A 120,324-nucleotide genomic window follows, 5' to 3' on the forward strand; every position below is an offset into this window, starting at 1 on the left:
CCCCCCATGTGCCGGCTACATCCATTCATTTCTATGCGAGCGTGCTGTTCGGATCGGCTGATCCGAACAGTACTCGCTCATCTCTAGTCAAGACCCCTGTGACGGATGAGAGCAAATGACATTAAAGCGTTTTTGCCATTAAGAGCACTTATCTCCTATCCACAGGACAGGGGATAAGTGTCTGATCACTGGGGGCCTAACTACCCGATCCCCCCAGCCATTCAGAGAACAGAGGATCTAAAATCCCCCTAAAGCCTCTTTGTGAAGCACCAATGTACTTGCATGACCAGCACTCCATTCTCTGCTGTGGGCACTACTGGTGATTACTGTCCCGGCAGCCCCATAGCAGTGAATTGAAATCCACTGGAGAGGGGCTGGAAGGGTCGTGAACTGGCTTAGGTATAGAGAGCAGATGGGCTCAGGCTGGCTGTATGGTAACTCTTTATTACAGCGGGTGCGCCTACAAAAAGGCTCTTTATGGGAGGACATGCTGTAGGGGGCACAAGGTAAATAGGGGTAACGCAAGAGGGTTAACCAACCAGACAATCAGATGAACGTCCGATCGCCAACTGCTGCAAAGAAGCTGCACAGAGAAGTTTGCCCAGCAGCTGTATCCCTCAAGAATTCTGAATATCCCCGAGGAACTTGCAGGAGCTGCTGGTGAAACAGGAAAAAAGGAATTTTCTGAGAAGAACTTGGGGTCCACCCCAGGGTTTCCCACATGCACAGGATAGAGAGACCCCTGACCAATAGGATAGTGCTTGCCCCCTGACCAATAGAAAGGCCTAGGATGGGTCTGGAGGTCTGTGAAGCCCAGGGAGGGTGGGCCTAGTCTCTGGTTAAAGTCTTAAAAAAAAAAAATATTATATATATATATATATATATATATATATATATATATATGTATGTATGTGCTGGGGGCCTGGAACAGGGGTTCCCATTAAAAAGCGGATGCCCCCTCCCCCACCGAGGGCCACTTGGAGGCACGGTAAAGATGGGCCAGAAGCACCCATGGTAAGTAGAGGTTATCCTCTAAAATTGTGATTTTCCCCACCTTGCCCAAAGGAACAGAGAGGAGAAGCTGTAGGTCTATGTGTCCTGGAGTGACCAGATGACACCATCATTATGGAGACTGAATCCCCGTGGCACAAGACTCATGCTTGATTTAATATAGTGGCCAGGACTAGGTTTAAATTTTTCGACATGCTAAACATATGGGTGTGGATTCTAAGATAAAGGGGGCATTGCGGAAATGGGCCAAAAAAGAATTTAAAAATTGTGTCTGGCACAAACAGACTAGACCATGTACACATACGGCAGATCTCTCATCCAGCATCAGCCTCCATGATACATCTATTCTACAGTAAAGTGTTCACATTGGACAAGCTGAGGCCGGCCCTCCTTCACATCCGACCAGCAGAAGTGATTTATTTTTATTTTTGCCATTCTCTTGCTTTAGGCATCCCAGTTGCTTATGAGACGAGTATAGGATTTCACATATTCCCCTTACATGTCGTATTCGCTTTGTCATTCTATAGTCTATTCCTACCTAGGTAAGATGAGATCTGTACAACACAAGTAATATTATATTCTTACCATACAGCATTTCAGTAACTATAGAAGTACAATCATATGAAACCTGTGACAACGGCGACATAACGGCCATGGACTGCGAATGGGGTTTTTTATTTTCTCACTTCGTTCCCACATGCGGTTAAGAAACAGAGTGAGAAGTTTTTGACCCTCTCGAGCTAAACTATATCATGATCTTCTTGTCCATGTGTTAGAGCATCCGTCATGGCATTTGGTGCTCTTTTTTGGCATCAAAACAATGAAAACCATGACACAAAACTCCCTTCCCAGTCTCCAAAGCTTCTCTTGAGCTGCACCAGTGCTCTGGAATGCTTTACCCTGGGCAATCAGATTAATCCCCAACTACAATAGCTTTAAATCAGATCTATTTCAGCAGCTTATCACATGACCAGATCCCATTGTTCTACACACTAGACTAACATTTCTTATCTTAAGCTATCCTTCCTAGTCTATTCCTCAGAATCTGACCCTTTCATCTAGAAGTTACCCTGCACTTGGTATCTTTATGGTCACAGATAGCGACTAGGGTCGGCTCATACTGCTTCAGTTCTATGACCTTGTTTATTAAAAGATGTCTGGACCATTGTGCCAAACAAGCCCTCCGACCTCTTGTCTCCTGATTTAATCAGAATGTGAGCGCTCACGAGCAGGGCCTTTGCTCCTATTGCTTGATATGTTAAATTTTCATCACATTGTAATAGCAAATATTATCAGTTCACGTACCCTCTGATTTCTTAAGTGCTGCAGAATATGTTGACACAATATAAATAAAGTTATTACTGAGAATGGCCAAGATCTATTAAGTTATTTTGTAAAGCATACCTAAACTTTCAAACAACTTTGTTGAATAGGAACAGAGCTGCAGTTCCCAGCACCACCACTGTATTGTATGGACAGGAACTCCGTACACTGTATGAGCTCCATACAAAAGATCCTGTGAATAGGATAACGGTATCCAACTTAAGTCCTGGAAGACCCCTTTAAAATGTGGATTTCTCTGGCATGTCACCTGAATGATGATCATCTCTGGAACGTTTGCAATGCTGTCTCCATCGTCTATATAATGCAGTCAGCAGTTCTGAAGGGGGCAAAGCTGCGGAGCGATTATTTACAGAGGACCTTTCAAGTCCTCGGGCACATGTGGTTTTATATACTGCTAGAAAGCAGACAGTGCGCTGAATTCAGTGCACTTTCGGCTTTCCCTGCTGTGTGCCCTGGGGCTGGAGAGATCGTTGCCGTTATAACAGCACTGATCTCTGCCCACTGTCAGAAGGGCATTCCTGACAGTCTAGCTGGGCTGTGACAGTACTCATCCATGAACTAGTACTGGGGGCGTTCTTCACAACTTAGAGTCATCGCTGGGAGGTAAGGAGCGCCCCCTCTGACAGTACATGACTATGGATGAATACTGTTAGGGGGGGGGGACGTTCCTCACAGCCCAGCTAGACTGTCAGGAACACCCTTCTGACAGTGGACAGAAATCGGTGCTGTTATAACGGCAGCGATATCTCCAGCCCTGGGACACAACAGGAAAGCTGACAATGAGCCAAATTCAGAGCACTGTTGGCTTTCTAGCGGTATATAAAACCGCATGTGCCTGAGGACATGAAAGGTCTTCTTTTATAGACAACTCAGAAGAGTAATTTAGCCATCAATGGTGTTCTAGGATCTATTCGTATGACTTATTTCCTCCTTCCCCTACAGTTAGTTCTAGAGGGGAAACTGTAAAGGATGAAAAGTACATTAAACTATTAGTTGAATATTAAGATTCTACGGGCCTAGGAGGAGGAGGAATTTAAGATAAGACTTCCGCTTCCACTCATTCAGCCTCATATAAATACATGGGCAAATTTAGGACAAAATTTACTGCCAAATTTGAACTTACCCCAAGTATAAGGCAAATAAAAGACACACACAGACAACTCGAAAATAGCTTTCTGTATTGCATCTCAAGAACCTTACAAATATCATAAAAACATTCCAAAGGGGGGGGGGGGAAATAAAATAAAGTGTCGTTTATCATTTCCTGGCAAGAAGGCACTAGAAGTCTTTAAGAAAAGCATTTGTAAAAGAACTGGAGATGCTTTGGCTATGTGGAGGCGGAGCGGCGTGCCGCGGCGTAGGCACAAACAACGTCCACATTGTTCGTTTCCAGTATAGGCCCCAAAGTATCTGCAAGTTGATGCTCAACAATATAAAGCATATACAGACTATATGATGTAGTCATACATAAGGCAACATCGGATCGTTTATGGTCACTGCCCGAATAATAGAATCCTAAAATCTTTGTAGTGTTTAAAATGAAAGCTGAATAAAAACCGTCCGAGAACTTTGGTCCTTTAGTCCCCACAGAACAGATAAGTCTACTCTTTGTTCATTATTTGTAAGACATCATCCAAGATCGAAGGTCCCAAGTCCACATGAAGGGAAAGAAGAGACCCAGCGTGCGCAAGGAACCTTTCTTCCTGTACCTCAGCTGATACGCTATTATCTTTCGCTTGCAAAGATTTGGCCATTTCGTTCACAGGGCTTTTATTCTTGTCATCCAGGTGAAGCCGAGGCGGTTTCGGAGGAGGGGACTGAAGGAGCGAGAGAGCTTGTGGCTCCCCTATTGTAGGAAGCGAGATGGCATTCTTTAAGACAGGCGACGGCAGCTCTGAATGCGACAGAGGCGGGGTAGCATCTGGTGATGAAGACGTAGAAGAGCTGCAGTTTAGTCGAGGAAGGAGGTGGAATTTGCCCTGCAGAAAAGAAATGTCTCCAAAAACATCTCCTTCTCCGCTGCCGATATGTATGGTGTGTCTAAAGTCTCCGAGGGGAGGGCTGATCATGTCAGGAGACAGGACATCTCTCAGCTTTCCTTTACGGGTTCCTCTCTTCAGGTAGATGGGAGCTTTGGTTGACATGTTTGTGGTCTCTCAGCCTTGGTAGTTGGGAACTGAATAGTGAGGGATCCTCTTCATATGAAACATCTAGTCTCTGATCCAAGAAGAAGAAACAATACTGTTAATCTTATCAGGCTAGGGGTTAATACTACACACGTATATTATATAGGGCAATGAACACAACCTACTTTAGGCAAACGTTTGTTCCGACATCAGCTGGAGATGTTTGTTCTGGTTCGTAGCCTTCACCAGAAGACCGCACCTGAAATATATGGTAAAAAGTTATAGGATAGGGAGAAGGAATTCATTTTACCAAGTCACTGAACATAACAGACAATATATTCCATACTGGGGGAATAGTCATACACAAGAGGGTTCCATCATAGACTGGGGAGATGCTATGCACAATGGATTTCCATATACTGTAGATACCCATCAGCTAGGTATGAGCTTTCCATACACACGGGTTTGGCTGGGAGTTCAGGAGGCCCCCATACGTCTTAGGGCTAGTTCACACGAGGGCAAGGAGGCAGATTTTGACAGCGGATTTCGCCTCAAAATCCGCCTCCATACAATGGTGGTCAATGGAGACCACTAGCGTTCTTTTCTCCGCTGGCAGCATGTTTCCGCTAGCGGAAAAAAGAAGCGAGCTGCCCTTTCTTCAGGCGGATTCCACGGCTCGGCTTCCGCCTGGCGTCAGCAACCTCCGAAGTCAGCCCATTCATTTCAGCCGACTCCGGAGGGGGAAGCCGAGACCGCGACGCTCGTGGCAGGCAGGTTTTGACCCGAGAGTGACGAGGCTCCCCGCGTCACTCTCTGTGCCAAAAACCGCCCCACGTGTGAACGAGCCCTTTATAGTCAGTCATTTTTGTTCTAGTGATGTCTGGGGTGAGCCACTACTGACACAGTGACATATGACTTGTAGGAGTCTGCCGAAACCCACACTGATGGCTAAAACAAAGGTTCAGAGCTGATCGGCTGGGTGCTGTGCCATTTTCTCAGATAGCCTTTTTTTCATGCCTCTTCTAAAGAAAGCAAGGTTAAAGGGGTTATCGGGGGTAATAACAAGTAATAGTACACCAGTTAAGCTTTATCACTAATATACTCCACAGTCTGCCAGAGCTCCAAGGTTACCCTTGCAATTTGGGATGCCCAGGAACTCCGACTCCTCGGCCTCCCCTTGCTGATGCCTCAGTCAAGTGACCCAACTCCAGTCTACTCTATATAGTCTGAGTAGAAGAGGGGTCTGTGACGGACACAGCTGCTGGGCAAGAATACAAGAGCTATGGCCTCCATGGTGATTTCATGGGGCATGCAAACACTCACTAAAGCAGGTAACAGGAGAGGCGACAGGTCCTCATTACCTGTGTATGACCCATAGACTGGATATTATATCTTCAATCGTGCATTACACATGCAAGTCAAGGGACAGGAGTGATGTAGAGGCCTGACTATAAGGGTAAGTTCACACATAGTTTTTGGTCAGGGTTTTGAGGCCGTATCCACCTCAAAACCCTGACCAAAAAGATTGCTCCCATTGAAATCAATGGGAGCCACTCCGGAGCTTATTCCGGGAGCCGTTTCTTCCGGCTACCAGAAAAAAGAAGTGAGATGTTCATTCTTCAGGCAGAGTTGCCTCACAATTTGGCCTGAAGAAACTCCCTCCACTGGACTAGGCCCATTTATTCGGCCTAATCCGGAGCGGAGTGCGCAGCTGGATGTTGGTGCAGTGCACCGGCTTTCAGTCGCGGCTACCCAGTTTTTTGGATGGGAACCTGAGGCAGCCTCCGCCTCATGTTCCGATCCAAAAAACCCTGTGTGAACTTAACCCTAAGGGTTACAGAAACCGAGGAGGCCCAAAGGTCACACAATCCGCTAGGGCTGGATAAAGTACTTTGATGGCTGGCAGTCTGTCCATCGTAAATTTATGACCCCAGCCCCAGGAGAGTTGGAGGGAGAAGATTTATGATAAACTGCCTTCCACTTTGAGAGAAAAGAAAAAAAAAAAAATCTCATTGCAAAAAAAACCCCCCAACTTTTAACTGTATATAGTCAAGGAAGGATTCTGTGGCACAAAAGGGACATGATGTGAGGGGCACTGACGGGACGGCAATGATGGGACGCCTGTGTGCACAGACATGTACTGCACAATACTTCACGGCAGTCTGTGGCCAGTTACTAAAATGAACAGATGGGAAACGGTGGATTGTTGCGCAGAGATTTTGTAGCAGGCCCCATGAGCTTTCAGTTACACCCCTCTGTAGGAGACCATGTGGACTTTTAAGATATTATCTGCAATTATTCGGTCATTTGAATTCACAATAAAATGTCCACGTCCATCCATTAACCCTTTGTCAGCCTAGCTGTATTGCATAATACCCTTTGGCTCTCCGTCACCTCGTACTATGCGATTCCCCAGAATCCTCACAATGAGCGCATACAGCATTGCAACACAGCCCTGTTTTTCTGTTTTAAAGGCGTTCTGCTGATTCAGGGAGAGAGTCGGTGGGGGCCACTGACAGGCAGCCAAATATATGGGATTCTGGGATCAGCTCCTTCTAGAGCCGCTGCCCGAGCACGTATTATTCCAATGAGCTGGATAGTCATCTTGGCAACGGATTGTGCAAGAATATTTTACCATGAAGAACTGCACTTCTATTAGTAACCACCAAGCCCACAACTAGAGCGACTTCCCATGAACACGTACGTTCCATCAAGCAGAATGATAACTGCCGGATACTTGTAGGACAGCTGGTCTTCAGGAAAAAACTAATCTGGTTTCGTTCCTCCCAACAGCCATCACCCACCCAGTAAAGGTTAGCAGACCCCGCCACAATTGGATAAGTTTTCACATCTCCGTTGGAGACTGACGCAGAAACCACCAGAAATTGGCGGCGTGAAAAATCCTGCACAGAGGGCAGACACTCGGCAGCACCCATTATGGTTACTGGGGTCCGCAGGTAACCGCTGTTTTAGCAGTCCAGCTCCTCCAGTGAACCAGAATGACTGGTACAGAGGTGAACCTAGCTTTGTGTATGGGGCTTTAAAGCAGAGTCCCCAGGATGTGTAAAAGCTGCGTTTTTTTGAGCCAAAGCCGGGAGTGGACTGAGCAAAAGAGAGAAGTAGCCTAAAGGGGTTCTCTGGCCCTAATGCCTATCTTAAGGAAAGGTCATCAGTATGTGATCCGTGGTGGTCCAATATCCAGACCAGCAGTTCCAGCAGCCTCTGGACGCCTGAAGCCAAAGCAATGGACGAGGAAACAGAAGCTGCTTGACTGCTATTGAAGTAATGAGAGAAGAGCTGCAGTTCCCCAGGGCCACCACAGGACAGGGCTGCAGAATTGCTCCTATCACTTGAAAGGGAGCAGACGCCACACTCTCCTTGTCCATTACATTAGCTTGCACTGTTGCAACAGCTGATCTGTGTGGGGTCTGGGTGTCAGACCCGCAAAGACCTTTCCAAGGGGTGAGGGAAAAAAAAACAAAAAAAACAAAGTCCCTTCTTGTTATATGAACATGTTCAGTGAATGCGCTGGCAAAGCTGCCATAGGTGAATGGCAGACAAAACGGACAGGCACATCATTAGGCCCAGGCATGCCACGTGTGGGTAGGGATATAAGTCGCACCAAATAGATCATCTTTTTGTTATAGATGTAATGTGAAGGACCTGTGGGGTGGCAGGGGCCTTTTCAAGCTCAACTAAGGACATGTGTAGACTATTAAGTGTACAAGTAAACATGGTGGGTGGAGAAGACTTCAGGCTATGGCCCTCAGCACAAAGCACTGGTTTACTTTAGCCGCTCTTCCAATCCCTGGTAACCTTACTATGAATGCGGCATTTAGACGGCTTTGCGTGTCCTGCTTGAGAATTGAATGGGCGATCTTGTAGCTATTCATTGTTGACACGAGGCCTGGTATGATAAGAATGATAGAACAAGGATTATCCTGCTAAGTAGCATTTCATAGCCTCACACCCACCTACTAGAAACGGCCTCAGTAACCTCTGAACTAAAGGACATTCCAAGGAAGAAGTGGAACTATACCAGGCTATCTTCACGTGTTCTCAAGAATGTCATGCAGTAGGTTGGTCCAAGACTCGGTATACAGTATCCATATGTGGCCACATATCAGTGCTTGCTCACCCCACTTTTTAATGGCTGTGGGTGAAGCTGATTGGGCTGGACAATCCACAGACTATGGCAGCGGCTTTCTCCCCTCCCTCTTTATAACACGTGCATGCTCAGCCGAGCCAAGCATGCGTGTGCATGGGGGGCTCAGAAGAGATAGCATGCAGGTATTCTATGCCTGACCATCTTGTAATGGAGATCTCTGTTGTACAGTCATGTCCTATGTATCACAGCTATTTCCCCCATGACCAAACACATTCCGGCTATTAAAAATGTAGGAGGTTCAAAGAATCTGGAGGTAATTTCGGAAATTACAAGATCAAGAATACCAATAGTGAATGCGCCCTAACTACAGCTCTATCCCAGGGTGGATGACAATTCTCAATGACTGACCTGTACATGACCATGGGCTATAGTAAACCTAACAATCACTTTGGCAGCAGGACTAGAAACACTACAATCCGGCCGCATCGCTCAAAGCCAGGCAACAGCTCTAATGTACTAAGGCAAACATTTCACAACTGGGGCAGGCAGGAAATGATTCATGATGGAGGATTGATCATAATGGTCATCTCCCGTGTGTACCGGGGCTACCCCAAAGACAACCGCAAAGTGTGCTCTGCCTATGGTCTAGGGGATGACTGTGAGGGGTCTGACTATACAGATCACAACGACAGGGAAACCCGAGTCCCTGGGTGTGCATTTGTGACCGAGGTTCCATTCCCTTCTATGGGGCTGATCGCAAGTTGACCCCCAGCAATCTGATATTGATGACCTATGCAAAGGATATATATAGTATAATATAGAATATAGTGCAGTATAACAGGCCATGTAAACCAAAGGCCCCAACACGATAGGATCAGAGATATACACTACCATATATCACAACTGCCTGATGTCAGAGAGTGTAAGGGGATGTTCACACTGACTTTTACCAAGCTGAAAAACCAAAATCTGCCCCCACAATCAGCAAGTTTTTACATTTGAGACTGTTTTGGGGCGTTGGTCACTCATTTCAAAGCAGATCGCCTTGAAGGAGTTATCAGTCTTCTAGATCTCCGGGGGTCCTGGATGTGAGACCCTCAGCAGCGGCTCCTGGGAATGTTTACATGCCGACTGCCGATCACTTGCCGTACATGCGTGTTTACGTGCAGCAGCTTGTGTCCCATAGACTACAATGTAAACATTCCTGGGATCCATGCTGTCCTGCAACAGCTGATCTGCGGGGTCCTAGGTGTCACAGATCTAATATTAGAAAGCAGTGTGAACATACCCTTAACACAGGTCTAGATGTTCACATGTTCTTTTATTTAAAGCTTTTTCTATCTTGAAATCTCCCAAATTCTGTCTCCCATCTAGATCGTTGCCGCTTTTTTCACCTTGATAGTGTGACTATACCCTTAGGCCTTTGGACATCAGGTCCTCCTGCACGTTCCTGGTGAATACTTTATACAGATACCCAACAATGGCACCCAGGAAAAAAAAAAAACCATCACATTTTTCACACTGCGCCCCTAGAAGCGCCCAGTCTGTTGATCTATTCCACACACTTGGTGAATACCACTGTACAGGGGGGCAAAAGAACATTTTGGGATGCTGGGGGGAATCGATGGTATGTAACCCAGCAGCAACTCTAAATTATGACCCCCAACATTGCTTTTTGGTGGGTTCTACCATAGTGGGGCCAGTGCTGTACAATACACAGGTACAAAGCGCAGGGATGGTGCCCCAAGTGCCATAAGACCTATGAGCCCCCCCCCCCACCTAACCTTTGCCCTGGGTGCAGACCACAGATGCCCTCACCCCCTGGCACAAACCTCTCCAGACCCCCGTGTGCCCAAACCAGAGCCCCCAGCAGTGCCACACCTCTCCTCACATGTGGCCGCCTACACCATAGCAGGGTGTGAGCTCGCCTGTAATAACACTGTGATACATACACTGCCTGAGGGCGCTCACAGGTAGGTAAACACCGCAAGGAGAGAACGGTACAGCCATGAGGAACTACAACACTCAGCACGCCCTGACAGGACACACGCACATACATGGCCGCACACTGACCTGTGCTGGACGCACGCAGGACTCCGCAGGCTTCAGGTTGGGTCCCAGGCAGATGCGGACGTGGTTGGGAGTGGCCAGTGCTTCCGGTTCTCGGTCGCCAAGTAACCCGCATCAGAGGAGTCGCAGCAGGAGACGCGCGGCCCCTTCTATCTGCTGCTCCAGCTCCGGAGACACTGAGGTGGGGAGTGAGGAGAGCAGAGCAAGGATACGCCCTGCAGAAGAGCCAGCCAATCACCGCCAAGGGGGCGTTGCAGGAAGAGACGGCGGGTAATCAGACAGCCAATCAGATTGCTTTCTTATGTAATAAACTTTATTTGTACAACACATAATCATCACAACTTTCTCTGGCTCTAATTAGGGCAGCAAATGAGGTCACTGCCTGTGTCACAGAGGTGTGATGGCTGGTCACGTGACTGAGCAGGGGGCGGGGCCAAACACTAATTTTTAAAAAAATTTTAAGTCATGAATGACTCCCAGCTTAGTAAGAGCGGCAACTGGAACAGCAGCCATTAAACTTCCACCTCCATCATGGTGGTGGATCCAAGATGATCATGAGAAGAGTAAGATGGCAACATGTACAGCACCACAAATATTTCAATGTCTCTCTATGGTGTCACATTGCCGTGTCATGTGACTATGACAGTCGCCGAAAATTCAAACTTGTTGGATTTTGGTTGGAGGTCGCATGCGACACTTTTTTTTCTCTCTTACCAACATGTCTGTGTGTTAAAAGTCAAATCACAGATCTAAAAAAAACAACAAGTCACTATGTAAGCCCTAGTCTTAAAGGGATAGTACCGAAGAAGAACAAGTGTCACCTGGTTTTGGAGACTTTGTTTCACTTGTGAGTCTTTAATGTCAAAACCCCTTCATCCTCTATACACAGGATGGGGAAGGGGGTCAAGTCACTGAGGGTCAAGTCACTGAGGGTCTGACCGCTGAGACCACTAGCCTAAAGATTTGTAGACCTTTAAGCTCCATAGAAGTGAATGGAGCACCGATCACATATAGAAGATGTGGGGTAGATTTTTCAGGCGCCAGTTCTTTTTGATCGTTGGGGGATAACCACTTAGTGCCCCCTACTGATCAGAAGAATGGGGGTCTGCAAGTACTTCCATTTATATATCATGATGATGATGATGAATAGGAACAGAGCTCTCCCCAAACTAAAGAAGCACAAGTGCATGTAAAGACCCCCTGGAGGTCCCAATGTTTGGACCCCTAATAACCTAGCAGTTATACATTATACAGTGCATAGGAGATCTCTTAAAGGGGGATTCCTGAGAAACAAATAGATGCCATCACTGTGTATTCCTGATAAACACCTGGTTTATGGGGACGAATGGGCTTTATTTTTTTGTAAATGGCAAACATCAAATAACTCTGGTGGCGAGGTAAACTGAAGCAGCATTCACATGAGCGTTTCGGGCTCCTATGCATTGTATGAGGCTGTAACACTGTGCCCAGAAACTGTATTATCAGTATGGCTCACATTTCAGATGGCGGCATATACATAACGTACATTTTTCGGTGGAGTGTACCACCATACTATAGAGCACTGCCAGGGGCATATAGACATAGGATCTATGGGGCTGGAGAGAAATACTGACCTAATGCCATTTAGGAAAGAAAAGATTTTTTTTCTTCCTGGTCACTGTGGGGAGAACATACAAAAGCAATTTCTAGGGACAGGGCAATTAAAAAAAAAATTCCCCCAAAACGAACCAAACCTCACCAATGCAGGAAACTGCTCCTTTTTCCCCTCCCCCACCGAACTACTTTTGATAAATCTCCTCCATTATATGTGTCTCCTGCTGGTACCGTGTGGTATTCTAACTATAACACTTGTCTATCATGTAACACAGGCACATGGCATGGCCGTCTCATTTCTAGCAAGGACCCATAGGTTTCCCTGTTATGATCCTGTGGTCACCAGGTCTGATGTGGTCAGGGGCAGGCTGCGAGCCTCCCACACCCCTCTGCTTCACTTTTGGCTGCGCACTCTTTTTTTCCTGGTTTAATTCGTCCAGTTCCCTCCACTTTAAACAATGTAAAGTCTTTATTTTCTGAAACATGTAGATTAAGTTAAATTTTAACAACTTGGGCAGATAAGCAAGGAGATTTCCTTTCCCCGGAGCCAGTGTTCTCCTTCTTGACCAAAAAGCGGGAATATGTTCCTCCTACTTTTCCTTTTGTTAGTCGGCCTGGATTAATACAGATGCATCCAGAGATATCCTAAGGTAGATGGAGACCAATATTAGGTGAAAGTTTACCATAAAATATGACAAATATCTCTGTACCATGGTGTGTGTTTTTTTTTTAAAGAGGTTTTCCTCCTTAAGCTCCTAAATAAAGCTTCAAAATACAAAGAAAAAAAAACAAAAAAAAAAAACAAACATCTTTTCGAGCCATACAAGGTAATGATAAACTGCTGGGATATACCAGAAAGACACTATGTGGTTGATGGAGATCCCATGAGGAAGACTCTAAGGGTAAGTTCACACTGAGTTTTTGGGTCAGGATTTTGAGGCTGTATCCGCCTCAAAATCCTGACCAAAAAGATGGCTCCCATTGATTTCAATGGGAGCCGCTCAGGTCTTTTTTTTCCAGGAGCCGTTTCTTCCAGCTCCCAGAAAAAAGTAGTGAGATGCCCATTCTACAGGCAGTTTCACCTCGCGATTCGGCCTGAGGACACTCCCTCCTCCAGACTAGACCCATTCATTGGGCCTAGTCCGGAGCGGAGTGCGCAGCTGGATGTCGATGCAGTGCACCGGCTTTCAGTCACGACTATCCGGCTTTTGGTCCGGAATCTGAGAAGGCCTCCGCCTCAGGTTCCGGACCAAAACACTCCGTGTGAACTTAGCCTAACAAAGGCCTTCAAACGCAGGTAAGCTGGCCAAACATGTCAATTTCAGTGGCAGTGGTCATCTACCTTGTGCGTATGCGCTCACCTACCTCTGGTAGTCCCTCAGAAGCGAATAGAGGCACCACATAGATGTGACCAGCCACTGTACTCATTTAGGGAATTTAGGGAACCCCGTTCATGTGGGGGCTTCAGTTGCTTATCAGTTTACTTGAAAAATCACCAGAATAGCCCTTTAAAGGGGCTCTATCAGCAAAATCATGCTGATAGAGCCCCACATATGCGTGCATAGCCTTTAAAAAGACTATTCAGGCACTGTAAAAGTTAAATTAAACTACCCCCCGTTTTAAAATAACTTAAAAAAGAATGTTCTCTACTTACGGAACGTGCACCCTGGGCGGGCATCTGGGTGTGTCTTCATCTTCTCCCCCGCCTCTTCTTCCTCTGACGTCCTCCGGTCCCGTCCTTCTCCGGCGCTTGCTCGCGGACACTGATAAAAAAAAAATAGCCCGGGCGCATGCGCAGTAGCACGCGGCTTCTACTACGACTACTGCGCATGCGCCCGGGCTTTTTTTTTTTATCAGTGTCCGCGAGCAAGCGCCGGAGGAGGACGGGACCCGAAGACGTCAGAGGAAGAAGAGGCGGGGAAGAAGATGAAGACACACCCAGATGCCCGCCCAGGGTGCACGTTCCGTAAGTAGAGAACATTCTTTTTTAAGTTATTATTTTAAAACGGGGGGGTAGTTTAATATAACATTACCGATGCCTGAATAGTCTTTTTAAAGAGGACCTTTCACCACTTTTGGGCACATGCAGTGTTATATACTGCCAGAAAGTCGACAGTGCGCTGAGTTCAGCACACTGTCGGCTTTCCCGATCCGTGCCCGGTGTAAAGAGCTTACGGTGCCGGTACCGTAGTGCTCTATGGTCAGAAGGGCGTTTCTGACCATTAGCCAGAGACGTCCTTCTGCCTCGTGGCGCCAATCGCGCTGTGCTGTGGAGCGGGGAGGAACGTCCCCCTCCCTCTGCTCACACAGCTCGTCCATAGACGAGTATTATCAGGAGAGGGAGGGGGCGTTCCTCCCCGCTCCACAGCACAGCGCGATTGGCGCCACGAGGCAGAAGGACGTCTCTGGCTAATGGTCAGAAACGCCCTTCTGACCATAGAGCACTACGGTACCGGCACCGTAAGCTCTTTACACCGGGCATGGATCGGGAAAGCCGACAGTGTGCTGAACTCAGCGCACTGTCGGCTTTCTGGCAGTATATAACACTGCATGTGCCCAGATATGGTGAAAGGTCCTCTTTAAAGGCTATGCACGCATATGTGGGGCTCTAGCAACATGATTTTGCTGATAGAGCCCCTTTAAAGGAAATAATCACTGGAACTAACCTTGATGAAAAACCGAAGATCTGATGGTATAATAAAGACATCTGGAGTGACGGGCATGACTGCATAGTTATATTGTGCTTCATAGTCAATGTTAATCTCCTCGTGCGGTGGATACAAAGGATAATAGCTGAAAAACAAAAAATAGCAGTAAGGACGACTTTGATCCAGATTCTACATAATGAGGATCAATAACGTTATAGTGGCAGGTTGGAAATTTAAAAAAGGAGGCCAGAAAGTAGTGGGGTTGAGAATCCCCACCCTCACATTGCGTAGATTCAGGAAGACTGGCATATTGTACGTTGGTGACGATCCCTGTACTGCCAGAAGATTAGCCTTATTTATGTTGTGGCACAGGCCTGGTAATAACTCGGGCACATTATCTGTTGTGCTGTGCGTGTGACTCAAATTTACATTAGGTCCGGTTCACATCTGCACATGGGTTTCCGTTCAGAGAGTCCACTTGGGGACTACCCAAACGGAAAGCTAATCCGCATAAAAAAGTGGTTATCTTAGGAAACCCAAGGGCCCCATAGATTATAATGGGGTCCGTGTAGTTTCTGCTCAAAAATGCGAGAGGGGAAAGGAATGGCCCGAATGCAGATGTGAACCAGGACTTAGATCCAAACTGTCATAGATTTTAGGCATCCTTTGGCATAATTGATGATAGATCTGGCATGACTGATGGCTCTGCCCACATCACGCCCCGTTTGGAAAGTGGTGACGGCAGCGTAAAAACTGCACTTTTGTCAATTTTTGCCATAAAAAAAAAAAAAAAAAAATCACAAACCCAAGCCTTGTGACTTTAGTTGCTCCAAAAATAGTGTAAAACTCTAAGATTTTTTGTACAATAGTCGAATCAGTTATCCAACTACCCACAAGAATTGGAATTCACTCACCTCCGCTGAGTCAGGATATGTCTGAGGATGCGGCTAAATCGGTCTGGAGCACCGGCTGTACCGCTGTAAGTATCAAAAAGTGAGAAAAACATACATTTAAAAATTTCTCCTCATGTGGTGAATTCACAATCTATGTGTACACGGCTTTACAAGTCAATTTTCTTACCTGCTATAGGTGTCTTTCACCATTTTCACCTTGCCTTGTAATGGATACCATTCATTGTATGGAAATATCAGCATTAGAGATGAGCGAACACTGTTCGGAACAGCCGTTCCGAACAGCACGCTCCCATAGAAATGAATGGAAGTGGCCGGCACGCGGGGGGTTAAGCGACCGGCCACCGGCAAAGCATATGTGCCAGGTGCTTCCATTCATTTCTATGGGAGCGTGCTGTTCAGATCGGCTGATCCGAACAGTGTTCGCTCATCTCTAATCAGCATATATAATGTTGGGAATGATCATTGATTTACAGAATCAAGTGACTATGGCTTAAAGGGGTTTTCCAACACTAAGACAGTGACAACCTAACCATAGGATCGGTCCATAATACCAGATCAGTAAGGGTGCAACGCCTGGCACCCCCCACCAATCTGCTGCTTTAGAGACTGCAACATTCAGACAAGTGCTGCAGCCTCTTCACTGCAAAACAAGCTCAATCACGTTCTTTGTATAACCTTTGTGCTCGTTTTATAGCTCATCCCCATTCATGTGAATAGGACTGAGCTGAAACAAGTCATGTGACTCAAACATGACATCACAAGTCTGTAAAACGCAAGTGGTGCTCACCTATATGTCATGGCCGCTTCAAACAGCTGACCAGCAAAGAAAATATAGCAAGATAATGTGTTGAATACCTGCTGATCTCCTCTGCACCCATGTGAAAGAGCAAGTCTGTAGATGTAAATCCCACTGCTATACCGTTGATAGATAAGGTGGAAGGATCTGCTACAAAGTGCACTCTCTGAATGAGAAAAAATAAAGAAATCAAATAAGTGATTAAAAAAAAATATTTTTTTTTAGTCTTTGTTTAAAGTAACAACTAAAGCAGAGCACAACAAACCACAGCCAGAGGAAGCCCGGCCATTTCCCCCCTCACCATCTGAGGTTAGTATGTAGTATATGACACAGATACAACATCCTTTTCAGTCTACTTTATTGTACACATCTTTGTGGTTTCTCTGTTCATCCAAAAATCACGCATTTCCGTATGATTAAGCTCATTTGCAGAAAGTACTGTCGTGATCTAACACCAAGATGCAGCTAATTCTAATGTGTGTCTATAGGGTGATAGGATGCATCTCATTGGTTATATAGCACAAAAAAAAAGTTCATGGTTGTGAATCCTATTGTCTATTGGTAATCTATTGGACATACATAGAAATTCCTCTTGACTCCGTATACACGTGCACACTCTGCTTGGTCAAGTGCATACATGTTCTCAAAGGGCTGAGATAAGAACAGGGTGTTTCTGTCAAACACCTCTGGTAGGGTCTGAGCATGTTAAAATCCAAAAGGTTTGATCCTTCTGTATCTCCAGATACTGCTGACAATCCCATATGTGTATGGGCACTGTAAATTGGGAGATACTAGATAGATAGATAGATAGATAGATAGATAGATAGATAGATAGATAGATAGATAGATAGATAGATATCTTATAATAGGAAAGAAATTACCTGCTTGTCTTCCTTGGCAGTCTCATAGCAGCTGAAAGGAGGCTGGGGATAGACAGGATCATGGTGCACATCTCTGATGGAGGGCACAAACACCAAATGGGAACCAGACCTTTAACAGAAGAATATTAGAATGTGATAAAGATAACCACAGAGGAGTGGATTGGTGAATAATCGATGTTACTCATCATCTCTAGATGTAAAAGAGACTGATGACAACCAATATAAATCCATTTTTCTCACTTATTTTAGAGGGGGACACCTCACCATGGAAAGTCCTAAAGCAGATTACACGGCCATGCGGATAACCTAGCGAACATCAGGTTGCTATACATTGCGACCCAAGCTGGCATTGGCAGAGGCCACAGAATGGATCTGGTAGAACTTGGTGAAAATGTGGACAGAGGCCCAGGTGGCAGTCTTGGTGTCAGTTCACATGGTGGAAAATGAAGAGGAAATCCCTCTTCATTTTCCGCCGCCAGCTTATCCGCGACAGGATACCATACAATATATCAGCATTACGTCGTGGCATCCCACTCCTGATTAGGCCTAAATGAATGGGCCTAAACAGGAGGGAGTGTCAAGCCGTGGACAGAATCCGTGGCAATTGTGTGTTTGCTGATGAGACAGCCCTTTAAATGACACCTTTATATAGGCACGATCCAGTATGACTTACGGCCGTGTGCCTTCTATGATCATTTTCAGGCAGGACTTGAACACCTCCTCACAATTCACTGTCAGCTGAAGATTCTGAAAATGGGAAAAACAAGGGACTTGGTTCAGAGGATACAGACTACACTGATATTTGTAAGGTTACGACAAGTCATCTGTTGTAGATATTCGTATTCTTCACAGCATTATTATAGGTTCTTTGAGGTGACGCCGTACTCCTGAGAAGGGTTTGTCAGTGGACATGGGGGGCCGTGACTCAGAGATATAGGTCTTCCAATCCTTTAGATGTATACCTCAGATACCGGCGGCGTGTGAGTGCACCCTAATACTCATAACACTAATAGTACTGACAATGAAATGCAATATTATAGATTTTACCTCAACCTGCTCATGTTTCGAATCCAAAAATGGTCCGAGCTGAAAAGACATGGAGAAGGCACATACATAAGATGTCACATACATAGTAGTGTATATTTAATGTAATTGCCGGCTAAGTGGCCAGTCCTTTCATCTCACCAGAATGCAGACATCTGGACAGTCTCTATTAATAACCTCCACCAGATCCTTTAGGGCATCATAAGTGATGGTGTCCGATGTGGTGAAAGGGCCGCAGGCTGCAATTATCATCTGCTGAGGGCAGTCTGCAGGGAATAAATATGGAAGATTATATAGAAGATTATTGGGGAGGGGGAGCAGAATACCTGGCACATTTCTAGTGTCACCAATGACTTTGTGACAATAGTCATAAAAACGTTTGCAGGCGTATAAGTTAGGGTAGTGACAAAGTAATAAGATTGCCACTATCCATTACGTGTAGTGTAAGTGATAAGTGATTACGTTCAGGTATACAAGAGACAGAGCCTTCTGATTTGACACAAACGCCCCCCTGCACTCCGGGTGTGGCCTCCACCTCCATAGCCCTACAACTATGGGAACATATGGCTGAGCAGCTTGAAGGGCTTTCACTTCCCACTGGGCTCATACTTAGAAATCCCCTGAGGATTGCCCCTCCATCTTGTTGGGACATGAAACGCATTGGGGGGGGGGGTAGAAGGAAATAAGGGAAATAGATCTAAGTTATAGGGAGATACAGGGAGAGCTCTGGGGACAGGAGACATTGCAGGACATAGGTGAGGGATAGGGTATCATTTCATCAGCGCTTCATCTGCAAGTCCATTGAAGCCCCCAAAGTGTCTCAGTAGGTCCGGGTAAGACCGCTCCATTTTGTTTTGTGCATTTAAAGAGAACCTTTCATGATTTGAGGCACAGGCGGTTTTATATACCGCTGGAAAGCCAACAGTGCGCTGAATTCAGCTTTCCCGATCTGTGCCCCATGTGAAGAGCTATCGGTACAGTAGCACTTCACAGTCAGAAGGGTGTTCCCGACAGTCAGTCAGGAACGTCCTTCTTCACAGCAGCACCTATAGCGCTGTACTCTGAGAGTGGGGAGGAACACCCCCTCCCCTCCTGATAGTGGAGTCTATAGACTAGTACTGGGGGGGTGCGTTCCTTGCCGATCTCAGCGTACAGCGCTGTGAAGAAGGACATTCCTGACTGACTGTCGGGAACACCCTTCTGACTGTGAAGAGCTACGGTACCGGTACTGATCATGAAAGCCGACAGTGTGCTGAATTCAGCGCACTGTCGGCTTTCCAGCAGTATATAGAACTGCCTGTGCCCCAATCATGAAAGGTCCTCTTTAAGTTAGTGATATTCTGACAGTCTTAAATATTAGAATTTATATTAAACGTTAGGTTTCATAGTTCTTTGCGTCCTCTGCTTGTGACACTGGATTGTTGGATCGTGAGGTTAGTTTGATAACGTTGTAATTGCCTGCGTTGGAGAAACCTATGGGTAGACGGCACCCGACAGGAGACACTAAAACGAATTATCAGCTTTGGGACACAATCTTTTACTATCACAGGAAGAGGTGGAGCAGTGGAAGAGTCTCCTGCCGTCCACTAGTCTGGAGGCAACGCAGAGCAGCCCAGGATAAGGTGTAAAGCCGATGTGTCATCTCAATGGACAGGATATGCATTACTCAAATGTCACAGCATTAGCACGGCACTGAATGGTGAGGACAGACATACTGTCTCGCTCATAGGGTCAGACACTGAATGCATTAAGATTTCAGGAAAACCGATCTATAGATTGCAATAATCCAGTCCTACCCCAGGCACAGACTACAGATTAGAAATACTAGTCTTAAAAATGTAAAGTGGAGTTAAATAATAATTTTAAAAAAATAAAATTTGAATTTATTTTTTAAAGGGATTCTACCACTAAAACACATTTTTTTCTAGGTAACACGTCGGAATAGCCTTTAGAAAGGCTATTCGTCTCCTACCTTTGGATGGGCTCTCCGCCGCGCCGTTCGTTCAAAATACCGGTTTGTACCGGTATGCTAATGAGTTCTCTCGCAGCGATGGAGGCGTCCCCATTGCAGCTCGAAAACCGACCGCAGCGCCGCCTCTATGGTCTTCTGTATCCTCCCCTTGCGTCTTCAACGTCCTGTCGGAGGCCTGCGCAGTACGCGCTGTTCGGCGAAGATTGCCGAACGTACTGTGCATGCGCGAAATTGCAGTGCCCGCACTATGGCTGGGACCGCAATTTCGCGCAATGCGCAGTACGTTCGGCAATTTTCGCCGAACAGAGCGTACTGCGCAGGAGACGAATAGCCTTTCTAAAGGCTATTCCGACGTGTTAACTAGAAAAAAATGTGTTTTAGTGGTAGAATCCCTTTAAACACTTTGGGACAGATTTACAAATCTCATCTAATCTCTAGGCTAGACAGTCTAAACATGAGCCAGGTTTATCACAGTGGCACAGGTTTATTGCAGTGCCCGCACTATGGCTGGGACCGCAATTTCGCGCATGCGCAGTACATTCAGCAATTTTCGCCGAACAGAGCGTACTGCGCAGGCCTCCGACAGGACGCTGAAGAAGCAAGGGGAGGATACAGAAGACCATAGAGGCGGCGCTGCGGTCGGTTTTCGAGCTGCAATGGGGACGTCCCCATCGCTGCGAGAGAACTCATTAGCATACCGGTACAAACCGGTATTTTGAATGAACGGCGCGGCGGAGAGCCCATCCAAAGGTAGGAGACGAATAGCCTTTCTAAAGGCTATTCCGACATGTTAACTAGAAAAAAAATGTGTTTTAGTGGTAGAATCCCTTTAAACACTTTGGGACAGATTTACAAATCTCATCTAATCTCTAGGCTAGACAGTCTAAACATGAGCCAGGTTTATCACAGTGGCTGATGCCGGATGATAAGCCTGGTGCATCTTTACGCTGTTTAGTCTAAGTTTATACATAGCACATAGATGCATCTTAAAAGGTATTGTCCCATTACAGGCACCTTTTCCCTATCCACAAAATAAGGAGCAATGTCAGGTCACCAGCAATTTGGAGAACGAGGGCCTGAAAGCCCCCCTGTATGAATGAAATGGCAGTGATCTCCATTCATAGAAGTATCGGACACACAAGCTGGAGCTTCATTCACAAGGATCATACTTAGGCCTGTTTCCGTGATCCCACTGGTCAGACCACCCACCAGGGATGTGACACTTGTCACCTATGTTATGGATGGGGGATAAAAGTCTGTAACGTGACGATCCCTTTAAGCGACACCTCCTTGTATGCCATCTTTTTGCCCCACCTGGCACATTATGATCAGTAAACTTGCGCCCTGAATGTATTCTCCCATCTTTTGCCAGTATATAAACAATGGGACAGAATTATTATACCTTATACACCAGTTTTCTGGTAGACAAAGCATAAAAAGTCACAATTGTTTTGCAGAAATCAGAGTTTTGTGTAAAAAATTGCAACGTTTTAATTTCTGTACCGCTTTTACAAAAAAAAAAAATCTGTGTTTCGTTGTGTTTGTGCAGGAGGTGAGGCCACCAGATTTATTACCATTTATGCCAGAAATTATGTGGGAAATGTATGAGCTGGCAGAAATTTTCCTCCGGGCTCTTAGTGCACATTTAGGAGGACTTTCAGGGCCCAGTTCTTGTGATCCCCTAGTCATCGGACATCATGGAATAGAGGATAAATTTTGTTTAAGTCCCTTTAAATAACACCCCCTAATGATACCCCTACCAATCATGGTGTCTGTACCCTTACATACGTGTGTGACGTATCTCCTGCGTTTCCCTTCTTGAGGTCTGTACCGAATCTCTGCAGTCTATTCTGATACTTGGCTAGTCTGATACTTGGTCAGTACGTTTATGCTTCATTTATTTTATTTTTTTCCCTCTTTTGGAAATAAAAAAAAAAAAGTGATGTACTATGGCTGAAGGAAATACAGACAAGGGGATTTTTTATCACTTAAAGCAAAGCTTTAATGTGGCTTCTCCTTTCCATTACTGTCATGTTGATTTATATCTGACAATTCAGTCCCAGCTGCCACCGTCCCCCCGACCCCCACTCCCCCCTTCCTCGCAGCCAGTTTTCGGATACTTGGTCTATAGACCAGTGGCTTAAAAAGCAGAATGCTAAAAATTTACAGTCACGTCTTCCATTAAACTTAGATGAATTTTAACCGGTTACCATAAGTGCGCTTACAAACAGCCGCAAGGTGGTCTTGGAAGGGATCCCCAGTGAAACTCTACCACGCCAGGTGTTTGACTCGGAGGCACAAGCAGCGACCGGCGGGTCAGACCGTCACAGTCCTCAGGAAACTGGTTGTTGCCTGGAGCTCAGGGTTTCTGCAGCTGCCTCCATGACCCTTACTACATTTATCTGTGTCTCAGCCTATAAATGGGATATACACCCTGGGGTACGTCATCATTCACACAGCACAGGAAGACTGCTGCAGTCATACACTACTTGGTTTACTTGCAGGTATATGAGTCCCTTCCCAGAATAAAAATCTGAGATGACATCTAGGTGCAGAGTTAGGCCAACCAGTGTTCTTCCTCCCTGGGCCCCATCTTCTGCACCACACTCAGGGGCCCAATAACTAATCTAGCTGCCGCCTGAGGCCTGGTCTGTGGACATATCCCTGGTTCACAGAGTTAGCAGAGCCCTAGATGAAGGTAAGGTTCAGAAATGATCACAGGCAAGGACTAGGCAGCAAGATACTACTGAAAAATAGATTAACATTGGCAACATTTTAGAAATTTGGGAAGGAGCGTTCGATAATATTGTAGGTCGCTGTATGGTGGATCCAAAGAATTAATTTTACTGGTGGGCCCTAGGCACGACACTGGGCACATGATGTGACGCTGTCATTGAAAGTACACAATATAGGGTCATGTGGTTATGCCGCAACTCACACATTTCCATAACAATCCAAACCGGATGTGCCACGGCAGCGTGAGATTTGTAACGTGACCACATTCACTTTCATTAGGTGCCAGGTAGGCAGCGCTACACTATGAGCTATGGCCACGGTTGCCATATAGCCCTAACCTAAATGTTCCTCTATATACAGGGATATAACTAACCCCATGTAGTTAAGTCTTTTGCCAACCAGGATAGGGCGGGTTCACACTTGCACCTGGTCTCCGCTTTGTGGGTTTCCGTCTTCTGCCGACAGGAGATGGAAACCCGGCAGTCAGTGTCCGCCCATGAGCGTCTTCTGGTCTCTGCGGCAAAATAGTTTGGGGTTTTTTTTTTTAACCTGCATGTCCGACTTTGTGTCCGGTTATAAAAAATAAAATAAAAAAATATGGGTTTGCCGCAGAGAGGCAGAAGACGCTCACGGGCGGACACTTTGCAAACCCATTCAAGCGAATGGATTTGAAAACTGACTGACTGTTTCCGTCTCCTGTCCAGTTTCTCGGGCAGAAGACGGAAACCTAAAAGCGGAGACCGGGAACCCGCCCATAGGCCCAGTTTCCTCCGGTGACCCTATCCATACGTTATATGTTCAGCCCCATCTCTGCCTGTGCTCAATCCCGCAAAACAAAGCAAAGCATAAAAAAAATACAAAGGCCTTATCTTTGTCTCCTCCAACGTCTAGACAGTTCCTCAGTCGTAAAACCAGCTGGATCTGCCATGACGTCTATGTTCTATGGCCACTGACTATACAGAATACAGTGGTGAATGTCACCTCTCTGTCCCCATCTTGATCACTAGAACAGATTTACATAATGAGATTCTTTTCACATCTAATTCCCCTGCTTTCATTCCCCTTCCAGTCTTAATCCTATTACATGTCTGGGGCTTCTAGAAACACAAAAGTGTGACCTATGCAAATGTCTGTGTGCCGAGGACCGGCCTGGTATCTGACAATTCACTATAAGTGACACACAAACCAACACAAAGTCCTAATACACACTGGCACAATGCTGCTCCTTATTATTTAGGCTAGGTGCAGATGACATGCCTTCTATGGATGGTATACATTAGGAGGACCCCGACATATACGATGTATCCTGCCTGCAAACAATGATCTTTAGATCCACAAAAGAATCTGCGACAATAGACTAACATGGGGCAGTAAAACCCCACACATGGATAGATCAGCCCCAGTCTGTGTGTAAATTGTTTCCTTCCCCAGCTGGGAGATCCTTATAGTAGAACCTCCTACAAGTTTCAGTTGTCAGTCGTCCTCAATAGACGTGGATGTCAGCCGTCGCTTCCTCTCCATTTCTCCTTTCGCTTTGTTCTCGCACATCACAAGCGTCTCACCTGCAGGGCTTTGATCTGGTTTGGCACTTATTGTTAGCTCTTCTTACTCACGTTCTGTCATTTCTTTGGTGGTTTCGCCTAAGGAAGTCTCACCTGACTTGATCTTAACGGAGTCTTCTATAAATTCTCACACCCCCGTAATAGAGACGTATGGAGTAATCCTTTAACTCCTTATCATGCTTAAGGGGGTTTTCCAGGCTTTATAAATTAATGGTGTAACCTTAGGATAGGTCATCAAATGAAGGTCAGCAAAGGGTCAGACAGCCCGGACCCCATGGATCAGCCTCCTGAGCTCCATTTCTGTTTCGCAGGCCTTGTGGTCATGTTCTTTGGTCACACAGCACACTTGTAGCTTAGTCCCGTTCCCAAGTGAATAGGACAGAACCGTAATACCAAGTATAGCCACTATACAATGTGTTTGTCCACAGCTCTGACTCGTATGCTGCAGTCTCTTCAAACAGCTGATCTGCGAGGGTCCCAGGTGTAGGACCCCAGCCAATGACCTAAACGCAAGGTTATGGCACTGATTGATGAGCCTGAAAAACCCTTTAATACAGATCAGGGGAACGAAAACTAATACAGTGGCAGAGATTTACTGATCAAACACACCAGAATACTGGTGCAAATTGCACATCATGCACATTGAACGGCATTTACTATTCATCCATCTAATGGACAACAATTTTGCTGACTTTCATCGGGAGAAGAAGGATTGGGCAGGTTGAATTTTAACAAGCCCAATCCTTTGTTTTCAAAGAAGATAACCCACCGCCAGAGTGTGCACGAGTATGAGGGATTTATTACAAATGGCGGTCACTCAGCCAACAGCAATGGCTGTGACTCATCACAGTTACATCACATTGGTCAGCCAGTCAAGGCTCAGCGCGGTTATAATACAGCGATGCAATGGCGGTGGTACAGAAGCTATACCTCCGCCACTGCTGCCAGGGGTTGGCTATAATAGGATACATTCACCTCTGCATTTGCTCCGTGATCAGCACCAGATGAAGGACACAGAATCTGCTTCAAAATCATTATGAAGTTCCTCCATGTGAACATACCCTTATACAGCCGCAACCTGGCTCGCACTGCTGGACTTGGCACTATCCTAGATTCTGGCACATTAACTCCTTAGATGCCGTGATCAATAGGAATCAACTAAAATGTAGATATTTTTAAGCATGAAGATGGGGAAAAAAAACAAGGAAAAAAAGTACTGCATGCTTAAGGGGTTAAATTACATTACCAGTGGCCGAGAGGTGACTGCACACACACAAATAAGGACAAACATTATATTTAATATTCTACCACAGATAAAGCTACACAACAGCACAACACTATAGTATCCCATCTCTGATCATAAATGGCTGATACCAGGGAGCACTAGACTGTCCTCTCTTGCATTGGAAGTGGAGGATACGTCACATACAGGGAGTGTATATGAGCTGTGCAGCAGACTCTGTACATAGGACGGTAATATTCCTATTCTTGTCATGTTATACACAGTGGGGGCATTTATCATTGGCGCAATTCTTTTGTCACGCACTTTTTTTTGTTGCCTTGGTATTCCACGCTCTGAGGTCATCAAAAGGGGCACAAACAAATGATAAATCTTATGTACACAGCAGAATACAAAGAAAATAGGTGCAAGAGGTTTGATAAATGCCCCTCAATGAATATGGCTATCGGTGAGTGTCAGCAATGTAAAGGGTCTGCTAGGAGACCCCCAGTGTGGATATGAAGTCATGAAATCATATTGCGGGCCCCAAAATGGGTGAGGTGGCAAGGAATCACAGTGTGACTATAGTCCTGGAGAAGAGAGCAATCCAATAGGATATAAAAATAAAGCCTAGAAAAGTAATGCCATAATTCACAACATAAAAGGCAGAGGTCATAATAAACACAATTATACTTTTTAATAACACCATAGTAGTATTAAAGGTATCCTATCATTAAAATTGAATTTTTTCTGCCTAACACGTAGGGATAGCCTTAAGAAAGGCTATTCTTCTCCTACCTTTAGAAGTCTTCTCTGCGCCGCCGTTTGGTAGAAATCCCGGTTTTCGGCGGTATGCAAAAGAGTTCTGTCACAGCACTGGGGGCATCCCCAATGCTGCAAGAGAATTCTTCAGTGCCGCCTCCATCTTTGTCTGGAACGGCCTCTCTTCATGTCTTCTTCCAGCACTGGGTTCCAACTGCGCATGCCTGCCGGCCACAAGAAAATGGCCGCTTACACTTACTGTGTAAGCGGCCATTTTCTTGTGGGCGGTGGGCATGCGCAGTCGGCTTTGCCCAAAGCCTAGAAGTTTGATCCCAGCTCCAGAAGAAGACGCTGTTTCTGAAGAAGATGGAGGCGGTGCTGTAGATTTCTCTCGCAGCATTGGGGACGCCCCCAGTGCTGCGAGAGAACTAATTTGCATACCGACGAAAACCAAGATTTCTACCGAATGGCGGCGCAGAGAAGACATCTAAAGATAGGAGAATAGTCTTTCTTAAAGGCTATTCTGAAGTGGTAGGCAGAAAAAAAATACAATTTTAATGACAGAATCCATTTAAAGTGAAATTCCTAAATTAATCTGCGTTTGGTAGTGGCTGAACCTTCATCTACAATACCATGGCTCTACTAGCATCTCCAGCACTCCGCTGAGGTGGGTCTTATAAACACCTGGCCATCCATACTATGGCAGCATTTTGATGATGTGATTTTCCCAGTTTCCAAACTCTCTGGTAGTAAAGGTCGGCCTGTTAGAGCAACACCCTCCGCTATATTCCCAGCACTTTCTGCAAAGCTCCTGCATGTATGACTGCTCAATAGACCCCAATAATACAAAACCGCAAACTACAGCCTACTCTACTGTAGTTGTGGTCTTGGCCAGACTTTACACAAAGTACTGTTGCCCATCCAAAAAAATAAAAAAAAAGTGTGTAATTGAGCTGAATCCGTGGCCTCAGCGATCGCTGGAGGGGGAATGGTGATGTTACTCATATAAGTCATGAGCGCAGGACGTGCAAACTAACAGACTGTGGCGGTGGACAATGGAGTGCCAGCAATATTTGTATTTTGTTTTTTAAACCATTAAAACCTCTTTTTTTGTGGATAAGACGTCGGAATAGCCTTTAGAAAGGCTATTCGTCTCTTACCTTTAGATGTGATCTCCACCGCACCGTTCCTTAGAAATACCGTTTTTTACCAGTATGTAAATTAGTTCTCTGGCAGCGATGGGGGCGGGCCCACTGCTGCTCGAGAACACAATCCTGCGACGCCTCTATCATTGACTGGATCCTCCTCTTCTCTGTCGTCTTCCTCCTGCGTCACCTCCGACGCCTGCGCAGTTGGCTCTGCCAGTGAGACACTAGTAGAGCCGAGTGCGCATGCTGGCCTGCGGCCATTTTTGGGAGGCCGCTTTTGCTCTCCAATGCAGGAGCGGCCTTCCAAAAATGGCCGCCGGCCGGCATTCGCACTCGGCTTTGTCGCAGGATCGTGTTCTCAAGCTGCAATGGGGACGCCCCTATCGCATTTTCAGCGGTGGGGTCCGCCCCCATTGCTGTGAGAGAACTAATTTGAACACCGGTAAAAAACGGTATTTCTAAAGAACGGAGAGGCGGAGATCACATCTAAAGGTAAGAGACGAATAGCCTTTCTAAAGGCTATTCCGACGTCTTATCCACAAAAAAAAGAGGTTTTAATGGTAGAATCCGTTTAATGTTACACCTACCCTGAGCCTCTTCATGGTCTGTTCACTTCCTCTACACCCCAATAAATGAACTAAGCTAAAATTTTCAGTTAACTCCTTCATTTTATTTTTCTCTGGTCGAGAGATTCACAATTTCAAAGAGCAAATGTGCATCATATTGCGACCCATCCATTTAAGTGTACACCGTACTCTACAGGGCTGGGCACAAGGAAACTTTAGGCTATAGTCCCTCCACACAAGTGCTGCTCCCCACTACACCACGGCCAGGGAGTAAGATGAAATCTAGAGATCTTTAAGTCTTAAATAAACCTACCGTCTCCCATTAGGAAACCAACGCGGTCCACTTTAAGAGAGCAGTCAGCCATTTTCCTTTGTATAAGTTTTACAATGTAAGCAACTTAATCGCAAACCAAAAAGGGAATGTAGAAATAAAACTTTTTACACTTTTATACTGATACTTGCAAATAGAAAAGGATAAAAATTGCCTCAATATCCTAAAACCTCACCCATGATAATATCACAACATCATAAAACCACAAGAAGCGCGCACGGCCTTCCGCTGAGGTTTTATGATATTGTGATATTATCCTGGGTGAGGTTTTAGGATATTGAAGCCCTTCTTATGCTTTTATACATATTTCAGCGTATATATGGCATGAAGAATTTTATTTTTGCAGGTCTTCGCTATAGGATCGATGCATCATGCCTTCTGTGCACGAAATACCGGTCCTAATAGATCAGCCCTCGGTCTTCTGCATAAATTGTGAGACATATATAAAGGTAAAGGACATATTGGAATAGAACTGGCATTGTGTTCATAATGGGAGATGGAAAGTGAATTGGAGACCTACTGCCATCTCTACATTGCATGTTATTCCCTGGCCAAGATGGCGTGCTGAGCCAACACTTGTCTGCAGTGACTACAATGTATCTTAATATTTCCTGATATACAGCCCTGTAGAGTATTGTGGACCTGCTGAGGACCTTGGGACTTGTCATTGGTCATTTTGTCTCAAGGGTGTCTCCATTGAAGTACAGATCGTCACTTGCGACATACGTTCACCATATAATTATTGCGTGCTCTCGCTTGGTTAGGGTCACCATTATCAATCTGATAGTACTGTACATGGTTCAGTCTTTTCACTTACCTTCATGATCTGTGCTTGGTTGGTAGAAAGGTAGCGGAACTCCCTAAGAAGACAATAAGATAAAAGATCAGGTATCACAATAAAAGATAGATGAGCCATCAAAAGGGGCAGAAACTAGTGATAAATCTTATGTATGTATGATAAATATTATGTATATGTAATACATCCTAAGGTAACTGCTTTTTTAAGCGAACTAAGTTTCCAATGGGGGGGGGGGTTCCCCTACTGAACGGAAACCCGAATGCAGAGCGAACCTAGCCTCAGTCGCTATGGCAGGTAGATTCCGGACAGAATTTGGAGCTAATGTTTAGCTGCAATTCACCTCAAAATTAGCTCAAAATTTCTCCTTGTGAGTGCCCCAATACAGGGCCATGTACCTCTATAGCAATTGGCTGAAGCCGGCTGTATCAACCGCTAATCCTTGTGACTTCTGTGTAATACAGCTAAATGATATAAAAGGAAACCATTTGTATTCGTTGTATATACATACCTCATAGAGTTTAGAAGCTACAAATTTCCTTCCTGTGCTGTTGGTCCCTTCCATTACTACTACCTGAAATAGAAAAAAACAGACTTAAGAAACAAGGGTTTTTAGGCTTACCTGCTCGAAAATTTTGCAGCATTTTGCATTTTACGCTGCTTGGTCCACTTTTGAAAAGTGGGTGGAATATTGGGCATGGTTCGCTGGTTGAACAGATGTAGACAAGATCAAACCTAGTAGGGGTGTGGTGTAAGGACACCCCTTTAGGGCTAGTTCTGACGGGGCAAGAGGGGGCAGATTTGGGCGTGGAATCCAACTCAAAATCCGCCCCCTAACAATAGAGGTCTATGTAGAAAAAAAAAAAAAAAAAAAAGCGAGTTGCCATGGCACATCCGCGTCAAGACAATCCCTCCAGACTAGGCCCATTCATTTGGGCCTACTGCTGAGCGGGAATTCGCGACTGTCAGAAGCCGCGACAGTCGCTTCCCACGTCAAAATCAGGACCAAAATACGCAGTCACTAGCCCCGTGTGAACTGGCCCTTAAAGCTTATCATTGGCTGGACAGTTATGTTCTGTTCATACATAGCATTAGGGCTCAGTCACTGATTGGCTGATGCATTCTTTTGCGGACGGACAGGTGAATATATAGCATTTGTTATTTAAATGCTGCCAATTCTAGTTCTTAGCATCTGTTAATAGTCACCGCTCCACTGATTTCAGTGCTGTTGGAATTTTCTCTCTAGCCCCCACCACTCCTGAGCAGTCAGTGCAGGTAGTTTTGATGCCTGATGTGCTATTTAAGCTCTGTAATGTCAGAAGGGTGGAGTCAGGCAGGGGGCGTGATTCAGAGAGCTCCAATCAGAGGCAGCCAGTGTCAGAGCTCAGAATCACACCTGTCTGACCCCGCCCTCCTGACAGCATAGAGACTAAATAGCATAGCAGGCACCAAAACTAACAGCAGTGCTTGCTCGGTAATGGTGGGGGCTAGAGAGAAAATTCTAATTGTGCCAGAATCAGTGGAGCAGCAGCTATTAAGAAGTTGAGTTGGTTGTGGTGGTGAAAGGCCGTCTTTAAACCTCCCTACGGGGATAAAAATTAAATATATGCCAAATTTTTGATAAATTTGAATCAGATTATGGAAATCCAGACTTAAATGTGACTTTAAAAATTCCCTCTTATGATACATCTTCCCATCTTAGAATTTTTGGATTGGTTAGAAATATTTTTGTTTTTTACAAACACTGTTTGGATAGCATTTTTTCACGTATAAGCTAAAATTGCCAACGATCCGAAAGAATGCCACAAAAGTGGGGAAAATTTATCAAAATTGTTTGTAGCTTTTTATTGCCCGTATAGTTACAGCCAACATCTTGCGGCAGAGTTTTCTAAGAAAACCCTGTAAAGACGTCACTTCTATCTATCTGTGAGTGAAACTGTCCATATGTGAACACGTTCTATGCTAAGGAATTTATTAAAAATGTCAGATACAGTACCTGCCCAGGAAACAGGGAATATTCCTTCAACTCTGACAAATCCACTGGAACCTGCATTCCCGATGAATGCTCCCGATCTCCCTCAAGAATAACGGATTTGGAGTTCAACTTTCCATTACTGTCACAGCCGATCTGTCCAAGCACAGTCACAGGCTCCTAAGAGGAGGAAAGAGGCGAAAAAAAAAAAAAAAAAAAAAAATCAATAAAACAGACCAATTCTTCAAACACAAAAGGTTGAGGTCATATAAGATATAGGTTATCAATATCTGATCGATGGAGGCCCAATCCCAGGGCCCATGACAGATTAGCTGTTTGACATAGAGAAGGCAAGTTCTGTGGCCTCAATTTCATCAGTCTCCTAGTGAAGCTAAAGCTCAGACCCACTCAAATGAATGGGGCTGATCTGCCAAACTTCTACAGAACGTACAGTGCTGTGCCTGGTATTCAACAAAGAAACTCTTCAAAGAGTTAGGGCTAGTTCACACGGGGATTCAGCGTGTCATATTCCGTCGTGGCTGCCGCGATGGGATGCTGGTGTGGTGCACGGCATCCTATCGCAGACTTCCGCTCCAGATTAGGCCCAAATGAATGGGCCTAGTCCGAAGGGTGCTGTTGTGAAGAGGACGCCGTGACTGAATCAGCCACGGAATCCGCCTGAAGAAAGGACAGCTTGCTTCTTTTTGGCATGTTGCTGCTCACAGAAAAAAAGAGCGCTAGCGGTCTACATAGACCGCTATTGTGAGGGGGCGGATTATGACGTGGATTCAGCGCCACAATCCGCCCCCTTTTGACCCATGTGAACGGGGCCTTAACGTGTGGGGGGGGTCCCAGGTGTTGAAACCACAATGAAACCACCATATTGATGACCTATTCATAAAGACAGGTCCTCAACAGTTCGGTTTCAGTTCCTGAAATCCCCTTTAAGTTAAATGTGCCAGAATTATGGAGTAGCTTGTGTTTAGGCTAAGGCCCCACAGTACGTCTGACAGCAAAAAAGTGCTGCGGGAAAAAAAATGCGGTGGCAACACATTGCGGATCTTCCTGCACTGCTTTAAACATAAAGTTCACTGAGTCTTCCTCTGCGGACTTTCTGTTACAATTATACCTATGGGGAAACCGCTGGCGTTTCCGTCGGTATAACAGACATGCTGCGATTTACCGTAAAGTGAGCAGGGGATTCACTAGACTCACATCCACTATGCCCTTACTGTAAAATGCTGTGATTTTTCCCGCGGCATTTCCGTCCTGTGGGGCACCGGCCTAAGACACTTTTCCCAGCTTGTACGATGAGGGGTGTGTCATGATAAGAAAGGGGAACGGTTTACAAGGCGCCTGCACACATCAAAATATTTGCACGAAGTAAGCAGTTCAATAAGTGGTGTAAAGTTAGACAAAAGTGTTTAAAATGCACCAAATTTATCATCCAGCAGGAGGCGTTGTGTTAAATTTGGGGCATCTTTAGGCCCCGTTCACACGGGGCGCAGAACAGCGGATTTTGGTCCTGATTCTGACGCAGGAAGCTGCGTCAGACTAGGGCCAAAATGCGCCTGCCACGACTGTCGCAGCTTCCCGCTCCGGAGTAGGCTCAAACAAATGAGCCTGGTCAGGAGGGTGCTGCCGCGAGGTGGACGCTGAGGCTGAATCAGCCACGGAATCCGCCCGCAGAAAGGGCAGCTCGCTTCTTTTTTTCCGTGAGCAGCAACATGCATAGACTGCTATTGTGAGGGAGCGGATTATGAAGTGGATTTAGCACCAAAATCCGCCCCTTCTTGCCCCATGTGAACAGGGTCTTAGATTGCCTGATCTCAACAAACCCTTTGAACATATTTGGGTTCCCGTACACAGTGCGCTAACCATAGTGTTTAATCACTAAATATACTGGGCTACACCTGTACTTGCCACGATTTCAAGTAGCAAGTGAAGTCTAGTATATACACTGGAGAAATCAGCTGATCAGTGGAGGTGCCAGGTTTTGGACCCCCATAAATCTCATAATGATGACAAATCCTGTGAGCAGACTAATAATATGAAGTTTTAGAGGACCCAATTAATAGGGTTTGCCCAGGTCAGCTACAGCCCCTACTCCCAACTACCAGATCAGGAGTTACAGAAACAGCTGAATGTGACTGTTGTTTCCGTACGTCCCACAGAAGTAAATGGGAGTTACGGAAACCGCGTATAAGATCTGCATTCAGCGGTCTCTGTAACTCCCGGCAACATCAGGAAGGAGACCGGGCCAATGGAAGGTTGTGATTACCATTAAGGGTTTATTTCAATCTACATATGGACACCGCAGCTCAGAAAGGTTCTGTTCACATCTACGTTGGATTTTGGGTCAAAAATCGCTGGACGAAAAAGAGCTGCAAGTCCGACTTAAAAGAACGGATAGCCAATGTATCCCATTATAGTTATTGGGCTCAGTGTGTGACCGCTGTTGTAGAGGTCCGCCGTTTGGTCAAGGGACCAAAACAAAGGATAGGCCGACGCTAATGTGAACTTGGTGTTGCAAAATGTGTTCATTAACAAAAATTAAATTAAAAAAAACCCCAAACAATTTTACAATTTAGACAGCAAAGCAAAGCTGCATAAAACCAATTCATGTTTCAGCCGCGTTCAGGCATGTAATGCAGCCGCACAAACTTACTTGAGCTGGAAAAGAGACAGATGTAAATTCTTCAATATGGAAATGAGTCTTCAAGGCTTCGCCAAGCTCTTCTATTTTACTGCCCACAGCTATAGGAGGGCACACAAGAAGAAAAGCAGTGAGGGGCAGAAGATGCAGACTACAGCAGGATCCGACAACAATCTGCGGTTTATCACAATGTCAAAAAGTTCTAAGATCATCATATTAGAAAACCAAATCCATCAAATATTTTCAGTGAAGAATTTGCACACTTTAAAGGAGTTGTCCCATCACAAGGATCCTATCTATACTGCTAGTTTATGTGGATTTAAGACGTTTCCTAAATACATTGCTTTATCAAAACTGCTTTGTTTGGTGGCTATCTTAATTTATTCACTTCATTCTTTACACTCCGTTTCTATGACCATGGCCCCGGACCACGGGCTTATCTGCTCAGTCCCTCAGTGACTAGCTGCCTGCTCTCAGGAAGGGGGGGGAGGGAGGGGCTGAGTGCTGGGCAGCAGCTCTGAGCTGTGTATGTCTCAACAGAGCTCCTCAGATAGGGGAGGGGGGAGGTGAGAGCTCCAAGATTTTTGAACTTTTTATCTCCTGATCTTCCACTTAACAGCCGGTTTAATTGAATTTGGCTGATAAGGGCTGAGATAAGGAGTCCGTTACCTCTGTATGTATTACAAACTGACTCAAATCCAGCTCTGCTACATCAGCTTCATACTGTGGTAATGCATTTACAACCAATCCCTCATTACTGACTGCAAACATAGCAGATAGAGCAAGTGAAACCCCGCCCACCAATGTGCCGAGAAAACCAGGAAGTGAAGAGAGCACACAGCCTGCAGGCTGGTGAACAAGGATTATGGGAATACCCCTTTAACACTTACCATCTCTGATGTCTGTCAGCTTCTGAAACATGTACTTGTATGATTTAGTCAGCGACTCCTCCTCCTGAAGGGTAATGACTTCTATTTTGGAATTTTTGCCGTTTCCACCGCTCCATGATGTTCCTTGTACTTCTCCGAAAGATGTCACTACTTCACCGCGGTTTGAGCGAGAGCTGTACTTCTGTGATGGGGTGGCACTAATGCAGAAAGAATTGTCTATTGTGTTTCACCAAATATATCATGGCACTTGTGTTCGCTTGAAAAATTTGGCATACCTTGCCAACTCAAACTTACATAGTTGACTTTTCCCCTAAGTCTTAAAGGGGTTGGCCACCTTCAGACCAATAATGACAAACAAATGTACAATAAAAAGATATACAATTTTCCAATATACTTTCTGTATCAATTCCTCAAGGTTTTCTAGATTTCGGCTTGCTGTCATTCATTCTGTTACTTCTAGAGCAGGGGTCTCAAACTCAACTCAGCATGTGGGCCGCAGAGCAAGATCCCAGCCAGTCGGCGGGCCGCACCGTGGCAGATTTAGCTCCACCCACTTTTATGTTGACTCCGCCCATTCATTTTTCATGTGCCCCCACACTGTATAATCCTCCTACAGTCACCCATAAACTATATGTCCCCCCTCCATCTTTCCCCCAGTTACATATACACCCTTCATCTGCCCCCAGATTCATGTCCCCCCATCTCTGCCCTCAGATTCATGTCCCCCCATCTCTGCCCTCAGATTCATGTCCCCCCATCTCTGCCCCCAGATTCATGTCCCCCCATCTCTGCCCCCAGATTCATGTCCCTCCATTTCTGCGCCCAGTTTCATGTCCCCCCCATCTCTGCCCCCAGATTCATGTCCCTCCATTTCTGCCCCAGTGTCATGCCGTTCTCCCCCCTCCCTTCATCTGCCCCCAGTGTCATGAGCCCCTTCATTCCATCTCAATGTTTAAAGAGGACCTTCCACCATTTTGCCCACAGGCAGTTCTACATACTGCCGGAAAGCTGACAGTGCACTGAGTTCAGCACACTGTCGGCTTTCCCGATGTGGGCCCAGTGTGAAGAGCTTATGGTCCGGTACCGTAGCTCTTCTATGGTCAGAAGAGCGTCTCTGACACTCAGTCAGAGACGTCCTTCTTCACAGCACAGCCAATCGCGCTGTGCTGTGAGAGCCGGGAGGTCCATGGTCATGTGATGAGCACACAGGTGTATAGCTGATTACCAGGCCAATGTCTGATTATTGTGCTGTGACTAACGAGCGGCACTTGTGTGCTCATCACATGACCATGGACCGTAAATCACATGACCATAGTCAGAGTTTTATCCTCTAGAAGTAACAGAATGAATGACAGCAAGCAGAGATCTAGAAAACTGGGAGGAATTGATACAGAAAGTATATTGGATATATCATTTTATTGTACATTTGTTTGTCAATATTGGTCTGAAAGTGGCCAACCCCTTTAAGTTAAGGATTTGTTATTGTACCTCATATCAGTAAATACATTCAACCATGCAATAGATAGTCTAGTTATAATTCTGCATTATTCCTTTCCTCTGTTGTTCCTCCTGGAAATCTATATATAGATTTACAATTGGACACCACCGTTCCCCTTGTCAATGGTAATTGCTGACTTATACACTCTGGCAGCGGCCATTATAGGTAACGCCTGAGTAAATCTCTTATGCCGGCAAGGATCGGTCACCACCGTCTTATCTTAAAGAGGTTGTCCCACCGGGGAAATTTATTAACCCATCTATGACATTTGGGGTTTTTTTGGAGAACGGAGAGGCCTTGGCCCAACATACTTATTATAACTCATGCCAGAAAACTGGTGCGAGTTATACAAGAAATCTGACACCCGGATGACCAGCTGATGTACTAATAGGCCAGCGCCCCTTGATAATTCAGACACACCTCACACCAGTTGGGGCCTTCTCTTCAGCCAAAGATGTAGCACATCCCCTGTTCTGCGCCTCACTTACTTTTTCTGTAAATGTGGACAAAGGGAGGCAGGGATGTCTCGGTCCAACAGATTTATTGTAACCCATGCCAAAAAACTGGTGCGAGGTGTATGAGACATCTGGCACAAGGGCATGAATTTGATTCATTAAAGTGCATCGGATGCCAGTTGGGGCCTTTATTAAAGATGTTATTTACTATTGATTGTCTAATGATAGACCGTTATAAGGAGCAGCTGATCTGCTGCGGTTCTGAGTGGAAGATCCTCATAGATCTATAATATAACATTGATGGCTTATCTAAGGATTGGCCATCAATATTACAAAAGGTGGATAACCCCTTCACCTCTCCATATGTCTCTGTGTAAGGTATTATAGTTGGCTAGAAATACTGTTCTCCTGGTGGTGATACCTTTAGTGGTCCATCAGATTCCCCCCCACCCCTTTCCATTTATTCTCTTCTTTGATTGAATTTTCCTATTAAAATTAATGGGTAGTTGCTTATCCCCCTTCCCTGTATTTATATATACCCTTAATAAAATTTGACTATATATAAAATTAATGGGTATACCTGGGTGAGAAGCTGGCTGGTGAAAAAAGAAGATGGGGACTCCGGCTCATTGAAGGAATGCGTTTCGATTGTGGATTCTCAGGTGTCGATAAATTACGTTTTTGGGATCCCTAGAGGAAACAAGGAAGACAGTTTAAGAAAATGCTGGCAACTGAGCAGAACCATCCATGCAACAGTGAGCAGAAGACATAGTCAATAATACTAAGCAAACAATAATCCAGCAAAGAGCGTTTTTTTTTTTTTTTTCCCCTTGGAGTACGGGAGGATATCCACACAAACACGGGGAGAACATACAAACTCCTTGCAGATGTTGTCCTTGGCAGGATTTAAACCCAGGACTGCAAGGTTGCAGTGCTAACCACTGAGTCACCGTGTTGTCCCTAAAAGACTTTGTCTTGAGAATACAGGTCCCCAGATGTTTGTGTTTAGTCCCCTTAGTCACGGCAGTCACATGCAATTTGTGAAGGTTATTACTGAGGTCTGTTATTGGCTGTTATAACTAGTATGAAAATTTTCCAGGCCACAAAAGGTACGAAGCAGGATGTGGTTTGTGGGAAAGTGAGGCCAGAAATACAACCACCGTTATAAAAGTAAGAGATGGGGACGGTGGATGTTTTTGCCCTATGCATCCAGTGAAAAAAAAAAAATAGTGGAGCCATAGCTGCCAATGTGTGCCTGTGCCACTGCATGGTATCCATGGCTTCTGGTATATGGATACCTTGGGTGGATTCAGTGAGCAAGCACACGGACCCCATTATAGTCTATGGGGTCCATGTGGTTGTACTGCACAGCGCTTGCGTTTGGTATTCCGTTCGGAGGGGTCCTCATGCGGACTACCCCGGACAGAATCCAAACGCTGATGTGAACGAGGGGTAACAATGACAAATCCTGCGAGTTCTCCTTATACTCACTTTGGCAGGCGTGGAATAGGAATCTAGCAGGTCTTCCTCTGCAGTCTCCACCTCAATACTTGAACAAGTTAAGGATATGAAGCAGTCGCTTACGGTAACATGCACACTGTACCAGCACTGACAGTTTTGGCCTTTATGACGCGCCATTTAATATATCCTACACTTCTACCGGCTGAAGACTCTAACTTTGTTATTTTTCCATTGATATGACTATAAGAGAGCTTGTTTTCTGCCAGACAATTCATATTTTTCAATGACAATTTTTGCGAGACGTATAAGGGGGCGTTCACACTATCATTGGTGACCGTCAGTAGTGTCTGTTGCTATTGTCCGTTACATGATTTTAGCATCAGAACAGTCACAAATCCGTTAAAATTTGGTTCGTGCCCACCCAGGGACGCAAAAAGATAAAATCTGTTAAAATTTCCATTTATTTAAACAGGATTTTATCTGGTGTCCGTTAGCGACCGTCATGCATCCAATCCGTCACATATCAGGTTTTTTTTTTTCACAGATTAAACAAAAATCCCACATGCAGGACTTTTGTGTCTGTAAAAAAAAAAAAAAAAAAAAACACATTTCATGCCAGATGACAGGCGTCCGTAATTTGTTTTTAAACATTGAAGTCTATGGGTAAAGGACTTAGACAGTAACCGATAGCCATCAGTTACTGTCCATAATTTTGTGTCCATTTTTTTCTGCACATGCTCAGAAAGCAGGAGAAAAAGGAAAAAAAACAGACAGTATAAAAAACAGACACTAACTAATCCTAATGTGTCTGTTTTTTTAACTGATTCATTAAAGGGGTATTCCCATAACTCTTGTTCACCAGCCTGCAGGGCTCTGTGCTCTCATCACTTCCTGGATTTCTCGGCACATTGGTGGGTGGGGTTTCACTTGCTCTGCTGTCTGCTATGTTTGCATTCAGTAATGAGGGATTAGTTGTAAATGAGTTACCACAGTATGAAGCTGATGTAGAGGCTGAGGTAGCAGAGCTGGATTTGAGTCAGTTTATAACACATACAGAGGTAATGGAATCCTTATCTCAGCCCTTATCAGCCAAATTCAATTAAACCAGCTGATAAGTGGAAGAGCAGGAGATAAAACAGCTCAGAAATCCTGGAGCTCTCACCTCCCCCCTCCCCTATCTGAGGAGCTCCGTTGCTTGTCTGTGGCAGAGACATACACAGCTCAGAGCTGCTCCCAGCACTCAGCCCCTCCCTCCACCCCTGAGAGCAGGCAGCTAATTGGCTAGTTGGGGACTGAGCAGATAAGCCGGTCACTTGACAACTGAGTGGATAAACTGGTCTGGGCTGTGGTCATAGAAACGCATGTAAACAATGAAGTGAATAAATTAAGATAGCAGCCAAACAAAGCAATTTTGATATAGCAGTGTATTTAGGAAAAGTCTTATAGCCACATAAACTAGCAGTATAGATAGGATCCTTGTTATGACACAATCCCTTTAACATCTTATAAAAGGGTTTTTTTTTTGTTTTTTTTTACAGACACCTTCATAACGGTATCCAACGGTAGTGTGAACCTTGACCTTGCCTAATGCATTTTTTTTAATCTAGATTTTATTTTAGTTGTTTTAAAATGGCATTCGCTGCTGATCCTGGCCACTGCATCAGGATATCAGCTAAAATATAGAGTTGACACCTGCAAAAGTGTGTAGGACATGCCGGGCTGGTGCATCAGACTTGTGAGTTGGATGTCAGAACTGGGTTTACAGTATAGATATAGTAGAACGTGGAAATTTTTTTTAAAAAGGATACAGCTCTTGAATGCTGTTAAAGTCCCTATTACCACAATGCTTTTCCTTTTTCAACTGTGGACGCCTGGAGTTTTTTCTATTCAGAACCTAAAAGGAAACAGAAAACACAATATCTTATTATAGTATCATATCAAACAAATATTGTATTATAGCATGATATCATAAATATATGGATTATTTTATTGTGGTTGTGTGTACTGGCAAACATAAAATAAATGTGCCAAAGCCCAAATTGAAAATGGATGTAACCCCTCTTGTTCCAGCCTAAAAAAAAACAGAGTCTGATTTTTTTTTTTTTTTAACCGTTTTATAACCATCAAACTGTACGAAATAGCTCTGATGGTTCCTAGCATAGTATAACATATGGAAGGGTGACATGGCCTCCCCTGGTAATATTGTTTACTGAGTGTCACCCCTCGTTCACATCAGCGTTTGGATTCCGTCCGGGGGGAGTCTACATGAGGACCCCCAAATGGAATACCAAACGCAAGTGCAAACACTGGAGCAGTAAAAGCACACAGACCCCATAGACTATAATGGGGGTCCGTGTAGTTGCCGCCAGATCTCTGCAGGGATCATGCAGACAGGAAAGTACTTCACAATCTACTTTCCTGTCCATATGATTCGTGCGGGCAGTGCACGGCAAGTACAGACCCCATTATAGTCTATGGGGTCCGTGTGCTTTCACTGCACAGTGCTTGCACTTGCATTCAGTATTCTGTTCGGAGGGGGAGGGGTCTTCATGCGGACTCCCCGAACAGAATACCAAACGCAGATGTGAACAAAGTCTAAGCCTGTTTCATATACAGTATTTACCCACATTTCCAGTTGCCTTTTTCATGACTTTACGTGCATTTTGTTTTTTATTTTAAAAAGCACTATGACCAGATGGTTTTTTAACCACCTTCCTATTTTGCTGCTATTTTTGATTGCCACATTCTAAGGCTGGTCTTACACGGCCGTAATGTAAGTCCGCAAATGGTCCACAATTGAGGGATTTCAATTGCGGACACATTATATTCAATGTGGCCTCTTACACCACCGTGGTGTGGCCGGGCCGCAACCGTGGTCCGCAATTTATAGGACATGTCCGTAATGGCCGTGAATTGCGGCACTGCACTGACTCGCCCATAGAACTCTGCTGGTGTCCATGTGTAACCGCTGTTTTAGCAGATCAGCTTTCTGTCATTCAGGTCTCCCAGGGGACCCAAATAACAGAGACCACAACGCAAGTGTGAACCTAGCATATGTGATAGCATAGATCTCACACACAAATACTAAGCTTTAACTAAATCTATCAGATATACTGTATATTCACACAGTGTGTCTGTGTTTCTTTCATTTTAGTTGCTAGGATTCCTAGGATTTCTCTATCTGCCATGAGCTTGTATGTGTTTCTCTCTTGTTATATACTACTGTACCATCTATGAAACTGTATCACTGAAATTTCCCCATTGAGGGACTATTAAAGGAATATCTTATATTCTGTAAGAGAGTAACTAGCCATGATACAAGACAGTGTCCAAAATCTAAAGAAAAAAAACGTAAAGAAAACACATGGAGGAGTTCATGAGCATATTGGTTAATCTAAAAGCTAAAACATTCCAAAATGGTTACTATAAGTGAGAAACAATAATAAAACCTTTATACAGGAGTACGAAGATGTGAAGGCGACCGAGTGTTAAGTGAGTATAAGGGCTGAATAAACAGACACCAAATAGGTAAATGTGAGCCTCTGACTGTGCCAAAGGTGCAGAGGTTAATGGTCGTCACTACAGAGACGGATGGAAAAAAGGAGGGCAGACTCAAGCAGCCAATTTATCGATGCTCGTAAGAGTAGAACAAAGGGATAACACTTTGCAAGGTAAAATTAATTAAAGGGGTTCTGAAACAAATGTTTATTAAAGGGATCCTATCATTGGATTCCCTTTTTTCCCCCTCGATAACACGTAGGAGAAAGGCTATTCTTCTTCTACCTTTAGAGGTCTTCTCCGCGCCGCCGTTCAGTAGAAATCCGGGTTTTCTTCGGCATGCAAATTAGCTTTCTCGCAGCACTGGCGGCGGGCCCCAGCGCTCAAACAACACTAAGGGTGTCCCCAATGCTGCAAGAGAACTCTCCAGCGCCGCCTCCATCTTCTTCAGGAACGCCCTCTCCCTGTGTCTTCTTCCGTCCCGGGTTTCAATCTTCTAGGCCTTGGGCCTCCGGCAGAGATGACTGTGCATGCCCGGGCCACAAGAAAATGGCCGCTTACACCAGCTTACTGTGTAAGCGGCCACAAGAAAATGGCCACTTACACCAGCTTACTGTGTAAGCGGCCATTTTCTTGTGGCCTGGGCATGCACAGTCGGCTGTGCCCGAGGCCTAGAAGATTGAAACCCAGGATGGAAGAAGACGCGGAGAGGGCGTTCCTGAAGAAGATTGAGGCGTCGCTGGAGAGTTGTCTCGCAGCATTGAGGACGCCCCCAGTGCTGTGAGAGAACTCATTTGCATACCGAAGAAATCCCGGATTTCTACCAAATGGCGGCGTGGAGAAGACATCTAAAGGTAGGGGAAGAATAGTCTTTTTTAAGGCTATTCCTACGTGTTAGTAAGAAAAAAGGATATCTAATGATAGGATCCCTTTAATGACCTGTCCTCAATATAGGTCACCAATAAGAGATCAGTAGGGAGTGTAACACCCAGGACCCCCAGAGATTAGCAGTTTAAAGGGGCTGTGGAGTTCATAAGCACACCGTGACCTCTTCACTGTTTACACCATCTGCTGTTTGTGCATCACAGTGGCCATGCTTTGTAATTACAGTTTCATCCCATTTACTTTGATGGGACTAGTCTATAACCACATCACGTCTGCTATAAAACAGACACCGTGCTCATATGAGTGCAGAAGACCCTTCGAACAGTTGTTCAGCGAGACCCTCACTGATATCTTATTGATAACCAATCCTGAGAATACATTTTCAGTGGGGTCCAATACCCTGGACCCCACCAATAAGCTGTTTGAATGGGCTGCAGCACTAGCATAGTTTACATTGCACATAGTCGGGGAGAGAAGGGAAGACAGTGCCCTGACAAGTGCCACAGTCCCTGCCAACAGTTGATCTGTGGCGTCCCATCTGTAAGTACTGCGGTGGTGCCCCAATCAAGTCTATGGGTCGCATCCGCCTCTATTCAAAGTAATAGGAGTATGCACTGCAGGTAGCAAGGTCAGTGGGAAACCACTGATCTGTGATGGTCCCAACAGTAGGATCTTATCATTATAAACTGTATGTCCTAGGCATAGGACATCAATTTATGGAAGTGGATAACCTTTTTTAAAGAGGACCTTTCACCGATTTGGGCACAGGCAGTTCTATATACTGCTGGAAAGCGGACAGTGCGCTGAATTCAGCGCATTGTTGGCTTTCCCGATCTGTGCCCCGGGTAAAGAGCTATCGGTCCCGGTACCGTAGCTCTTTACTGTCAGAAGGGCGTTCCTGACAGTCAGTCAGGTACGTCCTTCTCCACAGCAGCACCTATCGCGCTGTATAGTGTGAGTGGGGAGGAAGGCCCCCTCCCTCGGTTCACAGTGCTCGTCCATAGACGAGTATTATCAGGAGGGGAGGGGGGCGTTCCTCCCCGCTCACACTGTACAGCGTGATAGGCACTGCTGTGGAGAAGGACGTACCTGACTGACTGTCAGGACCGCCCTCCTGACTGTAAAGTGCTACAGTACTGGGACCGATCCCGGGGCACAGATCGGGAAAGCCGACAGTGCGCTGAATTCAGCGCACTGTCAGCTTTCCAGCAGTATATAGAACTGCCTGTGCCCAAATCGGTGAAAGGTCCTCTTTAAGATAGGATATCAACAGCAAACTGGTAGGGGGGTTAGGTCAGCCTCTTGGCTTCACTGCTGAGCACCTTATTTTATTGTTTACCTCGGTCCACCTATCTGTATGCCATACACTTAGTAGCGGCAGTGAAGGGTATTGCTGTAGCACCACATACTGTACATGGCAGGCAGAGAAATTGAGGAAAACAAATTAAAGAGAACGCATGACTTTACCAAGCGCCGCAGCCCCTTGAACCAGTTGAACGACATTGCTGAGAAATGGATTCCCCCCCAGACTGATATCAATATCCGGAAACCAATAATCCCTTTAATCTAATGGGTAAGGGCAGCTCTAGGTTGGGGACACACTTGTAGCATGTTAGCGATTGCACATGTCAGAAAGGAGGGTGAAGTACAAGTAAAGGCCTTTGATACTTAGATTTCTATTCAATTACAATTTTCAACAAGATTTTACAGAATGCCAATAATGTGACACCTGCCATCGGAGGATCAGAAGAGAAAAAAAACAGGCTGCGCAATTCTCCACTTACTTCATGCTCCAAAGTGCAGAGATTGGCAACGGAGAGTGACAAATTCCTAGTAGTGGCGAAAGCCATCCATTCACAGACCAGCTCCTCCTCAGACAACCGGTGAACCGAGCAAAGCTCCACCACTGTACAGAGAATAAAGAGAGACAAGATGGAAACCTCCATTACTGACACTTAGGGAACACTACTGCGACTGTATACCTTATACACCTATAGCGAAAGGGTTCAGTCATATGAAAGGGGGTCCCAGGTCCCATAGGCGAACAGAGCAGTAGTGATCATGGCTCTATTCTTCTATGGGACTAGAGAAGGGAATACAGAGTCCTATAGAAGTGAATAGAACAGTGGTCACACACGTCTTCCACAACTTTATTCAGAGGGGACTCCGAGACCCCCCGCTGCCCACCAGTCATCACCTATTCTGTGAATAGGTCATAAATGTTTGATGTGGGACAGTCCCTCAAAGCTGTATTTGGCAATGTCAAACTACTGTATCCTATATGCTCAACAGAAAACCTAGATCATCAGTGATCTGTGCCCCAACTAGCCATCCAGTTCAGGGGGGGTTTAAAGGGGTCATCCAGTTTGTAATATTGATAGCCTACCCTTAGACTATGTCATTTGCATTAGATCTGTAAGGGTCTGACGGCTGAGACCCTTGCAGATATGCAGTTTGGGGACAATGCAGCTCCTGGTGATATTTATATGTTGGAAGTTGTGCTACTCACTTGCCATACGATTTGTAGCAGTGGGTTTTGGTACCGCAGCACCAAAACCTGCCATTACAAGTGGTACGGTGAGTAAGCAGCACAGTTCCTGGCATAGGTATAAATGGGAGCTGCTCTGTCCCAAACAGAAATATTAGAAACTGAATAACCCCTTTAAACTTGGGTTCAGGGGACTTGCTGAATTAACTCTTATGTCTGGTTCACATCTGCGTTCGGTACTCCGTTCGGGGAGTCTGCATGGCGACCTTCCCCCACACAGAATACCGAACGCATTGCAAGCAGTGAGCTTATGAAAGCACACGGACCCCATAGACTATAATAAGGTCCATGTGTTTTCCATGCGGTGTCCACATGAAACATACGGAGAGAGAAGTACTTCATGAACTACTTTCCTCTCCGCATGACTCGTGCGGACACTACATGGAAAACACATGGACCCCATTACAGTCTATGGGGTCCGTGTGCTTTCACTGCACACCGCTTGTCAATGCATTCGGTATTCCATTCAGGTGTGTCCCCAAGCGAACTCCCCGAACGGATTACCGAAAGCAGATGTGAACCAGGCCTTACATGTGGACACATTGCAAAAAGTGGCATTTTTTGTTGCACATTTTACCGTTCCTTTAGAAGCTGCTCTTGGGTTTGGTTAAAAAAAAAAAAAAAAAAAAATTAAAAAAAACAGCAGCAAAATCTGCAACAAACACAGTTTTTCCACAAAGGGTGGTCTCAGCCTCAAGCATGGCGGGCCAGAGTGAAAAAGTGCCAAGGGTAACCACGGCGTGGTGTTTTCCTGTAGCACTTTTCTCAGAAAGTCCGCAGAGTTTTCCTATAGATAAAATGTATATAGAATTATAATATAATAATAATAAATGTTATTTATATAGCGCCAACATATTCCACAGCGCTGTACAATTTGTAGGGTTCAAGTACAGACAGAAAGATACATTACAAAGAAAGTCACGGGACTGATATAAGCAGTATAAAGTATATCTTACATATAAAGCGGTTTTACAACCACAGGATCCCAGGAAGTGCAAGCGCTGGGACTAGAGGTGTAACGTAAACCTCCTGCGCCCCAATGCAAAATTCGTAATAGGTACCTACCAACATTTTGCTATTAGGTCCCAGTTCACATCTGCGGTCAGGCCATTCCATTTCCCTATCTGCAAGCAGCACTTTTCTCTCCACATTTTTCATGCGGAAACAGAGAAGAAACCACACGGACCCCATTATAGTCTATGGGGTCCGTGTGGGGTAACCACTTTTTTATGCAGATAAAACCCCGAATGGACACCCATACGCAGATGTGAACCAGGCCTTAGAATAACGGTATATTTTATGTGGCAGAGGGAACTTTGGGGTTTCCCTGAGAACCTGAGAAGGGGAAGACCTGAATCCTCTGTGTGAATGGAGCCCTATTAATTTCTATGGGACCAGTGGAGGTCTGAATTTGGCTAGCACTGTTCACCCCATAAAAGCAAATGGCCACATGGGCACAGTCAGGCGACCCCCATTCTCGTGATCAGCGGCAGGACCCCCAGCGACCAGTCCATTACCCTGTGATTAGGGGGTTAATCATTTACGGTAAACCCCTTGAAGTCAAAATCCAGAGACAACATGAAACTTCCATAGAGAACATTGCAATCATTTAGAGATTTTTCCCAATAAATATGGAAAACAAAAAAACTTATTGCGCCAAGTCGTCCTTACATTTGTCCGATAGATCCTCATCTTCTAGATCCACAGTCAGCCCAAAGACGGCAAGCTCGTCCTGGATTTTGTTCATGGAGGCGGGCATGATGCCACCACTGATGGGCACAAGATGCAGATGTCTTATAGTACAAGGTGCAGACAAGGCCTGAGAAAAGACAATGACAAGATCAACACCTCACCCTGACAGCAGCAGCAGCAGCAGCAGCCACCCCGGGCTCCTGCAAGTCACAGTACCTGGCCCTCGGTGACAGGCGGGACACAAGGCCCGAGCACACAGCTCCTAGGACAACCGATGCCCGGTAAGTGCGCTCATACACTCAGTATTACGGTAGTGCGCTGTACTCGGCCCGAATAGAATTTCCCGCGCTCAGGCATTCTGAGCAATGGCGCGAACGGTAACCAGGCTCGTCGTCCTCACAGACGGCCAATCAGCGACGCGTTGTTAAGACATTTCTGGGCGGGGCTACCAGGCTGGGGCTGACGTAGACTATAAATAGCGGACATGAGGCGGGGCGAGAGAGCGTGACGGAAGTGGGTAGGGAAACAGAGGGCAGTGCCCGGGGCAGTGAGGGGAAAGAAGAACAGTGGGCAGTTTAAACGGGGTCAAGTAGAGGGAGGGGGATATTAAAGTTGGGACAACTAGAGGGGGGCATTAGTGCTCCAGGTGCCCCCGGTTTCTCCTTCAGTTGCCATCAGTTTAATGTCCCCCTACAGCTGCCCCCAGTTTATGTGACATCACAAGGTGACACTATGTTTTTGTAACATCACGGTGGGACGAGCCCTGCCCATACACAGTGGATGCTGGCTGTATAATACACCCGTCACCCTGCCACTAACCGCTGCGGTCACAGCTAGTAACATTGTAGTCTTCACAGTTAACCGCGTCATCTAAAGTGTGCAGGAGCCTCTTTTACCAATTGGCACCCACTGAACACTATCGGAGAGCACCGATTGGTTATGATTAGGGTTGAGCGGTCGTGTTCGGAACCGATCGGCGATCGAGAAAATTTTGCAATCGGAATTCCGAACACGATCTATTTAGGTGGGCTCGAGATGATGAGGTGATTATTTCCCACAATGCTTTGCTACTGGCCAATCATTCTGAGTGGAGTGTATACTCAGTGTGAAGGCTCCGTTACAGTTCCATAGGAATGAATAGAAGCAGCCGGCACACAGCCTTAACCCCCTGCGCGCCGGCTGCATCCATTCATTCTAATGGGAAACTAGCTATTATCTCTAGTAGCTACTTACCTGCAGAGATGGTTGGTCCAGTGCCCGGTGTTCTCACTCTTCTTCGCCTCGCTGCCCCCGCGTCCCAGGCTTGTGGCTTAGGAGAGTGTGGGTGGGTACTGGGAGGTGACGTCTCCCCTCCCAGTACCCGCCCACACTCTCCTATCTTGGGAGGCGGGGGCAGCGAGGTGAAGAAGAACACCGGGCACCGGACCAGCCATCTCTGCAGGTAAGTGGACACCGGGGGGGATTAAGTAGCCAGAGGATTAAAAAAATCCTCTTGCTACTTAGTGATTAAAAAAAAATCACTACACAGTGTGGATTCTAACAATTAAAGCGTTCAATTGTTAGATTCCATGCTGTATAGTGAATAGGATTGTTTTTAAAATCCGATCTCCGATTAGTAAAAAAATCCCATTGACTTGCATTGGGATCGGAATTGGGATTGAGATCGGGTTCGAATGAAAAATGATCAGAAATCGGATTTCAAAATCGATCCTGAAAAGTCAAGATCGGCTCAACCCTAGTTATGATGATAGCCGGGAGCCTGTTGAAGTCTCCTAGACTTGCTATTACTATAGTTCTATTATACGAAGCCATAGGCAATGAATTATATTATACACTGCAATACATTAGAAAAAAAGAACAAGTTTTTTAAAGAATAAAAGCACACAAAAAAAATACAAAAGTACAAATCACATATAAAAATAAACACTTTAGGAATCCCCGTGCTCAAAAATGCCTGAATTATTAAAATATTTATCCCATACGTTGAATAACGTAGCCAAATGGCGATATTTTATTTCTCAAAACGTTGCCTTTTAAAAAAAATTTAATAAAAAGTGATCAAAACATCAGACCTTCCCCAAAATGGTATCAATACAAACTACGTAAAAAGATGCCTTAGCCAGATCCATACATTTAAATCAAAAGTTTTTAATTTTTAATCAAAACATTAAAACATTATTATTTAATTTTTTATCAAAACATTAAAAATACTTAATAAATTTGATATCACCGTGATTGTTCTGACCCACAGAATACAAGTAACATATCATATTGACCACATAGTGAGTGCCGTAAAAATTAAACCCATAAGAAATTGGCACAAATGCATTTTTTTTTCCATTTTCACCTCATTCTGAATTTTTCTTCAGCTTCTCAGTGCATAGTACTGGATACTAGTGTTGAGCGAGTAGTATTCGATGGAAAACTTCGCCGGCATAGGAATGCATACCTCCCAACTTTTGAAGAGCTGAAAGAGGGACAAAATATGCAGCGTGCCGCGGCAAACTTAGCTCCGCCCACTTTTATGTTGACTCCGCCTGTTCTCATTCATTTTTCATGTGCCCGCACACAGTATAATCTTCCTACAGTCACCTGTAAATTATATTCCCCCCCTCCATCTCTCCCCAGTTTCATATAACCCCTTTATCTGCCCCCAGTTTCATGTCCCCCTCCATCTCTGCCCCCAGATTTATGTCCCCCCCATCTCTGCCCCCAGTTTTATGTGCCCCCCCACCCCAGTTTCATGTCCCCCCATCTCTGCCCCCAGATTCATGTCCCCCCATTTCTGCCCCCAGATTCATGTCTCCCTCCTTCATCTGCCCCAGTGTCATGCCGTTCTCCCCCCCTTCATCAGCCCCAGTGTCATGCCGTTCTTCCCCTCTTCATCTGCCCCAGTGTCATGCCGTTCTCACCCCCTTCATCTGCCCCAGTGCCATGCCATTCTCCCCCCTTCATCTGCCCCAGTGTCATGCAGTTCTCCCCCCCTTCATCTGCCCCAGTGTCATGCCTTCCCCCCCTTCATCTGCCCCAGTGTCATGCCGTTCTCCCCCCCTTCATCTGCCCCAGTGTCATGCCGTTCTCCCCCCCCTTCATCTGCCCCAGTGTCATGCCGTTCTCCCCCCCTTCATCTGCCCCAGTGTCATGCCTTCCCCCCTTCATCTGCCCCAGTGTTATGCCATGCCGTTCTCCTCTTCATCTGCCCCCAGTTTCATAGGCCCCCTACATTATGTTCCCCTCAATGTTTAACACAAACAAATACTTATACTCACCTTCCAATGCTCCTCTGCCACTCTCTCACTACACTCACATAGTCGTAGGCCCGATGTGACGTCATCATATCGCGCCTACATACGCCAAAGTCGGAACGCAGCGGTAAGGCAGGAGCTGAGCTGTAACAGCTCCTGCTTTACTCGCTTATATGTTCAACTCATCAGCGTCCGGAGGGCATACCTCCTGCCGACCAGGACCGCGGGACAGGACACCGAATTCGTGAATGTCCAGCGGAAATCGGGACAGTTGGGAGGTATGGGAATGCGTGCAATCAGCCGAACACCAAGGGGTTAAACGCTTTGAATATTCGATGTGTTTAACCCCTTGGTGTTCGGCCGATTACACGCATTCCTATGCCGTCGAGGTATTCGATCGAATACTACTCGCTCAACACTACTGGATACTGAACGATGCCATTACAAAGTACAATTTGTCATCATATTATTCCGTGAACTAAAAAAATGAAAATATTATGGCTCTTGGAATATGGGGAGGGAAAAACGCAAATGCAAACACGAAAATTGGCTCAGTGCTGAAGGGGTTAATAATAGATTTTCTTTGCATGCACACTTGAATTGCCCCAATGTGCAGTTATTTCAGTAGGGATCAAGTGAAAAGCCTCTGTCAGAACCAGTAAATCCCAGGGGAAAATATTCATTATTGGAGAAGTCTAATATTAGTATAATAATAATATATTAATCAGGAATATAATAATTGGAGGAGTAATACTAATTATGAATGGGCTTTATTGGATTGGGAATACATTGCGCTTACTCTTTCTAAAATAGTTTGTGTCAAAATGTTTCTGCTGAAAGCAGCGCCGAAAAATTGGACTGGGAATGATTCAGAGCCGGTGTACTTGCACACATGCTCACAGCCCTTAGGAAGTTGCTGCTTGCCTTAGGCTGTGTTCACATCTGCATTGCAGATTCCATCAACTGCGCTGAATTAAATTGCATAGCATAGTGCTCTGTATACACTATGACGTAAACCCAATGGACCCTATTATAGAAAATACATCGTCACATTGGATCCAAAGCTTTCGGTGTTTTCTCCTTATAAGGGAGCAGAACAAGTTAAAAAGCCATCTATTTCCAGCATTAATTCAATATTAAAACTAATATTCATGCCCTTGTCACCTTGGAAAAATGCACGCTAGAACAAAACATGAAATAGTAATATATATATAAAGAACCAGGGTGGTGACATAGGATGTGATCCTTGTTTTAGAAGACCTGACCACTTGCAGTGGCTATTGGCCATTGACTACCGCCCACCATGGATGGACGTAGCTCTGGTGCAGTGCTGGCCGCATTGTGCGTCCTAAACATTGCCAAGGTTAAATTGATTCCTGAGATTTTTACTGCCGAGATAAGGATTTGAAAGAGGGGGAAAAAAAGCTTTAAAAAATAAATAAATTAAAAAAAGTAAATAAAAGTTGTAAATCCCTCCTTTCCCTAGAATACATATAAAAGTAGAAAATGACTGTGACATACATACACATTAGGTATCCCTGTGTCTGAGAGTGCCCGGTCTACTGAATATAGGGGATCTGCAGTGCTCCTGTTCCGTCAGGAAGGGGTTAATAGGAGCACTGCAGATACCCTATATTCAGCCAGACTGAATTCCAAGTGGGTGGGGGGGGACCCAGTCCTCAAGCACAGGGAAGGGGCAGACAGACAACCAAAACACCCCCTCCCCTTTCCCAGCACGCAGCTACTGCTGTACCCAAAAATTACGGACATTTTAATTTTTGAAATTTTCCAGTAGCTGCTGCATTCCCCCCCCCCCCCCCAGGCTTATACTCGAGTCAATAAGTTTTCCCAGTTTTTTGTGGTGAAATTAGGGGCCTCGGCTTATATTCGGGTCGGCTTATACTCGAGTCTATACAAGTAATTAAAATAGTATTTAAAAGACTTGTCAGGTATTTGTATTTTGTAATTAATACCTTTTTTATTCAGTATTTTGTATTTGTAATTAAAATACTTTTAGGAAGTATTTTACGTATTTTAATTACAGTCTGCATTCAAAACAAATGTTGTAATTTAAATAACCCGCCTCACCGCACTTTAAAAAAAAAACAACAGTGCGAATCACATCATTACTCTTGTTTCTCGTATCTCATGCGAGGTGTGAGGGAAAATTCCAGCAAAGCAAGTCCGCCTTGTAGTGAAGCGTGATTTATTTTTAGTTTTTAATCATCCAGATCGCGTAATCCATTCTGTAAAATTACCATATATACTCGAGTATAAGCCGACCTGAATATAAGCCGAGGCCCCTAATTTCACCACAAAAAACTAGGAAAACTTATTGACTTGAGTATAAGCCGAGGGGGGGAAATCCACTATTACAGATAAAAAGTCTGGCCATGTGCATTGCAGCTTACTAACTCCATGTGCCTCATAGTAATAGCAGTTAACCCCATCATGTCCCTCACATTAACCCCCTGTGTGCCTCACATAAGAGTTACTGATATGTGGGACTTATGGAGGTAATAATTAGGTATCTTCATAATTAAGGTCCTTCATTAGTACCCCCAGGTGTCTCACATATTACTAACCCTTATATGGGGCACACAGGGGTTAATATGAGGGACATGATGGGGTTAACTGCTATTAATGTGAGGCACATGGAGTTACTGAAACTAAATGAATAACCCCAAATACCTGACATTAATAGGCAGAGGAAGGTCCCTGTGTGTTACTGCAGCTTCCTCTCCTCCATAGACAGACATCTCCTATAAGACACAATGAATCCTGGCCACTGACGTATCTGCAGATGGTAGATGCTAAATCCTAGTGTGCCAAAGGACCTCTGATGACGTCATGACCATGTGATCAGACTCTGGTGTGGGCGGAGCTACTAGGATTTAGACTCAACCTTATCTGCAGATGTTACATACCAATGGCTACAGGACCTTTGATGACATCACAGTCACATGACCTAATGACAAGCCAATCACAGAGCAGTAGCACTAAAAGACCTCCCCCTTCCAGTTCTCTGTGCTCCGTGGACCCTGACTCATGTATAAGCCAAGGAGAGCTTTTTCAAGATGAAAAATGTGCTGAAAAAGTCGGCTTATACTCGAGTATATACGGTACTTCAAAAATGGAGGAAAATAGTAATACCAGTGAAGGGGACGCAACCAACAATGATTCAGATCTTGAAGACCCACATCTCCCTGCAATTTCGGACTGAACTTTTTTCAAAATTAACAAGACTAACAGTGTTTTTTTTATTTTTTATCTCCCCCCTGGGTCTCCGATTATTATACTAGCTGTCAATCCAGAAGTGAATGCGGAGAGATTGCGCACAACCTCGGGTCAAGTTCAAACTAGTTTGAAGAAGTCTCATGCGGTTTCTAAGAGGGTTTCTGATAGAACCCTTACCTGTGGCTCTCCTCTAGAAACCTAAAGCTGAGAGTTCCGGCTTGTAAGTAGGGGCCTAAATTTATTGGTCCTTACAAAATCATTAAAATCATCAACCCTGGCTCTCCCACAATCCCTCAAAATCCACAATGTCTTTCACAAGTCTCTTCTGAAAAAATGTATTCCACCTGTCTTCCATCTAATAATCCTCCTCCTGTCTTAGTTGAGGGGAATCAGGAGCTTCCCCTTAAGCCTGCTCCAGTCCTTAAAGGCTCGGTGGGCCCTCGTAGTAGGACGGTTACTGTCAGGACCAGAGTTGGCACCAAGGCAGTAATTTCGTGAGCTGCTGCTCCTGTCCTAACATGTGCACTCATTTCTCAAGAGGTTAACTGTCCGTCACTTCCAAACCTAAATCTGCTGACTTCCACCGCTCCTCCCGCTGGCTATTCAGTTTCCTGAGTTACCTCCTTCTCTATGTTTCTGGTTACCGTTGCCGTTCTGCCTGCCAATTCTGTACCTCCGTTCCCTTGTGTTGTCACCACCGCTTGCCTCCTAGACCACTCCTGACTGATCTCCGTTTTGTACTGCATGACCTCCTGATATTGATCTGGCCTGCTGACTACTATCTTGTCTAATCCCTCTATACTACGCTATCTCCTGTTGCTGACTTGAACCGTACAACTACGCCATATTGATCTTTTCCTACCGCCTGGATGCTGCTTGTTACTAAATCCTTCTCTGTCTCCGGTTCTCCATCAGCCTCTACACTAGCTCAGGTGAGTGGTTTTCAGATTTCTGGGCCTTCTGTAACTTATAGTGCGCTGTGCGTCCTTTGCTTTTGGGACTGTTGCGACTCTGGCCATAGGAAGCAGCCAAGTCCATCTCCACCATCAAGAGCTCTGGTGAAAACCTCTGGAGGCTGGTTTTGGTCCAGTTCAGAGGGCATCGGACACTCAGCGCTGTTTACCATAGTGCGCAGGGGTGTTTGATTCTCTGGGACTTACTATCTCTCTTTGTACTGCATTTCGTTCTTAAAGGGATCCTATCATTCAATCAAAATTTTTTCTCATTAACACGTCGTAATAGCTTTAAGAAAGGCTATTCTTCTCCTACCTTTCGTTGTCTTCTCCGTGCCGCCGTTCGCTTGAAAATCCGTTTTTTTGCGGTATGTAAATGAGTTCTCTCGCAGCACTGGGGCGGGCCCCAGCGCTCAAACAGTACTGGGGGCGTCCCCAATGCTGCGAGAAAACTCTCTCCAACGCCGCCTCCATCTTCTTCTGGAACGAGGTCTTCACCGCGTCTTCTTCCAGCGGTGGCTTCTAACTTCTAGGCCTAGGGCAAAGCCAACTGTGCATGCCCGCGTCCACAAGAAAAATGGCCACGTACACAGTATTGAAAGCGGCCATTTTCTTGTGGCTGGCAGGCATGCGCAGTTGGCTTGCCTGAGGCCTAGAAGTTAGAAGTCACCACCGGAAGAAAACGCAGTGAAGACCTCGTTCCAGAAGAAGATGGAGGCGGCACTGAAGAGAGTTCTCTCACAGCATTGGGGACACCCCCAGTACTGTTTGAGCGCTGGGGCCCGCCGCCCAGTGTTGCGAGAGAACTCATTTACATACTGGAAAAAAAACGGATTTTCACGTGTACGGCGGCACGGAGAAGACAACGAAAGGTAGGAGAAGAATAACCTTTCTTAAGGCTATTCCGACGTGTTAATGAGAAAAAATTGTGATTGAATGATAGGATCCCTTTAACATCCCCTTACAAAACTCTCCCCTCTACAATCTATGCCAATGTATATGATATTTTCTATAGTTGGTTGTCAACTACTGGATTGCATGTAGTCATCGCCTGACCTTTTGCCTATGTCTATAATAGATCTAGTATAGCAATGTCAAACAGTGATGTTTTAACCAGCCTACAATTAACATTTACAGAAATGACATGTAGTGTGTGTGTGTAGGGGTGACTACTGGTCACCATATACAGTAGCAGGTCCCCTCCCCGTCTACTTATATTCTGGTCCGCCGCACGAAGACAATATCTTACCTGGTGCCAAAATCAGCATTGGTAACCGTCACTAATATAGGAATTTTCTCAATACACCTTACCATTCATACCTAGCAAGGTGGACCTAAGAATACACTATTGGACTGAAAGATCTCAAGTTTAGCTTCTTCTTCGTTGTCCATAGGACATAATATAGAAAGTGAGGTATAATGGGGTTTAATGACCTCCTAGATATTGTTGGGGGGCTGGGGAGGTTCCAGGTGATCAACACTACTGTGCTTTTTCTCCCTATGATTTTTATGGCCTGTCATAACTTTCTTCAAAATTTTTCTGCTGCCATACCAGCCCACCGCTGTTGGATACCAGGTGTAGATAATACTACAGTCAGTTATAACCAAAGTAACTTGGCCGCATTCATACCCCTGGATGGGGGTCAAAATCCCAAGAGCTGCATGCGGTACAGGAGCTCTGAGCACTCTTATTGGGAAAATGGCACTGTCAAGAACAACACCGAGCCTTGTAAAGATGGCTGGGTCTATGATAGGAGCGTCTTCTCTTCCACCTTGGTCACTGAGGTATGTGCAAAGTCATCTATCTATCTATCTATCTATCTATCTATCTATCCGTCTATCTGTTAATGGTTCTGCCATTATTACTTACATGTTTCAATCTCTGCATGTTCTCTTGTTTATGGTTAATAATCCTTTAATATAGGGCTATTTCAATTATACCGAGACAGGCACTCAGCATATACAGTATAATATCTAATTCAGATTATCATGAAGCAAATTCACAAATAGAGTGAGGTCCCCTTACAAGTACAGTATATAGGCCTCTCCTATGACTCTCATATAACGCTCGATCCCTTCCATAGAATCAAATAGACAATAGGAATCCAGGTACAGCGGTGCAGTTTGCACCTATGGGCTCAGATTTGCTATTGTGGTTGTGACTAGTCACTGGGGTAAACATGGTGCAATGCAGCATCTCAATTGGGATAACATTTTTTGACTTGCTATACATGTGGGTGTGGATTCTCAGAAAAAGGAGGCTTGATTTATGCACCATGATGTGCCAAAAATGCACTAAAATTGTATTGTAAAATTTTGGCTCAAATTCAGCCAACTAAATTTGTAATGTCTATGTTAGGGAATTGCTAGGACAGCAATTTCCCAGTAACTGTTGAACCCTGGGATGGGACACAAGAGACAGTCAGCCCTAAGCTGAAGCCCCCAACTGACCCTTCCTATTGCCAGGCCTTATCCTACGTAATAGGTGGAAACCACAAAGACAGTCCCTTCCTGGATATGTAAGACACAAAACGCAGTCAATACAGACAACAACAAAGAGAGGTCAGCTAGCCAAGGGTCAGTAAACAGTCGAGCGATGCAGTGCCAAAAATAGGAACAGTAAGGAGCAAGTATGCACACAGCAATAGCAAGCCCTGGTGCGAATGAGAGCCAAGGCTAAATAGGGAGGAAGAACCCACCCATGGAGTTGAAAGAAAGGCAGGCTGTCAATCACACGAATTAACACTTAATGAACAGAGGCAAACAAAGGCAGAAGACGGGTGTGGTGCAAATACAATCTCAGAACTAGAGCCGTGTTCACACAGTGCGACCAAGAACTTTAAGCCAAGAACCAAACTGCACACGCCTCCTGCACGCTCGCAGAGGGTGGTGCAGTGACCTGAACAGACAGAGATGTTACAGTACCCCCCTTTTATGAGGGGCCACCGGACCCTCACTATATAAACCAGCTCAGAGGGATTCTGGATTTTCTCTGCCTTGTATTTTACATCTGTTTGAACAACAGACACTTGAGGACCAAAGAAATGTTTATTCACCTGGCATTTTTGATACTGTTGGGTTTTAATACCAGAGGGGTGTTCCCAACTTTTAGTCGCTGAGACCTTCCCCTCACTGCCACAATCTAAGGAATGCAACACAATACAGTGGGATGAGCACTGATCTCCCCACTTTACCAACTCCCTTTTACCCCAATCAAAAATAGGGTTATGGAGGTTCAACCAGGGGAGCCCCAAAATTATATCAGAAGACAGATGCTCCATAACAAAAAAGCTTATGACTTCAGTGTGTGTTGAGCCCACTTGCAAAGAGATTAAGGGGGTTTTAAAACGGACTTTACCCCTGGCCAGTGGAGTAGAATCCGCTCCAGTAACAGACATAGGTGTGTCAAGTGGCAAAAGCTCAATGCCCAAAGATGCAACAACCGAATATTCAATAAAGTTTGCTGCAGACCCAGAGTCAACTAGGGCCTTGCCAGAAACTGATCTGTCCCCAGAGGACAGAGACACAGATAACATCATCTTATTCCCCCCAAATACCTGGTTGCCTGAGTGGTTCTTCTGATTACCACTCAGGCACTGAAGTTTTTTTGCTGGTGACAAGGGTCTGATCGAGCAGTTTCGGATGATATGATCTGGAGAACCACAGTACAGGCACAGGCTATTCCTGAGATGATGCTCTCGTCGTGACTTGGCGTCCACAGCTCCCAATTGCATGGGTTCCTCACCAGGCGTTATGGAAGGAAAAGTGAGTTTTTCAGGAGAGAGAGAGAGGAAGAGACAGAAAACTTGGAGGAAACAGGCCCTACTCTATCTTTTAAATTTTCCCAAATCTTACAGTCAATACAGACCGCCAAAGTCATGGCCTGCTCAAGAGTAGGGGGTTCTGGGTGACCAACCCAGAGCTCCTTAACACGATCACATAGCCCTTGTTTAAAGTGAGCCTTAAGAGCGGACTCACACCAACCTGCCGTTACACTGTACTTACGGAACTCAGAGCAATACTCCTCTGCAGAGCGTTTGCCCTGCCGCATGGTCTGCGGAAAGACTTTTAGTGTTGCTGATCAGCAAATTGCAGACCGCAAAACCACTACGGTCATGTAAGACCAGCCTTAAAGGAGCTGTCTAGCAGGGAAAAAATTTTTGGGAAAAGGCTGAAAAACAAAAGAAGGGATAGTTCTTGTCTCTGTTTCTAGATTTAAAAGGTAGCTTTTGGTCTCTACCTGCTGGTCCCTTCCCAATACAATGAAATGCCCACTCACCCTATCACTGGCTGAGCTGGCATTTCAGGATGGGACAATGGGAACCTAGTAACTACCAAACACACACCTATTTGGATATGCCATAAATACCCAAGATGGGAATATCTTTTTACATATTCCTGCGCCATGGTTGTTTTTTTTCCCATTAAAGTTATTTTTCCCAGTTTATAAGTGTCTGGTGAGGGTCCGACTTCTGGGTACAAGGGACCACATTCTTGTGATAAGTTGTAAACTTGGTGCAACACCTTTAACTGAGTCATACGTCCAATGGATACGCAAATACAGAAAGTAGAACCTGCCATTCTGTGTATATATAGAGCATCATTTGTTAACGCCTTGTAGAAAGTTTTTCTGTAATGTGGATGACCCCTTTATTTTATCAATAACTTGTAATGGTGTGTGCCTTTTGTGTGACATTTTTCTCTCTCCCGTAGTGGGATTTAATCTGTGACCATCGTAAAATGAGACAAGTAGCTCAGTCAATTTACATGGCCGGGGTGCTGACTGGAGCTTTCGTGCTTGGTAGTTTGTCAGACAGGTAATCTCATGTTATATGTTAAGTAACTCCATTCATTGAAATGTTTATTTTTTTTCTGTGAAGTTTACATTACTAAGGGTCAACATACTGTACATGACATAGCAACATGCATAGTCCCTACAGTTCCAAGTTATAGACCCATTGGGAGTCTGTACTCTGCTGTTTGGTGGCTCTGGAGACATTATACCAAGGCTAGACTGACGGTCTTTTACCGTGTCCCAGTAACCGTACCCAAACACCACCACTCCTAACCATTCTTCCAGTTAGGAATTACTGGGAGTGACACAACCAGCGCTGTCAGGATTTAGTCAACCCCTCAGGGCTCGTTCACATTTGCGCCCATACCCCGTTCTGTAGGTTTCCATTTTCTGCACAAAACAGGGGCAGGAGACGGAAACCTGCTGGCATGTTTCAAGTCCATTCATTTGAATGGGCTTGAAAAGTCTCCGGCCGTGTGCGCCGGTGAGCTTTTTATGCTCTCCATGGCAAAACCGTTTTTTTAAACCGGACACAGAGTCGGACATGCAGTACTCTGTGTCCGGTTTAAAAAACAACAGTTTCACCGTGGAGCGCATAAAACGCTCAGCGGCGCTCATGGCCGGACTTGGCATGACAGGTTTCCGTCTTCTGCATGCAGAGGATGGAAACTTGAAAACGGAGATTGAACGCTAGTGTGAACCCAGCGTCCGATGTGCTCAGTGTAAAGTAGTGACCTCTGCAGGAGCAGAAGCCTGCCATCCCTGGAAAGTGGCAGAAACCTGGAATTGTCATATTTGAATCAACAAGCAATCTAAGGCCGTATTCATACCTGAGTTCGAGCTTCCGTTCGGGGAGTCCAGTTGGGATAAGCAGTAAGCAGCACTATTCTCTCTGCATGTGTCGTAAGGAGACCACACGGACCCCATTATAGTCTATGAGGTCTGCAGGTTTCCTTAGGTAACCACTTTTTTACACATATAGGTTTCCATTCAGGGGTCCCCAAGCGGAGTTCCCGAAAGGAAACCTGAACACAGATGTGAATAGGGCCTGAGATGAGAAAAAACTGAAGAAAAATAAGTCTATCCTACGCTAAATAATACACATTCATTTTGTTCTCTTTAGGTTTGGACGAAAAGCCATCCTGATCAGTTCATGCCTGACAATGGCTGTATCTGGCACTCTTGCTGCTTTCCTTCCCAATTTTGTGACTTACTGTGTCTTCCGGTGCTTGTGCGGGATAGCATTCTCTGGAATTGTTCTTAACACCATCTCTTTAAGTATGTGAACCACTACCTTAGCTATAAATCTTATTTGGAATACTTTTAAGTGTCAGACATCTTATCATGTCATTATATCTTTATATAGTATCAATCTATTAGAAATAGAAGCTCTGTATACACTTAAAGTGTAACAAAACTCTGACAATTTTTCTGGCAGTATTTGTGGCATTAATACATTTTGTAATATACTTTATTAACACAATTTGGCTCCTTTCTGTGAAATCCTGCATTTTTCACTCTTTCCTTTGCTTCTCTATTGAAACTGTTCCTGCCTCTCACTGTGTACAGTGTATGAGCTGTGTGAAATGAAGAGAAAATAAGGGTGGGGAAGCTTTTTAAAACCTACGGGTAAGTTCACACAGGGTTTTTTCGTCAGGATTTTGAGACCATATCCTCCTCAAAATCCTGACCAAAAAGACGGCTCCCATTGAAATCAAGTCAGTTCTTCTGGGAACAAACGGCTCCCGGAAAAAGAAGCGAGATGCTCATTCTTCAGGCCGATTCGCCTTACGATTCGACCTGAAGACACACCCTCCTCCGGACTAGGCCCATTCATTGGGCCTAATCCAGAGCGGAGTGCGCGACTGGATGCTGGTGCAGGGCTACCTGTTTTTCGGTCCGGAACCTGCGCCTCAGGTTCTGGACCAAAAAACCCTGCGTGAACTTACTCTAAAACCTTGCTTTTGGTGCCGTATGAGAAAGGAAATTCTTATCTTTCATAAGATACTAAGCATGCAGTTCTACAGAGAAATCAGTGGTTGAAAACGTAGTCATGATTGTGATATTTATATGCAGCTGCATAATATATATGATATAAACATCCCAGTCCCAACTGTGTTTTCAACCAGTGATATCTCTGGAAATTATACAGGTAGAACTGCATCCTTAGTATCGTGAGAAGTGACCCTCCCCTTCCCTCATTTTCTCTTCATTTCATATACAATGAAAAACAGGGACAGCTCTCAACAAAGTAGCAAGGGAAAGAGTAAAAAAATGCAGGATTTCACAGAAAGGAGCCAATTTTTATTAATGACACAAATGCTGCCAGAAAATCAAAAGTTGTCTGAACGTTTAGTTATGCTTTAATGGTTTCACTTGAACTCAAAGGGTAAATAGTCTCAAATATGTTTTTGCTAAAGTTCTCCTATTAGATTTCTAGTTTCCGCTTTCCGACTAAGACCTCCCTAGGAGTCCCACAGCAAGAAAAATATCCTCTGCAGACGTTCTGTTTCAGTTATACCTATGGGAAAATTGCTGCTATTTCCATGGGTATAATTGACACGCTGCGATTTCCAAAACAGTGGTACGGTTTTTACTGCAAAATGGGCATGGGATTCGCTACAATCCCATCCACTCTGCTCTGACTGTAAAACGCTGCAATTTTTTTAAGCCATTTATGCCACATGGGCTAAAAGGGTATTCAAGGATATCTCTTATACCATCTCAAGGATCCCATCTATACTACTAGCTTATGTAAATTCAAGAGTTGCTTAGTTCGCCTGCTATGTTAGATTAGCCCTCCCATTGCTTATACATCGTTGGTGCTGATCTTGTATCTGATAACACAGGTCAGAAGGATGAGTCACTGCTCGGGGAGGGGGGGCTGGGGGGGAGTTCTTTGCTTTTATGTACAGCCCTATGGTTCAGGACAGTCTGGTCAGCTAATTGCAGTTTACTTGGACAGTGTTCCCTCTCTATGTTAATACAAGGGTAACATTGACTTTACTGCAAGTCCCTTGTTTCTGTTAGTGTTCTATATGAACCTGTGTAATGTAATATATATTTACTGTGCATATCATTTGATCTGTATTATTACAGATTTCTGGTAATCTCTCATGGTGAAGGCAATATCTATATCTATTGAGGTACTTCATAATGTCCTGTCCATCAAACAGTCAAAGCCCATCAACCAGCTTGTTGAATAATGCAAGAAGTGAGAAGAAGACACAGTGTGCAAAGCTGCTGAAAGGGAAATAATAAATCCCCTTTAATGATCTCCTGACTGGGTAGGGAGCATGTCTGACAGACTGTATCATAAAATTCAGTAAATAGTGCAAGAGGAAAGGATTTATGATACTTTGGCTGGCAGACGTCAAAAGGGATCAAAGCCTCGCCGATCAGCTGTTCTCCTCAGCCACTATACAGAGCTGGAAAGAGATAGCTGTGTTCTCCGTGTAGTGGCTGTTCTGAGATTCTACAGCTCAGTTCTTACACAAGGGTATGGCAATGTAGCTACAGTGTTGCCTCCACAAAGAGAACATGGCTATCTTCTTCCATCTATTTCCAGTATAGTGGCTACTTGGTGTGGACGCCTTCTGATCTGATACTGATGACCTAATCTAAGATTACCTGTTTCTAAGGTCATCAATATTGTTTGCCTGGAAAAACACTTTAATTTCAAACTCCAATGCAAAATCTATTACAAGGCCCCGCAACGACCAGGGCCCATAACACTAGTGTTTATAACACTGGTGTCTCCTTATGGAGCAGAAGGGCCTTTCTGTCCAGGGTCAGGTGTTGGTCATGCTGCTACAAAAAAATCCACCAAAGTATTTTTAGACAGGTTTTCAGATCTCCTATCTAGTGCTGTCAAAAGTTTTGTAGGGGCAACATGTATCTATAATGGCACAACCCCTTTAACCAAATCATTTTCTGATGCAGGTCTAGAATGGACTGCACCTAAAGGACGCACTGTGGTCGGTACACTCTTTGCTTATGGTTTTACATGTGGACAACTGGTTTTGGCAGGATTTGCATATGGGATTCGAGACTGGCGATGGCTTCAGTTCGGTGTTTCTGCCCCATATTACATATTCTTCCTGACCTCATGGTAAGGTTGTAAATTCATTGGAGACTACCGTTTTTCCTAGGAGAGATGTACAAACAACCATAGAACAGGAAAGAGTAATGTCCACTAGTACGCAACACTTGTTTTTATGCAGCCATACTGTCTGACCATTTCCATAGTCATGTCCGAGCCCCCTAAATACCAGAATTTATTCATAATATCTTGAATAAAGCTCTGTTCTCATCTGCATTTTGGTTTTCATTCTGTAAACTACAACGCAGTGTCGGATATATCACGAGGTGGACACTGGAAGCGACCAACAACTTCCATTGAGTTATAATGGGGTGCATTGTATTCTGCCGAGGTGACCATCATTTTCTGACATACCACAGGATTTGCACACTTTTGGTGACATGGATAATGCACAGTGTATTGGCCCCTCACACTGTGTCCTGTCCCTCAGAGTCTCCCCCTTTGCCACATTAAAGTTCTTCTTATATAAATTATGTTATCTTGTATTAATACTGCCCCTAATGTCCCCTATATTAATACGACCTCTGATGCCCCTTTATGTTATTATTCCTCATACCACCTCATGCCTTTCTTAAGTTAATATTCTGCACTAATGTCCAACAAACACAATACATTTTATACTTGCCTACCTCTGAGCCCCTGATGTACACCACCACAGCCTCTTCTTTCAGACCACAAGTCACTGTAGGACTGCAACCTACAAGGAGTCAGGACCACTCTGGGACATGAGCATACTGGTGCAGGAGGTGCAGTGATTTTGCCATCTCCACTTTCTGCGTTCTTGGCACCGTGCAGGCCGCAAGCCTAAAGAGTCTTGTAGTCTGCAAGTTGGAAAGTGGTAGGGCAGGAAGCCAATGGCAACCTGCTCTACCCAGTATTGCTCTAGTGACACCTTTTGGTAGCTGTCTGTAGATTACTGCCTGGTTTTCAAGAAACTTGGGAACAAATCCAAACCAGACAGCTGTTTCAGGTTTATTGCGCCTTATCCAAACAAAGCAGGATACTGGTTGAGTCAGTAAGAGACCATAGAAAATAGAAGTAATGGCAGAGATGTGAACCTAGCCCTATACACAGTCACATACTGCATGGTGCAATGGTCCTGGTAGTCTTGGATACGGTATACAGCATTATTGATGAGAATATTGTATACAGATTAGAGATGAGCGAGTAGTATTTGATCGAATACTACTAGCTATTCGCAGTAAATATTTCGATTCAACGCTGGTTCTGCCTGAGGCTTGTCTGTAAGGAGGCGGAGTCTAAGATCGGACCACAGCAGTCTCCATTGTGGTCCGATCTTAGACTCCGCCTCCTCACAGACGAGCCTCCGGCAGGGCCAGCGTTGTTTGACCAAATGCTGTACACTGGCCAATCAACACTGGTCAATGCATTCCTATGACCAAAAAGTCAGCTCCCTCATAACAGCAAGCTGCCAGCTCTCCCGACTAGCAAGGACGAGCCTGCTGCAGAACCAGCATTGATTTGCCATAGGCTTGTCTTTGCTAGTAGGGAGAGCTGGCAGTTTGCGATTACGAGGGAGCTATTTATCAGCGCAACTGCAAGCGCTGTGCAGTTAAAGCGCATGGACCCCATAGACTATAACTTTAACTGCACAGCGCTCCTCCTAAACACTCTCCTCCTGCTACTCGTGGACTTAGTGACTCTCCTTTAGTCGAATAGTGGTTTCCCCTGAAACGAGCATTTTTTCCCATAGACTATAATGGGATTCGATATTCGATCGAGTAGTCGAATAATGAGCCTCTGCTCGAAACGAATCTCGAATCTCGAATATTTCACTGCTCGCCCATCTCTAATACAGATATATTATTGTGTATTGTGTAATCCATGTACTACAGGTGTGTCCCAGAATCTGCCCGCTGGCTTATCATAAATGGCCGCTCTCATCAAGCACTTAGAAATCTGCAAAGAGTCGCTTGGATTAATGGAAAGAGAGAAGAGGGAGAAAAGCTTTCGGAGACGGTAACATTTCATCACTTCACTTCACTTCAGAGTTATAATTTAGGATGTACTTCAGAGGAATCAATGGGGCATACATGTAAAATAAGGTAGATAATGTATCTGCAAAACTTCCTAAACAGTCAGGGAATGTCACAAGAAAAGAGGAAATCCACCAGCAGATCAGGCAAGTGTCCGCTAAACTGGGAGTCTGTTTGGCTGGGCGCCCTAGGACACAAGCACTTTGCTAGAGATTAACACTGGCTGTCCCTTCCTTACTTATCATATGTCTCTACCTTTCAGCCAACAGAAACTCTGTAGCTGGGACCGGGGAAGAGATTTTATTTATTGAGCATATTCACAGAATGTCCTGACATTTACTCTAAGCATGTCCATAACCTTATAGAATTTATCCCCCTTTTTTTTACAGCAGATAAGCCTTAGGTTTGGCTCAATGGGACACCCTAGATATCCATTTTACAGGGGCCATGTAGTATTATTAATGGATATGCTCTGCTAGTGCAGATTAAAAGGAACGGTTCATAAGAAAATGAGCAACTGTTTTTATGTTAAAATATTTTTAAGAACTTTTGGTTTTCATTTTCTTTGTCACTATACAAAAAAATCTGAAATCTTGCAGTTTTCACTTTGACTATTATTCCCCATTATAGCCTGATACTTCCTGTTGAGATCACTTGGTGCCTAAGCTGAAAAATATGCTGAGATTTCCTGCAGATTTCTTTGCAGTATTTTCCAGCACACTGTGGACACTCATAAACAATTATTATACTCTGGGGTCTCCGAAGTAGTCGATCTTCAATGACGTCAGACGTCACATGACTCGGGAAGCAGGCCGGGGTCATTAGACGTCAGACAACTAGGCCGAAGCCTGCCCGGATCTTGGAGAGGTAAGTAACAGTGTTTTTTATGTTTGTTAGCTGTCCCAGGCCGTCAATCATTATACTTGGGGGTCCGAAAAGACCTCCCGAGTATAATGATAGCAGCGGTAGCCGCTTTCACCGGGCCCCTAATGTCCTGGGCTCTGTGGCAGCTGCCTCTGCTGCTATGGCGGTAGTTACGCCACTGCATCCATGGCACGAACAACCCGATCGAGGTGGTCCCACAGATTCTCGATTGGGCTCAAGTCCGGAGAATTTGCTGGCCAAAGGAGTACGGTAAACTCAGTGTACGTGCTCCTCCAACCACGCACGTACACTGCGAGCTTTATGGCACGTCGCATTGTCCTGCTGGTAGATGCCATCATCCTGAGGAAAAACATTTCGCATGTAGGGGTGAACATGGTCCATAAGGATAGATGCATACTTGTGTTGATCCATCGTGCCTTCCACAATGATGAGTGCACCCAGATGGCTGATGACACGTGCTTTCTGCGATTGGTTATTTAACGTTGACGTCAAAAGTAGGCGGTGGTCACATTAATATGACTGGACTGTGTATATCATGCATAGATAAAACAAAGAATCCACCTTTGACAATAGAGGATTTCACAGCTTGTCTACTCCCCTTTCTGTACTTGCCACAGAGTGCACCTAAAAAAAACCTCTCCCATAGAAGTCAATAGGGTCTGTTCCCGACCACTGTGTCTATGGCCAATGCTCAATGACCATAGCAATACATGTGTCCGTACTTTGATCCGCAATTGAGAATCAAAAATCCGGTCATGTAAAGGAGGCCTAAAGAATAAAATCCTAATGATACTATTCACCTGTTTTGTAGATTCTCATCTCTCACATGCAGTCTGAGTTAACTAATGCGAGCCGCGCTCATTCACCGCTGGACCTATTCCGTACTGCAGGAATGCGCAAAGTCACTATCTGCCTTATGTTAGTCTGGTGAGTACCTCTTGTTGAGCCAAGTTCACACTGACTATTTTAAGGGTGTTTCTCAATGTTTTTTTTTTTTATTTTTTAGACTGCATAGAAATCAAAAGCTTTTACAATCTAAAAATAGAAAATATAATGTAACCCAGCACTGTGCGATGGTGCAGAGCTCAACCAATACCGTAGTCTGTGACCACCCCTGTGTGTACGCCTTGTGTAGAGTTATGGTGCCATCTAATGGCCAAACTATTAACCAGTCCTCAAAAAGAAAAGAACTTTATATTATTTGTTCATAAAAATGTAATGAAAAAAATATTTAATAGTCAGATGCAATAAACATTATTATTATGCACATTGTGGGTATCAGGATGGTTTTGAAGATGGGAGTTTTTTGTTGTGTTTAGAATCTTTTGTGGTGTTTTAATTGTTTTTTTTTGTTTTTTTATAGCCAGATGTTACTTTAAAGTTAACATTATACATTACTAGCATCTGCCCACGACTTCGTCTGCGGGTTGGTGTTGGCATTGAGCCGCACATATTTAGGCAATTGCTGCTGGTTCTGATCCGCCGTGTGAGGGCCCGTGGCACCCCCCACGCACCCCAACTCCGGAGGCACCCCCTTTCCCGCGGCGCCCTCGCCTCACCCCAACTCTCGTGGCACCCCCTTTCCCGCGGCGCCCTCGCCTCACCCCAACTCTCGTGGCACCCCCTTTCCCACGGCGCCCTCGCCTCAACCCACCTTCCTTTTCCGTGGCCCCCCCATCACACGACAAACACGGCCCTCACCCCCCCCCCTACTACCGTGGCTCCCCCCACACCTCTTACCATGGACCCCCACCCAGACCCTCCTCCCGCAGCCACCTCCACACACATTGCACCCCCAGGACCCCCTTCCCGCGGCACCCCCCCCTACTTCCATTGCAACCCCCTGCACAACCCCCCCGGACCCCCTCCTGTGGCACCGCTGCACCCCCCTTCCTGGGGGCACCCCCTCCTCCGCACGCCTCCTGTCTCCTCTTGACCCACCAGCCATCGGAGGCCCCCCCGCATCCCCCCCGCTTCCAATGTCTGTGGCGCCAGGCCTCTGTTGCATAGCGGTGCGGCACTGCTCCAGCGAAGCGTACGCCAGTGTATGGAGGTACCATCATATGCGGGCCATAATGTGACGGGCTGTACCGCTTCCCCCCGCGAGAATGCGGACTCAGTGAAAATGGGCTGCCACTGCCTTCCTCGCGCGGCTGCCGGTCTGCATGTCTCATTAGGCTGCATGTTGGCTCCTCTCACAAGCGCCGCCATTTTCTTCAGCCTGCAGCCGGGCTGATGGCTACGTCCACACAGCAGCAGCAGCCAATCGGCCGGCGATTCAACGACCTGGGATGATGTAATTTCAGGTCCTTGAATATTGCCGGAACCGCAATTTGTAGCGCTCACAAAGCTCGGGAGTGTAGGGGAAACGTAAGTAGCCTATGTTTCAAGCTGGCTACCAATGTATGTATGTATAAAATTGCAGGCAAATCCGTGCGGCCGTGATTGAGGAACAAAAATCCAAACACACAAACCCACAAACATCCAAACACACAAACTTTCACATTTATAATATTAGTAGGATTCAAAGAGGATTTTCTAAATATTTTTTGGATTTTGGGAAATTTTGACACTTTTTTTTTCTGATGTTTTTCTCTTATGCTTCTTTAGAGAATTTGATAAACACCTGAAAAAAAATATTTTACAAAAAATGCAGTTACAAAAAGTATGAAAAACTTAAAAGAATGCCTTTTTACGCACAAAAAAATAAGCACTTGTGAAGAAAACTGCAGCATATTGTGGGGAACCGCTCAGGTAGATGCTTGGTAGCAGTGCAGGAAACAGGGACACAGACACTGGGTTGCACACAAGTTCAGGCACCTTTGCAAAGGCTCAAATATCCAAAACAAAACCCTTCTCGGCTGAGAACTAAACTATACACAAACAAACTTTTCCTTGTCTATACAGAAGCCTGACTACCAGACTCCCACCTTAACGGGTGGCACGGTACCTGCTTTGTATGTTCAGTCTGAACAGGTCAGCTCTGTCAGTGTGGTGGCACACTTCCCAGTCTTCACACACAGACTATTATCAGGCCTTGATTACCCAGCTGACCTCCCTGGTGTGGGTCTTTACCAAACACCCTTTAGGTACCTGGCTGGAATATACTTGTTCTCCCAGACCACACCCTTCACTCTCTCACAATATAGACAGCTTACTTCTTCTCCAAAAACGATCCCACAGGGCTTCTCAGTTCTGCGGACAAGGAGAGTAGGCTGGGAATTATGGCCACATTGCGTTACAATGGATGAAATGCACACATGCATGACCATCGCTCCATTCACTTCCATGGAATTTCCAGAATGTTGATCTCTTGCATATTTCATAAATCATATATAACTCATTCTAGCACCATCTCCTAACAAATCCATTGATTATTTTTCATACTGATATCTCAACAAACTGAGTTTATAACCTTATTTGGTTACACTAACTAGAAGGAGTCCCTGTGCGTTTACCACTTGTGTCACTAATAGGAAAAATACTTAATTTTTTTTATCACTGCAAATGTCTAATATACTAGTCCAAAGACTCGGCCTCGAACGGGAAGATTTGTTTGTGCATTGGCCCCATAAGACTTGTCACTGGTTTATTTTGTATGTCGTTTGTGTGTAGTTTAAATATGTTTCACTTTATAAGAATGCTGACATCCAGCGTGTGTGTGACCTTGTGTAACAGTGTCATCCACAGCGCCCTACACCTTTAAAGCTGATCTACAGAAGTGAAGACAATTGGCTGGGTTGTTATGGAAACCTGGAGTAAAGCTGTGTGCATGTAGAGACTAAGTGCTTGCAAGCTTCTATTGGCTGATAAGGGACATGTGACCATTTGTATGGCAGATGAAATATGAGTGAAAGATTTGCAGGCTTCTATTGGCTAATGCAGGTCATTTATTGGGAATACTGTATCTCAGGAACGGTACGTCCTAGAGAGCTAAGACCTGGTCTAAAACCTTCCCCGACACCTGATGTACCTGTGTGCCGAATTTGGTGAAGATTAGAGATGATCGAGTACTATTCAAAACTACCATTTCGAATAGCACACTCCCATAGGAATGAATGGACGCACCCGGCTCGCAGCTAGGGCCGGCGTCCTGCTGCTTAACCCCCTGCGCGCCGGCCGCTCCCATTCATTCCTATGGGAGCGGGCTATTCGAATAGTACTCACTCATCTCTAGTGAAGATCAGTCCAATCGTTTGCTCGCACATAAAGAACAGATAGACTTAGATAGAAACTCATTTTCATATATACATGAGATAAAAGATAGAAAAATATCTCTATATACCAATATATTGTATGCTTAGAGAATATATTATTCAATATACAATGTACTGGCATATAGAGATCTCTCTGTATACCAATACATAGTGTAGGTACAATACAATTCTATTAAAGCTTGGTATAAGAAAAAACTCCTATAGAAACTGATAGAGCTTGTGGCTCAGTCAGTTAGGTAACAGCCTTGCATTCTTGTAATGATGGACCTCACACCGTAGCGTGCAAGCAATATCTGTTTATTCATCACAGATGCACAAATAGTAGAATAGTAGTAAAACGTTTTTTGGTCTGTACAATAAAGACCTTCTTCAGATTCTCAGTGATTCCCGTCCGGGCCCACAAAAAAATGCCAATCAGGATTTTAAAGATATAGGATACGTCCTGGCAGGACAGGTGACAGGGTAAGAGGATCGGGAGACTCCTGGGAATCCTGGGTGAGTTGACATGTCTGCTGTATTGAAATCTTTGTCTATAGGTTTATGTTATTAATTTCAGATGTTTTATACCTTTGCTTCTCCTACAGGTTTTCTACTAGTTTTGCGTTTTACGGTCTCGGCATGGACTTGCAGAATTTTGGTGTTGATATTTTCCTGTTGCAGTTTGTGTTTGGAGCCATTGATTTACCTTCTAAGCTGGTGGGTGCCATCCTCATGAGCTACAGTGGGCGACGAGTGACGCAGTCTGCTTCTCTGATACTGGCTGGTGTAGCATTGCTATGTAATGCTTTTATACCTCAAGGTGAAGTCGTCGATCATTGATGCTATAAATATTAGCTACATAGGAAAATCAGGGCATCTGTTCTATCATATCTTGTAAAATCTTGTTTTTACGGTATGTTTTTACTCTGTTGCTGCTACCAGGGCTATGGAGTCGGTAGGCCAAACCATCAACTCTGATTCCTCTATTTTTCCACCGCCCAACTCACACTCCAACTCCTTCATAAATAGCGGATATCCATGGCCATGATTGAATTCCTTTGACACTAAATATACGGCCAACTATTCTTTTAATACGTTATACAATACTGGTTAGATAATATACCGTATATACTCGAGTGTAAGCCAAATTTTTCAGCACTGTTTTTGTGCTGAAAAAGCCCCCCTCAGCTTATACTCGAGTCAGCAAAAATAATTTATTTATTTTTTTAGGAGGGGGGGGGGTCTATGACCAGCCGCAATATCAATGTATAGAATCTCCCATAAAATAGTGGGGGGAAAAAAGAAGCTTTAAATTTTTTTTAAAAAAAGTTGTAAATCCCTCCTTTCCCTAGAATACATACAAAAGTAGAAAATGGCTGTGAAACACAAACACATTAGGTATCCCTGTGTCTGATAGTGCCCGGTCTACTGAATATAGGGGATCTGCAGCGCTCCTGTTCCGTCAGGAAGGGGTTAATAGGAGCACTGCAGATACCCTATAGTCAGCCAGGCTGAATTCCAAGTGGGGGGGGGGGGGGGAAGACAACCAAAACACCCCCTCCCCTTTTCCAGCAACTACTGCACCCAAAAACTCCGACCATTTTAATTTTTTTTTAAATTTTCCAGTAGCTGCTGCATTTCCCCCCCTCGGCTTATACTCGAGTCAATAAGTTTTCCCAGTTTTTTGTGGTAAGATTAGGGGCCTCGGCTTATATTCGGGTCGGCTTATACTCAAGTATATACAGTAATTAATAAAATAATTAATCCTTTTATTTTGAACGATGTAACTTTTTTCCAACTCTGACTCCCCCCAAATAATTGGTCCAGATTCTGACTCCATGACTTTGACTTCACAATCCTGGCTGCTACATGGAAACCATCAGCAAGCTGCTGTTGATTAATTTGTTATTAGAATACTTTATTGATCCCGATCACCATTGACTGTCATTGTGGTGGTATTCTGTATTCGAATGTGTAGTCTGCTGTTCATTCCCATACAGTTGAAAAAAGATATGAATCAGCATCTTATGAGTAAGTTTAAGTTATACACTTTTCCCGGATTATACATAAAACAAAGGGCTTAGACGCAATGTGCACTGAGCCCTAGTTCCTTAAGCAGTAGTTTTTCTTTCCTAAAAACAGTGCCACACCGGTTCACAGGTTGTGTGTTGTATTGCAGCTCGACTGTTACATCTACACTCATTCGAACTTCTGCGCAATCCTCTGTCCGCATTGTACGACACATGAGGCGCGTCTACCTTTATTTTATTATAAGGAAACGCTTTCATTTATCTTTCTCAGAGATGAAGATGGCACGCTTAGTGTTGGCGGTGGTGGGCAAAGGGGCGATGGCCTCGTCATTTTGCTGTGCTTACATATACTCTAGTGAGCTGTTTCCTACTGTTATCAGGTAATGTCTTCCATGAGTAGGTAAAGTCTAGGAGAAGCCTATAAGATGGCGCTATAGAAACGGGTTGATGGATTGTCTTTTTTTTTCTCTCATACAGACAAAGTGGGATGGGGATTGTCGGTATGAAAGCTCGAATGGGCTCCATGGTTGCCCCTTTGGTGTTAATGTTGGCAGAGATCTCTCCGATTTTCCCCCCAGCTATCTATGGGGTCGCTGCTATAATATCTGGGACTGCTGCAGTATTTTTAAGTGAAACCTCTAACCAACAATTGCCAGATACTATAGAAGACGTGGAAGCCAGGTACCATAGTATTTTTCTTGTCTTATTAGAAGTCAGTTTTCTAAATGAACTTTGCAAAGCCGCGTCTTATATACATGCAAACCAGTCTATCAATGGTAAAAATTAGAGCTTGGATCTAACCTCCATAACCTAGCATTACTGTGATATGAGTGAGCGGTTATATAAGGCAGGCCTGGAGTCAGTGGCGTAAATACCGCCATACAATGGGCCACTATGGGGGATAATACTGTGTGCAGGGGCCACTATGGGAGATAATACTATGTGCAGGGGTCACTATGGGGGATAATACTGTGTGCAGGGGCCACTATGGGGGATAATACTATGTGCAGGGGTCACTATGGGGGATAATACTGTGTGCAGGGGCCACTATGGGGGATAATACTATGTGCAGGGGCCACTATGGGGGATAATACTGTGTGCAGGGGCCACTATGGGGGATAATACTGTGTGCAGGGGCCACTATGGGGGATAATACTGTGTGCAGGGACCACTATGGGGGATAATACTGTGTGCAGGGGCCACTATGGGGCATAATACTGTGTGCAGGGGCCACTATGGGGGATAATACTGTGTGCAGGGGCCACTATGGGGGATAATACTGTGTGCAGGGGCCACTATGGGGGATAATACTGTGTGCAGGGCCACTATGGGGGATAATACTGTGTGCAGGGGCCACTATGGGGGATAATACTGTGTGCAGGGCCACTATGGGGGATAATACTGTGTGCAGGGCCACTATGGGGGATAATATTGTGTGCAGGGGCCACTATTGGGGATAATACTGTGTGCAGGGGCACTATGGGGCATAATAGAACGTGCAGGAATGCGTAGGAGGGGGGTCGTTGGGGTCTCCGGTGTCGGTCGGGGGGGGGGGGGGCCATGTCATAAGTTCGCCATGGGGCCCCACCATTCCTAGTTACGCCACTGCCTGGAGTAGTTATGACTCGTAGACACTGAGTCGTACCAGTTTGTCAGTCGACTTAAACAAGGGCAAGTTCTTTGCAAACACCTTCACTGGTACCAGAAAGCAAAATGTCCATGCATATACACACAGATGATAGGCCAAGGACCATGGCTGGCCTACGGCTTCTCCAGAATAGGGTGATGTGGTATTTGGTGACTAGCTAGCTCCTGCTGTCTCAAGGTAACAGTCTATTGACACTGCTTCTGCAGTAGGTTGGAGGACAGGACAAGGCAATGAGAGTAGCTGAAGGTGGTGCAGAGAGGCCTCCTGCTCTAAATAATATCAGGGACTGATGAATTTATTGGCACAAACATCCCTCTATATAGAGACGCCAAACCTTTGAGCTGGTCATGACGTCATTCTGCAACCACGTAGGTACACACCAAGGCCGAGTCCAACAAAGAACTCAGCCTGAGAAGAACGATAATAAAGCTCTGAGGAACCGGATTTGCTGGGGAAGATCATTGGGCTTCTTTCTCTTCTTTGTCCCGCAACATCACAACTTCTCTACCCCATTGAAAGAGGAGCAAACAAACATAATATGTACTCTCACAGGGCACCATAGTGTTACTTCACCCAAAAGATTGCTGTACCTGGTTCCGGAGGAGCACAAACATATAACCATAGTTGAGAACAATCTTAAGATTGGACTTAGCAAATACCGCCGGTGCCTCTCATACCTACCTCCTACCTTCCCATGTAGTGGGGTATTAGGCAATGTATGGTGGCATTATTTGGGGGTAAAGTAGGAATCTTCACCTTGATATCCACTTTATCTGGTGTTGATTTTTTTTTAATTTCTATTGTGTCCCATTTTTCAGGTCAGTTTATGCCTATATAGCTTTAGAGATACTCGGGCTGCCTTAATATTGTACGTAAGTGACACAAGAGATGTCCTTACTGAAACTTGGCACCAAAGTCAAAACCTCATCACCAGCAGTTAACTATCGGGGAAAAGCCATGTAATTTGGTCTTAGACACTGTAAGACAGCCTGGCAGAGTTAATGCCTACCCGCTAAGACATCCGGCAGTGGTTAGGCAAGTGGTTAAAAAGTAATCTGGTGTTGTCCCTGAAGTGACTGTCCAAAGCATGAGATGTATGCTGTTCCTTTTCCTCACCAGAATAGGCAACAGCCTCCACATGGTGATGGTTACTACATACGTGCCAATAGGATTCACATGGTGTCTCTTGGCTAATCGTACCAAGACGTCTTATAATAGACATACAGCTCAAGCATTTGAACCACCCTTCAAACAGGAGTTTATGGCAGCACCAGCTGAAGCACATTGTTATGAGCATCTTAAAAGGACTTACCAGTAAATTTTTATTGATGACCTATCCACAGGATAGGTGACTAATATGTGACCATTGGGCTGATGCCAAAAACCCTGCTGATCAGCTGTTTGAAGGGGCCCTGTGTTCTGTCCCATAGAACTGAATTGTATAAGGATGTAATTACAGTATATTGCATGGCCGCTATGAAACAAATGGCATGCTATATAAACATTGACGGGGTCACAGCTCTCACACAGCTGATTAGCATGGGTCCTCGGTGTCAGACCCCCACTGATCACGTACTGATGACCTTGATGACAGCTTCCACTCTCGCAGACATACGTTCAATCAGGTGCTGGAAGGTTTCTTGGGGAATGGCAGCCCATTCTTCACGGAGTGCTGCACTGAGGAGAGGTATCGAAGTAGGTCAGTGAGGCCTGGCACAAAGTCGGCGTTCCAAAACTTCCCAAAGGTGTTCTATAGGATTCAAGCCAAGACTCTGCAGGCCAGTCCATTACAGAGATGTTATTTGGGAAGAATATGCAAATCTGTCTCCCAAGATGTAAACAGGGAGACAGTGCCTCTGTTATGCTGCCCTCTATAGCAAGCACCCTGAACATCATGCCCGACTTCCCAGAAGCCTTTGCTGCATAATGCGAGGTTATAACCAAATCAATTTCTCAGCTACGGACGGCACCGTTTCTGTCTCTTTGGACTTCATCAGCGCAGCACAGAGAGAATTGATTTGGTTTAAGTGAGAGGCTGAGACCAGATTATGGGGATAACGTCTATCCTTGTAACAGAGGCACTGTCTCCCTGTTTACACCTTGGGAGACATATTTGCATATTCCTCCCATGTTCCTTTGCAGTGGAGCAACTATGGCTGTATAAGTCTCCACACACCTGAGAAGGTGGTCTCTCCCTAAGGATAGACGTTATCCCCATAATCTGGTCTCAGCCTCTCACTTAAACCAAATCAGTTCTCTCTAGGCTGCGCTGATGACGTCCAAAGAGACAGAAACGGTGCCGTCCGTAGCTGAGAAACTGATTTGGTTATAACCTCGCATCATGCAGCAAAGGCTTCTGGGAGGTCGGGCATGATGTTCAGGGTGCTTGCTATAGAGGGCAGCAAACAGAGGCACTGTCTCCCTGTTTACATCTTGAGAGACAGATTTGCATATTCTTCCCATGTTCCTTTGCAGTGGAGCAACTATGGCTATAAGTCTCCACACACCTGAGAAGGTGGTCTCTCCCTAGAGATGTTATTGTGGTGTAACCACTCCGCCACAGGCCGTGCAGTATGAACAGGTGCTCGATCGTGTTGTAAGATGCAATCGCCATCCCCGAATTGCTCTTCAATAGTGGGAAGCAAGAAGGTGTTTAATACATCAATGTAGACCTGTGCTGTCATAGTGCCACGCAAAACAACAAGGGGTGCAAGCCCCCTCCATTACCGATGAAGGGCGCCACGAACTTGTAAGTCATTTTCAGCCAGGTGTCTGGATACTTTTGATCACATAGTGTAGGTCACAGCAGTAAAAAAGAACTGGACAACCTCTTTATTAGTATATCATTGTACATCTGTATAACATATCAGTAATAATTTATTTTATTCATTACAGGTATAGAAAGAAAGCACTACAAAAAGTCCCCCATAAAGAGGAGGTGCCCCTTACCCAGAGCCAGACTACACATCACACCCAAAGAAGACTCCTGATAGACACTGTGTAATACTTCTGAGAAACGTCATGAATATTGTTATAAAACCATAGAGAATATTTCATTTAAGGGTGTGTTCACACTGTAAAAGAAATCTTTGTGAATTCAACACAGAATTTATGGCAAAATCCCAATTTTACTTGTGCATTATGTAGTGCATTTGCAGGGTATTCCCCCTATTCATTGCAAAGGTGTTTGAAGGGTACCAGTATGTTCAAGGGTGTCACTATAGAGGTGCAGCTGTAGAAGTCGCTACTAGTCGCTGATTTTACTCACCCCATTCTGGCATCTACCAAAGTGGTCTAAGGACCTTGTAAATACACTGATAACTCTCCCTAGCTTCCCTTCGCATAGTCAATGACAAAGCTTTGACAGGCTGCAACCACCACCAGGGGGAGATCAGTGCACATGAAATTATACAGCTACTGTACAATCCAATTCAATACTTGAATTGTTGCGCTGCATTTTAGTATAAAGAGGACCTTTCACCACCTCCTCCAACTCAAACTCCTTGTATCCTGCCTAGGTGCAGCCCTACCAATTCTGGCACAGTTGGAATTTTTTCTCTAGCCCCACCATTTCCGAGCAATCCTTTCTGTTAGTTTCAGCACAATTATACACTGTCAGGTGGGCGGTCCCTGTCTCATTGCTCTTGCCTGACACCACCCAGCTGACAGTAGAGAACATAAGGGGGTATACGCACATTGTAACGCGGAGCTGATTCTGGCACGATAACTCTATTGGTCTATCTGCTACTGTAATGGACCAAAAAGATTGTTAAAAAAAGTGAACAAAAAATTCAAAACATTAAAAAAAGGCAAAGATTTATATATTTCCTTGTGCATGAAAAACTATGTAAGAAAAAAAGCTTTTTTTGCATTAGCCTTAAAATTTTATTAAAAAAAACAAGCAGAACATGATGAACTTCTATATAAAGTGACAGCAGAGCAAATTACATACCCCCCCCCCCAATGAGCAATGAATAATCAACTACCCCAATAATCCAGCAATCCAAGAAGGGATCCCAAAAATAAGGAATGGGGCCTTTAATGTCTTCATAAAACTGGATACACGCCAAATCAATCATGATGGAAAAACCGCATGGAAATAGTCTACGTATTTTGGGATAAAATATCCCTTAGTGGGGGCAACATGGTAGCTCAGTGTTTCGTACTGCAGCCTTGCAGCACTGGGGTCCTGGGTTCAAATCCTGCCAGAGACAACATCTGCAAGGAGTTTGTATGTTCTCCCCGTGTTTGTGTGGATTTCCTTCCATACTCTAAAGACATACTGATAGGGAAAAATGTACATTATGAGCTCTATGTGGGGCTCACAATCTACAATTAAAAAATAAATAAATAAAAATATCCCTTAGTCATAGAATGAACTGAATCTATAAAAACTCTCCTTAAAAAGACATGTCGCTATACACAAACCCTCCCGATCACTAATAAATATATTAGAACCACATGAATCTGGAGGTCAATCAAACACAAGGCCAGCGATATACCACAAAGCAAAAAGATTTTTGACATACAAACGGAATATAATAAAAAAGCGTTAGCATTTGAAACAAAATGTTATATACATCACATATACATAGAACAATACTTATTAGAAAGCAATGAAATGGGGGCCACACGGTGGCTCAGTGGTTAGCACTACAGCCTTGCAGCGCTGGAGACCCAGTGCTCAAATCCCGCCAAGGGCAAAAAACTTTCTGCAAGGAGTTTGTATGTTCTCTCCGTGGTTGCAACGATTTCCATCCCATATTCCAAAAAAGACATACTGATAGGGAAAATGTACATTGTGTGCTCTATGTGGGGCTCATAATCTACATTTAAGAAAAAAAAAAAAGAAAGCGATGAAATGTGGTATACAAAAAAAACATTATAAATGTGAAAAATATGGAACGTAAAAAAAGCAGAGACACACATAAGAATAAAAAAGTTTCATAATACCTTATTGAAGAGTGGTAAGTATCATGGTAAGAACGGTAAAATCATCTGAAGCCTCAACACATTTCTTCTCCCATCATCAGGGCGACTTTAGCTCATCTGAATTTCAAGCTATTGAACAGGTTTCTAGACCGCAGCGTGGAGGCAAATGGAGACAGAAATTACTCAAGCATGAAGCATTTTGGTTTCTAAGCTAGGCCTGGTTCACATCTGCATTGGGTATTCTGTTTGGGGAGTCGACATCGGGATCCCCCGAACGGAATATCGAACGCAATGACAAGCGGTGAGCACTGAAAGCACACGGACCCCATAGACCAGGGTTAGGGAACGTACGGCTCTCCAGCTGTTGCAAAACTACAACTCCCAGCATGCAGACTTGCTCTTCTGTTCTTGGAACTCCCATGGAAGTGAATGGAGCATGATGGGAGTTGTAGTTTCACAGCAGCTGGAGAACCAAAGGTTCCCTACCCCTGCCATAGACTATAATGGGTCTGTGTGTTTTCCGCACAAGTCATGCAGAGAGGAAAGTATTTCATGAACTAGTTTCAATCTATTACAAAAAATGAAAATGAAAATTTATCTCCAAAAATCTTGTGGGCAGAGGGAAGCCTGAAGTGCTCTGATAGACGGCTGCGCTGACTTTGGTCTTGATAAAACACAGTGGACCTACACCAGCAGATGACATGGCTGCCCAAACCATTAGTGATTGTGGAAACTTCACACTAGACCTCAAGCAGCTTGGATTGTGTACAGCGCCCTCTCCAGACAACGCTTTTTTGTTATATTTCGTTCATGTGTCAAAAATCTTTTTGCTTTGTGGTACGACATTGGCCTTGTTTTTGATTGGCCACCAGATTCAATGGGTTAATTTATCATGTGGTTCCAATATATTTATTAGCGATTGGGAGGGTTTGTGTATAGGGACATGTCTTTTTAAGGAGAGTTTTGTCAGATTCAGTTCATCCTATGACTAAGGGATATTGTATCCTGCAACACGTAGACGATATCCATGTGGGTTTTCTATCATGGTTGATTTGGCATGTATCCAGTTTTATGAAGACATTAAAGGCCGAGTTTTAAACTTCATTTTTTATTTTTTGGATCCCTTCTTGGATTGCTGGATTATTGGGATAGTTGCTTGTTCATCATGTTTCCAGCCGAGGGAATAATTTTCTGAGCATTAGAAGAGGATCATCTGCGTTGTGTTACATGTGAGTTTGGGCTGTGTTCCCACCAACTCTATATCTATAAGAAAAATATAGTAAAAAAAAAAAAAATCCCGTTTTTGTTTAAGGGTTGGTTCACACTAGCGTATGTATTCCGTTTGGGGAGAGTCCACATGGAGACCCCACCCCGGACGGAATACAATTGCAAGCGCTGTGCTGCCAAAACACGAATGATTCGTGCAGGCAGTGAACGGCAAGCACACGGACCCCATTATAGTCTATGGGGTCCGTGCACTTTGACAGCACAGCGCTTGCAATTGTGATTGTATTCCGTCCGGGCGGACTCTCCCCAGATGGAATATATACGCTAGTGTGAACCAACCCTTAGATTGCATGTATCCCTATATGCTACCAATATAAACTACAGCCTGTTAGGAAAAAAATAAGCCCCCACACTGTTCCATCAAAGGGGGAAAAAAGTTATGGCTCTCAGAATATAATTGCACAAGTTTTTACTGTGCAAAAATAATACAACATAAAAAAAATTCTTATAGCCAAAGCTTGTATTGTCGCAGAATAAATTTTGCAGATCTCTCCCTTTTATACTACATGATAAACACTGTAAAGGGGGAAGGGATTAAATAATGATTTTTTATTTTCCTGCAAAAGACAGTAGTCTTCTTGGAAAGCTGTCACAAGAGGTCTGTGCCTCTATTAACATGTAAACCCTCTGGGTGGCATGCAAGGTAACATGGCATCGAGCCGTGCCAACTTCAGCATTCATTGACAGCTGTAGCGTCACAAGCAATGCCGGAGGCCATGAAGAATAAATAGATGATATGCGCCAGGGATCAGATACTGGGAAGATAAGGAAATAATTCATAGGCAAAGTCTTTCTAAGGATGCTTTAGATATTATTACCTGGACTGACCTCCTTGTCCTGTATATGTGGTATATGGTATTTTATATGGTGCTGTTTTTGCCACTGATAATTTTTGTATTGTGTGGACATGACCGTGGGTCACATGGTGGAAGAATGAAATCCTCTTTATTTTCCGGTTACCCACATTGGGATGTCAGTGAGGGCATCAGTATTCAATTGTTGCTTTCTCTGATTAGGGCCAGATAAATGGGGACTAACTAACAGGGGGGCTCGAGCTGTGCACTCACACTCCGCTGAATCAATGTCAAATTCCTATGTGTGAACAGCCCCTAAAGCAGGGGTAGGGAACCTTCAGCACTCCAGATGATGCGAAACTACAACTCCCAGCATGCTCCATTTGCTTCTAAGGGAGTTCCAAGAACAGCAGAGCAAGTATGTATGCTGGGAGTTGTAGTTTTGCAACAGCTGGAGAGCCGTAGGCTCTGTACCCCCTGCCCTAAGGCTAAGGCCCCCACATTGCGGAAATGCAGCTTCTTTTATTGCTAGCTTTTTTTTTTTTTTTTCTTTTGTAAAAAATTTCTATAATAAACACCGGTGCATGTTTAAATAAATAAATAAATAAATAAATAAATAATAAAAGTGGCTGGGAGGACCATTCATTCCCCATCGGCTCTCCCCAATCCTTGATGACTTGCGCTAAGGCCTTTTGCAGATGACCGTGTGCAAGATCGGAGTGCTACCTATGCTTTTCCCGGATAGCACATTGACCCATTCATTTCTATTGAACCATGCGCACAACCATGATTTTCGCTGATCTGTGTGTGAGCCAAAAGTTCATGCCGCAAAATATAGAGTAGATCCTAATCTGTTATGGACTCTCTCATTGAAGCCTACAATGGCGCAACCTAGGACAGCACATGGATGTACTCGGTGTGCCATCCGTTATCACGGTACCGCGTCAGAATAGCCCTGAGAGAGGCTATTCTTCTCCTACCTTTCGTTGTCTTCTCCGTGCCACCGTTCGCCTACAATCCTGGTTCTTGTCGGTATGCAAATTAGCTCTCTCGCAGCACTGGGGGCAGCCCCAATGCTGTGAGAGAACTCTCTCCAGCGCCGCCTCCATCTTCGTCAGAAATGGCCTCTTCATGCTCTTCTTCAGGCGGTGTCTTCTTACTTCTAGGCCTTGGGCAGAGCAGACTGCACATGCCCACAGACCCTGAAAAAATGGCCGCTTATAATACTATGCAAGCAGCCATTTTCTCATGGCCTATGAGCATGCGCAGTCTGCTCTGCCCAAGGCCGGAGGCCTTAGAAGTTATAAGCCACAGCCGGAAGAAGAAGCTGAAGAAGACGCTGCTGAAGAAGATGGAGGCGGCACTGGAGCGTTCTCTCCCAGCATTGGGGATGCCCCCAGTGCTGCGAGAGAGCTAATTTACAAACCGACAAGAACCGGGATTGTAGTTGAACGGTGGCATGGAGAAGAATAGCCTTTCTTAAGGCTATTGCGACGTGGTACTTAGAAAAAATGTCGTCTGAATTATAGGATCCCTTTAAGGTGAATTTATTTTTTATTTTTTTTCCCAACCCATTCCCCCCCATTCCCCCCCTCTCGAGAAAGCTGTACTACTCAGCTGAACTAAGCCTGGTTATGTATGGGGGTGTTGGGATGAATAGCTGCCAACAAGACCTATTGAAGCTGTATTCACATAACTGTGTGCTATACATGATCTGTGAATGTACAGTATGCAGGACCTTTTTACAGTTTGGACTCTTGTGTAACAAAAAAATCTGTAAAAAAAAAAAAACACATCTAGGAATATGACCAATGGAGAACATGAATATGTCTACACTACAAATTTTGGGGGCTTGAAAGAATGTTGTCTTTAATCGGAACAAACTGGATCTGAATCGGCCATCTCTATAATAGGCAGTACAATAAAGGTTTACAGTACTAGATAATTTTAGCTTGATGTACCTAGAAATGATATAAAAGGTCAATCTAATTCTTACCTGTTAAATATTATACCTGGTAATTAGTCACGGCGGAGACGAGGTCTATGGTTCATTGCTCTGGACATGACTATGGGTCACTGCGGACTGTTGGCACCGCGCACTGGCACTTCATGCTGGCACAGATTCGTATAATACACAAGAATTTTGAAGTGTAACCTCTTAGTAGGGATACATATACAATAAGACTAATTAAAGGGATCCAGATTTAGAAAAGGTGGATCACCCCTTTAATAGAAATTGTTATACGGATTCATTGACACCAATGAAAGAGTTAAGATTAAGTTCCGTGCCACCGTGTATTTAATGCATTGTATCAAATTGAATTTAGCAAAATCAGTTTGCCACTGATTTCACAAACTTATATTTCTGATGTCTTGGGTATTCTGTCACTGTAAAAAAAAAAAAAAAAAAAAAAAAAAAAAAAAAATTGTTAGATAAGATAAAATAATCCTTTAATGGTCCCACCATGGGGAAATTCAGCGTGTTACAGCAGCATAGATAATACAGTAATATATTAAAAGAGAACGCATACAAGCTCATAGCAGATAGAAAAAGATACTAGGAGTATAGCAACAAAAAAAACTCATGATCATTTAGTTCTCTGTGTGATGTGATCTCCGCTTAGCCTGATGTAGATTATACAGCCTGACTGCGGTTGGGAGGAGGGACCTCTGATAGCTCCTTCTCACACTTTGGGTGAAGCAGTCGGTCGCTGACAGTACTGCCCAGTGCTATCATGGTATCATACATGGGATAGGAGTTGTTCTCCAGCATGGACCTCACCATGGACAGTATCCTTCTGTCACCCTCCACCTGTACTGGGTCCAGGGGTCTCCGCAGGGCAGAGCTGGCCCTTCCAACCAGCCTGTCGAGTCTATTTCTGTCCCTGTCTGGTATGCTACTCCCCCAGCAGGCCACTCTGAAGAAGATGGCTGATACTACCACAGAGGTGAAAAAGGCCCTAAGAAGTGGCCCCTGGACTCCAAAGGCCCTCAGCCTCCTGAGCAGGTAGAGCCTGCTGTGACTCTTTATGTGCAGCGCTTCCAGGTGATCAGCCCAGTCCAGCTTAAATAACGTATACTTAAAGAGGATCTTTCACGACCAACTCTTTTCATCTTTCTAAAGATGCCACTCCACTGACTCTGGTGCAGTTGAGAATATATATATATATATATATATATATATATAAATTTATTTTATTTTTTCCCCTAGCACCAACCATTCCCCAGCAACCATTTTTTGTTGCTTTCAGCACAACGATGCTCTCTACGGTCAAGTAGGCGGCCCTGGGCTGAAGCAGAAAGACAAGGACCACCCATCTGACTGAAGAGAGCCTGATTGTGCTGAAATGAACAGCAGGGATTTCTTGGGAACAGTAGGGTTTAGGGAAAAAATTCTAACTGTGCCAGAATCAGTGTAACAGCACCAATAGGAGGGTGCAAAGAGTTGGAGTTGGTAGAGGTGATGAAAGATCTTCTTTAACTGTTCAACAACTTTGCACAAATCTTTACTACAATGGGGCACATATATAGGTTTTCTGAAGTTTACATTTTTATAAAATCTGCTTCCTAAAAAGGGATGCGCTGGTGGCGGGCCATTGGATCCAACAGACTTATCATTTACTCCATTTTTTTTTTTTTTTTTTTTTTTTTGAGCCAAAGCCAGGAGTGGATTAAGCAGAAGGTAGAAGTATGAGAACTTCCTATATAATTCATATTCCTTTTGCAGCAATTCTTGGCTTTGGCTGAAAAAACTGCAGCAAAATCTACAACAAAAAAGCTGTGTTCCTTTCTCTCTCTCTCACAAGCGTCAATAAGATTAAATGTGATATATATGCACTGTCCTGAATTGATGTGGATAAAGAACTTGGGATGAGATAGAAACTTCCTTTTTAGCTGCTCAGTCTCTGTTCCTGTGCCTCACCTCTTTCACTCAGCTTCTGATCACTTATTCCCCTTTACCTCTCCATAGACTTCTTTTGTGTGCTGCAATCTGACAACTGACTTGCAGTGCCCTTCTTGGTCTAGCATGATCAATTAAACAGAGATGTCAGGGTGAATGTCAGTATATCAGGGAGGCGACATTAATGAAAGAGCCAGCGAAGTGGACGAAGTGTGGAGATCTGATACTTGGTCTCTTATATTTGCTTGTACAAGTGATTTCTACAAAATTTGTTGAAAAGTTAGTGACTAATGTAGACATTCTCACTCTGTTAATGGGAGTGCTCAGGCTTGTAAGGCAACATTAAATCTGTTTTAATCTTTTAATAGGATTTTATTGCATAATAAAATAAATACAAACAATGGTGAGCATTTGCTTATGTAATATAATACTCTATGACCTGATGGTCATCTATCTATCTATCTATCTATCTATCTATCTATCTATCTATCTATCTATCTATCTATCAAAATGAACTGACAGTACTTTCATTCTGTTAGCCCTTTTTTGTTGGTGTGTATCACAAGGGCCAGGACCTAGTGGGCATGCCTTAGTGAGGAATGGGCATGATGTAAGATGTCCCAGCGTGCACAAATCATTGGGTGCAGTTTTGTTGTAAGTACGCCAACCAATAGCAGAGGTTCTAGACTGGACAGTCTAAAAATGAACCAAACTTCTCATCCAATATCAGCCACCGCACATTCTCGGACTGACTGGTCTAGGTTTACACTGTCTAAATATTAGACAGGATTAGTAAATCTGCCTAATATGCCTGTGACATTAATACATAGATAAATTATTAGTGAACGGGGATTTTCAGGTGTAGCAGTTCATAAATAGTTAATATTTTGAAGAGGGAAAAACATTCCTATTTGTGGACATTGCAATCTAGCATCCTTTCAGGGACCAGCTCTATTTGTCTGTCTTCTATCTGAATATCTTGTATATCTATCTAGTTATCTATTTGTTATCTAGCTATATCTATCTCTTTGTCTATATATCTAATGTATTGGTCTCTCTTTATATTATCTATCTATAAGCTATCTCTTCTTTGTTTATATATCTATGTATCTTTCTACTATCCCATTTTTTTCCAACCATATCTATCTATCTATCTATCTATCTATCTATCTATCTATCTATCTATCTATCTATCGTCCATATTAAAAGCCACATTTTAATATCCTCAGGGCTTTCCGCCACACGTCGGCCAGGGCTGAACCTACTGTAACTGTGAAGTCCATGTTCTATGATGGATGATGCTTTTACTAAAGTGATAATGATGAACTTTCTGTCTTGAATTCCAATTTCTTAGAATCTGTGTGAATCATTAAACTTACTGTCAGTGATCTTCCCGCAAGGTGTGAACTGTATATAAGGGAAACTGCTGCCTTCAAGATCTGTAGCCCAACACCTACCTGGTGCAGAAGTGGGACTGTAGCCAAAGTCTAGTAACCTCCTTACATTCACCAATCCTCTGACGGAACAGCTGCCCACCTGCCAGGTGAGTATATAGACATATCTTTGTATCTGTAGCAGCCATCAATATCACTTGGTACTTGCTTATCTGGCTAATTCTCTGTCCTGCTTGTCATATTGACCCATTTTTAATTTCCCCCAATATACACAGATGTAGAAGAGTTAACCCAAACTTCTGCAATTGGTTAAACTACTACAACATATTTTATCACAGAACATAACAATGAAAAGTCATTGGAAAATATAATGTTTCAGAACACTGAAAACAAAAATAAAAAATAGATTTTCTCTTTTGTGCTTTAATCTGAATGTACTTTCATATATTTCTTTATCATTTGGTAGTTCAGTCCTTCTGATTCTGCTTCACGGCATAGACTGGCAACATGGCATTTGCAGATCTGCTTGATCGGATCGGCGGCGTTGGCACCTTCCAGATTCTCCACAGTATACTATTGGCATTTCCGGTCTGTATGGTGGCCTGCCACAACTTCCTACAGAACTTCACTGCTGCTTTCCCCTTCCACCACTGCCAGCCCAAACCTGGTCTCAATGGCACAGAGGGTCTGTCCTACCAGGATGTCTTGCGGGTGACGGTGCCCACTGATGAGAGAGGTCAGCCAGCCCGATGCCAGAGATTCAAAGAGCCCCAATGGAGCTTACTCGATTTCAATGGTACTCTGGCAAATATCACCGAGGTGGAAATAGAAACCTGCGTTGATGGCTGGGTCTATGACAAGAGTGTTATAAGATCCTCTATTATCACAGAGGTAAGAGTCCATGGTATTTGTCGCTGCATATGTACTGTATCCATAGGAAATGCAAATGTCTTAGTTCTTTAATGACATAGGCAAGAATACTATTGGCTTCATTAATATGGTTTTACCCTAGAAATACCCATAAGTAAGGGACTGTCCCAATGGGTTATTCTATCTTTTTGTTCTTCTTTACAGTGGGATCTGGTTTGTGACCTGCGCCCCATGAGGCAGATGGCGCAGTCGGTGTATATGGTGGGAGTTCTGCTCGGAGGAGCTATTTTTGGAGGTCTTTCAGACAGGTACATTACATTTTTCCAAATTTGTTAAAAATGTGTAATATTTGAAGGACTAAAATATAGATGTCCTATCCTCAGGATAGAGTAGTGAGGGTCCAACAACTGGGACGCCATCACCCGTTTGAGGATACCTCTTTCCTGTGCCAATGACAAAACATCCATCAGTCATGGTACAGCTGCAGCTCAGTCCCATTTAAGTGAATGGGGCTGAGCTGGAATATCAAGCACAGCCCTTATGCAATATATGGCACTGTTTAGTATTCAGTGAAGAGGCTGCAGCGCTCACTCAAATGCCACAGCTGTTTGCGGGTTTTACGGTGTTGGACACCCACCAACCACGTACTGATGACCTATCCTAAGCAGCGGTGCAAACCAGGATGGATAAACTGTGAACCAGCACCTGTCCTCCAGCCACGCCCCGAGAAAACCGTGCACTTATAGCTTGCCATGTAGCTGTCGACCGCTATAAAAGCGTGGATTTCTCGGAGGATGACTGGAGGACAGGCGCTGGTTCACTGTTTTCCCATCCCGGTTTTCAACGCTGTTTGGATCAGGTCCTTCTTTCCTACATATGTGATGGAGGAGCCAGCAGCCGTCACCAGTATACCATCTATTGGTTATATGTCTTCAGTGGGTGTTGTGACTCTATCACAACCCCAAAAGGTGAGCAGCCACTGAAATATTTTGGAGTATCCGTTTTATACTAATGCCTTTCAGGTCAATGTCCACAAACCAGTCCTGTGCCTTGCGCGGTTACTTCTAATTTCCATGTCACAATTTGTCTCTATTTTCTGTACAGTTTTGACTTTTCTGCTCTGCTTTTAGATTTGGACGTAGAACAATCCTCATCTGGTCATATATGCAAATGTCAGTAGCAGGATCTCTTGTTGCCTTCCTTCCCAACTTCCCTTGCTACGTGTTCTTCAGACTCATCAGTGGTATGACCTTCTCCAGCGTCTTACTCAACACACTGTGCTTAAGTGAGTATCTTCTATGCAATATATTGCAGAAATAAGATTGGAGTCCATATACTATTACTATATCATCACTATACATCTAATAATATGAAAGGCATCATATAGACCTGCGCACCATATTCTATCACTATAGCTCATAAACCATATATCGTCACCATAAGTCATATACTGTCCCTTCACAATACCATAAAACCTGTACGTATAAATCATGTATTATGATAGATCATATTTCACTGACCAAACTGTATACCATCACTATAGAACTACTATAGATTTATATCCTGAAATAGATCATGTTATCACTATAGATCCCATACCATATACAGACCATGTGCCATCACTATAGATCATAATGTTAAAGAGAAGCAAATAAAATCCGCCAAAGGCGCAGTCAATATAAACCATAAAACATTTGTAAATGCAACTCGTCTGCTCACATCTGTTTTGTTGCAAAGACCATATAGGAAATACATACATTGAAATTATAATCTCATTTCTTGGGTTTGTTTTATTTTGGCAGTGTTGGAATGGATGCCGGTGAAAGGGCGGACACTGGCGGGCACGTTCATTGGTTACGTCTTCACCTCCGGTCAGATGGTGCTGTCAGGACTGGCATACGCTATACGTGACTGGCGCTGGCTGCAGTTCTCCGTTACTGCCCCTTTTTACCTCTTCTTTATATATTCCTGGTGAGTACTTCATACCGTCACCATAATCATCATCCTCTTCACTGCTTAGATATTCTTTCATCATTCTATGAGAACTGCAGTGTATAGACTCGATAGAAAGTGATTGAACATGTATAGATGTGACCATCACGTGACTGCCGCATCCATTCAGTGGCCTCAGCGTTGAGAAGGAGCAGTGACATCACTCGCATATGTCACCGGATTCTTATCAGCGACTGCTGTGGCCACCGATTCAGGAGTCACACATGGCTCAGGACCTGCCAAGGAGAATCCACTCCCAAATCCATGGTGGACTCCTCCATGTAAAGCTAGCCTAATACTCTATAACAAATGCCAATCAAGTTGCTGTATTGTCTATCGGCCAATTTACTTGTCCATGTGAACAGTCTCTAAGTGGTTCATTTTTTTTTTTTTTTTTTGGACACAGGTTCTTGCAAGAGTCTGGCCGCTGGCTTATTCTAAATAAAAAGACAGACCAAGCCCTAACTAACCTGCGTCGTGTGGCAAGATTGAATGGCAAACTCGATGAAGGACTTAAAATGACAAAAGAGGTAATGGGGGTGGGGGGGAGAGAGAGAGAGACACAAAATCTACAGTTTATGCCAGGCTACTTCATGTGGATGAGACACAGCAAAGCAGGTGTTTTAATTCATGTTCAGGATGATATCTTGGCAGCAGTATAAGGATGGGTAACGTGCTGCAGTATAGGAGGGGTGACATGTGCTGAAGGTGTCTGTCTCTTAGAATGAGTCAGGGCCTACAGCATCAAAAATTAACAAGATAAAGTCTAGATATTTGATGGAAACTTTGGCAGTACAGTATATAGTTCTGTTATTTAGTTGATTGATGATACTATTATAGCCATACTATATGGCAGTATTATATGGATACTGTTTTTGAGGGGCCTTCAATGCTGACACTCTGCCACCACTTTACTCAGTGGGCCTGCGATCCGAGTAGAGGGGAGTCAGTAAGAGTTGTGATTGCTACAGGGGATATAGAACATTCCTGTCTCCCCATCTGTCCTCCAGAGGTTATAAATGTTGCTCCAGGGAATCAAAGTGTATATTAGTATGGTTTAAGCCTTAAGGGTTAACTAGCACTTAGGATAAGGCTCAACCAGTCCAGGGAATATACTGGGAAACTTTATTATGACCCCGATAACCCCTATATTTAATTCTTAAAAAAAAATAAAGAAATAAAACCTTTAGACTTTCTATTTTTTTTTTTTCACTTGAGATATTGATTAAGATCTAAGATAAAAGGTAGTCCTAGAACAATGTCCATATTACTCTTGTATTTCACCAGTCTTGCTTTTATATTTACAGGAGGTGATTGCAGAAATGCAAAATGAAATTTCCAACAGGAAGTCCTCGCACTCCATACTGGATCTCATCCGCACACCAGGAATGAGGCGTATCACGGGATGTTTGATGATGGTCTGGTGAGTTTATTTGGGTTTTGGGACCTAGATCATGATCACTGCCTGGTCACTAAATATCTGTATTTGGCCACTGCTTTTCTGGATCATCTTTTCTTAGAATTCTGCATTGTTATTTCTCCTAGAGATTTATGAATAAATTGACAACTGGGTGTTACCATTCCTCTTGTCAATGTGATGTGTCTTTACAGTCTGACTCTTGTAGCACTGACTGGACTGTGTCAGAATGTGCAGGGACACTGCCCAAACTGGTAACGCCCTGTTGTCAATTTATTCATAAATTTGTAGGAAGAATAACAGAGGAACGACATAACATTGAGTTCTATGAGGAGATGATTCAGAATGGCTGGTTCATGAGGAATACAATGATTTATTGTGGACTTGAGAACTGGAAATATGTCTAAGATAAGGCATCAATCTATACAGTAATGTCAGGCCCAGTAATAAAAGCAGTGAATGAACCAGAAGATGCTGTATATCCTCTAATAATCCATATTTTATTACATTCAGGTTTTCAACAAGTTTTGCTTACTATGGGTTGGCTATGGACCTGCAGAAATTTGGAATCAGTGTCTACCTCGTACAATTCTGCTTTGGTGCCATTGATGTCCCAGCCAAGTTTGTGGCGGCTCTGACTATGAGCTATGTAGGGAGACGGGTGACGCAGGGCACTTTCCTTATCCTTGCTGGCGCCATGATTATTGCCAACATCTTTGTACCAGTCGGTAAGTTCTAGTGACTATCTTCATTCCAGTCTCTATACGGGACTTTGTTCTGTTTATACTCTCATACCCATACAGCAATCTTTATGCAGATTTAAAGGGGTTTCAGGTTATTTCCTGCTTTTAAGTGGTATGAGGCAGCTGCATTGTATTCATTCTCCCTCCTATGTTGTCCTTGCAGACATGCGAGTCCTGAGAACAGCGCTGGCTGCCCTGGGGAAAGGCTTCTGTGCCTCGGCATTTATGTGTGCTTACCTGTATTCTGGAGAGCTCTTCCCTACTGAGATACGGTAAGCGTGAAACTATATGACATTAGGAAATATGGGTGCAAACCGTTAAAGACTGATCTTGCAAACAGATGTCGCCACTAGTTGGCTGACAAATCTATGCAGTTGTGAAACCTAAACAAAGAGGGCCCCCTAGCAGTGCTAGTCTTGTCTGCAGAGAACAAAGGGGTTAATTTCCTGCTGCTCTCTGGATGGGAGACCAACTGAGGGCGTTGGGCTTAGATAAGTGGGTGGAGCTTAATACAGAGGAAGAAAATGTGCTGCTCCAGCCAGTTGTCTTTCAAACAGACACTGGGAGGAGGAGTCATTGAAGATTACTTTATACAGTATAAGATAATAATTTAAAAGTCCCACCATGGGGAAATTCAGTGTGTTACAGCAGCATGATAATACAATAATACAAAAGCACCACAGTAGAGGCATTAGAGTGACAGTAGATACAGATAAAAGGTAAAGATAGTCGGAGGAATATCACAACTTAAGGATCTTTTAGTTCCCTGTATGGAGTTGTCAATTTTAATATAAGGCAAAATAGGACCAAGGCAAAGGAGAATATGAAGGGAGGAAGTCTTTTTAGTTTTTAGAAATGGTTGAGTATTCCATACACATAATTGGAAATATAATAGATTAAAACTATGCTAAAGGCCATACACCTATATATGAAGATGTGCAGCCATATCTCCGTAACCATGAGATTATCATGTTTTCAATTTGTTTCAGGCAAACGGGTATGGGATTCTCGGACATGAATGCTAGAGTTGGGTCTGTAGTTGCTCCAGTGATTCACTTAATTGGAGACCACATCCCGGTCCTGCCAGCTATCATCTTTGGTACAGCCCCTGTTTTATCTGGAATTGCTGCTATTTGTCTGCTGACTGAGACCCGCAATAGGCCGCTAAGTGACACCATACAAGAGGTTGAAGAAAGGTGAGTGGTCTGTGGGAGGCTTGTTTAGCACTGGCTAAAAGATGAGTCAACTGCTTATCCTTAGACTATATAAGCTGATCACTTCAGGTCCACCGCCTGGAACTCCAAGTGACCAGCCTCAATCTCAGTTGATCACTGAAGGTTCCCAGCACCTGGATCTCCTCCTATGATCTAGTCACAGTGGTTGTCCAAGACATTTCAGCTCCACGCTGCTCAACATGTACTTTTTTATGGGGAAGGATAGAAGCTGGTGTTGTGATAAAATTTAGTTAGGATCCCAAACTAAAGATCTCTTCTTATGGTCTGTGAGATTCCAATTCTTAATTACCCCTCTGGGGGAAAGACGAAATGACACACACCACATGTAGCATGTGTAGAGTCTTCTGAATGGCTGCACAGCAATTCATTTATTTCATACGAACAGGCCTTAGAATTTAACACTTAAATTCTATTCAATAGGAAGGATGCCTTTATAGCATCGCTTCCAATTAGTATTACCATAACATATTATGGAAAATCTTTTTGGTACCTTGACAATTCTATTTTGTTCTATCCTATCTAGGAGGCTAAAAAAGGATTTGATTAAAGAAGATGAACTGAAACTGGAGATTGCTCTACTTACTCCCAAATCGGACACCTTCAAAGAGGCAATATGATGGCTTTCCAGGGTCTTAGGGTAACCTAACTTTCAATGGTCTCAAAATAACCTAAAGCTCCAACTCTTCCAAGATGGAATCAAATGTTCAGCACTCACGATCTCCAATATGAGGCTATATGTGTTATAGACTATTATGTACACAGAAATATCCCATACTCGAGAACAATGAAACCAATATGGATGCTACTAGGTTATTCTAGGGGTATGCAGCATGGCACGATATGCTTAAGCCTCAAGAAATTCTTACACAATTATGACTTTATATGGGACAAGATATTTGATAATACACAATTTCCTTAGTTTTATTGAATCTGTTGGTTCCAGTACAGATAGTTTTTATAAATTTAGGCCATATTGAACTATATGCTACAAACCGTATATAGCAATATATACAAATGTAATATTAATGTGACATACTTACTGAGGTAACATGAAAACTACATGTAAATATTAATACCTGAATTGTCCTCCTATGTGTAGTCTTGTCATATTCTATTCAGACATGTCAGCCAAGGTGACCACCTCTAAGGGCGGCTGTTTTTTAGAGTCCATAGGGGGCTGTCACTCAGCCGATCGCAGATCTTGTGTATCTTCATTGTTGTGACTTACATCCTACCGACTGGCGTGTTTAAGTGTCGGAATAATCCTGGCCGTTCTCTAGTTTTGGCATTATATTTATGAGCCAGGATGTACAGGATGAGCAATTGTATATGGCCCTCTTAGAAAAGTTCTGCAGCACATTGGTAAGATGCAAGAAATAGCGCTGGGTCTGAACAGCGATCTAATAAAACTTGAGCTACTATGAAATTGACCTTCCTAATAACCGGCTCATGCTTATGTTTAGGTGTCTGGCTGGAATTCACAATGTACAGGTTATGTATAGTATCTATGTACTGGTGCAGTGTGAGGGGGAGGCGAGCATTATTTCCTCAGTGCAATATGTTTTAAATAAAAGTACTTATTTTTTACAATTTAGGTTGTCTGTCTGGTTTCTTATCTCTTTATGATCAATTTCATTACTTTATTTGGGATACGGAACTGAATCTTCTGTAGATACGTAAAGTAGGCAGTTGGTGCACTGAGGGCGGTCCTTCAGTTCACTGGAGCACTACGTTTGCCACTCGGACTCCTGCCTATGCTACCCCATGCAATGAGAGTTGGTCCTCCCACTGCTATGACATCACCTATCCTACTTGAACAGCAGGAGTGGTGCTCCAGGGAACTGAAGGCCCGCCCCCAGTGCACCAACATTGTACTAACAACCCATACAACAGCATATAAATGAGTTAGAAGAGATTTTGGTGGTGGCAGACTCCCTTTTACATCCACACACTTGGGAGGTATTTTCTATTGTGCCTAAAAATGTACTAAGCTCCATTGGGCGCCATATGACGAGGTGTTCTTGTATCTTCAATATGGTGCTACATAGATCATTCATAGATACATTGTCACTGAAATTCTGTTAATGTTATGGGCATAACCAAATCTTCACAGGCCCTGGTTCAACAGCTCAGCTTGGACCCCCATTCACAACTTCTTTTCACAACCACCAGCCATGTTCCATCTGTACATTTTAGAAGCATTTACATTTGCCTCTCCTCTATCTAAACCTAGAACAATATGAAGGATTGTTCATAATCTGTCTGTACGCATGAGCTTCCCATCTCCTGTCGGTACCCCCCACATAGTAATGATGTCCTCCTTTGTGCCACAGCTTCCCTCTTTGACTATATGTTGCTGACCAACTGCTAATGTACAATGAAAGGTTTAATTGTCTCCTTTCTGACAGTGGAAGTTTGTGCATTATAGATGTTCTCGCTCCGGAAGACCAGAGGGCAGGAGTCAAAAGTGTACCACACACAGACTGTCCGCCATCAAAGAAGTTATCCAGTCCTAGTATGTTGAGGGCAACCATTGGCCGCCCCCAACCCGACCCGGCTTCAGACCGCAGATCTCTTAGTTATACCAATAGTTGATTTCTAAATAGAATATATTTGGAGCAAATCCCACATGAGAAGTGAGAATATGCATGATACATATCCACGTAACTGAATGCCAATATTGCCCTGCTCAGATTTGAGCCGTGAACACAAGGTAACATGACAATGATGGAACCTTTCAGTCAATTTTAATTCAACCAATAGTCTCTGCATACCATTACATACACCTATAATACAATATAATTCACATAACAAATATGTAATAAGAATATTAATAATAATACTGGATAAATCTAGATACTTCCACCAGGCTCAGTTCAAAGTCTTCAATTTTTCCCATGGACGGTCCATGTACTTGGTGAGGCAGTTTCCTCTGACATAACAACTCCATGTGATTTTCACCATTGATGGAATAAGAATAGAATATCTTCCCACTTGGGTTCACACTATATATAGTTTTTATGAGATTTCCTTTACATGGACCTTATGAATCCACTGTTCATTCTCTGATTCTTCTGACTCTAATGTACCATCTCTGTACCTGAGGATTTAGGAGATCCTGTAAGTGCACGTTCTTTACAACAAAATGAATGGCAATTTCTATATTCCTGTTTATTCTTGCCCTAAATAGCCGGATGTTTGATCATTCATTCATTCATTCATTCATTTTGGAAAAAATTGGGAAGAAGGGGAAACTTATCAATGGCATAAGAAAAGCTGCTAATTCTGGGGCCTAGTTTAATGGGAGTAAATGGAGCCCCCTCCCCCATGGACCAACAGGTTTATCTAACATTCACGCTAAAAATTGTCACAAATTAGAACACCAATTTTTTGCCTCTTAATAAATTTTGGGCATTGTTCTCCTGTGAGATTATTAATTCCCCCTAAGGTTTTATAATTGTACAGTATATATTACTATAGGTATCGTCACTGCCAATATTAGTCATTGCATATTGCTAATATAAACCACCAGTGAAGGTCTGGCCACCATAACCTATCATACCTAGAACTTAGCACATTCAGAGGCAGTATGGGGGACATTATAGAGCAGTACTGCAGATAAAGAGACACCGCGCTTACTAGAGATGAGCGAACACTAAAATGTTCGAGGTTCGAAATTCGATTCGAACAGCCGCTCACTGTTCGAGTGTTCGAATGGGTTTCGAACCCCATTATAGTCTATGGGGAACATAAACTCGTTAAGGGGGAAACCCAAATTCGTGTCTGGAGGGTCACCAAGTCCACTATGACACCCCAGGAAATGATACCAACACCCTGGAATGACACTGGGACAGCAGGGGAAGCATGTCTGGGGGCATAAAAGTCACTTTATTTCATGGAAATCCCTGTCAGTTTGCGATTTTCGCAAGCTAACTTTTCCCCATAGAAATGCATTGGCCAGTGCTGATTGGCCAGAGTACGGAACTCGACCAATCAGCGCTGGCTCTGCTGGAGGAGGCGGAGTCTAAGATCGCTCCACACCAGTCTCCATTCAGGTCCGACCTTAGACTCCGCCTCCTCCGGCAGAGCCAGCGCTGATTGGCCGAAGGCTGGCCAATGCATTCCTATGCGAATGCAGACTTAGCAGTGCTGAGTCAGTTTTGCTCAACTACACATCTGATGCACACTCGGCACTGCTACATCAGATGTAGCAATCTGATGTAGCAGAGCCGAGGGTGCACTAGAACCCCTGTGCAAACTCAGTTCACGCTAATAGAATGCATTGGCCAGCGCTGATTGGCCAATGCATTCTATTAGCCCGATGAAGTAGAGCTGAATGTGTGTGCTAAGCACACACATTCAGCACTGCTTCATCACGCCAATACAATGCATTAGCCAGTGCTGATTGGCCAGAGTACGGAATTCGGCCAATCAGCGCTGGCCAATGCATTCTATTAGCCCGATGAAGTAGAGCTGAATGTGTGTGCTAAGCACACACATTCAGCACTGCTTCATCACGCCAATACAATGCATTAGCCAGTGCTGATTGGCCAGAGTACGGAATTCGGCCAATCAGCGCTGGCTCTGCTGGAGGAGGCGGAGTCTAAGATCGCTCCACACCAGTCTCCATTCAGGTCCGACCTTAGACTCCGCCTCCTCCGGCAGAGCCAGCGCTGATTGGCCGAAGGCTGGCCAATGCATTCCTATGCGAATGCAGACTTAGCAGTGCTGAGTCAGTTTTGCTCAACTACACATCTGATGCACACTCGGCACTGCTACATCAGATGTAGCAATCTGATGTAGCAGAGCCGAGGGTGCACTAGAACCCCTGTGCAAACTCAGTTCACGCTAATAGAATGCATTGGCCAGCGCTGATTGGCCAATGCATTCTATTAGCCCGATGAAGTAGAGCTGAATGTGTGTGCTAAGCACACTCATTCAGCACTGCTTCATCACGCCAATACAATGCATTAGCCAGTGCTGATTGGCCAGAGTACGGAATTCGGCCAATCAGCGCTGGCTCTGCTGGAGGAGGCGGAGTCTAAGGTCAGACCTGAATGGAGACTGGTGTGGAGCGATCTTAGACTCCGCCTCCTCCAGCAGAGCCAGCGCTGATTGGCCGAATTCCGTACTCTGGCCAATCAGCACTGGCTAATGCATTGTATTGGCGTGATGAAGCAGTGCTGAATGTGTGTGCTTAGCACACACATTCAGCTCTACTTCATCGGGCTAATAGAATGCATTGGCCAGCGCTGATTGGCCGAATTCCGTACTCTGGCCAATCAGCACTGGCTAATGCATTGTATTGGCGTGATGAAGCAGTGCTGAATGAGTGTGCTTAGCACACACATTCAGCTCTACTTCATCAGGCTAATAGAATACATTGGCCAATCAGCGCTGGCCAATGCATTCTATTAGCTTGATGAAGCAGAGTGTGCACAAGGGTTCAAGCGCACCCTCGGCTCTGATGTAGCAGAGCCGAGGCTGCACAAGGGTTCAAGCGCACCCTCGGCTCTGATGTAGGAGAGCCGAGGGTGCACTTGAACCCTTGTGCACCCTCAGCTCTGCTACATCAGAGCCGAGGGTGCGCTTGAACCCTTGTGCACACTCTGCTTCATCAAGCTAATAGAATGCATTGGCCAGCGCTGATTGGCCAATGTATTCTATTAGCCTGATGAAGTAGAGCTGAATGTGTGTGCTAAGCACACACATTCAGCTCTACTTCATCGGGCTAATAGAATGCATTGGCCAGCGCTGATTGGCCAGAGTACGGAACTCGACCAATCAGCGCTGGCTCTGCTGGAGGAGGCGGAGTCTAAGATCGCTCCACACCAGTCTCCATTCAGGTCCGACCTTAGACTCCGCCTCCTCCAGCAGAGCCAGCGCTGATTGGCTGAATTCCGTACTCTGGCCAATCAGCACTGGCTAATGCATTGTATTGGCGTGATGAAGCAGTGCTGAATGTGTGTGCTTAGCACACACATTCAGCTCTACTTCATCGGGCTAATAGAATGCATTGGCCAATCAGCGCTGGCCAATGCATTCTATTAGCGTGAACTGAGTTTGCACAGGGGTTCTAGTGCACCCTCGGCTCTGCTACATCAGATTGCTACATCTGATGTAGCAGTGCCGAGTGTGCATCAGATGTGTAGTTGAGCAAAACTGACTCAGCACTGCTAAGTCTCTGCATTCGCATAGGAATGCATTGGCCAGCCTTCGGCCAATCAGCGCTGGCTCTGCCGGAGGAGGCGGAGTCTAAGGTCGGACCTGAATGGAGACTGGTGTGGAGCGATCTTAGACTCCGCCTCCTCCAGCAGAACCAGCGCTGATTGGTCGAGTTCCGTACTCTGGCCAATCAGCGCTGGCCAATGCATTCTATTAGCCCGATGAAGTAGAGCTGAATGTGTGTGCTTAGCACACACATTCAGCTCTACTTCATCAGGCTGATAGAATACATTGGCCAATCAGCGCTGGCCAATGCATTCTATTAGCTTGATGAAGCAGAGTGTGCACAAGGGTTCAAGCGCACCCTCGGCTCTGATGTAGCAGAGCTGAGGGTGCACAAGGGTTCAAGTGCACCCTCGGCTCTCCTACATCAGAGCCGAGGGTGCGCTTGAACCCTTGTGCAGCCTCGGCTCTGCTACATCAGAGCCGAGGGTGCGCTTGAACCCTTGTGCACACTCTGCTTCATCAAGCTAATAGAATGCATTGTCCAGCACTGATTGGCCAGAGTACGGAATTCGGCCAATCAGCGCTGGCCAATGCATCCCTATGGGAAAAAGTTTATCTCACAAAAATCACAATTACACACCCGATAGAGCCCCAAAAAGTTATTTTTAATAACATTCCCCCCTAAATAAAGGTTATCCCTAGCTATCCCTGCCTGTACAGCTATCCCTGTCTCATAGTCACAAAGTTCACATTCTCATATGACCCGGATTTGAAATCCACTATTCGTCTAAAATGGAGGTCACCTGATTTCGGCAGCCAATGACTTTTTCCAATTTTTTTCAATGCCCCCAGTGTCGTAGTTCCTGTCCCACCTCCCCTGCGCTGTTATTGGTGCAAAAAAGGCGCCAGGGAAGGTGGGAGGGGAATCAAATTTTGGCGCACTTTACCACGTGGTGTTCGATTCGATTCGAACATGGCGAACACCCTGATATCCGATCGAACATGTGTTCGATAGAACACTGTTCGCTCATCTCTAGCGCTTACTATTAGGCACATACAGATACAAATGGACCATGCCATATGTAGAGTAAGGCCTCCTGCACATGACTGTAGTGGATTTCCTGTCTGCAAATACCGATCTGCAAAAAAAACATGTCTGCAATCACAGAGCTTATAGGAGTCCCTACACTGGTCTGTTTCACAAATGCGTCCAAAAATAGGACATGCTTCATAACTTGCGCTCCTTGAATATGGCAGGGGATACAACCACAAAAATTGCGGTCATGTGTCTGGGTCCAAACAAATGAAACTATGGTCGTGTGCATGAGGCCTAAGTGTGTGAAGGCAGATGAGTGTACTTCTTACCTGTCCTCCACCTCATTGATGGTATCTAGTAATGAAGAGTCTTTGGTTTCTAGCAGAAAGCAGGAGAAGAATCCGGCTATTATGGGAGTGATTCCGAAGATCATGGGAAGGATCGTCTCTGAAAAATCCCCCGTTAAATGCAAAATAGATGCCACGGCAGAGCCCAGGCGGGCATTCATAGCACTAAAGCCCATGCCGGTTTGCCTGAATAAGACAAAGGGAAATAATACCTTCATTAGTATGTGGGCACTTAAAGGGAGAGTATCACCAGACACAGCATATCAGCCCAACCCTGCAGATAGATAGGTTATATCACCAGACCCAGCATATCAACCCAGCCCTTCAGATAGATAGGTTATATCACCAGACCCATCATATCTACCCAACCCTGCAGATAGGTTATATCACCAGACCCAGCATATCAGCCCAGCCCTGCAGATAGATAGGTTATCATCACCAGACCCAGAATATCAACATAACCCTGCAGATAGATAGGTTATATAACCAGACCCAGAATATCAACCCAGCCCTGCCACTAGATAGGTTAGGTTTGATCATCAAAATGTAAGCAGCAAGAACCTCATATTCATGTATCCTTATATACAGTAGGTATTTGCAGTAATGCTCTTGGTGCGAGCAGAGGGATGTGGCAACTTTTTGTATTTGTTTTTTGCAATTGAGTTCTGGTGACAGACTCCCTATAAAGTGGATGTTCAGTGGTGTTACTTTGTTCATTTTTATGGAAATTTATGGCAACTCTGTGTTACCATATGCCTTCATTGAAGGGGTGCAGTGGCATAACCAAAGTCTTGTGGCCCCGATGAAATCTTTTGTCTGGGCCCCCCAACTCATGCGTACAGCAAATTGTTGATAGTGATGGTTACTGGTGCTAAGGAGTTTAGTCATCCTTAATCTGAGTTCACAGAGTTTTTTGGACTGGATTTTGATGTGGAAACCACCTTAGAATCTGGCTCCAAAAAACGCCTCCCACGGCTAGCCACGACTGGATGCTGGTGCAGTTTTTTGGAGCCAGATTATGAGGCAGATTCCTCGTCTAAATCCAGTTAAAAAAAACTCCATGTGAACTCAGCTTTAGTGTGGTTCGGGGAATCTGTGGGTCTCCTTGGCTTATGGACCAGATGAAATCTGCAATTTCAATACTGATGCCAGTGCTTATGGGCCCCCTAAGGCTCCTGGGCCCGGTGCGGCTGCACCCCTTCAAGTTACACCCCATGATGGGATGTATCCCAGCACAGCCTGACAATGTTATATCATGTTGAGACAGCACCCAACTGGTAACACCCAGCTGCCATTTTTTTCATAACTTCTAAGGGGAATAACAGAGGAGTCCGACATCAACAGGTGCCACAAAATTCTTGGTCGTATCCATGTATTTGTTTTTGCAATTGAGTTCTGGTGACAGACTCCGTATAAAGTGATTGTTCACTGGTGTTACTCTGTTCATTTTTCAGGAAATTTACGGCAACTCTGTGTTAACATATGCCTCAAGACAACAGATGTCACCAATAAGATGGTTAGAGAAAATCTCTAAAATTTGGCCAAATTTTAATTGTTTATATTTGCAAAATTTTTTATTTTAATTGTCTACAAATATAAATATGATTATGTTCATGGGAAATCCTTGGACAATGAAAAAATCATTGCAAACCCACCTTATCTCTGTAGGGTACAGCTCTCCAGTGTACAGATACATGCATGTAATAGAAGAGGCCAGGAAGGCCTTCCCAGTCACCGCGAGGACTGTACACAACAACTGCATTTCTGCAAGACAACAGCAAACTATCAAAATCTGGCAACAAAATAGTGTATGTGGCAAGTGCAAGGCAATGGCCACCTAACCATTATTGGAAGGAAGTAACAGGTACTTTACCTTGAGGCATGAATCCATAAGATAATACCATTACTCCAGCCAGAAATAGGGACACAAACTGCATGACTCTTCTCCCGACAAACGTCATCATCATCATCACCATCAGCTTCGCCGTCATTTCTACTCCTCCAAATAGTGCCTGGGCCAGGAAAACATTGAGTCCAAACTTCTGCAGGTCCATGCTAAGCCCATAGTAGGCAAAATTACTCGAAAACCTATTGGTTAAAAAAAAAGGATTTACCTCTAATTATATTCACCATTAGCAAGCCAACAATATTCAGCATTTTCCAATATAGTCATTGGTAATAGTAGACGGGCACTGGATTGGAGAACTAGTCATCATGGAGGAACAGCGTCAACTTACCAAACTAGAACCAGACAGAGGGACATGCGTCTCATAGCAGGAGTGCGAACAAGGTCAAACACGGAGTGCGAGGATCTGATAACAAGAATATCTTTTTGCATCTCGGAGCAAAGAATCTGTGGGAAGAACATGGTGAAGGTGAAAGAAGTGTAGAAGGATCATTGCACCCCATGCCTATCATGAAGATCAGGACACAATTGTTTGACACTATTGTAGAAAATGGGAAACTCAGATGTTTTGGCTGGCTAGGTATCATGTAGTTGGGTGGTGGGAGACCATCAACAATCCACTTTCGGCCACAGTATTTAGGACTTGGCCAGTGAGCTGGATCATTGTCCCAGGTTAAGGGACGCCTCGCTGCAGGACTGTAACTAAAACCACTGGATAGTACTTGGTTTTGGTACCAGTTACTTTGTTTTCCACAGTAGATAGTACTCCCTTCTACTGCTATTGAGAGATGACCGCTTACTCCCAGATACCCCAAGCTCCCTCAGATGACACATGGTAGTGAGAATTCTCTCTGACAAATCACTAATCCATAGTCTTTGGACACCCCTTTTGGGATCACCTAAGCTTGCCCTGGACCAATTTGTTTTTTTTCCCCAAAAACTACTGCAAATGACCTGGAACCAAGTGAGCCAAAGTGGTACGAAAAGGTATCCAAAAACTGCTTATCTTATTGGTTGTCACTATAGACAGCTACATGAAGCGAGTAGTTTCTGCAGTAGAAAGCAAACCACATGGTACCCTATCAAAATGAGGTCAAGACAGATGCGTAACGTGAAGGGATGCAGTCACACCAGGGCCCAGGAGCCTTAGGGGACCCATAAGCACTGGCATCAGTATTGAGATTGCAGCCTCTACCTGGTCCAAAAACCAAAGAGACTCAGAGATTATCCTAACCACACTAAGGTGGATTAAACTCCTTAGCACCCGTAACCATCACTATCAAGAATTCGCTGTAGGGATGAGATAGGGGGCCCTGGACAAAAGATTGCACCGGGGCCCACAAGACTTATGCATAAGCCTTATAGGTGACTGTTCTAGTTATACATACGACTGTGGTACTTGTATGACATATGCATATCTTACCTCTGTTGTCAGTTTCTCTCCTTCTCTCCATCTTCCATTGACTCGAGCAGCCATTTTTAGGTGTTTCAGAGCCTTATAAGGGTTGCCCCGAAGAATTAGCCAACGAGCAGATTCAGGCAGCCACCTGAGTCAGAAGACAGGAGATGGGTATGGTAAGATGGACAAATATCCCATCCTTACATAGGTACTAGTAAAGAATTAGGGCTTACCAGGAGTAGATGAAGAACAAGAAGAATGGGGCAGAAACAGCAAACTGAAGTTGTCTCCAATCTCGGATCACGTATGCCATAGCAGCCAAAACTATCTGTCCCAAGGAGTAGGAAAAGCCAAAAAAATTCCCAGCCAGTGTCCGGCCATGCTTGGGCATCCATTCTAAGACTGAAAAACAAAAGCCCTGTCAATAAAACATGTATTTTGGTCCATAAAAGTGTGAATTATTGTCCCTGAGGATACTTACTTAAGGAAATGCTGTTGACAGAAATGGCAGAGGACGCAACGCCACAAAGGAAGCGGAAGGCACAATAGCCATCATAGGTAGGTAAAAATGCAGCACAGCTCCCAGCTATTCCCATCTGAAGGTAAGACCACGTGAGGATCTCCATTCTGCCAAGTCTAGGAATTAGAGAAACAGGTCACCATGATAGACGGGTATTGTGAAAACCAAGACATTGACTGAGCCGCACATCTGTGGGTGCACCAAGAACATCGTCACGTAACATAGAACATCTCTTATCATCATACGCATATCCTATAGTGGGAGTCAGACCCTAAATAGACCCAGGTACTGACACAATGTTAGGCTGTAGGAGAAGACAACTCCATCTACAGGTGGCTATGGAGCCAATGATTTCTACTATTGACTATTTTTAATGGATTCTTTTGAAAATATCCTATTAGATATCATTGAGGTTATGTGCCTAAAGGGGCATTCTAGTCGAAAATAATTTTTTACCTATCCACTGAATAGTTGGTTTGGGGTACATTGGTGGGTGTCTGATCACTGTGCTTGGTTTCCATCAGTGCCATAGACGTGAATGGAGCAGCAGAATTCATGTTCAACCACCCTAAACCTATATGTGTGGTGGGTAACTGGAAATGAGTTACCCCACTACAAAAGAGTTACCCCATATAGTTACCCCACTAACGGGATTTTGAACTTACTTGTCAGCAAGACTGCCAAAGACAAGTGCCCCCAAAAGTACGCCGGTCATATAGATGGAGCGAGCTACTTGTCTCCAAGGATGTTGGTTGCAAACTAAATTCCACTGCAAGATAAAAGGAGATATTATTTAGATCACAAAATTTTCACTTTTCTTATCTGGATCTTTCTTATGCTAAGGTTTCTTGTGGCCATTGTACTTGTTGCTGTCCCTATTTTCAGTATGTTCTAATGTAATAGTGATTTGTTACAATATGGCTCTAGTCATAGTAAGGAGACGTCTGCCTTCCATCATTCCTTCCTTCATTTCACATTGTTATATTTCTCATCCGTATTCCAGGACGTATAGCAAGGATAGGACTTCTTGTACCATGGAAGAGTTCATCATGGCCTACACACATTTCTAACACCACCACGTTATCCTCAATGGTTTCAAGGCCTACCTTGGAAGTTAGACCTTATCTTCACCCATATCATGTATGTAATGACTCTCAGTTCCTTACACACTGGATTTATGTTAAATACATGTAAGGCTACATTCAGACAACTGGGGTGCAAAACTGTCCATTTTTCATAGTCATCTTGTACCCGAGAGGACACCATTATCCCAAATATCCCTAATACATTGTGAAAACGGGCAAAAATGGGCCTATATTGTGACGATCCATGACAATGGACCACCAAAATAATGGTCATGTGAATATCCCCCTTCAAAGACATTGGAATTAGGTCAACATGACCCGGCCTTTATTCACGTGTCATGTGTGAATGTAGCTTAAGGCCGTGTTCACATGTTCAGGTTCTCAAATACAGTTTCTAAATCCAAAACCTGGAGTGGATTGAAAAAACATGACCATCAGTTCTTTTATGGTTCACACCTGAACAAACACATCCTACTGACACACAATACTGGTTTATATGTATATAGGTTCTATATCGGTATATTATATACACCACCATTCTCCTTCATACATTGACTAACCAATAAATATCAAAGAATAAATTCATGATATGAGATTTGTGTAGTCACTGTTAACCGACATCACTGAGGCTGGCCATATACATCTAAGTCTAAAGTTGACCAAAAAGGACAATCCCTACCAAAACCATCAATAGTTTTAGCCAACCATGTTTGGAAGGATTCGGTCATGCTTACTTGTCTCATCCAGTCTATCAATGACCATGTCACTGAACATGTATAGCCAGGTGGAAGGACCATAAAGCCCAATATGGACCAAAGCCTGACCAATGGATGTTCAACTAACAATTTACTTCTATTCATGGCCACCTTACTAAACTAGTGGTCAAAAGACCAAACCTGATGCAAAATGGATCCTACAAAAATAGGATAAAACCTATGAAATAAGGCAAATGATTCTAAAATTTGGATTATGCCCTTGATACTATCACTATATACACAGATAAAGTACAAGTGAAGGTATTTACCTCACTAACAATGGTGGAGGAGAAGACGCTCCGGTCATAGGTCCAGCCTTCTTTGCAATATTCTGTATTCTTTCCTTCAGATGGTTTCTTGGTTGAGTTCAATAACAAATCTCTGGCCTTTTGGTACTGGACACATCTCCAGGGTTTGTGTTCTTGGTCCAGTGAAGAGAAATGTGCCATAAAATGTGTCCGACTTTGATTATTGAGGTGACTTGTGGCCGGAGGTTTGCAGTAATGTTCAGGCACGGCACCTGTAAAGTTCTGGAGAAGATTATGGCAGGATAACATGGCCACTGGTATCAGTAACAGTATGGTGTGTAGTATCTGAAAACAGCCAACTCCACCTAAAGACTCAAGGACATCGTTGAAAGCCATGTGGATGCCATAAAAGTCTTATCACGTAGGTGGTAAATGAATGGGCTTCCAAGTCTAGGAGGACTTCACCAAGTTCTATTTTGACGTCTACAGGTGTTTCTCCTCCATGTCCTTCTTTGTAATAGACTTGTGATGTGATGTTTCTTAGTAATGTTGCTTCTCTCTTCTGATTTACATATGTACATTTGTCCCGCCCCATTGACCCCTCCCCTCATACTCATTGTTCTTTTACATCTCTATGGATTGTCTTCATGCTGTCTCAACTTCTTTCCAATAGCTTCTATTGTTACGTTCCTCCTCGGTATCACACGATGTCCTCCAGGATTATGAAATGGCAAATTATGGATCTGATGAACAAAGAGTTAAGTCAGAGAACTCATTGGCTTGTGGACAAAAGGAAGCAAGTGTCTGCCATTAGAAAAGCATCCATGCCAAATCTGTGGGATCTCTAGTTTTCTGGTATGTGAGTGTTAACCCTTAAACATGTGCAGGGACGGACGATTAATTGGATGCCAGCTATACAAGTATACAAAGAAGAGGGGTTCAAAATGTCTTCCCCACCAACTATCCTGTTGGACAGAAGAAGGTGAAGTTAAAGTGGTTTTCCAACAGTGAACTCCATTCTTAGGATCACTTATTAATGGGGACCCCACAGATCACCTTTAAATCTCTGCTTTTTCTATACTGAAAAGTCCAGGAGGCGGATCTATAGGTGATTGACAGACTCCCCTGTATGGCTTTGTATAAGAGATAGTTGTCAATCACTGATAGCTCTGCCTCCTGGATTTCTCAATATACAAAGAGCAGAGATTTCAATAGATAAATGACAAGTTATATTGATTCTTTTACCATCAACCTACTGTATTCTTCTGACAATAAGACATCTGACTAGAAGATGTGGCTCAAGTTTATGCAAGAAAATATTGGAAAAAATACATATGTGGAACACTAATGAGCATTATACTATGTGGGGGGCTCTAATAGGACATTATACCTGCATGTGGGGCACTTGTAGGACATTATACTGTATGGAGGCAGTAAAGATGGAGACGGGCCGAGAGCGGGAGACTAAGGGGAGGACCCACATGACGTGGGAATGGATGGACTGAAGCTCATTGGTGGTTTCAAGTGGTAAGTATCCACTAAAATTTTTGGTTGCGAGGGGGCGGGCTTTATAAGAAAAAGCCCGCAAAGATTAACGGCCGTTGCTGTGGGACATTGAAGAAACAGGAAGCTCCCACCCCCCCCTTTGGTTTAGCAGTTCAGGGGTGAGCGGGTTTTTGGGGGGTTTGGAAAGGGATTGTTGTTGGGCGGGGGTTAGCTTGCTGTCATGGCAGCATAGGTGGGGGGTCCTCAGAGTTGGGAAGGAAATATCTGTTACTATGGTTGGGGGGGAGCTCTGAATCTCTGGATTTGTGAGGAACAGATTTTTGGGCTGGCCTGGGATGATGGGATCTTAAAGAGGACCTTTGATGGGTTTGGGGCACAGGCAGTTCTATATACTGCTGGAAAGCAGGCAGTGCACTGAATTCAGTGCACTTTCGGCTTTCCCGATCTGTGCCCCGGGTAAAGAGCTATTGGTACCGATACCGTAGCGCTTTACAGTCAGAAGGGCGTTCCTGACAGTCTGTCAGGAGCGTCCTTCTCCACAGCAGCGCCTATAGCGCTGTACTGTGTGAGCAGGGAGGGACACCCCCTCCCTCTGCTCACAGTGCTCGTCCATAGATGAGTATTATCAGGAGGGGAGGGGGCGTTCCTCCCCGCTCACACTGTACAGTGCGATAGGCGCTGCTGTGGAGAAAGACGTTCCTGATAGACTGTCAAGAACGCCCTTCTGCTACGGTACCAGCACTGCTAGCTCTTTACCCGGGACACAGATCGGGAAAGCTGACAGTGTGCTGAATTCAGCGTACTGTCGGCTTTCCAGCAGTATATAGAACTGCCTGTGCCCAAACCCATGAAAGGTCCTCTTTAATTATAGGTCCATGTTACACCAAGGTATGGTGTTTTCCTGCCTCCGAGCTGGGGTCTACAGCTGGAGGTAACTTAAAGGGGGAATTTAATAGGCCAGTGGTGTTGGCTCGGAGGACCTACTTAGTCATGACTTTATTTGGGTTGTTTGTAAAGTATTATTTGTTGTTTGTTTAATAAAACTGTTTCTGCGGCCAATTCACCTCCATCTTTGGTGTGTTGAGTCTTTAATACACAGGTGGGAATGGATGTCAGTGGAAGGACTAGATGATACCTCGTCAGGAGCATTATACTGTGTGGGGCAGCTACCCCAAATTCACTATCATTAGCGCCCCTTTGTGACATAAATGACGGCTGGAATATACACGGGCTAGAAGCTAGATTTTAGCTGAGGTGCCCAGCTCCAGGAGGATGTGCCTAATGCATGACAAGACTTCGTACAACACTTTTAGTAAATCCTTGCCCAGAGGCGTAACATGAAGCTCCTGGTCCCTAATGCAAAATCTGTAGCAGGCCTATAACTATAAAGTATGCTTTATAGCGCTGGTCTCCTCATATTGGGAAGAGGCACCTTATGGCCCCCCTAAGGCTCCTGGGCCCAGCTGCAATTGCTCCCTCTCAAGTTATGCCCCTAATACTGATCCTACTTTGTACTGTCACACTATACATATACAGTGTTCATATTAGGATATCCTCAAATGTCAGAGTCAAACATCAAATTAATGGCAGTTTTAGGCAAATTTACAACTCTGACACCTGACATCTGACTCTTGACACATGAGTTCTGATACCTGAGTTTTGACTCTAACACCTGACTTTTGACTTTGAAGCTCAACGTTTGACAGCCGACTCCTGACTCTGACACCTGACTTCTGAAACAAGTTCCATCTATATTGTGTAACCTGTTGGCGGGCTGAGGTGTTCACATGATCTCTGACATAACAGTCAGCTACGAGGCACAATATATCTTATTGTATCTACTTACTATGTAGCTGAGACTTCTCACCTGTGACTGGCCTCACTGTTCACACTTACTGTGTGTATAAGGCTGTGTTCACATCTGTGTTGGAGTCTCTGTTGCAGTTTTCAGCATGGAGACTTTTCCCTTTGCTGATTTCAGTTTTAAATGACAGACACCCAAGAGACCCCATTATAGTCAAAGGGGAGCTTCAGACTCCGTGTGTAACCGCCATTTCAGCAGTCTGTTATTCTGATCCTCTAATTGACAGGAACAATGGAGAGGCGACATTAGCCTAGCGTAAGATACATTATATGTGCTTGTTGTTGTCGGAAACTATTCCTTAGGACTCTCCATAAACAAGTGTCCAGCATTACAGTTTTATGAGGCTGAAAAATTAACTTATAAGCTTTAAAACCTGATGTAAATTTATCGTAACTAGTCCCAGGGGCGGGAGCAGCTTCATCTAGTCATGTAGTCATTGCACTAGATCACAGCCTGTGCAGCATGTCCCTCACTGTCAGACACCAGCCTCATAACCAGGGACATAATGTCAGAGGGTGCAGATGTTCCCAGGTCCAGAAGCCATAGGGGGCACTTAAAGTGTCTTTTTAAAATATATATTACAGCTCGGGGCCCAATATAGATTTTGCACTGGGGTCCAGGAGCTTCACGTTATATCTCTGCTGATACCTGGCCTAACCGCTGGTCTCACAAGGTGTTGTCTAGTGCAATGACTGCATGACTAGGTGAAGCTGTTCCCCCGGCACCCCATGAATAAGGGTTTGAAAGCTTATAACTTGTCTTTTCAGAGGGTTATGTGTGGTACAGTCCATCATTTGGCCCTATTGTCTCCAGCCATACCAAGGCTCTTCTCCCACGATTGCTCAGTTTGGTTGGACGGCCAGGTCCTGGAAGAGTTCTAGTTGTCCCAAACTTCTTCCATTTAAGGATTATGGAGGCCACTGTGCTCTTAAGAACCTTGAATGCTGCAGAAATTCTTTTGTAACCTTGGCCAGATCTGTGCCTTGCCACAATTCAGTCAGAGATGCTTGGGCAGTTCCTCTGACCTCATGATTCTCATTTGCTCTGATATATGTACTGTGAGCAGGTGTGTAACTACCGGGGTAGCAGCGGTAGCGTCTGCCACAGGGCTCAGGAAATTAGGGGGCCTGGTGACAACTGCTACCGCCGGTATCGGGTCCTATATACTTACCTATCCTGGCTTGGGCAGGCTTCTGGCCTGCTTGTTTGATGTTCCTGACGTCACATGACTGGGGCCTGCATTCTTATGCGTCGCGACACAGGCCCCGGGTCACGTGACGTCCCATACAGTACGTCATTGAAGATGGCCAACCTCAGCGGGGAGTACAGTGGAGCCAGGGAGAGGTAAGTAACAGTGTTTTTTATGTTTGTATCCCCCTGGGTCTCCAATTATTATACTCCGGGGTCTGAAAAGGAAAGATTTCCTTCTATTATGTTGTGGAGCCACTTCTAGTTTTGGCTTAGAAATACTGATACAAAATACTGACAAGTGCGAATATGGTCTAAGATAAAGGGGAGGAACTAGCTTTTTAAGTGACTTCAGCCCTGCTACACCTTACTGTATATCATGTACTAGGTAAGATATTACACTATAATACCTTGCTTACATATGCATGTAGTTCCCATAGAACATAGTGAAGTCGTGGACTGGATAGATCCGGGCTGGTTATTGCTATAGACAATGTCTACTTCTATTATTATTAATGCAGGGTACAGGTTGTTCTGTCGCTCCTCGCCTTGTTCATAGACCTCAAATGTTCAATTATGTCTCTTCCGCTAATTCCTTCTAATTCTGGCAACCAATGAAAAGAAGCATTGATGGACCCGAGAACGACGGATTCCTCCAGGACAATTGCTGCATGTATCGTCTCTATAAAGTTAGTTTTTGTTTCTAAAGCGCTTAGATAGTCATTGAACCAGAACGTGAGCAGCCGCTTTTATTTGGTTAGTCTGGTAGAAACTGGTTGTTGCAAAAGTAAAGCTGAACAGCTTCATACTGGATACGTGCGCGCACTGTAGTGCAAGTAACATGGAGTCACAAAGGCCTTGTCCCAGGTTACAACTAGGGTCTTCTTTATCTCCTGGAATCGAAGTTTAACGAACGATTATGAAGATAATCTTGTTTCCCTTAGTCCTAACAGCGGTACAATATGGGGTATTTCTGCCCCTGTGTGCTGGTAGGACAGGCGGAAATTTTAATTAACCAATTAATTAACATGGCTTGCCCTATAAGACAGCACAAGGACCTCCCCCTGCATGTATATACAAGAGTAATACAAATATACATAGGTAATACAATATATTAATAACAATGACAAAATTTCTTTGGGCGGGAAGTCTTGTGCCGCTGTTAGGACTAAGGGAAACAAGATTATCTTCATAATCCTTGGTTCCCTGTCGTCCTACCAGCGACACAATATGGGGAGTTAGCGAGTAATCCCCTAGGGTGGGTCCTCACCACAAACTGCACTTAAAACCGTGCGACCAAAAGCAGTAGCTTCTGAAGCCCGAGTGTTCAGGCGATAGTGGAACACAAAGGTTGACTCCGAGGACCAGGATGCAGCAGAGCAAATTTGACTCAGAGACAACACTTTTGTCTCTGCCCAGGAGGTGGAAACGGACCTCGTGGAATGTGCCCTTAGAAGAGGCGGAGATGATACATCCTGGGCTGAATAAGAGATCTTAATTGTCTCCCTGACCCAGTGTGAAATTGAGGCTTTGGAAGCCTTAAGCCCTTTGTGTCTCCCCAAGAAATTGATGAGGAGGTTTTCGAACTTCCTGAAGGAATGTGTACACTTGAGGTAGATCTTCAGGCATCTCACGAGGTCCAGTGTATGAAATTTTTCCTCGTCAACTTTAATTCGACCTCTTTCAGAGCCTCAAAAGTTTTCTGTGAATAGTGCTGAAAGGACCGTATTGAGGTCCCACTAATGGACAGGAGTGGTAACCACAAGACTCAGCCTAGTTGCCCCTTTGATAAAGGTGCTTATTAAAGGATCTTGAGACAAACGCCTCCCCAGATAGGCAGACAGAGTGGCTACATGTACCTTTAGGGTGGCAGCAGCGAGCCCTCTGTCTAGTCCGTTCTGAAGAAAAACCAGGATTGCCCTTATTGGGGGATCGGAGGAGTCCACTTCATGCTCAAGACACCAGGCGTTGAAGCTGTTATCAATTCTTCTGTAGTTGTTATTAGTAGACACAGCTCTGGCGCTGGCGAGAGTCTTCAGAACGGCTTGAGTCAGTCCTCTATTTCTTAATAAGGACTAGTCTACGTCCAGGCTGTCAGATTGAATCTCCTCAGATCCTGACATCTCAGCTCTCCTTGGGTTAACAGGTCTGGGAGGTGGAGAAACCGCCAATATATGCCTTGACTCATCTTCATAAGCTGGGCAAACCAAGCCCTTTTTTGCCAGATCGGGATTAGGGCAATTCCCGAAGGCTTGATCCTGTCTTATTTATATCAATACCTTTGGTATGATTGGAACTGGAGGGAAGATGTAGAACAGCCTGAACCTCCACGGGATGGACAGGGCATCCACTGCCAAGGGATTGTCCTCCTGGTATAGAGAGGAGAAGGTCTCCACCTTGGCGTTGAGTCGGTTGCCATAAAATCGACCTCCATGGCCCCCCATCTCTGGACGATCTGTTGAAACACGTTTGGACCGAGAGATCATTCTCCTGATACGGTGATACCCTGACTCAACTGATCCACTACTGTGTTCAGGGAGCCCTTGATGTGAACATTTTTTTTATTTTTTCTGCCCAGGAGAAAATTAGATTCGCCTCTCTGAGCAGGACTGGAGATCTGGTGCCACCTTGTTTGTTCAAATAGATCACCGTGGTCATATTGTCTGAACGAACCTTCACTGCTTTGCCTCTGAGATCCTGAGCAAAGTGAAGTAGTGCCAGATGCTCTGAGCTCTTTGAGATTGGAAGTTCCCAACTCCGGTCTCCTCCAACGACCTAGCACAGTCTTGTGTTCCAGGTGGGCTCCCTATCCCAGATGGGATGCACCTGTTGTCAACAGGGTCTACACTGTTGGGACCATGGACCTTCAGTCTTTTAGGTGCATCCACCATCTGAGGGAAAGACGGGTACTGGGAGAAAGGCAGATCTTCTGGTGCAATCCCCGTGGAGACCCATTCCAGGATCTCAACACTTCCGTCTCGAGGGGAAGAAAATGCCATAAATCCCAAGGGACCGCAGCTGAGGATGACATCAGGCCGAGGACTCTCATGGCGGTGCGGATGGCAACTCAGCGGGTCCAGAATAGGAAGCGGGCGGCAGCCTCTAATCTCAACTTCCTGGAGAGGAAGATTTGCATCGACTCTGAATCCACAATGAAACCCAGGAATTTCTTCCGGGTGGCTGGCATAATTTCTGATTTCTCCCAATTGACTATCCAACCTAACTTCTGTAGGAAGTTGATGGCTATCTGTAGATGATGTTGGAGGATTGCAGTAGACTGAGCTTTTATGAGCCAGTTGTCCAGGTAGGGAATGATGAATACGCCTTGTAGTCTGAGGGCGGCGCGACCGGAGCGACCACCTTGGTGAATACGAATGGGGCTGAGGAGATGCCAAACGGCAGTGCGGCGAATTGATAATGCTCTCTTTCGCCGGCCATATAAATGGCGGTTCTGAGATACTTCTTGTGAGAACGAAAAATAGGGACATGGAGATACGCATCTTTCAGATCTAGAGTGATCATTACTTCTCCCTGCTGTAGAAAAGATGTTACAGGCTAATTAAAATTTCCACCTGTCCTACCAGCACACAGGGGCAGAAATACCCCATATTGTGCCGCTGGTAGGACGACAGGGAACCTTCATTGCCTGGGAATGAGCTGCAATACCAAACCTGGCCTATGCAGAAGGATGGTGCTGTTTATGGAAAACATAAATATATAAATAATCCTGGACCATCCTTGTAAGGGATTTCCTCTATAGTACAGTGGGGCAAAAAAGTATTTAGTCAGTCACCAATAGTGCAAGTTCCACCACTTAAAAAGATGAGAGGCGTCTGTAATTTACATCATAGGTAGACCTCAACTATGAGAGACAAAATGAGAAAACAAATCCAGAAAATCACATTGTCTGATTTTGTAAGAATTTATTTGCAAATTATGGTGGAAAATAAGTATTTGGTCAGTAACAAAATTTCATCTCAATACTTTGTTATATATCCTTTGTTGGCAATGACAGAGGTCAAACGTTTTCTGTAAGGGTGCATGCACACTACGTAACGCCGGGCGTGTATGAGAGCCGTACACGCCGGCGTTACAGCAGGGCTGCCGAACACTTCCCATTCACTTCAATGGGAGCGCTCGTAAACGCCGCTGTTACGAGCGCTCCCATTGAAGTGAATGGGAAGTGTTCGGCAGTCTGCTGTAATGCCGGCGTGTACGGCTCTCATACACGCCCGGAGTTACGTAGTGTGCATGCACCCTTAGTCTTCACAAGGTTGGCACACACTGTTGTTGGTATGTTGGCCCATTCCTCCATGCAGATCTCCTCTAGAGCAGTGATGTTTTGGGGCTGTCGCTTGGCAACACGGACTTTCAACTCCCTCCAAAGGTTTTCTATGGGGTTGAGATCTGGAGACTGGCTAGGCCACTCCAGGACCTTGAAATGCTTCTTACAAAGCCACTCCTTCGTTGCCCTGGCGGTGTGCTTTGGATCATTGTCATCTTTAAAGACCCAGCCACGTTTCATCTTCAATGCCCTTGCTGATGGAAGGAGGTTTGCATTCAAAATCTCATGATACATGGCCCCATTCATTCTTTCATGTACCCGGATCAGTCGTCCTGGCCCCTTTGCAGAGAAACAGCCCCAAAGCATGATGTTTCCACCCCCATGCTTTACAGTAGGTATGGTGTTTGATGGATGCAACTCAGTATTCTTTTTCCTCCAAACACGAAAAGTTGTGTTTCTACCAAACAGTTCCAGTTTGGTTTCATCAGACCATAGGACATTCTCCCAATACTCTTCTGGATCATCCAAATGCTCTCTAGCAAACTTCAGACGGGCCCGGACATGTACTGGCTTAAGCAGTGGGACACGTCTGGCACTGCAGGATCTGAGTCCCTGGCGGCGTAGTGTGTTACTGATGGTAGGCTTTGTTACATTGGTCCCAGCTCTCTGCAGTTCATTCACTAGGTCCCCCCGCGTGGTTCTGGGATTTTTGCTCACCGTTCTTGTGATCATTTTGACCCCACGGGGTGAGATTTTGCGTGGAGCCCCAGATCGAGGTAGATTATCAGTGGTCTTGTATGTCTTCCATTTTCTAATCATTGCTCCCACAGTTGATTTCTTCAATCCAAGCTGGTTGCCTATTGCAGATTCAGTCTTCCCAGCCTGGTGCAGGGCTACAATTTTGTTTCTGGTGTTCTTTGACAGCTCTTTGGTCTTCACCATAGTGGAGTTTGGAGTCTGACTGTTTGAGGGTGTGCACAGGTGTCTTTTTATACTGATAAGTTTAAACAGGTGCCATTACTACAGGTAATGAGTGGAGGAAAGAGGAGACTCTTAAAGAAGAAGTTACAGGTCTGTGAGAGCCAGAAATCTTGATTGTTTGTAGGTGACCAAATACTTATTTTCCACCATAATTTGAAAAAAAATTCTTACAAAATCAGACAATGTGATTTTCCCCCTACGCCCAAACAGCAGCACAAGATGGGGTATTCCTGCCCCTGTGTACTGTTAGGACAGGTGGAACTTTTAATAAACTAACTAGTTACCCTCCCATAAAAGGCCCAGGAGACCTCCCCCTCCCTGTGTTTTTTTCTGTCCTGTTACCAGGACAGGTGGAGGGAGAGGTCTCCTCCTCTCCCACACATTCCTTTCTTTTTTGTGGAGGAAATCTCCCTTTTCTAGCCCCCCCCTCCCCCCATCTTGTGCTGCTGCTGTCGGGTCTTACCTGGGGTTTGGGGCTTTCTTTGTTTTCCAGACGGCGCCTCCTCCCTTCCCTGGTCTGGCGCGGCCCCCGGGGGGGGGGGAGGTGGTGAGAGGCAGCATCTCTGTTCTCGGCGCTGCGGCGCCACACGCTCCCGGCTTCCCCGCTGCCTGAGGAGGTTTTTTCCGGCGGCCGGGGGAGGAACTGTATGTGCAGTTCCTTGTTTCGCTGCGGGCACTACTAGCGGTGCTCCGCGGACTTCCGCTCTTCCCGCGCATGCGCGGGAATCCGGTTCGCGCATGCGTGGACCGTCCTCCCCGCTCGGCCGGACTTTGGGAGCGCTTGAGCAGCGTTCCCACCCCGCTTTTGGGCTAAATTTAAGGGGATAGTGTTCCCCCTTCTCTCCTTCCTCCTAGCCAGCTTAGGCTAGGAGTAGAATGGTGCCCCCTATCCTGGCTCTGGCCGAGGGGATGGAAGGGGCGGAGCTAAGGTCCGCCCCGCCCCCGTTTTTTCCCTATTTAATCCTGGTCTGCCCAGAGTAGGTTGCCTGTCTGCTTAGCTTGCAGGTTCCTACTCTCCCTGGGCAACCAGAAGGTAGAAGAAATTTTCCTGACACTACTGGTGCTCTGAATTCCTTCAAAGATGTCATCCTCCTCTTCAGTGGCGGATAACCCTAAAAGGAAGGCTTCCAGTAAGCGTCGCCACCTTGCCTGCGCCAAATGCGAAGTCCCCTTACCTGATGGCTACGCTTATCAATGTTGTCGCGGGTGTCGGGGTCCCCCCTCAGAAGACACTTCGGTCCATGACGTGGTCGGTTGGGTAAGGGAATTCGTCGAGGAGTCGATGAAAGAGATGAAACACTCAATCTCTCAATTGTCCAAGAGACCACGCCTGGATTCGCCTCCTTCTCTCCCACCGATGGAGGGTCTCCAGATCTTGGACGAGGTATCCTCGGAAGAGGACAACCTGGACCCATCTATATTCTCGGTGGATAGGATGCCCAAACTGCTAAGAGTGGTTCGGGCTAAGGAGTTGGAGGAGGCGGCTGAGGAGGCTCCATCTACCTCTCTCAGAGCCTTCAGGGCGGACCCAGACTTGGTAAGAAGGCTGGAGGCTGAATGGCGGTTCCCTGAACGCCCATTCATTGCGTCTAGACGCTTTAGGTCTCTTTTTCCCCTATCCGAGGCACAATCCAGCTCCTGGGGCCCTCCGCCCAAGGTTGACATAGCCGTCTCCAAACTGTCAAAGCGCACGGTAGTACCAGCGGAGGATGGCTCTAACCTCCAAGATGTGATGGATCGCAGGGCAGAGGGGTCCCTGAGGCGTATATACGCCTCTTCCTCGGCACAGGCCTCAGTGGGCATTGCGGCTAGCGAGGTAGTCGCTAAACTGCGGTCAGACATCTCTAAGCTGGAGAGAGATACTGACTCCGGGGTCCATCGGGACGACTTGCTGTCGGCCATGACAAATATTTCCCTCATGTCTGACTATCTCTCGGAGGCGGCCTTCTACCAGGTCAAGCTGGCCGCAAGATCCATGGCATTGTCCACCGCCGCAAGGCGCCCCCTTTGGCTTAAGCCCTGGAGGGCAGATAATGCCTCCAAGTTTAATCTATGCGCCTTACCATTCGAGCCCAGCAGGCTATTTGGCAGCGAACTCGACCGGATAATGGAGGGTCTGGCCGATTCAAAGGGTAAGAACCTGCCCCAGTCCACAGGATCCAGGCAACGATCCTTTCGGGGCTACGCCCCCTCCAGAGGCATGTCTAGAGGCCAGTTCCGTAGGCGCCCCTCGGGCCCAAGAGGCGGTCGAGGTTCCTCCCGTGGTGGTGAGAAGAGATCCACCTTCTGACTGTCACGATCCCCTTGCCTGCAGGGCCAAGGTGGGGGGTCGTCTCTCCTTACATTTAACCGCCTGGCACCATCATATCCAGGATTCTTGGGTTCTCCAACTTATACGGGAAGGCTACAAGATAAGCTTCCTTTCCCTTCCTCCAGACAGATGCAGGAGGACCCGCCCTCTTCAGGGCACCAGACAACTTCATCTGCAAAGATCTGTGTTGGAGTATATCGACAAGGCTGCATTGGAACCCGTCCCTCTAAACGAACAAGGGCAAGGCGTTTACTCACCCGTGTTTCTAGTGCCAAAATCGACCGGAGGGTGGCGCATGATTATCGACCTAAGGTATGTAAATCAATTTATCCGCAAGGTCCGGTTCCGGATGGAGACCATAAGGTCGGTTCTCCCTTTCCTGCAGCCAGGAGATCTATTCGTCACCTTGGATTTGAGGGACGCATACCTCCATATTCCTATCTATCCTCCACACAGAAAATAGTTACGGATTGCCACATATCTAAATGGAAGATTGCATCACTTCCAGTTTACAGCTCTCCCGTTCGGTATAACTTCAGCCCCCCACACCTTTACAAAGGTAGTGGCCCCGGTCATAGCCGCCCTGCGCCTCCAGGGGATATTTATTGTCCCATATCTAGACGATTGGCTAATAAAAGCTCAGTCAAGGGAGCTCCTCGCCACGCAGTTGAGCATCACAGTGGCATTTATAAGCGAACTGGGCTGGCTGGTAAACTGGCAAAAGTCAGTAGTGGTTCCATCTACCCGGATTCAATTCCTAGGGTTCAACCTGGATTCTCTCAGTATGATGATCTCCCTGCCCTCTCCTCGAAAGGAGAAGATTGGTCGAGCGGTTCACTACCTATCCCGAACCAGGAAGGTTACAATCAGGACAGCGATGAAGGTCCTAGGTCTCATGTCCGCGACCATCGAGGCAGTTCCCTGGGCTCTATGGCATATGCGCCCGTTACAACTCGAGATCCTTAGAGTATGGAACCACAGTCCCATGGGACTTCAGAAGCCTATCCAGCTTTCCATCAGTGCCCGTCGATCACTACAATGGTGGTCCCAACTCAAAGACGGGAGGTCCACGGTCCAGACCTCCTGGACCCTGTTGACCACAGATGCCTCCCTAACAGGCTGGGGAGCGCATCTGGGGGAGACCCTAATACGGGGAACATGGAACCCGCAGGAGAGAACTCGCTCCTCCAATTGGCGAGAACTTACGGCAGTTTTTCTGGCACTACGGACTCTGACTCCCCATCTCCAAAGGAAGGCTGTCAGAGTAAGAACAGACAATTCTACAGCCGTCCAATATATCAACAAACAAGGGGGCACCAGGTCCCCCTCCTTGATGCGGGTGACCGACCTGATATTTTCATGGGCGGAGAAGAATTTGTCCCGGCTGTCAGCGGTACATATCAAAGGCCACCTCAACGTCCTGGCAGATCAACTAAGCAGGGGACTAGTGACAACAGCCGAATGGTCCCTGTCCCCGGAAATTTTCCAACAGCTTACCAGGATATGGGGTCTCCCCGAGGTGGATCTGATGGCCACCCAACACAACGCCAAGGTGGGACGGTTTTGCTCCCTGTACCGGGACGGCTATCCCTTGGCGATTGATGCCCTGTCAATACCCTGGAGCTTCAAACTAGTATACGTTTTTCCTCCCATTCCAATGATTCCCAGGGTGTTGGCAAAACTCAGGCAGGACCAGACATCGGCCATTGTCATCATGCCGTTCTGGCCGAAAAGGGCATGGTTTACCCACCTCATGTTAATGAGTCGAGGGACCTACTGGAGGCTTCCGTGTGTCCAAAACCTGGTAACTCTAAACAGTCAGCTCTGCCAGGATCTGGACAGGTTCAACCTCACTGCCTGGAGGTTGACCGCACCGTACGTGGAGAC

At 44.9% G+C, this 120,324-nt stretch overlaps 5 protein-coding genes across 5 annotated transcripts; 2 read left to right on the forward strand and 3 right to left on the reverse strand.

The window, feature by feature from the left end:
- Positions 1-3,541: 3,541 nt before the first annotated feature.
- CDC42EP2 (CDC42 effector protein 2) lies at positions 3,542-10,827 on the reverse strand. The gene is made up of 3 exons (XM_075281455.1): positions 10,663-10,827; positions 4,667-4,740; positions 3,542-4,572 (listed from the first exon to the last, which is right to left on the reverse strand). The coding sequence occupies exon 3, from the start codon at positions 4,497-4,499 to the stop codon at positions 3,957-3,959; it is 543 nt and encodes a 180-aa protein (XP_075137556.1). The 5' UTR covers positions 4,500-4,572; positions 4,667-4,740; positions 10,663-10,827; the 3' UTR covers positions 3,542-3,956.
- A 1,634-nt stretch (positions 10,828-12,461) lies between these two features.
- Positions 12,462-47,578, reverse strand: POLA2 (DNA polymerase alpha 2, accessory subunit). The gene is made up of 19 exons (XM_075281437.1): positions 47,399-47,578; positions 47,162-47,309; positions 44,727-44,848; positions 40,368-40,453; positions 38,590-38,647; positions 37,679-37,788; positions 35,146-35,342; positions 34,268-34,356; positions 31,624-31,779; positions 30,139-30,201; positions 29,649-29,691; positions 18,677-18,801; positions 18,539-18,577; positions 18,165-18,238; positions 17,492-17,600; positions 16,670-16,776; positions 15,815-15,877; positions 14,919-15,045; positions 12,462-12,897 (listed from the first exon to the last, which is right to left on the reverse strand). Exons 2-19 carry the CDS (start codon positions 47,247-47,249, stop codon positions 12,748-12,750), a joined length of 1,806 nt encoding a protein of 601 aa, XP_075137538.1. The 5' UTR covers positions 47,250-47,309; positions 47,399-47,578; the 3' UTR covers positions 12,462-12,747.
- An 8,458-nt stretch (positions 47,579-56,036) lies between these two features.
- Positions 56,037-77,274, forward strand: LOC142212547 (solute carrier family 22 member 20-like). The gene is made up of 10 exons (XM_075280507.1): positions 56,037-56,402; positions 59,331-59,434; positions 60,536-60,690; positions 63,355-63,523; positions 65,371-65,494; positions 67,208-67,323; positions 71,198-71,412; positions 72,894-73,002; positions 73,100-73,303; positions 77,166-77,274. Exons 1-10 carry the CDS (start codon positions 56,037-56,039, stop codon positions 77,272-77,274), a joined length of 1,671 nt encoding a protein of 556 aa, XP_075136608.1.
- Positions 77,275-87,085: 9,811 nt separating this feature from the next.
- LOC142212548 (solute carrier family 22 member 20-like) lies at positions 87,086-92,800 on the forward strand. The gene is made up of 9 exons (XM_075280508.1): positions 87,086-87,469; positions 87,653-87,756; positions 88,579-88,733; positions 89,251-89,419; positions 89,847-89,970; positions 90,748-90,863; positions 91,371-91,585; positions 91,764-91,872; positions 92,590-92,800. The coding sequence occupies exons 1-9, from the start codon at positions 87,086-87,088 to the stop codon at positions 92,798-92,800; spliced, it is 1,587 nt and encodes a 528-aa protein (XP_075136609.1).
- Positions 92,801-95,832: 3,032 nt separating this feature from the next.
- On the reverse strand, positions 95,833-106,765 carry LOC142213193 (solute carrier family 22 member 20-like). The gene is made up of 10 exons (XM_075281441.1): positions 106,324-106,765; positions 104,880-104,983; positions 104,176-104,330; positions 103,928-104,096; positions 103,719-103,842; positions 102,627-102,742; positions 102,263-102,477; positions 102,045-102,153; positions 100,372-100,575; positions 95,833-95,935 (listed from the first exon to the last, which is right to left on the reverse strand). The coding sequence occupies exons 1-10, from the start codon at positions 106,696-106,698 to the stop codon at positions 95,854-95,856; spliced, it is 1,653 nt and encodes a 550-aa protein (XP_075137542.1). The 5' UTR covers positions 106,699-106,765; the 3' UTR covers positions 95,833-95,853.
- Between the last annotated feature and the right edge of the window lie 13,559 nt (positions 106,766-120,324).

This window comes from Leptodactylus fuscus, chromosome 7 (assembly GCF_031893055.1).
Source record: "Leptodactylus fuscus isolate aLepFus1 chromosome 7, aLepFus1.hap2, whole genome shotgun sequence".
Taxonomy (NCBI): Eukaryota; Metazoa; Chordata; class Amphibia; order Anura; family Leptodactylidae; genus Leptodactylus; species Leptodactylus fuscus.

Bases quoted from the DNA above. Each gene is read 5' to 3' on its own strand.
- CDC42EP2 (XM_075281455.1), bottom strand. From the start codon at position 4,499: ATGTCAACCAAAGCTCCCATCTACCTGAAGAGAGGAACCCGTAAAGGA.
- POLA2 (XM_075281437.1), bottom strand. From the start codon at position 47,249: ATGCCCGCCTCCATGAACAAAATCCAGGACGAGCTTGCCGTCTTTGGG. The intron at 31,780-34,267 runs GTAAGTTTGTGC...TCCTCCTCTTAG, and splicing joins CTGTCTCTTTTCCAGCTCAA to GAGCCTGTGACTGTGCTTGG. The intron at 12,898-14,918 runs GTTAGTTCCAGT...CATCTACCTTAG, and splicing joins ATCTTCGGTTTTTCATCAAG to GATATCTCTGGATGCATCTG.
- LOC142212547 (XM_075280507.1), top strand. From the start codon at position 56,037: ATGGGGTTTAATGACCTCCTAGATATTGTTGGGGGGCTGGGGAGGTTC. The intron at 60,691-63,354 runs GTATGTGAACCA...TTTCTGATGCAG, and splicing joins TCTTAACACCATCTCTTTAA to GTCTAGAATGGACTGCACCT. The intron at 65,495-67,207 runs GTAACATTTCAT...CCTGTTTTGTAG, and splicing joins GAGAAAAGCTTTCGGAGACG to ATTCTCATCTCTCACATGCA.
- LOC142212548 (XM_075280508.1), top strand. From the start codon at position 87,086: ATGGCATTTGCAGATCTGCTTGATCGGATCGGCGGCGTTGGCACCTTC. The intron at 87,757-88,578 runs GTACATTACATT...CTCTGCTTTTAG, and splicing joins TTTGGAGGTCTTTCAGACAG to ATTTGGACGTAGAACAATCC. The intron at 91,873-92,589 runs GTAAGCGTGAAA...AATTTGTTTCAG, and splicing joins CTCTTCCCTACTGAGATACG to GCAAACGGGTATGGGATTCT.
- LOC142213193 (XM_075281441.1), bottom strand. From the start codon at position 106,698: ATGGCTTTCAACGATGTCCTTGAGTCTTTAGGTGGAGTTGGCTGTTTT. The intron at 102,154-102,262 runs GTAAAGTACCTG...GTTGTCTTGCAG, and splicing joins TTATGGATTCATGCCTCAAG to AAATGCAGTTGTTGTGTACA. The intron at 95,936-100,371 runs GTAAGAAGTACA...CTAAATCCTCAG, and splicing joins ATCAATGAGGTGGAGGACAG to GTACAGAGATGGTACATTAG.